Source organism: Magallana gigas, chromosome 3, assembly GCF_963853765.1.
Source record: "Magallana gigas chromosome 3, xbMagGiga1.1, whole genome shotgun sequence".
NCBI lineage: Eukaryota > Metazoa > Mollusca > Bivalvia > Ostreida > Ostreidae > Magallana > Magallana gigas.
Window position 1 is genome coordinate 29,439,021 of NC_088855.1, and position 136,663 is coordinate 29,575,683.

Genomic DNA, 136,663 nt, shown 5'->3' on the forward strand with positions numbered 1-136,663 from the left:
TTTCACTACACCACAAGAATTATTTGAAAGTTCAAAATAGATGCGTAAGAGCATGGGTATGCCGCATCAAAAACTTTTTTGCTGTTAAAAAAGGATTCATATAATCGCCATCCTTCCTCCATATTGACGTACGTACTAATATTTACGTCATGATATTAATCATTAATTTCGTGGGGAGCCAATATTGCGGCACAGGGGAGGTTTCTAGGCTCAAAAGGTAGATAATTATTCATCATATAATGGGAGGTTGTAATTAAAGTCAAGATCTAGTTTATAATTCCAGAGTGGCCTTTTGGTGCTAGAACCATTATGACGTCATAATTGATTTTTACGTAGAAAATTAAACAACTTCTCGTCATTCTATTTTAATCATGGGAAAAGTAATCCCGATACCTATATTTAATTTAAAATCATTTTAAAGAGGAGGCTAATGGCTTGTTTAATACAAAGCTATTGTTACGAAGCATCACTGAAAGGATCTATATCTTAAATTTTATGAACCTGTAGGCACCTTTCATTTACTAGATTTTGACCTTAAAACTATCTTAATTATGGAAAGCAGTATTATTGGTAAATGAAGGATAAATTTGTTATACATGTGTACGTGAAATCATACGTATATGAACAATGTAAGTAAGCTTAAAGAAATAAAAAAATAATATATTATGTAGATATTCTCTGGTGAACGTAACTTACGAAACCAACTGTTTCCTGTCTGTATTTTGAATACATTTATACAATGTCCCAGGTTTCAGTTTCTATCACTTTTGCCTATTATTTGGATATTATTTGAAAACTTTGTCCAATCAATTTTTTTGATGGCGTCTTGTCAATTTTATACAACAAAAAGTACCCGGATGATAATGTTAAAAATTCTGCTACCTGATTCAAAAACATTCATATTTATAGGAGATGTCAAGTTTGATTTTTGTTTTGTTTTTATACATTCTTATAAGAAATGCCGTTCAATTGCTGTAGATTTCTTTGAGGGTAAAGAATGTACTTTTTCAAGAGAAAATCAAGAGATATTCCAAAGAAACACGTCTGTTTAACGACATCGAATGTTGAAGTAAGAAGTTGGCCCGTGAAGGGATGTTCTCGACTGAAGTCATCAGGTTTTGGAAGTGGCTGACGCTATTCCCTTGTGATCTTTCACAGAACAATTTCTTAGGCATATCACCTGGCGCATTTCCCTTCATTTTTACACACACCGGAACGAGTTATACGCATGGTCTAAGTGGGCTCGGCACTTCTTTACTGTCATTTTCATCCCAAAAAACCGTAACAGGCACACTTGTAACTATTATTGTGTTCTCGGGGAATCCCTGGCACCCAAGGCTTTCAAGGCTTTTGAATTCTGCAAAAAAAAAAAAACTAAAAAAAACCCAAAACCAACAACATTGCTTGATTACATAAAAAATAATTTCTTATTTACAATTGCTATTTCTGTTTTGTTTCTCAATAAATATTTAGTAGAAGTAAAATGAGATATAAAATGTACTACAATTCGTAATAATAAAAATTTCAATAAGATAATTACCTGCTGACCATTCCTTCCACCATTTTATCTGGTTGGCCATTTATAGATCTATAAATTTTCTGGAAAACTTGGATGTGTGTTTTGGGTCTTTGCCTTGCTGAATTCTGTGGCCAACATCTCCAAATTTCGCCTGAAGAAAGGAATCAATGGTTTTTTGCAAAACGTTCTCAACGTAAAATGTTGAATCCATTATTCCCACAAAATGCTTAATTTTTTAATCTCCTTAAAAATTGTTTGCCTATAGCAGCTCAAACGAGAATTCGGAGAGTTTTGGGTTTGATGTAGGTTTAAAGTGTAGAAATTTATCAATTATACCGTATGTTGTAGATAAAAATATAATGTGTACACAATTAAGTTTATTCAGAGCACCAGTCTGATGAAAACAATCGGTCCCTTCCATTTCATCTGTGGGGAATATGTATTATTAGTAAAAAGAAATTATCATTCTTATAAAAACTAGGATGTTTTACGTAGTTTACCTATGGTTATCCATGTGCTTCGAATAAATAATATGGATATGCATGCATATAACATATTTTAAATGTATGTTTTTGTTGATATAATTTCCTTTCGCTAAGGAAATCACAGTACTTAACACCATGTGTATATGTTGTTTTCATGATAGATCTGGACAATCGGCAGCTGTTGATTGATTAATGGATTCAATAATTCGATTTGTCATCAGATATTGCTAATCGTGGTTTCCTGTTTACTTTTCTAATTAATGAATTAAATGTGTAAGTATTTTACAAACAAGTTGCGTTATCATCATATCCCCTTAATTTATAATTTACAAGAAAACTTCTTTCAATTAATCTAGTATACACAATCATTTGTTTAATATTTATAAAATTTATCTGGAATACACTACCAACAAATTACGTCCACACGAACCAGGAAAAATTTGGCTACCCACGAACATTAACCCCCACGAAAAAAATGATTCTTCGGTACTTGAGTATATTCACCACTCATAAAGCATATGTACAGCATTGCCTAAGAGGCCACGTTGCTTATTTGATCAACAATGGCCAACTGTGTTTATAGCTTCGACTCCAATTCATTGTAATTTAGCTAACAATGACACCCTCAATGTGACCCCTTTCTGAGCCCTGGGGGGTCTTACTATTAGTAGTTTAAACACACGTAAATGAACCGATTCAAAGACAGTCTTTAATAAGCTAAATTAGATATATTTTTTTGCAATTTCTCCCTAAAACAAATCATAACCATTTGGAAGAGGATATTATAACAAAAAGCTCTCTCTATCAGAATATGAAATATAATTGAAATATGTCATGTGCTTCAGAGAAACTGTCCACACGTGAAATACTTAACGATGGGCAAAAGGAAGTCGAACGAACGAACATTTATAGAGCCCAAGTGTGTTAAAACGGTATGAAATACATCTACTGTACAACTTTTTGTATTTTTATATTGCTCAACATTTCTTTAACATACTAAGCGTACAATATCAGCGGTACAATTATTATTTCATACAAGAGTACAAGAAAATATGTAAAATGTAATCTTAAAGCAAGGCGGGTGTTTCTAACACGGAAAGTATTTAAATGATGTGTTAACATAACACATAACACAATTTGAGAAAAATGTATAAAGTAGTATACATGTATATGTTTATAATTTGTTTAGAATTAAGAAAACTTGAAATGTCCTGTATATTCCTATAAGAAAGTGAAGTAAATCGAATTTGAGAGAGCCCTTGAAAACTCCAGACTTTGGTAAAGTAGGTTTGTTGTATTTTACACATGGTTAACACACGTTCTGTCCTGAGAAATAGGGTACTCTATAAATTGCCAAAAATAACTAATTTCAACAGCTGGTATACTTTTATTAAATTATCGAAAATCAAAACCCATGAGATATGCACATCTCTGATATATGTGCAATTGTTCTGGAAAACAACAACTTCCTCTCTTTAGAAGGGATTATCCAATAGAGGTATCCAATATGCAATATGATGAAAAAAAAACCAAAATCAATTGCTGGCATTTTTTTTTTATACATTATCAAAAAAGCATTATTCTAGTAAAATGCACATCTCTGATATACTTCAAGCGTAAGTGACACATGGCTGAAAGCACAAACGTTATCTTGAAGAACCAGACCCTGAAATCTAATGCTGACCTCTTTTCTGGAAAACAAATGTACACCAATATCCTACTTTATCAAAGATCGCGAATTAGTATGTTTTAGTCCCAGCTTCATTATAATGAGTATACACTGTCTAAACAAAATGGAACTACAATTGTAAAACGTTTAATTTGTATGGCTAGGAAGATTTTCGAAATGGACAGGATGCAGTTAAAGATGAAACCTTTGAAACTTTGATTATCATAAATTGCAACAACAAATTTTTAGAAATCAATAAATTTGAACCTGATAGTGAACATAAACCTGTAGAGATGGTAAAGTGTGTTTCACACCTTAAACATTTGCAAATTACAACTATTTATTTAGCTATATTTTTTGACTAAGTATTGATCTTTTCACAAATATTGACTATGATAAGATACTGTCTACATTATGGAACTCCAATTGTTTTAATGATCGAGATCATATTGATAATGTAGTGTATTTTCTTTTGTAATTTTAACCTTCCTTTTAAATAATTTTTATGTTCATTTCATTATCACCCTTAGTCAGTAAAAGTGTACATGAAAGAATATAAATTGTTAAGACATACTGATAGTCACGGAGTGAGAAATTATTGTAAAATATCTAAATATTAGGCTAATATTACTATTGCAGTTTCACTCTCTTCATTTTTTAAATTCAGAAACTTTTTAAAACGTTTTGTGTTTACGGTCAGCAAAGAAGTCTGAGTCTACCAAATGTTTGAAATTTATGGGAACAGGGTCAGGGATTCCCCTGTTATGGAGGGACACTATTACTCATACATGTAGTAAATTGAGTTTGCATGACTTCTCCAAAATCTTCTTAACTGGACATCCAGCTGCCCTTCCAGATGGGGATAAAACCAATCTTTTCACGTACTCTTTTAGTGTTGAAACCACTGGTCTACAATTATGAGGCGCCGTTTTAATATATATGTTGTATTTTCTGATATCGAAAACTTTGATACAATAACTTCATTTCTCGGTTAAAAATATCTGTTATTTTTCTGAAATCAAGAAATCGAAATTTTTATATGAAAATTGAGATTGATATTTTAATGTTAATACTTAGCACTGAAATTAACTTGCAGATGTGTTGGTCTTTCTGTCTTATCCATAAATAAGAGAAAAATATCTTTTGGGATTTTTCTCTTGCTGCTCCTTCATATTCCTACCACAGTTTGAGTTATGTGTGTGTATGGGGGGGGGGGCGTACTTTGAGCAAGTGCGAATAGTTTGTCCTAAACCGTATAAGACCAAACCACCTGCAATTATTCATCATCCAAATCGATAATCTTTAAGCCAATAGAAAAAAAAATCAAATAATTCATTTCACACCTTTCTCGTTGATCACAGGATGTACTGAGATGTTTTCTTCGCTTTGGGTGGCCATCTTCCCGTCAAGTTTTGCCAAACATCTTAAAATGAAATACCCCTATTATATCGTAGCGGATTTCTTTAATCTACTTTTGATTAAATATTAACATTGCTCATAACAAAGACGAGTTTTAATCTGTATCCTCGTTAGTCATCCGTGTAGGAAGTTAACTAAGTTAAAAGTTTTACAGCAGAACAAATCATCGTTCATTAACTTCATTTCATTGATAGTGTTGTTGACACTCGTCACTACGTCTTCATCAACATCTATCATGAACAGTAAAACAAATCTGGATAAATCTGTCTTATTAAGCTATATAAAACAAAACTGAGTTTGATATCTCCGTAAAGTCAAATAACCACATTATTCATGAAGCAAAGAAAGTCAAATTGTACCTCCGTGAAACTATGATTCAAGTATAATTTGGTTAGAATTTGTGAGCTTTTATTAAAAAACCTAAAAATATTAGAACATTATATTCATCTGAACGTAACCTTTGATGTGCGTGTAAAACATGACTTTTCTACACTAGACTAAAATTTGATCAGGAATTTCCAAAATGGAATGATTGGTCTGCGTATCTTGAGAAGTTTGCCTCATCTAGTGATGTCTTCTTGTATATCTCTCACTGCAATGGCCACTACGGCTTCAGTAGATAAATATTACAATGTTTTCCTTACCATATTTATCAGTACTGCAATGTTTTTCTCCCCGGATAAACTAACCTTCATAAGTTATATAACCATATTTATGGATACTGGAATGTTTTCCTCACTGGACAAACTCAATTTCATAATTTTAATACATCACATTTAATCAACTAATGATTCATGTTTGATAAACAATGGTTAATAAGAAATGATTTTGAATCATACATGCAGTACATGTTGAAATTAATATTCAAATATGTAATGTTAACCGTCTGTCTAATTGGACAATTTATTGTTCAGTGGAGGTAAATCAATGAACATTGCATTAACATTAAAAAATTGCAATAATGTTTAATATTTACAATACCGAGTATGATTCCCTCTATTTTTTTTACGAAAATGTGTAGTTACTTCATAGCTACATATGAACATCCAGACTTAAATCTACACGTTATTGATTAGTCGAAACCTACAGCGACCAAAACTGACAGGAAACTGACAGGACTAAAATCTAAAGCCCCGTTTCTCAATTGGTCAAAACCTATATTGACCTAAGAAAAATCGCGAACTGCACGAATTAATCTTGATGATGTCAAACTCAAATTCTCATAGGAGACGATTTGGCTGTTTTCTTTAGCTAAAGTACTGATGTACATTAACGGTAGTTTAGTGAATTTCATTTACCTTTTTAAAGAATTTATTAATTTGTTAAAAGAACGATGTACATATACATGATGAAATGCTTTCTTTCATAATTTAAGCGTGTTATGAAAGTAGCAATCTTACAGAAAATATTTGCATAACCTGCTAACGCAGGCTATATATTGTTACTGCAAATTCGCCACCTTTATACTCCGATTGAATCACTAAAGAAAGTATTTTATTGTTAAAATATCCGCCCGTCAACGTGTCATGTTTAAAACAATGAGTGTTTGAAAACAAATAATATTATTATTATGAGGTATTATAATATTAAAGCATAGTTTGACTATATTTCTACGTATCATTTGCGATTACACAATAGCCATCAAGATTGACTACTTCTATAATTTTATATCGATTTCAATGTATTTCAGATCTTTATGCACACGATTTCCCTAGATAAACACGTAACAATATCTTTTAGATTTTTTAGGTCAGGGAACTGGGGATGATCAAGTTCGACAACACGTATTTCATATTAAATTTTAACATTTAAAAGATCCTTATGTTACCCTTTTAAAAAATCTATTGGGTTACTGTTTGACGTCATGGTCCGATTGTCGACGTTAGAAAAAGATTACAATTTGAAAGTTATTCGCTGTAAACATCAAAGTTACGGATCATTACCGAAAATAGCATAATTATCACACTATAAATAGGTTTACATCATATCTGACCACCTATCATACTTTTGTGAAATTTTAAATATAAATTAAATCATTAATTTTTGTACACACTTGGTTACTCATTTGAACCATAAAAAAAATTACTTTTTAAAATTTTCATTAATGAATATAAAGCTTATCATTAAAAGATTCATACCAAAACAAAAGGGACACGTTCAGGAGCCACATTGATCACCTAAATAAATCAGATTGTAAATTAAGGAATATATTTGAAAATAAATTAATTTCAATTAAATAAATTAATTATTTTCTTACAAGAAACACATTTTGTTGATAAAACAGAGTATTTGTGATTTAAGATGGCATGGTTCTGCTTTTCATAATTTTTCTGAATCTTCACATAGTAAACACCAGGTAAATGAAATTGAATGTACGCTTATAAGACTTTGTAACAAGGGGGAAGTTTTTTCATAACGAGACTAAATTTCAAATGTACATGTTATATAATTCCCCTTCCACATTGCTTGACAATTCTAAACATTAACTAGACAACGTTGAGATGGTGTCCGTCTCAATGGGCCCGCTTGAATAATGGACAATAGGATAAAAAGAATTTCAGAGAATTTTGCTTCGACCTTGACCTGTAACTTAGAAATTCTCCAACTGGCATACAACTTCTAATTCAATATCATTTCTCCTTTCATACAGGCATTTTTGTTCGATATGTGTATAATTAAGCAAATGGGAAATAATCTACGGTCTAAAACTGTTTATGAAGAGATCCGCTTTGACCTTTATTTTAACATGCTTCAATGTCACACCATTAACCAAAAAGTTTTATTTTTTAAGTAAAGTGTTAGTCAAATAGGGCTAAGTAAAGAGTATAAACATGCTCTTAAAAACTTTTTTGTGTGATCCAGTATGACCTTGACAAACAAAAATCATTCAATGTCACCGTATATACTTTGATCAAAGACACCAAGAGGGTGGAGTATGCGACTGATTGGGCAAAGGGGAGATAGGAGATGCTCAGTACAAGCGATCTCGGACGAACAGAGAGACTGAAGAACGGACGGACAAACAGATGGACAGACTAATCACTATAAGGCACCTGCAAAGCGGGCCCTAATAATTGAAATGTATGTATTAAATATGACAAATATCTAAGTCAGAAGGCATTATTCCAAGAAAATTTATCGTATCCCCTAAATATACACATCTAAACAATAAACATGATGAAAAATTGCTTCTAACCATATGAAACGTTACATTAACACGAGTTAATTGAAACTGAATGTAGGCTAATAAGGCTTTGTATCAAAGGAGAGGCTTTATAAAGAGAAAGGATTTCAAATGTACATGTATATACACTCTATGTACTATATTCATTTATGTAACAATCAAACTATTCAAAATGTTTAGCAATTTGATTTTTTTTTCACATACGTGTGACTACAATCAACCCTTTAGATTTTACAAAAACTTAATAAATAAAGCTTCCATCGCCAATTGATTATATAAGTCACATATACACAAGCGATTGCATTGAGGCTTCACACCTTTATCAGTTAAGCTGGATCCTTCACCTGAACTTACAGTTGAAAGCCTTGGCCTCTAAGCTGACGCATATATGACAGGATGTATCATAAATTCAGTAATAATCAAACTTACATTGCTAAAAAACAAGCCTCTTCTTTCAAACTAGCATCCACAACATGAGAGTGACCAATCTGTCCAAATTGGGAGAAAATGACAAATACAGGTAGTCACAGATTACAAAGTTCACCGAGACGAGGCGTCGCCTTTATGAGTCCACCTTTATCATATTATATGAAAATCAAAGTTAATGATCTTGAATATTTATGGATACTGTAGTGTGGTTTGACACAATTTCGTATATCATGTGTTAAAAAATTGCTTGATAATCATACATAATTCTAAAATGTAATATTGTAACATAAAATATGATATTAAATTGTATCATGTAGTATGATATCATTTTATAAATGAAGATATTGTATCATATTATTTTGTATGGTATGATATTGAATCAAATATGATACATGATATGATATTGTGTCATATGATATACATAAAAAATTTAAGACAACATTGTATCATCTCATATGAAACAATATAATGTGATGAAATATCATAGGATACACTAATTTATTATAAATTGCAATGTCAAATTATACAAAATTGTATCAATTTATACAATATCATATATTACAATATCATGTGATACAATTATAAATTACACAAAACAATGTCATATCATTCACATTTGTATTATATGGTACAATGTTATACGATATCGTACCATATATTACAATATCATATGATACACTATAATTACAGGATACTATTCATACATGTAGTATAATGACATTGCATGACTTCTCTAAAATATTCTTCTCTTCTACTTGACATCCAGCAGACCCTCAAGATAAGGACACCTCAGTTCTATGATTAGGACGCGTCGTTTTAATAATTTGGACTTATTTTTAATATCGAAAAATAATTTTTAAAAAATCTGAAATTTGATTTCTTGATATAATAGGTTTAATAAATATGTTATATATATTTTCAAAAATAAAAATTTTTGTATAATAATTGAGATTAATATTTTAATGTTAATACTCAGCTCTGAAATTAACTTTGAGATCTTTTGGTATGTCTCTCTTATCCATAAATAAGAAAAATATATCTTTTGGGATTATTCACTTGCTGCTCACGCATACTCTTACCACAGTTTGAGTAATGTGAGTGGGGAGAAGGAACGTACTTTCAGCAGCTGCGAATACTTTGTCTTAAATCGTATAGGAGAGAACCACCTGCAACTGATTATCATCCAAAATGATTATATCAAAGCGAATAGAAACAAATTAAATAATTTTTTCACACCTTTCCTGTTGATCACAGGATGCACTGAGGCGTTCTCTTCGCTATGGGGGACCAACTTTCCGTCAAGTTTTGCTTAACACCATATTAAGTGAAATATCCCTGAGCGGATTTCTCTGATCTAGTTTTTATTAAAGATTATAACATTCCTTATAACAAAGACTGGTTTTAACCTGTATACTCCGTGAATGAAGTAATGGGGAATGTGCGGCTATCTTGTACATTTGAGGATAAGAATGTAAACATTTCTTGAACTGGCTTATTTCTGCCCGAAACTGACCAAAACTGTTCCCAAACGATATAAAAGCAATAAATATGAGATTCTACATGTTGTTTTGTATGCAAATTATGCATACAAGAACAGGACAATGCCTTTTAATTACTTAAGACAGCTGTTGAACTGCGCAGCTACAGACTTATTTTGAAGATTTTTAAAAATCCAAAAAATATGAAGGGGGTTCATTGGTGTCCACTTTACAACCAGTTAAAAGTTTTACAGAAGAACAAATCATCGTTCATCAACTTCTTTTCATTAATAGTGTTGTCGACACTCATCACTTCGTCTTCCTCAACATTTGTTGTTACAAACCATCAAACACATCTTGATACTAGTAAATATGTCTTATCAAGCTGTGTACAACAAATTTGTGTTTCATATATCCTTAAAGACGATATCCAGCAATATTTTTTGTAAGTCAAATTTGTTTCCGAATTTATAACATTTTGTAGCCGTACGTATAAGGGAAAAATACAAAAACAAACAAACAAGCCAATAAGAAAAAAAGCAAGGCCTATATTATGATTACTTTGTTAATGGAAAGGACAAGAGCGTACAAGGCCTAACAAATCCCCCGTATCCAGGATTTTGAAATGGCATATGAACACATAAAAAGTCTATATTTGAAACTGTGCATCAGTACATGTACATGTATAATATAGAACTGCATTCTCTTACAAATAAATAATATTCAATAATATATATATATATGCACTTGCATCTTATTTCCTTCTTTTATTTGATGCTTTCTAAGCATTACAGCATGATCTCATATGTGTACTACATGTAGCGCTATTTTTATCCGACATTGTGTGTACAGATCATGAACATTACACAATTGTTGTATATAAATGGTATTAGATATTTTTTCATAATAATCCAATAAAAAAGCAAAACATGTTTTACTTAAAAGCAAATGAATTAAAAATAAACGCCGTCCATACGATTCGAACACCCTCTCCATGGAGAAGGATGGACTACGAGCCTCCGCCTATCACAGTGAGCTATGCTCACACATTAGTGTACGTGTGAACAAATTTATCTCTTAAACAATTATTAATAAAGTAAAACGTTTTTGGTGAAAATCACAGATTTGTCCCATTATGGGTCTAGACTCCATTTTAATAAATCAATAATAAAAATCAATATAAACTTATTCTTTAATTAAAACTACTTTTAGGATGGAGTCAGGACCCATTCATACCTAATTTTGCAATTAAGAACAATGAATGGTCCAAGATTTAGGCAAAAAACGGTGTGCAGCTTAACTTGGAAACCTATGTACCTGTTGTGTTAATAGAATGGAATCCCAATATTGACTTCCATCGTGAAATTTATGATGAAAACAATGCATACAAGTCAAAAATTAATATTATTGAAATTCTTTCGTCTTCATTGCTCCGAGGGGGGGGGGGGGGGGTTAACAACGCCTATTACGCCCCTGTTCTTTAATTTGAACATTTTTCTCTGAGCCGCTTGTGTAAAAAAAAAACCCCAAACAATGTTGACATTGTCGGCTAGCTCTGTGGTTCACTGGGTTATAACCATATAATTCTTATAGCAAAGAAAGTCAAACTGTACTTCCATGAAAATATGATTTATAAATAAGTATAGTTTGATTGAATTATTTTTAACTCTTAGCTTATATTCAACAATCTAGAAATGTTAGAACATCATATTCATTTGAATTTAACCTTCGATGTGCGTGTAACATATAAAATTTCTACACTAGACTAAAATTTGATCAGGAATTTCCAAAATGGAAATATTGGTCTGCGTAACTTTTTTCTCTTTAAGTGAAATTTCCATGTGTCTATCACTGCATTGGCCAGTACGGCTTCAGTAGATACATTTACCTTACGTGACAAACCAATTTCGTAAGTTATATTTATTTACTATATATATTAACACTGCAATGTTTTCCTCACTGGACAACGACAGCGTGGAAAGGACAGATGAAAAAATAAATAAATCTTATTTGTTCAGACGAATTAGGATTTGTACGAATTAGGATTCGTTTGGGCGAATTAGGATTTGTTCGGACGACTGAGCTATTTGTTTGGACGAATTAGGATTTGTTCGGACGAATTAGCTATTTGATTTAGCAATTTGTTAAATTGTTAAATTAAGATAATTTTTATTATTTTTTTTTATCTGGCCCTTCCACGTCACCGTATTGGACAATTTAAACTACTATCATTAAGTGATTAAATGTGATAACATTTAATCACTAAATGATATATGTTTGATAAACAAAGGGTAATATGGAATGATTTTGAATCATGCATGCAGTACAATTGATTTGCAGCAACATAATATTCACCGTCTGGCTAATTGGTCAATTTAATGTTCAGTGGAGCTAAATTACTGAACAAACTGCAAATACTGTAAATTCCTAATTAAACGCGAGGAATTAATATCCGCGTAAAATCGCGAGAAGCATCCTTCGCGGATTTTAAAATCTCGCCATTATTTTCTGACAGTTGAAAACTACAAGAAATAAGGAGAAACGTTCAACGTTCGCGATTTTATATTCTCGCGATTTGATACAAACAAGCGAGATTGCGGAATTAAGTACTCGCGTAATATAAGGAATTTACAGTACTATATAATAGAGACAAACAGACTGAAATCTACATGTCCCGTTTATCGATTGGTCAAAACCTACAGCGACTGAAACTGACTGGACTGAAATCTACACGCCCCGTTCATTGATTGGTCAAAACCTTCATAGACCTAAGAAAAATCATAGTCTACACAAAATAATCATGATGATGTCAGACTCAGATTCCCATACGAGACAATTTGGCTGCTTGTTTTAGCTTTTTTATGTATAAAAAAATATAACATGACCCTCTAACGCGGTTATGTATTTTTTCTGCTTTATACCCCGCATGATTCGTCATAGAAAGCATTTTCTTGTTTAAATATGCTGCTGTCAACGTGTCATGTTTAAACCAGTAAGTGTATATCTATTACCGTATACAGGGTCATTTTCGTCTCGTGTAATTTTCGCCAGTTTACACTTGCAAAAAATTTCGCCACGTCTTGAATTCGTGCAGACACAGTTGTGTTTTAAGAGAGATAATTTGAGACATTGGAGTTCGCTCAGTTTTAATTTCGCCCGCTGCGACGAGGGCGAAAGGAGCGTAAATAAAACGAGGCGAATATTTCCCTAAATACAGCAAGCCTGGATAGAATGATCATAATGAGGTATTATAATGCATTATTTTATATGCAATATATATATAAATGTTGAGGATTACTTAAATAAAATGGACACATTACTCAAATAAAGAATTCTGGCAGTTGTTGATATAAAACTAACGCTTTGGTTTCATGAATTTCCGTGGCGTCAATCTTTGTGGATCGAGTGAAACATTGCTAATGATTCATGATCCATCAAACAATACATGTATATTAGAAACTGTATTTCTATAAACGCTTATTTTCAAGAATTTTTTCCAGTTTTAACTTAAATGTAAATATTTCTATTAATGACTTACAAATTACCATGACATCATTTTAAAGCTATGTCAAGATATAGATATAAGAGTTAAATGTAACTGTTTATCGTTTTAAACTTGAAGAGAGGCTGGAACAAAACTCGGTAACTTTGTATGATGTTATGCATATAATCAAAGTACTGAACTACTGACGGGAGTTGATTTTATCGATTATTATTCATTTTAAAATCAACGACATGTTACTTTGCTTGGCAACTAGTTTATAATCTGTCTTTGAATTATGCACATTTTGAGGAGTTGATTTTAATCAACTCTCCTATGCAGTTACTCAGGCAAACCGAAAGTGAAACCGCTGACAACATTTAGTTCTAATCAATAAATTCGATGTAATGAGTTCTTAAGCATTGTTTTTCAAGGAAACACATTTATAGATACCTTATAAATAGTCACATTATAAATGGTACGAACAATTTAGATATTTTTTGAAGTCGTACATTTTATGTATTCCTACGCCAGAGTTCAATATTGTCTCGTTCAACCAGACGCTCGGCTGTCTCCGTAAATCTCCGACAAGCATAGGGTCTCTCTTTCTTGTCGGAGATGAGAGTCTGGTTGAACGCCAGAGTAGAGTTCAATTTTGCTTGGATCCATACAATTTCTCATAACTATTTCATGTAGTTTGATGGAATAATTCTTTGAATATTACATGATTGATGGAATAAATATTTGAATATTACATGATTGATATTGGATTTTCACGAAATTCCTGTAGGATTCATATTATAAGAATGTGCGTAATTCAAATACTTATAGGAATTTACTTGCCATGCAAAATAACATATCGTTGATTTTAAAATAAATTACAATCGATAAAATCAACTCCCGTCAGTACTTCGATCAGTACTTTGATTACAATATGAATTCTCGGACTTTTCCGACAAGAATTGTGAGAAAAAACCCGTATGAATCGTGTTGTGTAATGATTAAAGATATATTCAAAAAATTGTATGGATGAAAGCAATAATGAACTGTAGTCTCGTTCAACCAGATGCTCGGCTGTCTCCGTTAATCTACAAGCAAGAGAATGTGTACACCAGGTCACGTGATAGCGTGATGACGCGACCTCTGAATATAGAATGACTCTCTGCTTGTCGGAGATTTACGGAGACAGCCGATGGTTGAACGAGACTTTATTGAACACTGGCGTATGAATACAAACGCCTGCAAAAAATATCTAAATTGTTCGTACTATTTAACATCTGACTATTTTCAAGGTATTCATATATAGGTTTCTTAAAAACCAATGCTTCAAGATACATTACATCGAATTTATCGATAATTTTCAAGAACTATATCTTGTCAGCGGTGATGATTTGTGCTTAGGTCCAAACACTGTTTCACTTTCGGTTTGCCAGAGTAACTGCATAGGAGATTTGATTAAAATCAACTCCCAAAAACATAAACAAAAAAAAATCTGTGAATCTGTATTTATGAAATCATTAATTTTACATATAATATATATCCCGTGAAATCGGCAAGCTGATAATAGAATTTATTTACTTAAAAACAAAAAGAGTTTGAATATTTGCACATATTCATTTTCTTATTTACAATAGCCATAAAGATTGGCTACAACACTGTTTTTATATCAGTTTCAATGTATTTTAGATCATTTCGCTTGATAAACACGTAACATGATCTTTTGGATTTTCTTGGCCAGGGAACGGGGCCTGACCATGTTAGACAACACGTACTTTCATGTTAATTTTTTAACATTCATATCAAAATGTTACCTTTTCAAAAACAACTGTTTGACGTCATGATCAGACTGCAAACGTCAGACAGAAATTACGATTTGAAAGTCATTCTCTGTAAACATCAAAGTTTAATACGGATTATTACCAGAGATAGCATATCACTCTTTAAATACGTTTAGATCTATATCATGTCTGACCAACTAATCATACTTTCGTGATATTTTAGAAATAAATCATTTCAGTTTGCCCACACTTAATTACTTATTTGAGCCATAAAACCCCCCATTAATTTTAGTTTTAGCTTGTCGTTTAAAGAGTGCATACCAAAAGAAGAGGCACAGGGGCCACATCGCTCACCCGAGCAGCAATAGCCAAAAGAAGCTTTAGAACTTTTAAGTATCAAACACAAAACATTTTGACAACTTATACTCTGTCCCAAGTTTCTGCCTCCATCACGTTTTTGCTAAATATCTCTATAATTATAAATATTTTTGTGCCCAAACTACGTTTATCAAATAGAACGGAAAAAGTCCAGATTTTCTCTCTTGAAAATTCTCCTCTACTTCTTAGGGTTTCAATACACAGCCTAAAATAGAAAGGTTACGTGGACTTTGCATTGCAAACAAATGAAAATGCCCGGATAATAACATTGAAAAATTGTGCGATGTGTTCCGAGTATTTTCGAAAGGATGAAAGATGTAAACATTTCCAATTATAAAATCTCCGTCAGAATTTCTTATCGTTCACGTTAATCTCTCCGGGTTAAAATACGAGTTCATGAAATGTCAATGAAGAAATCTTGGATTTTTTTCCTTACATCGATTTCAATTCTACGTCATTGACAGGTATGTGTATATTTTTTAAACTCGTCAAAAAGGGACGGAAATGTCAGGTTGTAAATTTTAAATTTACCGGGTGGCCGCTGCGCAGTAAATTAAAAATATACATGACAAAAACAGTACCCTGGGACAGACAAAAGCAGAGTATACTAGTATATCTTGACATTTAATGTGGTATGGGACACTTCCATGTTGTGACGTATTGTTTATCGAAATAAACAACAAAACCAAGTGTAATTATAGTGTATACGTATACGTAGTTTCTTTCCCGTAATTGTCACCTAGCGGCGTAGCACAGTGGATTAGAGGCTTTACTACGAATCTGTAAGTCATGAGTTCGAATCTCGCCGGGGGTTTTATAATTTTACAATTTTAAATCTCCAAATATTTTTAAAAGCTATGTTTGGATTAATATTGTACATGTATATTAAGTTTGAAAATTCTAAACCGATAAAAGTATATAATGATATTGTATTTTAATCTACATTAATATCGACATATGTCCCATTATGATACCACCTTAAACACTTTAGAATTTTTCTAAAGATAGGTTGTCTGATCCTCAGCCTCAAAGTGTCATTTTTTCATCCTAAAAGTGTTATTTATCCTTCAAACTTTATAAATGAAATAAAATGAAAAGAAATTTTTTGATGGTATCCATTCATTTTTGCGAAGTTTTTGAAAATTTGGCCACGATGAATATGATAGAATAACAGATAAAGTTGAGATCAAATTTGATTAAAAAAAAGGTTACCGGTAGAACGGTGACTCGAACACTTTAACCTCTAGGTACAGACCCAGAAAAGTTGCACGGTTCGCTTTGTGGACGGTACGGTTCGTTTTGTGAACGGTACGGTTCGTTTTGTGAACGGAACGGTTCGCTTCTTGCACGGTATGCTTTGTGAACGGTTCGCGCGCTTTTAATTACTAATGAGGTAGGCGTGGCCTGAACGCTTTGATTTTTCAGGATATAATTTTGTTTAGTTTTTGCCCGATCTACTTCAGCAAGGTAATATGATATATTACAAATGTATGTCAATCTAATTAAAATCGAAAATTCCATCCGTTCTCCCGTTTTTTGATACGTTGCGTGAAACATGTACTCATTGAAAACCGGGAAGCGGAAGGTAGTTTTAATTTTCAATTTGATTAGTCTGTAACAAAAAAATTAAAATATATTAAATAATGTAAAATTTTTACACCCTCCTCCTAATTGTGGCCCCACCCTACCCCTGGGAATGCTTCTACTAAAGTTACAGCTTTTCTACTCAAAGGGTTTTGAGAAGATTTTCTGTATAAATTCCTAATATGTAGCCCCCCACCCCCCAATTGTGACCAAACAACAGAGAAACAAATTATTCTGGAAATACGTTAATTCCGATGTTTTGTAGTCGCCTACTGTTTTGCGTACCATTTGGCACGTATACATTACTTTGCTATATGCTTTACTACACAAAGTGTAAAGAAGAATCATTGAGAGGAAGCTTGTGTAGCACGGCCTCAGTTGGTGAGAGAATGAGACATACACTGATGTCAGTTCAGATGAAAACTATTCTACATTTATCCCAAACAAGAAAACTTAAAATCAATGCTTGACAACTCAACTTGTTCGAAAACATTGTTTTAGTTAGCACACAACACGCTACATTACACGTCACGTGATAGAATTTTGTATTCACAGTCACCTGAAGTGAGAAATAAATCACGTTGTGAGCTATAATAATCAACATTTACCAACCCTTGTGATTTACAACAGAAAAAGCGAAATTAAGAAGAAGCAGTTTTTTCTCATTTAAACCATGAACGCATGTTTGTCTACCTCCCTTTGACTTAGATGATGCAAATAAACAACTATTGTTAAACGGAGAACAATAGACAAACATGCGCTGACTACGTATGAAGTCGGTAAAAAAAACTGGGCGTCCTCATTATCGTATGGAGATTCAAGAAATCTTGATGACCCACGCCTATGAAAAACAAATTCGTACTTGGTAACAACATACTTTTATGTGACACAATTACCTAAAGTCAGTTGCAGTTTAGATATTGGCCATTTCTGCAATTGAAAGAAAAATTCTTCTTTTAAAACTTTATTTTCTCGCAAATATCGAATGCCCGAAAGTGCAGTCATCCTTTCGCTTTTTTTTTTTCCTCTGTGGGACTTAAGTCAATTCACTATATCCGTAAATTCATTATAACCAATTTTGTTATGATGATCAAAGTTTGCAGGGATTTGATAACAATTTTGCCGTAGACTCAAGAAAACTTTGCTATATCCAAGTTCAAGATAAACAAGTTGTACTGTACGATTTATAACCATTTATTACAATTTCATTCAAACAATTCTCAGTTACTACAACCATTATATTAAGAGTCAAAATCTCACTTCTCTGGTTAATTTTTTTACTTTTCTCATTTGGACCCAAACTTGCATCATTTTCTTCATTTATGTCCATTCATGATATCTCTCCCACACATACGTGTTTTAGACTTGGTAATGAGGCATTCTTCTCAATGGTACCACTGGCAGCTCAATCAAGTTTCTAACACTTTTACAATTATTTCAAAAACCCGACAGGCTTTTTCTTTGATCCTTGGCGTTCTTCTTCTAATAGTGAGTCCATCAAACTTTTATTAAGAAGTTCGCCAACTCTTTTTCCAGTCTGAAAGTGAAAAGGAGAACTAAAATTAACAAAGTCAGACTCTTGGGTCTTATTTCCCTTTTATATATCTCTTTAAGGTGGCTCACAATGGTAAATTCCACAAATATTACTTGATCATGATAGCGAGCATGATGCATAAGAAGATTTGGATTAAAATTGTAATTTTCAAATATTTAATTCAGCAAATATGAACCAAACCCCCAGGTAGTTTCGAACTCGTGATCTGCGGTTTACGAGCCAGATACTTTGACCACTGCAGATGCATTAATATCCATTCTGCAGATGCAGTTTATCCATTCAATAAGAGGAACATTTTGGCAACTGTCCATCTGTTATTTTCATTATTTCAATCACTGGATTTTTCCTTTGGAAATCCTGATTAATAATATTACTACTTGGTTAAACTATTAAAGTATATACAAGATATTGACAATTGGAGTAATTTATTCATAACTTTAAGGAAGATAAAAACAATACTGCTCACTTGAAAACAAGCAAGCTATGTTATATGTATAATTTCATTGAAAATGAATGACATGTATTTCTTAATATCTTAAAATCTCAAACACCACGAGTCTGAATTTATTTCTTTTATTTAAAAACATGTAGCCTTTTTGATGTATGAGATAATTTCTAAACACCTTTCTTATTTATTTTTGTCTGAGTTGGATTTATTTCTTATTTTAAACTTGTAGCCATTCTGTTCTATGAGATAATTTCAAAGCATTTTTTCTTATTTATTCCAGTTTGAGCCTCCAGGACACATGATTTGGACATATAAAATGTATAAATTTTATGTTGATATTTTTATGAGCAAATAACAGGATGTTTACTAGTATCTGCAAGATTTCATTACTATAATATAATTATATACATGAAAAGTGCTGATATGAATTAAAAAATTAATTTGTTTGGTGTTACTTTCAGCCATCTTCCTCAGTTTCAGATCTGCTTCTCTCCTCAATATCCTTGACATATTTAGCTAAAAAAAAGTTAGGGCTGCATGATCTAACATCATCCACCTACTGATTTGTGCTGCTTGTAAAGCAATTTATCAGAAAATATAATATAAAATACCAGTATGTATAATATAAAACAATATAAAACAATAATGATATTAAGGCCTTCATCAAATAAAAATTGTTTATTTTCCAACTCAATTTCTTTTTAGTTAAATCTCTGTCATGGGTTTGTGAGGAGAGAAGGGAATCAGAAATCCTTGACTTGGGAAGATTGATGTTTTCAGATGACACGTTCAGACGTGTCATTGGCTACAAAATAACCTGCATCATGTCCTCCAGGCTAGCGGGGTCCAGGCTGCCACTCCCCTCCTTCCTCACTCCTGTCACCGTTCTCCTCTCAGTCACACCCATTGTCAGCCTGAGTATGAATCAAAGGCAAAATAAGAGCAAATTCACATAATTCACGCTCCCACAATGCTTGACTATGCTAAACATTAACAATGGAAATGTATGCATTAGGTATGACAAATGACTTAATAAGAGGGGCATTATTCCAAAAAAATTTATCGTATCCTGTAAATATACACATCTAAACAATAAACATGATGAAAACTTTGCTTCTTAGCATATGGAACGTTACATAAACAACATTTAAATGAAATTGAATGTAGGCTAACAAGGCTTTGTATCAAAGAAGAGGGTTTTTATAAAGCGACTGGATTTCAAATGTACATGTATATACACTGTATGTACAATATTGATTTATGTTACAATTAAACTATTCAAAATGTTCAGCAATTTGATTTTCCTACACATACATATGACTACATTCAACCTCTAGATATTCCAAACACTTAATAAATAAAGCTTTCATCACCAGTTGATAACATAATTATACACAAGAGAGTGCATTTCATTTGAGGCTTCACACCTTTATCAGTTAAGCTGGATCCTTCACCTGAACTTACAATTAAAACCTTGGCCTTTAAGCTCACTCATATGTGACAGGATGTATCAAAAATTGAGTATTAATCAAACATACCTTGCTAAACAACAAGCCTCTTCCTTCAAACTAGCATCCACAACATGAGAGTGACCAATCTGTCCAAATTGGGGGAAAATGACAAACGTAGGTTATCAAAAATTAAAAATTCACTGAGACAAGGCAGTACTGAATATAATGTAACATAACATATAACATCATATCAAGATATGATATTGCCTCATGTAATATGATACAATATTGTATCGTGTTATACATTATTCCATTTGCAAAGAAAAACAATTTCATAAAATATAATACAATATACAGTAAAACTCATTTAGAACGAACACGGATATAGCTAATTCTCGGATATAGCTAAGTCTTTTTGAGTCCCCGGTAAAATTCTTAACAAATCTTTGCAAATTTTTACGGTTATAACGAATTCGGATATAACAAATTTACGGATATAGGGAACTGATTTTGAGTCCCGTAGAGGTGAATTATAACAAAATTTAACACTTTTATAATGAATGTTTTTTCAGTTTAAAAAAGTTTGCACTACCCTTTAACATAATAGTTTGAATGAATTTATTTTCATATAATTTTTTCGACTTACAATCCAATTATTAACGGTATCAAAGTGATGTATTCTTATTCTAAGCCTCGATTATTGTCTGGTCTAAGAATACATGTATATAGTGAATTTGCTATAGTTAATATTACGAATTCCTTATACGGATATAACGAATTACGGATATAACGAAGTAAATCCATAGGTCCCTAGGACTTCGCTAAAACTGAGTTTTACTGTAGTATCATATAATACAATACCATATCACATAATACATTACAATACTGTAACGTATGATATAATATTGCATAATATAGTATGATAACGTTTTATAAATTATGATATTGTATCATATGATATTGTTCTGTATGATATTGTATCATATATGATACATAATATGATATTGTATCATATAATACAATATAATTCAATACAATGTATCATATCATATGATACAACATTCTGTTATACAATATCATGTGCTACAATAATATATTATATAATACAATATCATATCATAATATACAAAAAATGATATAGTATCATATTGTATCAAATAAATTTTTACAATATAATATATGACATAAAATTGTAACATACATGTATAATACAAATGTGTACCATTTCATACAATACTACATCATAAGAATCATGTAATATCTTGCAACAAACACATCTATCATGCAAGTTTGAATGAGGTAGGAGGTTTTTTTTTTAGCATCCTTGATAATGAAGATCAGGCTCTGTACCCGAAGCTACCTATGTGATTCTTTTTTATAATTAAACGAACCATGCAAGTTTGAAATACATGTAGTACTATCATCTATTAAACATGTGACCTGTTCCAAAAAACTTAACCTCCTCCAGCATCTAAAACCTATGTCTCTGATTCAGCATCTAAGCCTGCCTGGGGAGTGCATCACAATCCCAAGATGCATCATTTATTCAAATTTGATAAGATTGAACCAAAAATAACAAAGATTTTTCTATCAAAGAGCACCTAACTGCTCTAAAAACTTGAACCAGGTAAAAAACCTTAACCTCATCCAGCATCTGAAACCTTTGGCTCAGATTCAGCATTCAAAACTGTCAAGTGCACAAGTATCATAAGATGCACCATCCATGCAAGAATGGAGAAGTTAGGACCAGCAACAACTAAGATATCATCATCAGAGGGCACCTGCTCCAAAAACTTTAACCAGCTCTAAAAACCTTAACCTCCTTCAGCATCCAAAACTTATGGCTCTGATTCAGCATTCATGCCTGTCAGGTGCATCAGTATCATAAGATGCATCTTCCACGCAAGTTTGGTGAAGATAGGACTATCAATAACTTAGATAGAATAGACTTAGTAACTTTAACCAGGTCTAGACGCTGACGCCAACGCCAACGCCAGGGGTATAGCTTAAGCACATAACAGTGAGCAAAAAATCAAGTGTCATTCATGATTCCCAAATGTACAATTTCATTACAATATCATAGAATAAAGGCTTAGGCTATTTTTCATAAAAATAGTGAATGTTAGATGTATTTCAACTTTGGATATAATTTATACATTTCATCCTTCTCTATCCAATTTCAGCCTTTTTAAAAAATTGTTTTTTAGTTTTGAGTTCAAAAGTTAGGAGTAATGATTTTGTTCATGAATAGCAAACATTAAATATTAAAACATATACCCCAGATACATGTACATCTGTGTATTAGTCACTATTAAGCAATGAACTGCAGAAAAATACTACACCTCCCCCCCCCCCCCCCCCCCAAAAAAAAAAGAAAAAAAAAAGAAAAAGTAGTTAACGCTCCAACCAACTGCACTATGTTGTTTGGTAACAATTTGGGGGGGGGGGGGGGGGGGAAGAATTATAAAATAAAACTTGATTTTATTATTTATTTCGATCTGAAATATGTCACAACATGGATGTGTCCCATACCACCTTAATCATGCTGAAAATAACAAATGGCAATGAATGCATAAAATAAAAGGGACATAACTCCCAGAGAGAAAAAAAATGGAATGGGAATTTCCTGCAAATATGCACTTTACAGCAATTTCACAGGAGTCATATACTGATCAACAAACAATTTTAGTTCATGGACATGGGCATTATTAAATTGACTGATCAAAATCATTACCGGTATATCGGATGGACATACTCCATTGAAGTACTCAAAATTAGGGTTAGTCACATGTTTGTGGAATTACTAGCATGAGTCAAATTTATGAGTATTTCCACAATGATCAGAACAAGTTTCATAATACAAATCACCAAGTAAAATAGTTTTAAATACGAACGTGTAACTTTATGCAAAATTTACCCCCACATGCATGCTTAAGACACAAACATAAAATTCCCCCCAATAATTATTTTTATCAGTGCAATAATCAGAGATTATCAATACCTTGCACACTGTGACAATACAAGGTGCTGACTGGACCTCAACTCTCTGTACATCATAAGGATCGTCAGAAATCTCCAGTTCCACAAGACCCTCGTCCCTGCTGACAGTCACCTTTGGAATTCTTTAAAAAAAAAAAAAAAGCATTCAGATGTATAAAGCATTATTTCATGAACATCATGAATAATGCAAAGAGCAATAAGTCATGAATAATGCAAAGAGCAATAAGTCAAACTTCAATTCATACAATGAAAAATATATTAAATAAGTAAAAATACTTTGTGTTATAAAGTGCTGCCTTTACTGCTATAGAGGCCACATCAAACAAGTTTCCTCCACACTCTAGTAGCTGAAAAACAAGAACAGAATTTACTTTATGCTTAAAAGTCAACATAAAGATTAATGCACATTAATACATGACACGATTGACGGATAACATTAGAGATATATATGACTGTTTCTGATCAAACTTACAAGAACATCAACATAGAGGATCCAGCACTGTTCCTCAGGAATGATGCATAGGGCTTCCAAATCAAAGCAACTTGGACAGTCATATGTTCTGGTTAAAATGTTTCCTATCTCTGCTGCTAATTCTTCTCCCCCTCTCCCCTCAAACACAGGGGTGGCATTAGCTGAACTGAATAAAAACGAAAAATAAAGAAAAACTTTCATTCAAAAGTTTTTGTAGTTGTTGACTTTATATTAAAAATGAATCAAAAACTTTGTTGCATAGACAGTTCAACCAAGGTAGGGCTTTACTATATGCCTTTTCTAAACTTACCAATCAACAAAAAACTCTAGTCTGCCTTTGTTAGGCTTGTCTGGGGAAGGTGTTCCAAGTTCAGCTTTTACACCAGCAAGAATGTCTGTATTTGCCTTGAAATTATGTGAAATTACATATATATTTCATTACATTACAAAGTCAAATGTTGAGAACAATTCCAATGATAACATACCAAAATCTGAAAATTCTTTAATTGTTTACCAAATTATGAGATTGGTATGTACAGTAATAAGATCACATAATATAACACTAAAAATTTACATAACACCTCTTTCTGAAGACTTTGGTGATTAAGATTTAGAAAATTGGTACTCGTTTAATTCTGATCCAGAGTATGATGGCAAATGATTGTGTTGATGTCAACTTTGTATGCAAAGAGCTGGCATGAACTGACAGAAAAATTTACTGATCAGTTTGAAGAGAACAGTAATTGAATAATTCATCACACCAACATGCCTTGTCTTGTTTTATTTGATATTTTCTATAATTATGTATAATATGATATGAAAATCATGGCATTGCATTCTTTATATTGCATCCTATACTGGCCCTGTCGCTGTATATACTAGTAGTCCTCAAGCCGATCCTCAGGCTTACATACAGCGATCTTGGGCTAATGTAGTGCTGAAACGAATACCATAAATCAGTATTCGAATATTTGTGAGTGCTATTCGATTCGTATTCGAATATTCGTAGACGTCATAGACAATGTATTAAGCATATATGATAGTTAGTATTACTAAGTGGGTGTATGTGTAGACTGCTTAAACATGTCAGTTCGAAGTTGACACTTAATGCATGAGTATCCATTGAATTGGGTGCGCATTTAATTTTTAAGCAAATAATAATATACTGCTTTTTTAAAAATTTCCATCAACTACAATCAAAAGATTTATAACTTCTTTAATAATATACTGCAGTCCTGACTCCTGGATGAGACCAATACGTAACTTCGTAAGTCGGTCCAAATATTTCCGCCATGTTTGATATAGTATTAAACAGAAAACTGATAACGCTCATAACTCCGGAAATGTTCTGTTTATTTAAAAAAACAAAAAACAAATGATATCGAGGTATCTTTTTAAAAAAAACTCTCGATGTACCTTTCGATATTAACTCTCCGTAGCTCACACTCGTTCAAACAGTTAAGCAATTTTTTTCTTCAGCATCTGACATGAATTGAAATCGTTCGATGTAAACCCTGCTTTTACTTTCAAGACAAATACGCATGGCGGAAGAGTCTATTACTGGGTTAAGTAATAGACTCTACCAAGCATGGCAGTCATAGATGGCTTTATATTTACTTTCGTTCCGAGTAAAATGAAATAACAGGATGTTGCATAGTTTACAGTGCTTGATATGGGTGTTTAACATGTGATCGAATATTCGAATGCTAAATATACATTCGAATATTAGAAATTTACTATTCATTCGCGAATATTCGAACATTCGTTTCAGCACTAGGCTAATGTAAGGTGCATTATAATATACAGTTAGATAATCTAAACAACGTATCAAACTCCTTTATCCTTTGAATTTCCCTACCAGTCTCACACGTGCTGATCCTGTTGTGTTGGACAAAAGTCCAGTTTCAAGTTCTATATGTCTATAATCTTCACATCCCCTTCCATCTTCTCGACAGTTGTCCTAAAATGTATGTAAATGTTTGATATAACATTACTTCATTAATCTTTTTGACATAATTCACTAAATAACACATATGAAAATGTTTTCCATATGTATGTCTGTTACTTATTGACATACATGTATGTAACACACTAAAGTAGCCTCTGAATCTGATAGGGTTTGAACACAGGTTCAATTGACTTAAAAGATATTGGCGAAGTGTGGTTTTAAAAAAGTAAAATAAACATCACCTGTACACCGTGTTTTATAAAAATTTTCTCTGCATCGCTCAAATCAACTTCTGCCATGTCAACTGAAAAATAATATTTCAAAGACTCGTGGTTCCATTGCAATACACAAACCGGAAGTGTGTAAACGTCATTGTTTTTGTGTAAAAGCAATCGGTCTAAAATGACAAAAAATAATCCTTTCACATATTTCTTTTAATTGAAATATTCATAATTTTGATACTTTTTGTTTGAAATAGGATATTTTACTTACATTATATAAGATTTATCGATGAATTCAATAAAATTAAAAATATTAAGAGAAAATTATTCTGAATATATATATATCTTGTCCGTAATTATCCGAATGATACAGTTTAAAATTGTAATTGGAAATGGCGATGGTTGATGTTGGGTCTATCTGTTGCTAAACACATCTGAAGTCGCCGGTCTTGTCATATACAGTGTGATTATGGATGAAGAAGAGCACTTGAACAAGTAATTATCAGTTAAATGAGCATGATGTATTTCGTGCGGAAAGCAATAGCCGCAAAATCACATTTAAATGATTTTGACAATCACACTGAGATGAGACTTCCACTGTTCAAAAAACTTCAAGAAACTGGTGATATAACCTTTTAATTTGGTAAAGGGTATTTCTATCTTAAGCTGTCTCATCAAAGATAGCAGCCGTGGGTATTTGAATTCCTTATTATTTTCTTGGTTAAGTTAAACACTGTTAAATTTAAACGGAAGGTAAAGAACTGTCAGTGACAGGTGTGAACTTGAGCTGTTTATCTTGATAATGACTAAGATTTTTAGGCTGGCCATATGGTTTCGTAAATCCTAATCTGAAATAAAAAGTTGTATTAAAGCCGAACACGACACAAAAGTAGGCTTAATTAAGCCATAATTTATTATCTATCCTGGCATGCCGGTCCTACTAAACAGAGAACTCTAAAGAACTCTAGAGAACTCTGGGATTTTTTCATTTAAAAGGGCTAATAAATGCTTTATTATGCATGTATCTGTTCAGTAACGTACATGTTATACTACATACATAAACTCATTAAAGTTGATTTTAAACTAATTAAAGACAAATTCCCGAAGGAAATCTAGTCGGCGTGATCGTCAAACTCCGATCCCGATCTAATGTCATTTAGACATTGTTTCTATATACAGGTTACCTCAAGCCATTGGTATAATAATGCACGTAAAAACACAAAATAATATATATTAAGCTATCACATTTCAATGATCATATTCTGTTGTTATAAATAAAACAACTTACGTACGTTATTATCATTGTAAAGAAAAAATGTATCTTGCTTTTTACCGTTAACGAATGACTCTTAAATTTCATTTGACAATCACACTGAGATGAGACTTCCACTGTTCAAAAAACTTCAAGAAACTGGTGATATAACCTTTTAATTTGGTAAAGGGTATTTCTATCTTAAGCTGTCTCATCAAAGATAGCAACCGTGGGTATTTGAATTCTTTATTATTTTCTTGATTAAGTTTAACACTGTTAAATTTAAACGGAAGGTAAAGAACTGTCAGTGACAGGTGTGAACTTGAGCTGTTTATCTTGATAATGACTAAGATTTTTAGGCTGGCCATATGGTTTCGTAAATCCTAATCTGAAATAAAAAGTTGTATTAAAGCCGAACACGACACAAAAGTAGGCTTAATTAAGCCATAATTTATTATCTATCCTGGCATGCCGGTCCTACTAAACAGAGAACTCTAAAGAACTCTAGAGAACTCTGGGATTTTTTCATTTAAAAGGGCTAATAAATGCTTTATTATGCATGTATCTGTTCAGTAACGTACATGTTATACTACATACATAAACTCATTAAAGTTGATTTTAAACTAATTAAAGACAAATTCCCGAAGGAAATCTAGTCGGCGTGATCGTCAAACTCCGATCCCGATCTAATGTCATTTAGACATTGTTTCTATATACAGGTTACCTCAAGCCATTGGTATAATAATGCACGTAAAAACACAAAATAATATATATTAAGCTATCACATTTCAATGATCATATTCTGTTGTTATAAATAAAACAACTTACGTACGTTATTATCATTGTAAAGAAAAAATGTATCTTGCTTTTTACCGTTAACGAATGACTCTTAAATTTCATTTGATCATTAAAAATGTATTCCTAAAGCATATTGTAAATAATTAAAACAGAAATATAGAATTTGACCACAATCGTGAACATGCCCCTTTAATTTCTTCTGTAAGGAAAAGGCAATTTATGCACTATTTTTAAAGCCTTTATATCACTTAATTCATATTAATAATTTCTAGTGTCATAGTGGATCTCGGATATTCTTTCGATTGTTCATTTATAAATGCATATTCATGGAGAAGAGTTGTTTTATTACACTCAGTCGTAAAAGTATCAAGATTTGAAGTTGACGACAAGCAAAAAGTCAGTATCATAATTAAAATCAAATCACAAACGGAAAATAAAGACACTAACGCTACAAATTATAAAATATAATTAACCTTAAATAAAATTCATGTTAAGAATTGTATTAAATGTTGAAAGAATTTAAAAAAGAGTAATTTTAATGGACTTGTAAACTGCTCGGGATCGAGATCCTTTGAATAATTTAGTCTCCCCCAACTTGATGTTTTGTGTGAAATAATTAATATTTACTTAAATCCAAATATTTTAAATATATATTTCGACTAAAATACAACTTTTTTTATCATATAAAATGCAAAAATAGGTTCTTAATACTTTAAATATGAAAAAATCTCCAGAGTTCTCTAGAGTTCTCTAAAGTTCTCTAGAGTTCTCTGTTTAGTAGTACCCCTGGCATGCCAACAGATCTCACCTATATAGTACCATTTCTCGCCAGTGCATTGTTTAATAATAATATTTTTTGTGTTTAATTTTCTGTGTTGATAAATAACATAACAATGCATTGGCGAGAAATGGTACTCGGCGAGGGCTGGGTGCATGCTAGATAGAATGTTCTATCATTAAAATGACAGATGTCTTACGGACCCGGTTTAATGATAGATTTTCTGTGTGTTTGAAATGCAAAATTATTGCATCAGACTGATTGATCTAGAAAATTCATTGAAGTTAGAGGCTTATATAGTGGTTAAAGAAGAAGGATGAGGATCTTCTTCTTCCTCTATGCAGTTTACTCATTTTTGGAGTGTTTTAGTACTCTGCATGGTGAATGGGATATAAAAACACACAGAAACATAGAGAAACATTTCGAATGATGATCTAGCTATGATAGTTGTGTTCAGCTAAATGAATATCATATGATATGTCTCTCTATTTTTTCCTTCATTCAAAGTTTTGCATTTTGAAAATTTATCTGCATTTATAAAACTAATTACAGTGTTAATTTATTTTACTTGTTATAACAGACGCCATAGAAATGGAGGGGCTCAAAATAGTACAGCAGATAATCAAATGAAGGATTCCCATGACAGGCGAGTTTCTGATTTGATTTTTTGCTTGTGCTACATGTAGATCTCCAGTGTTTATATGTTGCTATAAAATCTTATTAAACATATTTTTTTTTTATCTTTAAGAACAACAAAGTAATTGAAATCTCTCATATGTGATTAAATATGGTCTAAATATAAAAAAGATATGTTGTAACTTTAAATCTAAATTGTTCTAGTTCATGAAATTTGATTTAAGCTTAATAAATTATAAGATTTTTCACTGCATAGCAGCATATCTGATTGTAGCCACAGGAATATTTCATTACTGGTATATAATTTGAATAAGTATACTATGTATAGTAACTTTTTATTGCTTAATGTAAACATTAACTGTTCATTGCAGGTTGCACTACAGTATTAAATTTTACTATATATTCTTACCAAAATTGCACAACTTTATATACAGGTTAAAAATTCAAAACGAACTTCTGGAAAAAATCCTCTTGACATCTTTCTAAACAACGCTTCATTTACAATTTTCTAGCAAAATACACAAGTGCATCCAGCAAGGCGTAAGACTTTGTTTACCTCGAAGTTACACGTGTGCTTGAAAATCAAGCCCGGGCCTTTTCACCCCCCCCCCCCCCCCCCCCCCCCCCCCCCGGAAACAACACGCAACGCATCAAACATTCAAATGACCTCGCATTATTGCAAAACTGGGATAGTTAGACCTCTTACACATTGTTTTTCATCTCATAAAAAAAATCAGCTCCTGTCTCGAGCGGAAACGCCCCAAATTCAAAGGAAAATTCGGGAATTATTTCGCCTCAGCCATGTTTTGACGTGAACCTTCAGTGAAATACTCTAGTGACACCTGCAATAAAACTCATTTTTTGTTATCACAAAATCAACATTAATAAATTGATTAATACTCATTGTGTTGTGTGACTTAAAAAAAGAAAATTATGAAGATATCTACTCATTTCAGAAAGTTATGAGCGATTTTTTAACACCAAGGTGTACACGGTGGCCACCGATTTATGAAAATATGATCAAAGTTATATTGTATGCATTTACACGGTGTTTTGATATTCAGTGATTTTTTAGTTTTAAATTGACAAGTGATGAATGAAAATGTATAAAATGACGCAAATTAATTAATATCATGTGGACCCCAGAAATTATGTCAGCAAAAAATTTGATGACCCTGCCTCTGGGGGGTGGGGTAGAGAAAACATCATTATTTCATACAATTTATGAAAATAGTAACGTAACAGGGTGTATATTATTACCGTTTCCTGTATTCTATTAATTTGGATGTCGTAATATGTGGAAATGTTCTATAACCAGAAAACAGCGATCATTTACTGTATCATTTTTTGACCCGATTTTTCCTGCAAATTTTGTAGATCATGTTTTTTTTTCTCCTTTGTCTAATATAGCATGGTCTGGTTCTAATCTAACTTACGTGAGTGATACATCTTGGCTGATTTCCGCTTTCGTATCAATATTTCTCAATTTTGGACATAAATTGTGCTTAATATTTTCTTACTGTAACACAAGGGCCTAAACAACCGATTTTATTTGAAATTCACACCCGTAGAAGATTTTGTTGTTTACGACGATGAATACTACATCGTATTTGATCTGCTGAAAATTTTCTGGACAGTTTAGACGGTCCAATCTATTATAAATGGGTCACTGTTTTGAGGCAGTAGAACATTTCAGAGGAAATCTGGGCTAATTTTGAAACAAAATAAGCGTGCTGCTGGCTACAAAACCCCATTGTTTGTCATTTTTCGTCTCAACACACTGATTTAACACCTAAAACACAGGTAAAACAATTTTTAACACAGCAAACCCGATTTCCTGCAGGTTGCACTACATTATTAAATTTTACTATATATTCTTACCAAAATTGCACAACTTTATATACAAGTTAAAAATTCAAAACGAACTTCTGGAAAAAATCCTCTTGACATCTTTCTAAACAACGCTTCATTTTTTTTATTTATTTATATTTTTCCCAAAAAATTTAAAACCTTTTATCTGATCAAATATTGTAAAATTTGAAAATTCTAAACTGGTCAAAATATTTTTATTATAATGTATTTTTATCCACATTAATATCAGCAGGTGTCCAAAACCACATTAATTTTTTTTTATGAGACATATACCCTGATTTTAGTAATTTACAGTATAACTGACAAGTGACAAACAGTAATTGGGGAACATTTTTCAGACATAAATTGTGAATCACTGTCCCCAGATATGATGAGGGGGTCAGTCCAAATATGCAAGCAAAACTAAATTGGCCGATAAACAATTCTCTGAAATGAATGTAACAGGCTGTTTCATGTTTCTCTGGGTGAAGCTATATTTGTGCAAAAGTGATTATTCATTCAAACACATTTATTCATGGTCTAATACAGTGATTATATATGTTTGTTTGTTTATAGTTTGCATGGGGTATGTAAATGTAATTGTGAAACAAATAGCAAATATGGTACTCCCAAAATAACTGAATAGATTGACCTTTAAAATGATCATAATATACATTGTTTGTTCTTTTCTTAGCAATAGGACAAGTCATGTTTCAAATCTGGTCGTTAATTTTGTTGTTGTAATTTACATAGTATATTGAAAAACAGAATGATGATACCTCATAGTCATCAATTAAGTTCTAGTTACGTCTCTGTAAGATATGATTCAATATTGATTCATATACATGAAGAATATTACCATTTCAACAACAAGTCTATTAAGGCAATTAACTTCTAACCATTAAAAATTCCGAATTGGGCGTGCATTCATGAGAGTACATGGTGTGTTAATTGTTGTATTGGATTTCTTTATTAATGAAATTTACAAGTCATTTGCAGGGAATATGATCAAATATTGTTTTTACTTTGAAATAAAATTCTGACTTTTCAGCAAAAAATATTTTGATTAATTTTTTTTTATGTTATCCATTTTAGACTTAATGAAAATGGGGAGCCCAAGGGACCTATTGTCAAGACACTGAAATCCCGACACAAGGGTCCAGTAGAGGATGGAGTGACAACCATTAACCTGGGACCTCTGTGTAGAAAGCTGGGCCTGGCCTGGTTGATGACCGACCCCAATTTGTGGTGTGTCAAGGACATTTGCGGATGGGTGTGTGCCATCTTCACTTGGCTGCTGGTCCTATACGCAGAATACGTCGTAAACTTTGTCATGCTTCTTCACAATCCTAATACAACATGGAGTATAGTAAACGGCCTCATATTCCAGTTCTTTGCTTTCATGGCAGTGGCGTCACACGTGCGGTGTATGCTGACTGACCCGGTAAGTACTAGCTTGATCCTCTAGGTCTGTCTCTGTCGCTGGGTCTTTCTCTGAATTGAAGACTGGTTAACCAATTAAACAAGTCTTAGAAGTATGTTCAATACAGTCAATGGTTAGAAATGTGTTTAAAGGTACCAAATATGTTGTGAAGTAAACTGCACAATTTTACATTGTATTTAAATGTATTAGAAAATTTTAAACCAAATACCTGTAAGCAATGTTTTATCAAATAATTCTATGACTTGGATCAACCCACGTGCAAAGTTGTACATACATGTAAATGAACCTCTGCTGTACCAAAACTAGTGTCTTAATTATATGTACTGTATCTCTCGAGAAATGAACAAACACTAAAATTGTTTTCTTTATTTAAAAGGGTGCTGTGCCAAAGGGAAATGCAACACAGGAAAATATCAAGCGGTTGAATTTAGCAGACGGACAGGTTGTATTCAAATGTCCTAAATGTGTCTCCATAAAACCGGACAGGGCTCATCACTGCAGGTAATGGTTACTGATTATGATATGTTGACTCGATCTCTAAAATTTACCAAACCCACCCTTTCTCCTCTAACACCAAATCTAATAGGAATTTAAACTTTTTTGGGACACTGCAGCTGGAGTTTATTGGAGAAAATTATTACTGTATACCAAACCGGCCCACATATCAAAGTTGATTCTAAAAAATTATTTACAAATAATGATCATATTTTAAAGTACTTTTATTTACTTAGAAGCATACTGATAAATGACAGAAATGATAAAAGCACATAATCTTATGCTTTTTAATGAAGACTGCAGAAATATCTAATATGATGAAAATTTGAAAAATGACATTATGATAATATTTCTCCTTTGCAATATTTTTTAAACTATAAATGTAATGGAAAATGTTGTTGATTTAACAGATTTTTTTTAAACATATATATATATATATATATATCTATTTAACATATCTATTTTATAGAGCATATCTCTTTTATTTAGCATATATGAAATTTTTTCAGCAAAAAGCTTTGTAAACAATTGTTTTATCTTTCTTACTTTTTAAAAACCACCAACAGTAAAAGTAAAAAATTTGCTTTTATGCAGGGCAGTAACTTAATATTTCAAGTAGATATAAATGCATAAAGACTAGTTTATATATTTTTGACATCTTGGTTATTCTTTTCAGTGTTTGTCAAAGATGCATTAAGAAAATGGACCACCACTGTCCTTGGGTTAATAACTGTGTAGGAGAAAGTAACCAAAAATTTTTTGTTTTATTTACGGTAAGTATTAAATTTGAGAAAATTGTTTTGCTGAGAACAATTTTTTGAATGCATATACAGGTACACTATTTCATTTTGTTCAAGGTGCAAGCTGAAAAATGTACACATTGATCTTATCATCCATGCATGCCAAGCAGATACATGTATTATAATTAATATGCATATTTGTGAAATGATAGTCCTCTTTTTATTTCCATCCTGATAGTAGACAATGTTGTATATTAAGTGTACCGAGCATTTAGCAGAAGTGTCTGTATTTTGAACATGTCATTAATATTTCATACTCCTAAGTTTTTTTCTGCTTTTGTTTTTCAGATGTATATATGTATTATATCATTCCATGCCCTGTACATGTCCATTCATCATTTTATAACCTGCGTGGGGAGAGAATGGAAAAGTAAGTGTACGTATAAAAGTTGAGGTTACCCCAATGTCTATTAATTACAAGTGTTTGATATTCATTTTCACACTCCAAATGGCAGTCTGTCTATTTTGACATAAAACAGTAAATTAACTCACTGTAAAGTAGAAATATAAATAAAGATATTTGCCATTAAGGATTGTTTTTAGTGATTTACAAATACATTTCTTCATACATTCTTCATGGAATTTTCTTTCAATAGTCTTTAAATCTTTACTTTGTTCTTATTACATGCTTATAATTACTGATTATTATTCCAGCATGCTCAGGGGTGTCTCCTCCAGCCACCACAGTTTTTCTCATATTTCTAATTTTTGAGGCTCTTCTTTTTGGGATTTTCACCGCCATTATGTGTGGCACTCAAGTGTCAGCAATTTGCTCAGATGAAACAGTAAGTTAGTTTCTGAATTGGCATGTTAGTCTACTTGTAGTTTCTGAATTGGCATGTTAGTCTACTTGTAATCGTTTATGAGGTGGCATGTTAGTTTTTAAAGATCATTTTAATATGATCAAACATTGTGTATTTCATTAAAGATTCATTTTGGAATAATACTTACTGTTTAAGTTGTTCACTGTTTGCAAAGATATAGATTGCTCAGATTCAAGATAAAGACTTCAAGGGGAAAAACATGCTTATATTCCATGACTCAAGTACATTGGTCAACTTATATACAATAATGTTCATCTTTCTACTCTTAGACTAGTTGGTAACTCTTTTGGGTATCATACCACAGGACTTAAATTAAATTTCTTTTAAATTAATAGCCATGTCTAATCACCAAGCAAACTTCTGAAGACTTTGTATTAAATGCACTTTTACACTGCTGTTTGTGGTGCATTAAACATCAATTTGTTGTTTTTTTTCTCTAGGGTATTGAGAGTCTCAAGAATGATGACTCTCACCAAAAGAAGGGCTACTGGCTGAGCCTGAAGGCCACCTTTGGCCACCCCTTCAGCTGGAAGTGGTTCTCACCATTCAGTACACCAAAGTTTGCATATTCCAAATCATATCTGCACTGTGTGTAACAACAGAAGACCTCCGGGAGTGGTTGATTGTGTTGACCAATACTTCATATTTTACACTAGATGATGTATTATTATTGTTTTATTTTTATATGATTTTAATACTTTGATATTGTTATAAATTATTTCTGTTGCCATAATTATTTATGCACATCTCCATAATATTTTATTAAAGTTCAGATGGATTTTCATTCAAGTATTTTAAGATCTGCTTGTATAAAGTCTTGCTTAATAATAAACTACTTTTGAAATGCACACAATACTGTGAAGGCAGAATCGGACAAAAGTGAAAACTTCCATATTTAGAATTAAAAGGACAATGTACTCATCTAATAAAATAGTATTGTTGATTTCTTATTGGACTCTCTGTGCACTCCACACTGAAAAGTTGGAAACTATGAAATATTCTACCCATTTTAATATAAGGCAAAGCTGTTTTGTTTTAAATATGCCCACCAAAATACATTTTTCCTTAGTGACAGGGGGTCCGTAGAAAAAAACAAATGTGTGTAAGCGTTACATGTGCAAAGGCAAGAATGTCAAAAACTTTTGTATTTTAACTTGATTTATTGTTTTCTATCAAGTCTGTCCTTTAATTAAAAGAAACACGATCATGTAATAGTATTGCACTAGTGTAACATTTTATGCAACATGAAAGTCATCATGATTTTTAACATGTCTTCTAAACCGAGAAGTTTCATAGATTGTGCATGTACAAGTTCTGTACATGTAAATCAAGTTTTTCAACACATCAAACTATCAGCCGACAATGCAAAATATATATGAACAACATATGACTTAACTGTGGCCATTGTACTTAAACTTGTATTTAAATTTTTTGGCACTTGTTGCACTTGGTAGTGGGGAACTTGTGCAAATGCACTCATGATTTACACTAATGGATATGTTGATTCTTAGAAGCTCATCAGATATTCTCTGACATTTTATAAATTCCAAATTGTCACATTAACATTAACGATGACAAAAAAAAGAAAAGAACTTGAGAGTAGCTATGACACACAGATAGACAGAGTCCTTCATATGGAGTGAAATATATATATATCTATGGTTTTTTGGGGGTTTTTTTTTCCTATTTAGACTGACTTGTTTTCAAACCGATTTATTGTTATCAATACTAGGATTTTAATTAACAAGATTGAGATTGATTTTAAGTTTCCTTCACTGTCTAAATCATACATTAAGTTTGTATTTTTTTTGTGAATGATTCCCGTTAACTTCAGTAATACAAAAACATTTTCTATTAAATTATATATCAGTTCGTTACTTACTGTATATTTTGATCAAAATTATTTTTATCACAAATTTTAGCATAATGAAATCAATTTATGCCCGTTGTTTAATATACCTGTCACTGTGTTTAGAGATATTTTTAAATTATTATGGCAATACAATGGAATTTTATTTTTTGTTTATTCCAAGGAAAGCGATAGACTTTTAACGTAAAGGATTTTAGGTACACGTACAAAACAGAGACATGGCCTCAATTTTTGCACGTGTTGGTATTACATCAGTTGTTGGTCAGAATCTTTGTGATAAATTAGCTCAACTTTACACACGTGTGGTGTGCCTTAGGTAATACTTTACATGGAATCCATAAATTAATTTTTATTTAAACAGAAAAAAGAAATGAAACAAAAAGAAATGGTGAAATGTTTTTTTTTTTTTTTCTTTTTAATAGAGTAACAAACCATGCTTGGGTATATAAAATGTATAGATTCAAAGATCAAAGAATTGAATCAGATTTCATTCATGTATTTACTTTGCAAAGTACTACGAAATGATGTTTGATTTTTTTTTTCTTCAAAATCTTCAAAAACACAAATTTAGGTGTTGTTTTTTTTTACATTCGGGTTTTGATGTGATTGAAAAACTAACATGTTCATGTATTAAACACTGTGAAATACAGCTGCATTGTTTTATCCTCATTCTTTACTTAATTGTGTATGTATTTTAATAATAATAATAATGTTTCAAAACAATATTGCCCACTGATCTACTAGTTTCAAGAAAATCATGCAGTTAGATACTCTCAATCATGCTTATAAAAAACGCAATTCTGGGGGAAAATGCAACTAAAGCGAAGTCCTTAAGAACCTTTACCGATAGTTTTGATTAAAGAGTGCATGTGTTAAATTAAATACAAGACTCTGAAGAATTGATGCAATTCATGTAACTTTATTACCATTTCCATTTTTTGATTTCTATACAACTCAATAATATTAATTACAAAAGCATGCATTGTTAATGGTTTTCACTTGTTCATGCTGTTGACTTCATTCAAAACAAAACACTACCACTCCATTCTTAAAATTGAAATCTACTAATTTACCCATTCATACACTTTCTTAGGAATACGAGGAAAGACCATGATATACAAAATCTCAAGGACACATTCATTCTTACCTGAATTTTTTGGTCATTATGGCAAGTCGATAACAATGTTTAATGGCAAGAAACAACATACAGCATAAAAAGTCAATTATATTGCACAACATATGTATATAAATTTAAATATTTAAAAAAAAAACTACCCCTGAACACCTGGCACCAATACTGACGTCATATAATTCTTGTTTATGGGGAGAAACTATCGAGTCAACAGTTTAAAAAGTTGAAAACATAAAAAAAGATCAATATGAACAAATACTGCAGAGTTGATGACGATTACAGCACTTAAAAGAAGTAATTAAAATAACAAATACCTCAACCGACTCGGAAGGTAAATCGCCATGTACATAAAACGATTTAATGAATTGGATATTTGGCTATATACATACATATGGAACAGCTTTGTCGTAAAGAAAAAAACGAAGTAGGAAAAAAATAAACACGTGAATAATGATTAATATGGTCATAATGGAGACGACTCTTTAAACAAGTCTAGATTAATAATGACTCTTTTGCCATTTAACAAAGGGGAGGAGGAAGGCGAATTCTTCGGAGACTCTTTCTGTGCAGCTTCTGTCATGGCCGACAACTTGTGCTGCAGATGGCGGTTTCCGATCTTCATGTTTCGCTGTTTGAGTGTTTCTAACTGGGTGTAAAGTCGTCGGAATTCCTCCTAAATAGAAACAGATCATGGATTGTGTTTTGAATAGTTGTCTAAAACAGAGGATGCATTTTTTGGGGTGAAAATTCACGAAATTTGAAGACGCACAACTCTCCTACATTAACTACAATTGTGACTGTAAAAGGCATGGTAAAGGTAGCAGAAAGTGCATTATTTGTACAAGATGCATCATCCATCAACTTTTGGTGTAAATTTGACCAGTAATTACTTAGATATGACTTTAACAGGACACCAGGTACTTTAACTTGCCTCAAAAGCTTTAAACCCTCTATCATCTATCCTTAGATGCAACATCCAAGCAATTTTAGTGAAATTATGACCAGTAATACCTGGATATGGGACCGGTGTTGTAAAACAATTTTTCTCCCATAGTAGCTGTCCTCCCGGTAAACCTGCTATATACATGTAGTACTTAGCCTTTCCCCAGGGGGGAAAACGACGATAAAGTCGTTTTTCTCCCATGCTAAGTAATAGGGTTTTTACCTCACGTTTTTTATTCAGATTTTATAAAAATATTAATCAAACCCAAAAAGGATTAAAAACAATGTTTAACACCCCCAGGTTGCATATAGCTGTATCCATCTATACAGGTTATTTTTCATTTTTCTGTTTTATTATTTTTTTTATATATACAATGGTGAAAATTGAAAATATGTATCATGAATTAAATACATAAAACTTAATTTAGGTAATCAGTTGATAAATTACTTGGTTTGACAAGGTATTCACCCATATGGATAACCATAAGTTCTGAATTTGTAAATGAAAAATATTTTGCGAGTTTTTGTAAAAATTTGCCATCCGTGTGTCCGTTTGTGCAATTTTGTCCAGGCTAAATATTTGTTTTAGAGAATCTTTGAAAAAACTGAAGGATCGCCCATGACGTAATAGTGTGTTAAAACCTTAATCAACTTTCATCGAGGCAAGACGATTGATATCATTTGAAAGTATATATCATCTCTAAGTAGATAACGACATTTATGAAATGGTTTAATTAGAGTGGATAACAAATATTTTTTGTTCATATCTTCGCCGTTAACATGACCGTAATGTAAAACAGGAGGAACATCTACTATTTGGTAGGTTTTCCGTGGGAACTACAATGTGATACATGTACAATGACCATACAAGTAGATATGATATAGATAGCTCACTGGAACTAAAAAAGTATACTAGGTTTAAGGCTTTATAGCAGTCCCCCCCCCCCCCCACTGAGAGCTGACTTAATAATGGGTTTTCCCTTTTTTTATATATATAAAAAAAGAAATATATAGCCAGATGACCCCTACGTATGGGCAGCGGAAAGGGCAAAAAATACAATTTTACAAAATCAACGATAAACTAAATTCAGCAATCTAAAATAATATTATCAATGACCATAAGTGCAAAACCAACAGTCTTCTTTGCAAAATAAATGTACATAAAATCAACCAAAGATATCTAAATACAAATCAAACACAAAAAGTAAAACCAACAGATAAAATGTAAAACGAACATACATCAACATGAAACAAGCGGACGCACAAATAAACGTGAGGTGGCGTTTTTTGGGAAGCAATATTTGCGTCATCGATTATTGGAATCTATTCTGTTTCGCCCTGAGATGTTTCGCACCTGAAGCGAAACATCTTACTGTATTAAGATACTTTTCTGGTATTATTATTCCTCTGAAATTAATTATTACCTATACAAGAATTGAAATATGGTGTGAATTGTGTTGTGATAACAATTATAGCCTGTCATTCACTTGAGAATTACCTGTATTTTATTATGAAAATTCGGGAATGTTAATGTAATTACAAACGTATAATATTATATAGTTAGCATAGCTCTATTTTGGGGATCATTATTTAATTACATAAACTATCTGCTTGAACTTTACATTCCTCCCCCTCCCCTGCATCCACTATTTAACTACGATTTTTACCAGTCTTATAAAATTAATATAAATTTGGCCTTGCATGCATAAAAGCAATCACTGTTTTAATTGGTTTTTTTTTGCTTGTCAATATTTTTTGGATGAGCCTGCCCCCCCCCCCCTCCCCCTTGTTTTTATCTTAATATGAATATTTCGAACAAATGTATAAACAGGTCATTAATATATTATTTATAATTTTTAATAAATCATAATAAATATATCAACATCTCAGGGCGAAACAGAATAGGCGCGAACCATCCCGGATTCCAATAATCGATGACGCAAATATTGCTTCCCAAAAAACGCCACCTGGCTTTTATTTGTGAGTCCGCTTGTTTCATGTTGATGTATGTTCGTTTTACATTTATGTCTTTTGGTTTTACTTTTTGTGTTTGATTTGTATTTAGATATCTTTGGTTGATTTTATGTACATTTATTTTGCAGAGAAGACTGTTGGTTTTGCACCTATGGCGATTGATAATATTATTTTAGATTGCTGAATTTAATAGTAGTTTATCGTTGATTTTGTAAAAATGTATTTTTTGCCCTTTCCGCTGCCCATACTTAGGGGTCATCTGGCTATATAATTCTTTTTTCATATATAAAAAAGAAGGGAAAACCCATTATTAAGTCAGCTTTCAGTGGGGGGGGGGGGGGGGGGGCTGCTATAATAAAGCCTTAAACCTAGTATACTTTTTTAGTTCCAGTGAGCTATCTATATCATATCTACTTGTATGGGCATTGTACACGTATCATATTGTAGTTCCGGTGAGTTACCTACCTGTATGTCTTTCTCCAGCAGACTCTCGCACTCTGTCTCGTCCTGCCGGTCCGTGTAGTTGTAGCAGTTGGCGTTGTTGGAAAAGGAGCTCCCCAGATTGACCGAGTGTTTGGCGTTAAAGGTCGGCTTGGAACCTTTGTTCAGCATCGTCGCATGATTGCCGTTACTTTCTCCCTTGCCTCGGTACTTATACACTAAATACATCTAAAATATATAACAGTGCATGATGAATTCAGTGAGCAATAATAAGCATTCAGCGTGGGTGTGTTAATTAATTTAATTGGCTTGTATGTGTATTTTATACAGTCGTGTATTCATGTATATTATATACATTTCTTAAATCTCCATTCAAATGATTTTGAACATATATATTAATATGTTTAACATTATAACATAAGGTCGTGAATTTGATTTGCTCAATTCACTTTTGCATTAATTTACTATCAAACTTCAATTGATCATACATTTAAAAAAAAAAAGAGACGTTTTAATTGCGTTCTTCTCCCCAATATAAAAGACTTGTTCTTTTTCCAGTGACAAAAGGATCAATACAGGACAATGTACATGGCTAGAAGAATATCATCGGCTATCTAAGCTCTAAAACGTAATGAACAACCTCCGGATTTTCACCTTGCTTCCGAACAAAAACGTGAGAGTAACGGTCGTGGTTAATTGTATGTGGATGAATATAACGAGATACATTAGGTCAGGATTGGCAGGAAAAGGGTCCTGAAGAAATATCCTGAAGCAAAGAAATGACACAATGCATTAAGAAAACATCAATTTGACATCCTTCGTTCTTTTTTTTTTTACTTTTTCTCTCTCTAATTCAAAATGCAACATCCTTTTGTGCACTCAGAAAACTGTTGTGAGGTTTTTTTTTGCGTTAATGATTTAGGGTGCTATTCAGTCAAATGAAATATATGAGTCACATTTACTGACAAGTCATTGAATGTTCAGTTAATCTATTCTATAATACCTCTCTATCTTCAGTATTGTAAATTATGATTAAAGTAGCGCAAAAATTGTAAGTAAATTCTCTTTATATATTGTTTTGTTCAAAGAAGAGAGATTGGTATTCTCCTCGGTGAGAGTAACCTCTCCTATGAAAGGAACCTTGTATCTTTAATGCAAAAGAGAGAGAGAGAGAGAGAGAGAGAGAGAGAGAGAGAGAGAGAGAGAGAGAGAGAGAAAACATTTAATGCATTTGTATTCGTCAAAACAGATTAAACACACAGAGATATTACGGACTCATTCACATATACAAGTTATCAATAATAAAGCCATTCAAAAGGAAAAAAAAAAGAAATTGAATATCAGAAGGATTAGTAAAATCATAATAAATGATGGATTGCCTCCTACATAGAACGTAACGTCATTATAAGATGAGAAAGATAATCTTACATTGAAACATTAAGAAATAACGAGAGGAGAGTCTCGTTGTAAATCGCCCAACTGATGAATCTGCTCTCGTTGAACTCGGATGGAGCTTTTCGCACCACAATGCACAATCGAACGCCCCATAAAAGAAAAAGTAACTCCGCTGCAAAAGATAAAAACGATAAATAAGTATTACAGTGTTCGGTATTTCATTACATAGTAGGGCTGGGACGATACTGTATTGAGCCGATTCGGTACATATCACGATACATGAGATGCGATACGATACATATCACGATACATTGCAATTAAATGAAAACATGAATAAAAGTTTAAAATTTATTCAATCTGCCGATGTATTACCGCATGTCGAAAGTAATTTTGTTATATTTATAATGAGCGTTGCACAATTTACAAATTACTTTAGTCTCGTATACACTAGTTTTTCATAAACAAGTAATCCAAAAGTTTTCCACACTCCATATTTAGCTTCCTAACAGTTTTGACAACTTTACGAGGTTTTCCGCCATCTTTGTACTTTCATATTAGGCGCGCGGACTAAAAATAGCCGATATATGAAGTTCGGATATTTTTGAAAAACAAAAAAAGTTCGGTAAGGTATCGTTGTATTAATGGTAAATGTATCGATCCAAATATCGTCAAAATAAATACCGCGATGCACCGGTGCATCGGTGGATCGTCCCATCCCTATTACATAGTAATACCAAATACATTTAAAAAGGGTATGGCAATGCCTTTAATTGATGTTCCAACACACTGGCTTAGGTTAAACTTCGGAACAGCTATTATCAAAAGGACGTTAGAGAAGATGTATGATGATTTACTTTCGAAGTGCTTCGGAGTTAAAACCAGAAAAGTAGTCCGTTTTGGCTATTGAGGTCGACATAATATGACCGTAATGTTGAGAGGAAATGCTTAAAGTAGTACCATCTTTGTGTAATGAATACATCAATGTGTTTTTAAGACTTAATGAAATCAGCCAAACAACGTTGCAGCGATCCATTCCGTCCTTATCTTTAAATGTTTGCTGTCGGCTATGACTTTGCGACAGATAGAGTTTTCTTGACACCATTAAAGACATGAGTCATTTGTGTGAAGGTTCTTGTCCTTCTGAAAAACTGTAAGTTATTGCAGAAAGCTTTAAGTGATTCCAAGTATCTGTTGTACATGTAGAGTGTTTTGAGAAATATATTTTCATTTTTGTGAACACGAACGCGATTTTATTCAGAAAATAGAAATGTATGGTCATAATTATATACATTTACATGTATATAATTTTACATACATACATTTATACATTTTCTTTCGCAAAAAGCTGCAATCTAGATATTTAGTCTCAAATAATGAATGATATAATAATCTAATAATACCGGTATAAACCTGAAAAGGTCAAGAAAACTGAAAAAATAATTTTTAAAAAAGAAAAAAACGTTATCTGTTGATATCTTGAAATTCATGGATGAAACATAATAAAATTAACATCAATCATACTGAATTGATTTATCTCTTTAAAAAACATAACAGAAACCGGAACAAGTATTGACCAATTGCTCTCCCTAAATATAAGTAAGGGCATATAAATAAAGGCAGAAAAAGAGTCATTGGGAAGAACTCGACAATTCTTAGAAAAGTTACTTTCATTTTATTTCCTAAATATATACTGGTATTTATGGCAATATTAAAAGGGAGTGTATTGCTGCTTACAACCCGAGGAAAAAAATAAAATAAAGATATCTTTTGTTGAAGGTTATGCAATTTGCTGAAGGACCAAACTCTTATAAACAGAAAGTTAAAATATGAAAAATAATGGTGGTTTATCCCCAAAAGGGAAAATGTAAAACAATAATGAATTATGAATTATGAATTGTTTATAAAAATAGAACGATTGCCGTCGGATCAGATGCGACCAGCCTTCAATATGCACTTTTTCCCTTGAAAATTAAAAAGTGTTGTTCGTGCTTCGCATGCTTTAAATTCATTCTTTGAGATAACATAGAATTGTTTTCTCTTAAAACGGTCACTTTGTTGAGTAACATTTAATGCCACTAGTGTCGATGCTTTAAAGACCATTCCTCCCGTTCTCATCTGAAATCTAAGATGATCGATCGATATTTGATGCACACTTATTTAATAATTAGAAATGTACTTGAAATTCTTCACTTTTAAAACATTATTATACGTAATGTGAATCTAATTTTAAATAAAATGAAAACCAATAGTTTTATTTAACTAAGCTTCAAGTAGCATATTTTCCAAACCAAGTATTCAAGAGAATGAAGATTGCATATCAGACATGTATTAGGGTGAGAACCTAGCTAGTAAGTCGCTAGAACTTGTATTCAAACTCACTGTATATTATTATACAATAAAATATGTTCAAACATGTATTGCATCACCATAAAGTATTTTTTGACCGAATTGAATATTTACATAAAATTTTTGTACTGTTAATGCAAATCAGATATCCGTCTTTTGTAAAATAAACCTGCCTTACTAAGTGCAGGTCATCTAGCAATGTCTGTGTGAAATTATCCCTGAACTGTTTGATTGTACAAAAACAGCACAGATTCTAGAATAGAAAATAGCAAAACTCATTGAATCTCCATTAAACTCTTTAACCGTCTCTTTGATATCCTTTGTACCTGGACCACAAGAATATTGATTCGAACAATCGACTAAACATGTTAAATCGGCGGCTTACCAATAGCTGCGGAGTGGTCCCACCAGTCTGACGAACACTGGTATGTTTTTAAGCCATTGACATGCTTTCCTGTGAAGATAACGAAACTGATTATTAATGTTTTACGATAAACAACCTTTAGAGGGATTGAGGAAGACCAAGTGTAAAATCGTATCCTATAAGGATTTAAGTTCATGTAGTCGACAATTTTTACCCCGTATTTTATTAAAAGCAAAGTTTCTGCAGTTTTTCTTTTTTTTTTCACAATGTATTCTCGATTTTCTACTTCATAGGAAGAAAGCGTAGCTTTTAATTTCAATATTTTAATGACCACTTTCCTATATGAACTAATTACATACCTTCTGTTACTCTTGGGGTTCCTGCAATTGTTCTGGCAGTCAGATAGGCAGCACAGACAAGAGTGATTAAAAGCAGTCTTTTGATCAGATCTCCGTCTGAAATTTTGACGCGTTGGGCTGATCGTACTCTGAAGACGACCGATATCCTACAACCAAGTATTTCTAATGTAGCTGATAATGATGGGGGGAAATTAATAATTCATAATAATTTATAATTCAACACGTGAGCTTATGCTGCAAATTTATATTGCTAAAAGTGAAATAAAGAAAAAGTAGTGTTTCTCCAAAGTTATGCAAGATTTTATGTTGTTGGCTCTAACGAAATGGCATACGATAATCATAAATAAATACAGGCTGGTTTTTTTGTCAAGGGCAAAGTCTAGAGCATGCAAATTATATTTTGCTTAGCTTGGTAAAGATTAAACATTTAACAAAATGAAACACCAGCACTTTTAAAAGTAAAGCACATTGTTTTCAAGATTGTTTTTGCTATCATCTTTAAAAATACGATTGTAATCGTAATACAATTCAAAGTCAATCCAAGGTGAGTTTGGAATGTGCAGCAAAAACAAAAACGAAATGTGAGTTATAGACCTACATCATCATTTCCTTAAATATATTACAAAATGGTTACTGGAAATATTGGTTTGCAGCATATACAGTGAATAGAATTACCTCCATGTCTTCAATAACAAAGCCCCATAGGAGATTGAGAATCCAATTTCTCGAAACCAGAATCTTAGGATGCATGTGACGACACTAGCCTCAAAGTACCCTACAATCAGCTGTAAAATAGTATAATTTAGAGAACGTGTCCAAAGAAATGGAAAAGAAATCAAGAAATAAGCCCTGGGCACCGTGGTGATTCAGTATTTAAGGAATTAATTGCATACATACCTCTGGAGAAGAAATATAATGATTCATATATAATGAAATATAGAATATAGATAGTAACTTTTCTTAATTACTGGTATTCGAGAATTGATATTTAGCAGATTTTTTGCAGCCTTAACGATATCAGTATTCCTATCAATATATATGTTACCAACTTTAAAAAAGAGAGTGTAAGAAACGAATGTCCGTATTGCATGGACATTTTAACTCTGTGCCTGATAATTATGCCAGTGCCAAGGTGGCATTTTTGCACCCGTCTAAGCTGCATATATCGAAAAATTCGTATATGCCACACGATAGATCAATGCTTAAAGAGTTTACAACCACCTTTGTTATCATCGTAACTCACCTATCAGGTGAGATATTTACCTTTCAAAAACAATTTCCTACAGAAAAATAATTTGTTTTCCATGGGAAAAAACAATATTCCCACAGGAAATTTGAAATTTCCTATCGGAATACAAGAACTTCCTACAGAAATTTCAATTCCGACAGAATTTGATAAAATCCGATAGGAGATATAAATTTCCTATAGGAAAACCGCCTGTCTGAATCAAATTCCCACAGGAGATACCATTCTCCTACAGGAAATATAATTCCTCTAGGATTTTTAGAAATTCCTATAGGATTGTCAATATTTCCTGTAGGAGAATAATTTCTCCTATGGGAATTATAATTTTCCTATGGGATATTAATTTTTAAAGGTAAACATCTCACCTGTCAGGTGAAACATACTAAAAATAAAAGTGGTTATATTCTTTCTAGACAATTGTCTATCATATTGTATGTATGAATTTTTCCGAAACTTCCTCTTAAGCGGGTGCAAAAATGCCACCTTGGCACTGGCATAATTATCCGTCACAGTGTTTTTTACTTTTTTAATTGGTGTCCTACATGTAATTTGTAGTGACCGATCAATACGCACCGGACAATATAGGAAGAAAGCACCAAGGAGAATAATACGCATCAACACAGGACTTGCAGCTTTTAAAACCTATAAAAGAACAAAATACCAGATATAGAATATACAAATACAACATATCATTTAGCAGTTGAGTGCTTTGCAGAGCTTTGTTTCGATCCTTGAAACAGGTTTTGTATATTTTAGAGGCGACTTTTGTGAAAATATACAAAAAATAATGCCAAATATCTTTAAATTAGTAGAACAGCTTGGAACAGTCTCACACCCAATTTATTTTTTTTCTTTCAATATTGCTTAATAAACATGAAATATCTCATATTCACCTTCACATCTCTGTATTGGAAAGTGAACCAAACAAGTAATGGAATGCCACATAGTATAAGAATTGAGACGGCCAGTAAAATACTTCGGAGGATCCAGTTTAAGGTCAGAACACATGGACTTGGGTCCTCACAGGTCACGCAGCCCGGTTCACACATAAAGCATTGGTAGGAGTAGGGATCATCGTATTTGTTCTCCACTCCCTTCAAAATTGTACATTCACTTTTAGTTTACTTTTACTTTAAATCAAAAATCGACATAAGCAAATTCTAATTACATATATTAAGTGTAATCCTGTTTTTACTGGTGTTTTATGAATAGTACTTTATTTTCATTCGTATAACCATCATTAACTTAATTAATTTACGCAATTCATATCACTTTTTAAGTCATAGTCAGTTCATTAATAAAAGTTTCTTTTCAAATCGTATCACATTTCATAAAATACCTTTGTTTTCTTTTCATATTCATTTTCAATTTCAGATCCGTTAAAGTATTTTTCTGGATGATCCAGATAAGGAAAATAAAATCCATCTTTGCAAACACACTTATACGATCCTCTTTTGAAACCAAGACCTCTTAGTGGTTCACACTGTTAAAAAAATGCAATACATCAACAGACGCTCGCACCAAAGTAATAATTTTTTGCCTTCCATCAAAAGAACAGGAGTTGCATAAATACTACACCAATGACATTCATAGCAAAGGAAATGCTTTTACAGCAACCTATTGGGAGTCTTATATTATGTCAATATTCGATTAGTGGATGGAAAATAAGTGTTGAAAGACGGACGTTGCTCACCAAGTTGTAACTGATTTAAAGATTCAAGATTTCCATGATATACCAGGACGAGCCAGACAATACCTTTTAGTTGTCAGTACAACTAATCGTCACTGATTGGAGTGGCAAAAATGTAACCTTTCCGGCATTGTTTGGGTATCTCATACTGTTACAATTTATCTGAATTTTATTATTTGTAAGGGAAATCCTAAATGATTTTGATGGGCAATATTTATGATACGTATGAATAGGGTTTAACCAATTTGAAGTGTATACTAAAAACCAACTGTTAAAGAAGCAATAACATACTGTAAAACTTCATCAGAAAGCGAAACTTCCCCTACCTTAGTTGTTTCAGGTTTACATCTAGCAGACCCAGCAAATACATTTGGCTCCTTTGCATCGTCTGGTTGAGGACATTGGTCAATATCAACTTTGTCCAAGTCAATGTCTATACCACTCGTTCCTCTGAAATAAATCGACAAAATTTTGAAATAACATTTCTTTAAAAGGATTTCTTTTTGCGGTAAATCTCGCTTTATATCAAGTTGGCATTTACGATGTAAATGTTAATACTCTCTATCAAATCACATTTCATTGAATTTTTAAAAATTCTACAGAGAAGGAAGAAGTTTTATTATTATAATGAAGTTGTCTAAATAAATTATGTATGTCATTTTGATCTGGTTTTAAACACAAGTTAATTAAGGAAACCAAGTAGTCAATATTTGGCCCGAAAATCATTAATCTGTCTAAAATTACATTTCAAGCGAAATATATGCACTTTAAAAACTGTTGATAATTGATAATTGAATTAAAAGTCAATTTTCTTCAAAACTACTCTTTGCTAGGAAGTACAAATTTTTACAAATTGGCACTATTGTTTAAGTTGTGTAGGAATTACATGAGTGGTTTGGACTTCAATGTTTGCCTTGAATGTGATAAAGATGACATGTAATGTGCAGTTAAGCAATTCCTGTAAACAAGAATAAAAACAGCTGTGTATCTGTTTTTTTATGTTGCACCCAGGTTTGATGAGTGAGGGTTTGACAGGTAAAATTATTTTGTAATCTTAGTTCAAAAGTTCATCCGACTTTTCTCTACTTAAAAGTTTATTAACGTCAAGTGATGCAGTCAAACAACAATTTCAGATAATTAAAGGGCCACTTTGACAAATCCACGCTCAATCAGAAAGGAAGACAATGTAAAAAAAGCCCCGACTCCTCTCCCTTATACAGCTCTATTATTTGTGACAATAATACTAAGATTGCGAGTGTATCGATTCGGGAATTTATGACAGAAAGTTTTTCTCATTTCCTTGACAGAAAGAAACGAAATCGTGTAAAATTCAAAGGAATGTGCGATTAGTACTTTTGCGATACTTTGTGCGCACGATAGATGTCATGGTGAAATTTAGAGACGTTAATAGTGAGACAAACATGTAGTCTATAGTAAAGTCGAAGGATCATGCAGTGCAATCTGTGATTGAACAATCATCAAAAGAAATTTTTTTTATTTTTTTTAAAATTATATCATTGTTTAACATTAAAACGAAATGGATGCAATTTTATCTTTGGGCAACAATGTCACTATTGATTGTTTGTTCGAATACCGTGTGCCTTACTTTTTTTTAATCAAAGGAAGCAGGTGCTCGCCAATATTAATACATGAATGTTAATAACAGACAAAGTAGTCGTCGTCTTAATTAAAATTTGAATTCGTTTGTTGTAAAAATATACCGGACAAAATTGATTAGAAGCTTTTCATAAGATCTTTTATGGAAATGGCTAAAATAAGATCTTATTTAGACGTTGACAACAATATCAGTTACACCTGGTTTGTTATATTTTCATGGATTTATTTGTTTCAATTGTTGCTTTGTTTTCAAAAGTACTTAACTTCTTACCATTTTCCCTGGGACATTTTAGAAAAAAATTCTAAGTATTTTTTTTTACATTAAAGTTTTTCATAAAAAAGAAAATAACTTTCATATATACAACTAATTTGTCAGGAAAGGCGGATTCCTATACATTTTAATGAATAGAAAAATTTCTATAAATAGGAAAAATTTATACCTTCATAAAACTTCATAAAAGTTTCTACATGAAGTTAAAAACGATTTTTTAAGCACAACAAAACTACAATTTTCGTGTAGCGTTTACGCTGTATGTTAAATTTAAAACCTCTGAATTTAAAAAAAAATACACTGAAGTTTGAAAGCGATTTTTCATGTATTTTGATTTTTAAAAGGTAAGTTTTCCCTGTTCATCGCCAAAAACCGTTATTGATAAACTATTTTCAGGCCATAAAAACTACCTATCAAAACGGGACTGTTCCGGGAAGTGAGTAGTGGTTATTGGAAACATATTGTTAACCATAAATACTTACGAGGGCGTATTTTTAAAAGTTAATTCCAGATTTATGTTTTAACGGTTTTTCACATTCTAGCGTTATGCCTAAATAACCAACCAAACGTTAGTATCATGTAATGTTCTCCTACACTAATGTTGTGTCTTAGTTGCACGTGATAAATAAAATCAAAATGGAAATAGTAATGGAAAATCCTACGAAGGTCGTCCTATAGCCGATGTCACGGAATAGGAACCTCAAAGACTAAATGTTTCCTCGATAGTTCAGTATCACTGCTTCTATGTCGTTTCATTTTTTTTCATTTCATTTGATCTTACTTTTTTGAACATCACATAACTGATGTCAGTTGACTGTTCAGCATTGTTAATCCTTGTCTATACCAATCAAAAACTGATTGTGGTAGACAAGGGATTAATACCCAGTTAAAAAAGGAAAATTTTCCATTCCTTACACTGTTCTAAACAAATGATTTTATCATGGAAAACTATCATTAAATCGTGTTTGGGGTATCAGCTTTTGTCAAGCCATTATATTCTTGTCAAATGTTAAAGCACTTTTCTGTTTCAGTAAAATAAACATGCTTGAGAAATAAAAATCCATCAAAACTTTTATACATTGGAAAGTGTTCAGTATTTAGTAAGTGTACTTACTTGAACTTAAAAGTTCCATTCTTGTATCCAAAGAAAGGAACTGTATACGTCATCATCCAAATATCCCCACCCCCACAATCAAAGTAAGGCTTGCTCCAGTGACCATCTTCATAGGTAACAGTAATGGAACTGTCAATCTGGGTCGCGTAATAGTCAGTCTTATTGTACCGTAATTGCGTGGTACCTTCAAAATAAAAGAAGGTTTAAAAGTTTTTGTTCATTATTTTGAGAGGGATAGAGGATCGCAGCTTTTTATGGGTGTTTTTTTCAATATCATATTTGTCTACTTATATTTAATTGAAAGGCTCGGTATAAAAATACAGTACAGTATTTAATATTTGAATCTTAAGTATTTTGTTTTTCCTTTACTTATCATAAGTTTATGGTAAGAAATAGTATGCATAAAATTTTGTGGCAAATCTAATGGTTACTTTGCTGACCACTCAGCAACTTTAAGATAAAGTTATTCGCTTCTGGTTTAGAGATTACATTACAGCTTGAACTGAATACGTTGACTTAAAACACAGCATCAAGTCAATAAAGTTTTTATTTTAGATCCTTTCCCAATGGTGCCTAATAAAATATAAAACTTCTCTAGAAACTGAAACTGCAAAGATTGGTCGCAATTCACCTCCTAAATGACATTTTATATACCGTATTCGTTCTTCTTTCGACCTTAACTCGAATTACAGCCCAATAAATCTCGAAGACATATCTATTTTTTATGCATGTAACAAATAGACGCAGCTAATAGCAGTATTTCTTGTTAACACTAGCTTTCTCTTGGTAAGAGTCTTGGCAAGAGACCAAATTGAACAGTAACTTTTCCCCCCAACCGCAGCCTCTGATTACGCGAAAAGATTTGACTGAAACTATTTACATTAGATAACTTTAAGCTGTTATTTTTCACTGTTATATAATGGACGATCTTGGCACACGCCTAGACTTTTTAACTATTGTTTTTTTAGAAACATTAACACAAAAGAAGGAAACGTCTTTTAAAGACCATATTCTAGACGAACCATTACACTATTATTATAATATGACCAAACACATAAAATTTACGTGTATTTAACAGACAACTTTAGTATCTCCCAGATTCATAAATTTAGTCAAAATAACAATAACCATGAAAATGCTTATTTATCAAAGCAATTGATATATTAAGTAACACTCCTTAACCTACATTCGTATTTTCGTGTTAGTTCTTTAACAATGCATGGAGGTGGTAATTATTATAGAAAAGTTATTATATTCAATAACATTTTAAAATTATATATATATAAAGAGAGAGAGAGAGAGAGAGAGAGAGAGAGAGAGAGAAAGAGAGAGAGAATGTTTACAAGCGAATTTACAGTGATTGTATGAAAATTGTAGGTAAAGTAAAATTTGTTAAATTTGAAAATTATTTGTAGACAAATCATTGAACCTCAATTCATCTTGAACTTTATTGCATTGGTCTAAAAGACACCTTGGAGTAATCTGATTATGTTCCCACTCAATATTGAATGAAGATGCTCAATATTCTTTCGGCAATTTTCTTTTTAACACATCTTCCTACATTTGCGCATGAAACTGGCCTAATAATGGATTTCCTTGAAAAAAAAACTTGTTTCATTTGAAATGGCATTATATATTTCTCTTGTAATTGGATATCAGTGTGTTGTTAATATTATCTATTATATTAAATAAATACACATCTACAACCAAAAACTAGAAAAATAGTGAATACGTTATCAAGACTTGCAATTAGACTACACTCATTTCATAGACCATGTTTTCAAAAATAAATCATACTGTTTTGGATATTTTACATCAAAGTTTTACAAGGTTTTCAAAGGTTATCTATCTTTTTAATTTTTTGGCACATGACATCACTGCAGTGCAATTTACATTTAAAGGTTTTTATTTTAGAAATGCAATTTACACAGATGTGTCTGTGAGCTTCAATGGTCAAAGTCCTAATATTTTGTTTTATATATATATATTAAGCTTATATCCCGTCATTATTCTATAAACGATGTCATAGATATCTTACAAAGATAAGGTCAACAGTCTAAATGAACATTTATCATAAACTTTGATTTTACCGAAATTTAAATAATAATAAAAACACTAAAAATCAAACTTAAAACAACATAACTTTCATTATATAAGTTTGAACCATTAATCACTATCGCCAGTTTGATTAGGATATCCCCCAAGAAGCTTATGATTTATTAGAAGACTTGTTGTACTTCATGGTTAATATAAAGCATTTATGGATTCATTATACAAGTTCTCTTTTACTTTTGTGAAGTCATCGATGTCTTTCATCAGGGTATTAAGTCCATATGTTATTTTTCAAGAAATACTACCTACATTTACTGGAGAACGAAAGGAAGTAGTTTACAATTAACTCTACCAAATTTTTTATCAAGATAGTAATGAGCATTTTCAATTTGTTAAAAAGTTGGGTTATCTAAAATTAGAATGACAATCTTCACACCATGATATCAAGTCACACTTCAAACAGAAAATCCTATTAGCGTTTCTTTTGTGTTTGATTGCAAGGATCACTTCTCTTCTTCTCTTTCTCCTAATCTTCTTTTGATGGTTAAGGCACGGGGTAGTGATCAATTGTGGGGGTCAGTGGAGACCACATATATCCCCGGAAGTCGTTGACATGCAATGATCTCAAGAAAGACGTCAATATTCCTATTTTATTGCAATCTTTTTTTTCATCGCCTTAATGCTTTTTAGCTGTCTTACTTCTAGCTCCCTCTATTCTGAGTCCTTATGTCTTGATAACTAGAGTGAATTATTGCCATCATTAGAATGGTAAGCAATGACTTCTTGGTTTCCTTTGACTTGGGGTTTGACATCCTCATCAAATGACGGTGCAATTTTCTACACACATACTTTGATTTTTCAAAAACAACTCTTCATGAAACTATTATTTTAAAGTAAATTACATAAAAACCCAAAACCTTAAGACGCAAATCTTTTGTCAGTTATAAAGTCTTCCGAAACTTCTAATTGATTCTTACTCTTTATTATCTGAAAAATTCCTTTCACTTTGATATCGGTTTAAAATTTCATAGTAAATAGACAATGTACTGTACTAGTATTTTGAAATACCATTCTTTCAAAATCGCAATTGATGTTTTGCAACTATTCAGATCTTTAGTTTCTGTTTTATATTTTCAGGTACACTGTTAAGTCTTAGAAATATATTATTTATTCATTTTGTTGCGACAAAGTGTCCCAAGAAAAAAAGAAAAAGAAAACCTGTTTAAAATCAATTATATCTTATTGATAAGCAACCTAGGAACGTTTAAGTTTGCTTTTTAAGTCCATAGATATACAAAAATAATACATTTTATCTTAAACCTTCCATTTAATTGAAGTGCAACTTCATTATATTACCCCACTCCTAACAGAAATCAAAGTACTGAGAGTACTGAAAGACGGGGTCTTGAAAGTTTGAATTTGTAATTGTGTTTGATTTCCTCGAATATGCTTCCAAAAATTATGAATTTGAATTAGTTACTTCAATGTATGTTAATTCGGCTTTTTTGTAATTGTCTGATACTTTGTACTTTGCCTAAATTTTACTCAATCCCGGCCTTCATAATTGTAGAAAATTGACACAACGGTATTTTATGTAAAATAAGACCCCTAGGAAAAAATTTAAAAATAACTACTAACCGGGAAAATCAAAACAACTATATCAAGGAAGATAATTTAAATCATTAGATTTATTCAATTTTGTGATCCAAGAGAATATCCACAAGTCGGACGGTATCCGTTATACAAGGTTTATGAAAACCTCGAAAACTCTCAAACTGCTGAATTAACAAACAAAGTTAATATTTGTATACCGATAACAAACACAGGCACCTGACGTTAGAAATATTACTTTTTACATTAAGATTTCAAGTACTCTAACAATAAAAAGGTTAGTCACGGTCGCCATTTTGATTTTTTAGACCGACTTATCTGACACGATTTTCTTGCAGCGATTCATGCAAAATTAATGGGTAAAAATAAATCCGTTCGCCACTTACTACTTTTTTGTTAAACTCGAACATCACCTACACGAATTACGATACAACCGCTCCGTTCATTAAAAATCATTCTCCGAAAATCAGAGACATAAATAACAGAGACTGGCAACTCCGCAATTAGCGTGTAAATGTTACGGGACCAACCTTACTTTGAGCACTACAAGTGCAACAGGAATCTTCTATTAGTCATTAAATTTGAACCTGATATTGAACATGAACATGTCAATATGTTTAAGCATGTTTTATTTATGAAACATCTACAACAACTCTTTATTTAACTTTTAAATTACTTTTTTAAAACTTATCGATTTTTCACAAAGTAATGGTAATGGTAATGCATTACTTTACTCATATAATGGTAATGTAATGCATTACTTCAAGAAAATGATGTAATGGTAATGGTAATTTAATGCCCTAATTCATGAAAAATGGTAATGTAACGCATTATTTTACAAATGTAATTCACCCCAAGCCTGATTCCAACTAAACCGGACAACATGAACATTAACATTTAACTTGGTTCTTCAATCGATAAGATTGTATATATTATTTGTATTATTTGATGTATTGGTCACCCAAAATGTATAATCTACATGTATATAGATTTTGCTTACAGTCCATTTTTCAAAATTTAAATCCAGTTTAATTAATTGAAGAGCCAACGAACGAGAAGGCAAATTCAGACTTGTTTTTATTTTCTGTGTTCAAAATTCCTTCAGAGACGAACAGCAGTCATACCGCAAGTAGACTGGAAGCCAATGAAACACCTATTTAATATCTAAGATATCTTTGTACATGTATAATCCGTCCTGATTTTAACTTTGGCTTGCGCATAAAGTTCGGTAGTATTCGGGTGAAAGATTTTCAAAGTAAAATTCACGACTTTTCAAAAATGGCACATTGCGTTTGGGAACTTTACTTTCGATTCAACCTTCAACCTCTTCTATTGATTATTGAGCTTGTACACCAACTGAATCGTCAACGGCGTTGTGCATTCAGTTACCTAACTCATTCCACATTTGAGCCCGAGCAAGAATATTTTGATCAATAACTATTTGTGTATTTTCTAACTAAAATTTGGTTTATACACAGAGGACTTAAAAATATTGAATGCATGTTTTTATAATATATATTTACTGAAATGCATGAAAACTTTTTGCACTATTTTCTTACGTGCAGACTCAATTCATGTGTTCTAAGCGTGCCTTCCGGTTTAAGACTTCGGCTGACAGTAAACTAATAGACGGGGTCACGTGACCCCGTCTAAAAAGAATCATTATTCAAAATAGTATGTTGTATTAACAAAACATCACGAAACATCACATACACATCCTTAAACCAAATACTATTGTAAAAATAAATTGATCACTATTGTAAAAAGAAATCAATCACATCTACAGATTTGACTTTGACTTTGAAATCATCTCAGAAGCAACACGAACAAAAAAATCTTAATTCATAAGTTTGTCTTTGCCATGTTGATCACGTCATCAAAAATTAACCTCCCAAATACATTACCGATATCGATCGAGATATTGAAAATATTAGGTCCATACTTTGGGATGTTTTAGTGGTATCCGCCTATGGTACTTAGCATCAAGACGTCCCTAACTAATAGACAATAAGTCCCTAAATGACGCCTGGATGTTGTGAATTTTTTCTCAAACATTATTGAAAAACCTGCTAACAGTTATTTTAAACATTAGGTGTTACGCAGTCATAATAATGAGCATAGAACATTTTTCGATAAACATACGGCAAAAATGACAAAACATTCCTAAAGGAAAAAACATGCATTCAAACATTTTTTTTTTCAGTGAAAAATTTTTTAGTTCCAAATTAATTCTGCGCTGAACTTTTTAATAAGAAATTAACGTTTTCGCTTATCGATTTCTGGATCTTGGTTCACTACATCATACCATCTTTCTAAAACCTTATATTAGAGCCTATAAATACATTTTATTTAAGACTACATTCTCTGGAGGAAACTTCCTCATTAGAAACAAGATGATTTCTATTGATCTTGAAAGAGAGCCGAAGATTTAAGAAATATCCTTAAAGTGGTCAAACAAATTGGCAAACGTTTGGAGTACTGTCAAAATATTTTGTGCTGTTCATAAACTGTGCATCAAATGAAGACGATTGGAATGATTTAATGAATAAATTGGTCGATCAAAGGTTATATAGGTATAATTAAATGTTTAACTTCTCATCGGACGAGCAATGTTTGCATAATCGATGAAACTCATGAACAGAATTAGAATATTAACTAGAAATATAACTAATGATTTATAGTTGCTTAAATTGAGATGTGTTGTATCAATGACCCCATCAGCAGGGTTTCTGATATTACTACGGATGATATTAGATGTGTATAGACAGCGAGGAAGTTCACTCTTGCTAGCTAGTTTGTTACAGTATGATTAATAGACCTTAAAGGTCTACATCGTTGTCACCTAATGGATTGCAAGCAAGCAGCTTAAATAAAGTCCCAGAGCTTATTGAAAAAAAATATTTTCATCACACATGCAAGACAAAATGGATGAGGAACCGAATGTGGTTCAGTAGTCTTCCATACACCTTGGGGTACCATTGTTGCAACCACTATTGAAATAAAACCACTATTGAAATAAATTATTTCAATAGTGGTTGGGAATGTATTTCATTAGAAAAATCACCTTGCAACCATTATTGAAATAAAACCACTATTGAAATGAATTATTTCAATAGTGGTTGGGGACGCATTTCATTAGAAGAATCACTTTGCAACCACTATTGAAATACAACTACTTTTGAAGTAATCATTTTAATAGAAGTTGGGAATGTATTTCATAATAAGAACTACTTTACAGACACCATTAAAGTTCAATTTCTATTAAATTCATATTTTCAATCATAGGTGGGAATGAATTACTTTATAAATATAACTATGTAATCACTATTGTAACACATTTGGAAAGAAAGAAGTTGTATATTATATTTGCAAACTATTTTGAAATGCAAGAAATCTAACGAATAATTTCAAATACACAATTATGTTACAATTTTCACTGCTGAGTAGAAATAAATAACCAATTCTCGCAAATAAACATACATATACATTCGTTTTTATCTAACAAACAATTTCAAATACACAATTAAGGTACTAAAGACTTGCATATTTTTGCGGTAATAATAATCAAGACTATGAAATAAATCTACTTATTTTAGGATTTTCACTCTTGTGCAGAAATAACCAATCCTCGCAGATTAACATAAGGAATTGTTTTCATATTTTTTCTCTACCTTTCTCTTTTTATAGATATATCATGCTTTATAAAAATTGTAAATTATTTGTACTAGAAGACAACGTTGTAAATTGCCAGAACTTCTATTCAAAACCCCTGCATATTAAAAGATAATTTATAGCTTACATTGTATATATCATTATAGATATATGTTATAATGAATATCACTATTGAGATAAATAATTTCAATAGTGGTTGGGGATGTACTTCATTATGACCAATATTGAATGAAATAAATTATTTCAATAGTGGTTGGGTATGCGTTTCATTATAACCACTATTGAAATAAATTATTTCAATAGTGGTTAGGTATGCATTTCGTTACAACCACTATTGAAATAATTTATTTCAATTATGGTTAAGGATGCAGTTCACTACAACCATTATTGAAATAAAATATTTCAACAGTGGTAGGGATGCATGTCATTTTAATGCCTATTATTCCGACTGTGCATAACACTTTCGGTTCCAGATGACAGGTGGTATGGGAAACATGACCATATAGAGGTAAATCAAAGAACATCATAATCAAAAAGGAATTCATTATCTCATAAGACATACTTCTTATCTTAAGAAACTTCCCTAGCAGAAAGGAAAGTGTTACAAACAGACATAATAATAGACATAAAACTGAAATGCATGATCAATCACTATTGGAATACTTTATTTCAACAGTGGTTGAAATGAAAGGTATCCCTAACCACTATTGAAATAATTCATTTCAATAGCGGTTGAAATAAAACGCAACCTTAACCACTATTGAAATAATATATTTCATTAGTGATATTTATAATAATATTTTTCAATAAATAATTATTCAATATTCAGGGGGTTTGAATAGAAGTTCTGGCAATTTACAAGATGTTCACTATTGTGCAAATGATATACACTATTCATAGGACATGATGTCTGTAGAAAGAGAAATGTACAGAAGAAAATATAAAATTTCAAAGTAATATTTATAAAGAATTTCGTTCTAAGGTACGATTGAAAAAATAATTTTAATAGTAGTTGTACTTCAGCAGTGTCTGTAAATTGATTTCAAAATGGAATACATCCCAGAACACTATTTAAATAATTTATTTCAATAGTGGTTGTATTTCAATAGTAATTGCAAAGTGATTCTTCAAATGAAATACATTCCCAATCACTATTGAAATAATTTATTTCAATAGTGGTTGTATTTCAATAGTGGTTGCAAAGTGATTTTTCTAATGAAATGCATTCTCAACCACTATTGAAATAATTTATTTCAATTGTGGTTTTATTTCAATAGTGGTTGCAACATACCATCGTTTTAACACTACAAATTGATAGGTTTAAAGGAAAAAAAATACATCAAATATAGCAACCATTTTATGTTAATATTTTCGTTGCAGTTATAAAATCTGATGAAAGGCTCCATCATAATAACATTTGGTGAAAATGGACGAATGATTAACTGGTTGCCTTAAATAGTTTAAAACAAACTTTGAACATTTCAAGCTTTTTTTTTCGCTAAATCATTGTCAAAAAATACATCTTAACAAACAGCCCTGTAATAATCAATATTGAACAAGCAAATCTTGACAGAGGAAAAAACGAAATTAGACTTCTTTATTATTGTTGGCTAAAACTTTCAAGTAAAACGCAAGCTAAAAAGCTAAAACCTTGACTATTCAAGGAGAAATTTGTCACGGATTATCTTTGCACTCTCCTTATCTAGGTATTGATAAACTAAATATTAATGAAGTGTCTATTTAAACATTTTAACCTATTTTTGTTTATGAAACCGTGACTAATATATGCTTAAAATATTTATAGGTAAAGTATTTAATTAGATTTTATTACAACACTTCCATTAAAACTATCAGAACTTTTAAAACAAGAGATGTTTGTGAAACACTTATGCCCCCCCCCCCCCCCCCCCCCCCCGCTTCCCTTGGAAACATCCACAAAGAAAATGAACGTAAACTACAAATAACTCGAATTTTTCTAAGTCCAAGGGCCATAACTCTGTCGAAAATTGCTTGATCGAACCCAATATCGAACTTGACCTAGATATTATCAAGATAAACCTGTATACCAAATTTCATTTCAATATGTTTATCCTATATGAAGAAAATGAGCGGAAACTGCAAATAACTCGAATTTTTCTAAGTCCAAGGGCCATAACTCTGTCGAAAGTTGCTCGATCGTACCCAATATCGAACTTGCCTAGATATTATCATGATAAACCTGTATACCATTTCAATATGTTTATCCTTTGCAAAGAAAATGAACGGAAACTGTTGGTGGACCGACCGACCGACAGACAGCAGCAAAGCAATATGCCCTCCCTTCTTCGAAGGGGGGGGGGGGTGGCATAAAAATATTTTTTATACTGCGGAAAGTTAAAGTCGAGTTGAAATTCTATAATGAAGAGCTTGACAAATTCTAAGCCTTTATTTCACTATATTTCACTTAAACGGGCATGGTCACGATTTTGGTCAAAATTCTTTTATTTTTTTTATTTTTAATGTTTACAATGCTTCAGTAAGGCATTTTCTAATAGTCAACCTGAATTTGAATGTCTGTCGCAGCATTGTAAGCGAGATACAGAGCTCACAGTTCTTTGTTATGTAAACAAAGCTAAGGTCATGTTTATACATTTTGAAAATTGATAGAACAATTAAACTTTTACACCTAAAATGAATGTGGTAAACGCCGAGAACTGTTTATGCATGTTAAAACTAATTAGCAGATAGAAATATCAGCTTGAAAAAAAGCGTTATCGATATATTGAACCAAATGAATGTAAACAAAAATAGGGTACGAGCCTTGTTTACATTACAAAGCATTGTGATCGCTGTATCTTGCTTATAACTCTACGACTGCCACTCAAAATTTGGTTGATTAGTAGAAATGCAGTATTAAAGTATTGTTAACAGTACAAATAGAAAACTAATTGTTGACAAAAATTGTGATCATGCCCCTTTAAGTAACAGCTAGATATATTTTATTGAAAAAAGAATTTACTAAAAAATTACGCATAAATGTTTCAGAATTCAATTTTCAAATGAAAATTTGAAACTCTCCGAGTGCTTTTTAAAAAATATTTTGTACATAAGAATAGAATACTAGTACTTTGCTAACCCATATTTATAAAATATGAAGCGCAAAATTAGTAAAACAGGGAAGTTTTTCAGGAAGAGTTATGCTCATGTATAAACCTGTTTTGGAAGTATATTGAAATCATTCATAGCTAAGAGTAATCCTGTTTTCTTTAACGGAAAACCCGAACTTGTACAGTCATGGTTTGTTTATTTATTTATATTTCATTTGCAATTATTATTATAGCAAATGATGGCATGTAATTAGATGTCTTTTTCCTTACCAAAGATGTTTGCGCATGTAGTCAAGAACATAAACCTTTAAAATTCTTTAAAACCATGACACTCAGTTTTGTACATTCCAATGGATTTTTTCACAGATCAGTGAAGAACCAGCCGCCTTGACTAGATCAAACTCAATTTGTCTCCAGAGCGTCCGCAAGCAAAATGTGTAATTAGAACAAAAACTAGATTGTCTTTGAGAGTTGTCATTTGCAGCTTTATTTCTGATGTGAATATCCTCTGACTGATTAACTTATGTTAATTCTAATAGTTTATAAGTACTTTGAGATTAATATATGACTATATTAAAAAAAACGAATACGCTTATCGTTCACTAAAGGTACAACTGAAGGTTAAAGAAGCTAAATGGTTAAGTATTTAACCATCAGATCTTCTTCTGATATTTAGAAGTGATTTGTTTAGCTTTAAGCTACCGTTTAGTATACAAAAATTCCAAATAATTTAGCTTTAAAATTTGATCATTTACCTATATCTGTATACAGAACTTTTCTTTCTAAGGAAACTAAAATAATATAAAAATATCCACGACCATTCAGCTCCCTTAACCTGATTTGATTCGGTCTTGCAACTGCATACGTCATCCATGCCATTGCTTTACACCATTTGTTCTTTCAAGGACTTTTTCCTTTGAAAAGCAGTGTCCACGCCTAATATGATCACCTTTTACAAGGACCACCAACCGTTCCGTGTGAGTTAGATCAAATGTATACTCGTCATCCACAAACCAATATGCCCCCATTAAACAAATTAAAAGCTTTGCTTCGTGAGCGCTCAGCACCACTTCTTGTTTGTCCTTCGAATGCAGAAATCTTACTGTGGTTCCAAATAAAGTAAAGTCATATCAACATTTTCTACCTTGAGCTTAGTTAATACTTCTTTGTCTGCAATCATTTGTTGCATGGTAGACTTGCAACTTCACTCAGTTATATGTATGCTGCACATTGCGTTTATAATAGTTTAACAGTTCATAATCTCATTAGTAAATACAAGTAAATGTAAGATAAAGAACATGTGGAAATGTAATACAAGATAAATATGTTTCTTTTTCTTAACTGTGCACCCTGACTATACATTAAGCTTATAAATAAATGTGATTTACCACAGCCATAGATTTTTTTAAAGTTTAACCAATTCGGAGTGAAAAAGACAAATGCTGAGCTTGGGAAAATATCAAAATATCTTAAAATAGAAATACCATTGACGGTTTTGTTGTGACTCAATTATCAATAAAAACGATACTTTACAATAAACGAACTCAATAAAAAATAATAAGAGTTTTAGATAAATCACAACATCCACCACAGCATAAATTGATTTAAACAGTCACAAATAAAAGTATAACTTTTGATTTCAGATATTGTTCGGAGAATAGACAACTCTAAATAAACCAATTTCAACGAAAGCATTTCTGAATCTTCTACAAATTCTTCACGTTTACAATTTCATGTTCATTAATTAAAACACTAACAATCGTTGTGAGTGTTTAATTAAGAACAAAACTCATCGACACATGATTATTCAAGTGCAAAAAATTCAAAACTAGCAATGCTATGTACAACAGAGGCCAAAACAAATTGACCTAGTGCCTCCTATATTTTTTCTACTAAATAAAATAGGGTCGTGGAGTATGCAAACATTTTTAAAAATATTTTGTTGTTTTATTAAACCCAAAACCATTTTATTTGGAGATAATATCGAAAAAAATAGTAAAGGATCTACTTGACGTAAATTTATGGTTCGATAGCGAAACAAAACACATAACTATGTATTTATTTATCTTGGACTTATTTCAAAAATATGTTAAAAATCAGTACTTTCAGGATAAAAAGGCCTGTATTTTAATCCACTATCATCCCAAACACCTTTAGAATTTTCCTTTTAATTTCCGGTTATGCGTTTAAATGGTTAAAAAAAACTAACAAATCATGCATGTAGCTGTCAAAACAACGCATATATATCATTTATTTGGAAACCCATGTTCAAATTTTAAAAAAAAATTGCTCCGGGTCACATGCGGGAAAGGTCAATTAGCTTCCATTGCGCCGCACTGAATCGAAGAGTGCAGAAATAATGTTGCATAAACCAGCTTATGCATAATAAATGGAAAAAAAATCAGCTAAACATGGAAGCAAGTATAGCTGTACTTAGATAGATAAATACCAATGAAGGGCATTTCAATTATAGACCGCAGCTAATTTAGATGTCACACTATATGTAACCGACTATTTACATATGTAAATCGTTTAGAACATTCAGTTCTATAATTCTGCTTGAAATTCTGTCTGTAACAACCTCTCAAAGTAATCTAGAAATGAGAGACAAATCAAAGTTGTCTTCAATTCAAGGTTTAACTACAGGGGATGGATTAGTTAATTACCGTTGTTCAGTCATCGATTCAGATTTTTTCGGCTTCAGGTGCAATGTTTAATAGAACTTCTGTTTATAAACTAACAAAGTGTTTGAAAATATTGGCATCTACATAACCTGCAAGGTCTGTGAACCAAGCATTGCTTTCGGACAAAAAGCTGATATGAAGCGTAACACACTGTTACATTAATTTTTTATTACATGTTGTATAGTTCTGTCGACAAGGACGGTGCCTGCCTTTGACAATTTCCATAACCGGTGCTGTTCATCCAGAGATTATGCTTACAATTTAATGTGTCTTATGAAAGAGTCTAGCTGTCTATATTTCATCGGCATCGCCTTTTATGAGAACTTCAAAGACATCGGATTTAAAAGTTTTCCGACATTAAGGACAAATTGTTGTAGTTAGAAATTAATTTGTGTTGCAATGAGGATTGGTAATTTCCATGAAACACAGTTCTGACGATAAAATTAGATGATGTTAATCCATGATTGAACTATACAGAAACAGAAAAGTGCAATTGGGTTTATGACTTTATATGATATCCAATTCTCTAGTCTTCTGAAAGTTGGTCAGTAAATATGTTCAACGAGCGGTTGGTGAGGGTTTTACAGGTACATGTGTTACATTAAAAGTTTAAAATTTATCAATTTAAACTTAACTATAACAGTTTAAAACTTTTAATGTAACACATGTAAAACTCACTGATGAAGCATATGTTGCTTCTCGGTCGATGAACCTCACTTCGAGTTTGTTAATTCGTTTAAGACTAGGTCTGGGCACATGCATTTAGACTTTGAATTGAAAGTTTTTCACGGACTTTTTTTTTTTTATACAAACGCAAAAATGAATGCATTTAACTATCAAAATGATATCAAAAACAGTGTTTTCTTTGATTAGAGAATGTTGCATTGCAATATTATATGATACAATTCATGGTATGTTTAAATTACATGTATTTTTTGAATACATATATCAAAACGATGGGCACCAGTTACTATAATTTAATTACTATAACTATAAGAATGTCCTCTCCTTAATATAAACATAATATATTTCACTCTTTGCCATACAAATAAACATGGAATATTTACCAACTTCCGGGCCGTAAAACACATAACGCCCCCAAAGATAGTATGTTAAGACGTCTTTAACTGTATCACTAAGCTCAGCCTAATAATTCCTTATAAAAATTGACTTGGAGAAATTCGCAGTCAACAAAACTGTCGTGAGTAACACATAACGCCAATCAAGCAACCAGATCCCGAAAGTATATGAACAAAGTAAATCAGTTAAGTTTAAGCTGATGGATGACCTTGACAAATACTGCAGACATATGTGTCTATTAATTATGTCTCGTCACGCAAATAAACCGGATTGATTTTGGCAATTGATTCGCATTAATATCGTAGAAGAGAATATTTCTGGATGGGTTTTGAAAAAAAACCCATTGAAATGAACGTTATTTCCATACAGTACCGATCAGACCCAACCTAACAGAAAGTAAACCCCAACTAAACCTTGGGTTAACTTTCTGGGTTTACTCTGGGTCTACTAGAGTGGACCCAGAGTAAACCCAAAGTAAACCCAGAGTGGACACGAAGAGTAAACCCCGATCAGAAGTATACCCTGAAAGCAGATGCTACATGTGTTTTCGGAATATACAAGGGGCAGGCAGGCAGGCAGGCAGTAGGTTGGTATGATAAAAGACGGGTCTGCTTCACACTTCAGTGCGTATAGTTAACTCCAAAAGCAATTCTCGAGTAAACCCAAAGTAAACCCCGATTAAACCCAGAGTAAACCCCGAGTGGACCCAAATTTTCAAAAAGTAAACCCAAAGTAAACCCAGAAAGTAAACCCGGGGTTTATTTGGGGTTGACTCTGGTGTTAGATTGGGTCTGATCGGTACTGTATATTATAGCCAAAAGTCAAACAAACATAAATGCTTAATTACATGTTCGCCTCTAAAAAAATTCTGTTTCTGAAAGTTTGAAGATGAGACAATTAAAAATGGAATATATGTATGAATCGAAGTGTGATTTGTACGCAAGCTTGATACTTACAAATTTCTTGCTCATAAATTATCAGGTAATGAACAATTTGTTTGGCATTTGATATCGAAAAAATCCTGTAAGATTAAGAGTTAATACATACTCTTTACACCAGTTTAGACCAAAGGAAAAAAAATTTGAATTATGAACGCAAAATTGTTCTGAACACATATTTCAACCTTTTCAGCGTTTTATACAAATTTCGCGTGGAATGAATATTCTGATGTTAGATGTTAATTTCATTTTCTGTTAAATAAATTATAATAATTGGTTTCAGAGATAGAAAAAACTATCTTTTCATTCTACAATAAAGTGATTTGTTGAAAAAGGTTTTCAAATGGGCCATTGTATGTATTGATAAAAGATTATATTAAGGAATTACTAAAATACCATTGCAAAATGACGTATTTTATACTAAGTCTTACGCGTTAAGCGTTTAATCTTATTGTACAACAAATTGTGATAATCTGGACTGCGTTCAAGATCGTAGCAGCTAGCCTAGCCGCTAGTTCGTTGATATCTAGGTCTATTGAACAGACAGCTAGGTTAGCCTCCAGGTCTTTGATTTGAAATTGGAAATATACAACTGAAGACTTATTACATCGACATAAATTGTTAATTCCATGCGGAATGTTAATACTCACAATAACGTATAGGATGAACAAAGTATCACAATATAAATTTCAGCTTTGTTACTAAGTGGTTACCAAGGCAGCAATCTTGCATTTGATGCATTTCATTAACAGTTTAGGCTACGAATATCTACGTAGTGGCTAGGTAAGCTTAACGTACCGTTCAACGGCCTACATTTAGCTGCAGCATTATCCTACGCAGCAGCTACGATTTTGAACGCAGTCCTTATTTCTTAGTTTCTTTGCATTTCAAAGATAATATCAAATAGCTACAAACAACATTATTATTATAAATGGTCGACCATTCTGTTGAAATAGCATTTCAAACAGGTTTGCAATAGGAGTGTTTATCAAAATGGAGAAATGTATTTACCAAGCAATGTATATATTAAATAAACGATTTAAAGAGTTGCTAAATCTAAAACTTGTTTTTCAAATTGAATAATAAAGATTCTAAAACTGCAAGTTCTAAACCTGTGTACCTTTTAAATTCCGACGTAGAACCATGTTTTTAATTCTTTTCATACACGTGGTGCGAGGTATTTAAACACATTTTGAAACTTTATATTTATTTATATATTTATATTTTTACTTTGACTAACTGTGACTTACCGTTTGTAAAATTAAAATTCTGCAGTTTCCCTGCATTCACTCTTGCTGAATAGAAGAATTCTGATGTATTTCCTAAGTAGTCATATTCCACGGAAAGATCCTTAACATTTATCCTTCCATCTTCCATTCGATAAGCATATGGGCAAAACAAATAGTAGTCTTTGAACTCCATGTAATCATAACAATTTCCAGCTGCAAAAATCTCATCATCTCCTTCTACAAAATTTCGAACTTGTGTATAAAAAAGATATTCTGAATTCAGAACTTCCGGTTCCGCCTCCTTCCAGATCCGGGTAAGAAAGTTGGCCCTGTTCACTGCAACAAGTGCTTGTTGTTTGAAACGATTTTTTCCATATTGTTTAATCACACCTTCGCCGAGATTGAACTCTGTTCCCGCTTTGCAGGTTTCTTTGTTCTGTTCATACTGTGCAACGATTTTCAAAAATTCTGCCACAACGTCAATGTTTGAGGATATTGAGGTTATGGGCGTTTGGGGGACATTGTAGGATATGTTTGAAAATGTACTGAATGGGGGCGAGACTGCACTGTAGTTGAAAAACGTTAAGACGTTATCAACGAAAAACGTCAACAATAACAGTCCATAGTTCACACTCCTCGCTTCAAAGTCTAAAAAAGTCTTCATCTCCAACAAATCCTTAACAATCTTATTTACCCGTTGCAAGTAGAAATCTGGTTTTCTGGAGAAGAAAAGAAAAAAAACACTCAACATTTTAGGTACATGCCATAATATTTTCCAAATGATGTGTGTCGGCAAATTCGGTCTAAGATATGAAACAAGACACTGTCAACATATACATGTATAAAGATTATCCGTGATTATCTTAATGCATGTTGCTTAAAAAAATTGTCGTAATGAATACAATTCCTCACTTTATATGAATAATAAGGAAACACTTATACAATAAGTCAATAAGACGATGTTTTTGTTAGTTCAAAGAGGATTTACCGATAGCAATCATCACTGAAGAAAATATGACACTCACTGACTCTAGTGTTTGTCTTATTGTTTCTTTTACGGACACAGTCGTGTTTCTTTCTTTTTGTTTTTTTTGCTTGGTTTAATTGTTTAATGCACACCTCTCTATGAATCTTTCTCAAACTATTTGAATGAATTATGTGGAAGTGTAACAGACATAAGAATACCATAATATAATGTATTAATGTATAATGTATAATGTATTAACGATCAAAAAGTTCGACAAATAAAACAGCTGTTTTTAATCTTTTATTCGTAACATCTTTCTATAAAAAGTTGATATTAAATGTGATCTCGTCATAATAAACTTTAAGGTAGAAGAAAAGAAATGGCTTGTCGTTAAATGTACCAATGACCATCACAAAGTTAGAAGAAAGGAATTTAAAGGGGCATGGTCACGATTTTGGCCAAATTCTATCTTTCTGTTTTCATTACTTACAATGCTTCAGGAAAGCATTTTTAATGATCAAATGAAAATTTAAGAGTCAGGCGTAGAGTTATAAGCAAGATAGAGAGCTCACAATTCTTTGTCATGTAAACAAGGCCCGTGTTTTTGTTTACATAGGTTCAATTTACCAGTAAAAAATCCTTTTTAAGCTGACTTTTCCATCTTCTTATTCATTTTAAGCACAAATAAACAGTTCCTAAGGTTTAGGTCTAAAATTAGAATTATCACTTCAATATTCAAATTGTAAACAAAAGCTCTGCTTACATTGCAAAGAATTGCAAGCTCTGTAACTCGCTTTTAACTCAACGAATATCACTCAAATTTTGGTTGGCTATGAAAAAACCTTACCAATGCATTGTGAACATTTAAATCAGAAAAATAATTTTTGACCAAAATCGTGACCACCCCCCTTTAATGTACTTAAGGAATGGTTATACATAAGTTTAATAAATAAACTACATGTAAATTTCATCTAAGGGCCAGCCATTAGGATAATAGAGAAAAGGACTAAATGTTATTTATGTAGACCAGCCAAGATAAAGCTAAACCAAATAACTTTATATGAAATATGAAGACTATGCATAATACAGATTCGGAAAAAAACTTTTTTTTTTAAATTAAGCATAACATATTTGACATGTTGAGTAAAGAATAGTTGGTTTATGATGACGAATTTAACTAAAAGTAATGAAAAAAAAACTTTTAGAGAAATGGTTATCATAGATTTGAATGAAAGAACAAACTTATTGATATTGAAAAGCTTTCATATTAGGATTTGAGAGAGAACTTAATGCACTTTTAATAAAGATCACGAGAGTATACATGAATATTGATGTTAGAGGCCAAGTCCTAACCAAGTTGTAGGAAAGGAGTTATTGATGTTTGCATATAGTGTAGGATGATAACTATAGATACGATGCATAATACATGTATATAACCTTGATTTTCGGTTTATCAAGCAATTACATTGGGACCACATATACGGATGGACTTTGGTATATGTTAATTATATATATTTTTTCAATTCTTTATGCATATTGTAAAGTTCATTGTCCTTTTGTTTGTCAGTAATAAGAATATTTACCACAATACTGAGAAGTCTGGCACCGACAGGAGAGATCTATAAACCAATTACGTAATAAATTTTCAATTTTTTTCAATTTGAATCATTAGTTATTATAGAATTTTATTTTGCCATCATTCATTTTTAAACCTTTTTTTACCTACTTGATCAAATTAGCAATTTATGCTGACAGACCTACATGTAAGACCTTGTTTGAGTTCAAACAAAAGACGCTGTCAAAGAAATTATGAATTGTCGAATATGTAAATTGGCGGGTCACGTACGATATTTTCATCAATAGAGGCTTATAGAAGCACATACTGAAAAAACGCAAACTATCCTCATACCAACGAAAGACCAAATGGATAAAAATCCAAAACATCAAAGTTACATCTTTATTTTACAGACAAATCTTGATGAAATGAACAATGCATTTAAGTAATTGAATAATACAGTACTAATCAAATGTAATTGTTAAGAATTGAAATGCCTCATATTAGGCTACTTAAAATCATGTAAAAAAAAAATAATTTGTTATTTCTGATCTCAAACAGATTGATGTTGTTTTGATATAATTGCAAATGGGAAAGAAAAATACCGCCACAAAAAGGGCGTAATTCAAACGTTTCCGTTCAGTTTTATTAAATATTATGCAAGCTAAATTGTTTTCTGGACATCGCTAGTTTAAACTTATGATGATTGTTCAGTCAAGCAGGGTTCCAAATGATTGCTTTTTTGCACATTTCTGACAAACGAAGCTATCAATTGTCAATACATCGAGCTCCAATACGGTGGGCCACACCAAATACCGATAAATCATCCGCTTCGTTACATGGACGTCAATTAGGATATCAAAATGATCCGGAAAATCTCTGACAGCATATAAATTTTTTTCGTTGGAGGTTAAATAAAAGTCTCTCAAAATGATGAATCTCTCTCTTTTCTATTTAATTTCTTCGTGCAATGAGTTTGCAATTCAATATACGGTGTTTCTTTTTTTTTAAAGATGTGCTTAAACATGAAAACAAATATTTGAATCGCGTTTTTAAATAAAAATTATTTGTCTTTATAATCATCCAGAAAATGTTTCTTTTAAACATTTTTGTGTGCTACTATTGAACAAAAATGAAAAAAAGTGCTGCAAATACGCAGAGCTTGTTTGACGTTGTTAGATTGCTGAGCGTTTTGATCAGCAAACATCACAAATCTTCGAACTTATTCTACAGGAACTAGGAGTATTATCTCGAACGTCTTCATTACCCAAATCAAAGTTCAGTATTGTTTACGCTATGTTTTGCATACACGAAAGCATGTGTTTTGCTCTTTCTTGCAAACCGAGGTGATTATTTAAACATCAAACTATTCGACAGATAGGAATATGTTACTCGTTGTCAATTTCTTAACGATTTCTGAAAGCTTATACCGGTATTTTTATTGGAAACTCAAACACTGAACACACGTCGTCGAATCTCTCACCGACAAGGTTCAAAGGGATGTCATGAAAGAAGAAATAGAGAAGTCGTGAATTATTGAAGACGGTAGATTTACACCTAAAACAAAGATTTCATCACGAGAACTTTTTGTACTCTTACCAACTCTTCATAGAACACATTTTCCTACCAGTGTCATTGAAGATATGTCAAGTGCAAATAATATTATTCGTATCAATGGCATAGACTGTGAAAAAAAACATACCTTTATCGATTAATCGCATTGTCCAAACGTCAAAGTTAAGGTGTCCAGTTTCCCTGGAAAGAAATTCAATTCGTACTTATTATCCAAAAAATCACATGAAATATAATCGGCGACAATAATAAAAAAGAATGACGATCTAGATGTTCTTTTTCCAGCAATGTTTGATTAACAATTCATAAGTAAAAGTGTTGATTGAGAGACTCGCTCTTTCTAGTAACGGTGCATACAACAAACTGAGTAGCAGCGATTTGATGGAGAGAGTTTAAGTGAGTCGTGTTAATCGATATACCTCTTCACTTGTCCCGAGCAGAAATATTTCGACGTGTAAACATCCCAACATTACAAACAATTAAGTCCAGTCTTGATAAAGTAAACCTCTGCACATACATACCAGAAAGGCCCTACCAAATATTATAACCAGCACCTCTTCAAACTTACTGTTATAAGCCTGTCGGATGTCGATGACAATAGTGGCATTTCAGAATTTCCCAACTATCTTAAACATTCTCCAAACTTGCACAACATCTAAATCAACCTTTCTTTAAAGAAACGTTTGTAGATACTTTGGATTTCTTACGATTTTAAAGAAAATGTCGATTATATCAATGACATATAGTTCTATTACCTGCCAATGGTAATAAAACCTTTAAAACATTGCCTAAAACATCGGTAAAATGGGCAAAAATATTGATTTTTAAACCCATATCTGATTTTTAAAATCATTTTTTCCTAATTAAAGCTATGATAGATGTTTGAATTTTTAATAGTTTCATTTTAATAAATGATGATTTTAATGATTTCCAATTAGCATCATTACGTCAAACAGTAAAACAAAGATTTTTGAATAAAAAAAAACTTTTACTTTTTAATTAATAATGTTGGTTACGTCTAAGAAGATATTATGACGAAAGATTTTAATCATTCCGAAAAAAGGAAAATTAAATGCTTTTATTATAAATTAATTCTCAATTAATTAGAAATGGAAATATTAAAAACATAAGAGATATGTAAAAAATCATATAAATCAATTCAAAGAACAAAAAATAGAGGAAAATTCCTAACTGTTATAATCTATAAAACGAATTTTTAGTTGTTAATTTTATTTACAGTGCACATGTTTACAAAAGGCATTGCATGTATAAATCAAAGTACTGAAAGTACTAACAGTAGTTTATTTTGTTCAGAAATGAAGAATAATAAAAATAATAAAAATAATAATAATAATAATAATAATAATAATAATAAACAAGACCTGACATAATGAGGAATCTTTTTTGGATGTATTTACCATTTGTCACAACATAAACAAAGCAATGAAGGTAATATATGTTTTTAAAGCAATCAAATTTTTGGTTCAAGAAATGGATATTTACTTACTCTAGAGATAATGTGACTTGTGACTAAGGATTGGATGCCTTTAAAGTAATATAGAACAACCTCTAATAAAGAAATCTTAATACCCTACAAACTAGAATTTTGTGATATTGTATAGAGTTGTACATGTATGTACAGGTAAAATCCTTAGATTTGCTGAATTAAATTTCAAACAAGCATCTTTTCCTCCATATGATTTTTTCATGTGTATTACAAAATTGTTTCAAGAGATTGTTCTAACACTATCCGATAGCCACAAATGATGAAAAAGTGATTTAGGAAAACTTTCAATTACCGTACAGTTACAACAAACAGTAAGTCAAGATTGCATACAAGGTAAGATGTATAAATATATTTCATCAGTTTTAAAACGGAAAAAATCTGAAGGAAAAAATTAAAATTTATTTATTCAGTTAGAATAATAACGGTGTATTTTGAAATATCAAAGTTTTGAATCCAGATGATACACATCATATTTCATGCAAAACATCATAGAAATAATGTCTTTACTTAACACATGTGTAATTGTATGTGTAATAACCTTCCTACACTTTTATTAAATGCGTTTGCGCTATCAAATAGAGGTAAGCATAAAAGATGTATATTTTTTACTCTCGGATTCTTTTGTTTCGCAAAATGGTTATTAGCAGGATAATTGGAACCCTCTACCTTTCATGTAAAACCGATTGGAAACATGATTTGTTTGATTTAAAATGCAGTCTTATATTTAGTACTATGTTTTTTCAACTTTGAAACACTGTTTTATTTTATTGAAAACCGCGAAGAAGTGTGATAATGGGAGGAATTGATCGCCCTATCTTTCATTATATCCGACATAAAAGATGATAATTTAAAAATTTTATCAACAAGCTTGCTTATCGCTTTCCAGTACTTGCAGTACTTGCAGTTCTTTGGTATTGTTTAAGCGGGGAAACTGCTTATTGAACGCTGGCGTAGGAATATATACGACAACAAAATCTTTCTTTATTGTTTGTACCATTTCAAATCTGAATATTATAAAGGAATCTCTGAATAATTCTCCTTGGCAAACAATACTTCCGAATGCATTGCATCAAATCTATCAATTATTTTCTGGTACTATGTCTTGTCGGTGGTGATAATTTTTCATTCATGATTTGTGCTTAGGTCCAAACGCTATTTTACCTCTGTTTCGCCAAAGTAACTGCATAGGAGAGTCAATAAAAATTAACTCCCAAAAAGGCAATGTATATTTCCCTCCATCGAAGCTTGATTTAATATTATGCCAGATATCGATTGAAAAGACAATTGAATTGAACAACTCTTAAATCGTCTCATAGTGATTAAGTCGGAAAAGGTGGTCCTACATTTCTCACAGCAATTATACCGTTATATCTCTAGAGAAAATAATTATACCTCTTTAATACTTTGAGACTAAAATACACATTGCATTTTAAAACCTATTGATAAAATCATTACTTATCGAATCGGTAAAAAGAGTTAATGACAAATAAAGTACATGTTTCACTCTACCATTATACACTTTGTGTATTTCTTTTCATCTACAGTTCATTTGGGTAACTTGTCATTCAATCAAGATTATGTTATTGAAATCCATGGAAGGTAATTTTCTCCATAGCTTAATTCTGGTAATGGTAATTGTTGAATTATCTCCTCTGGCAAATTTACCTGTGTTCCAAATAATTGACTGAGTGATTCCAGTGAAGTAATCAAAACCATATAGAATAATAATTTATCGTAATGGTCATTTTCAAGTCGACCTATCTTCTGAGTTAGCTGGTAACAAAATACAACAAATATAATGATTCAAAGAAAGAAGTTGTGAATAAAGTAGAACATACTTTTGCATATCATAATTTTTAGTAATTCAGAGACTTTAAGATTTGTCTACCTTACTGTACATTTAGATTTTTTTTATGAAGCTTCAAAGGTCGGGATTATTGTGTCTGTTACTGTTGCGAACATTTATTGATGGAATGGGGACTCCGTACAACAGAACCAATTTTTCATTCATATAGACAAAGCACATTAGGCGGTTTTACAAGAATTATCTTTTTTACATTTGGACGAACGGCAGGCTGCTTTTGTCTGTCTCATTGTGTTAATTTTTGTGAGCCTTTTTTTTTTTTTTTTTTTTTTTTTTTTTACAAAACCACAGATCGAAGATAAGGGAAAGATCCTGACTATTTGGAAGCCTTAAATGTCATTTCGTTGGGTTATTCAATGTCAAAAAAAAAATAATAAAAGAAGTATCATGACTTTTCGATACCAACTTAAAATACATTGGATGCAAATTTAACCTGCATGGTGATTCTGATCTGTTTAATGTTAAGAAAGTATCAGTTCCAATATTAGGCTCAGACAAATCTAAGCTGGTGGAGTGGCTTATTCGGGATATTTTCAGAGAGAGAGAGATAGAGAAATAGAGAGAAAGAAAGGTAGAGAGAGGGAGAGAGAAAGGTGTTATTGTTGATGATAAATTCTTCTAAATAGTTGCTACCTTTAATCAGGGTTCCTCTTCTAAAACCACAACTACCTGTGAATTGTTTTGCTTTGTTTAAAAATCACCTTATTTGTAAGTGCGAGCCATCTTGTTTCGTTATAAAAAAAAAACGCCCTTATTATATTTTGTAAACATTTATGCATAGTGCTTAATTAACAGTAAACAGTTGGAAAATATAATATTAGGTCAAGTGTTAAATGTTATGTTAAACTTAACCCTTTCATATTGTACAAAGTACACCAATAGGATACTCTCATGTACTATTTGTTTTGTTAAAGTGTAAGAAATTGAAGAAACCTTCAAGTAATCATGTTATATATGTTGAGCAATCATGTAGTATTACATACTTTAAAAATATCTAAATTAAGACGACGTCAATCCTATATTTGGATATCACAACACCGTCATTCAATCCACAAGGGCTTTTTTTTTTCGAAACCTTGGTTCGGGCTTTTAGCGATCTAGCATATGCTACTACAGATCTCGGATGTAGCTCTCCGGGCGCACAGCATCGATTTGTATCAGTTTTGTCTCCAATAAGGTCTTTAAGAAAATTGAAACCGGCACATGGAATCTAATTTTCAGGTCGACTGCGTCCAATTTTCAAACCTAGAGCAGACACAAATGTGAAGCTGTGCTCCTGGTTTGTCATATGTAGGAGGACAAAACAATATAACGTAATTACATTTGTATAATAGATTCATTATCTAACCGTCACATGGAAAACACATGAGCTGGAATCTTGTCATCACCGCGTAGGAAATCAAGTGGTCAAGCATAAAATACTAAAGCGCTTAATTCGGTCCCCTGCGTTAGATCCCAAAACAAGAGCAAAGGAATGTGCCAGAGAGACTTCCGTTAAGAATTATTTCTGAAACACTTTATCTTTCATTAATTCTTAGTGTCTTGCCATATAAATAAAACAGTTTTGTTAGATAAACTTTTACTTTTAAGTAAAATTCTTGTAAATGATTTTAACCCTGTTTTGGGGGGTACTAGATTTATTCTGTTTATCAATAATTTAAATAATTTTTCCTATTACTTCATAGGTTTAATTAAACGGTGTAGAAAATGAACCAATTTCTTGAAATTTCTTAATTTTCATACACATTTCATTGAAATTACCCACTTAATACACACTTCAAACATTAATCTCCGATATGTCTTTTTTTCAGCAAGCCATTGTTATCAAACAGCATTACGAGAATTTACATAATCTAACTTGTAGGCTCCTTCCATTTTTTAGACCTCGACCTTTATGTATACAGCAGTGTCCTTTTATCTGACCATCTTCGTCTCTAGCAAAAAAGGACAGTAGAACTCGAGTCGCCTTGCGCATTTGATTTTTATACTTATAAGGAGTACTTTTTTACTTTTAATTTTGAAATGGTGCTGAACAAACTACCTCCCTTATCTTAGGGTTTTTACATGGTATATTACTGCCTAAATTAAAATAAAGTTGACCACGTTAGCAGTAGGTTTTCATTATAAAGAATAAACAGCATACTGACCACTGTCAAAAATGATGCATTAAAATGATCAACTTTATGGGCAATTTGCAAGATCAAACAATCATTTATTGGACAGTAACGGATATACTGTACTGAAAACAAGATATATCAGACATAAACTATTTTATGCAAAAAAAAAAATAGTACAGCAAATACTAGTTGCACGTAGTACAACAAGAACTATACTTTTAAAACCCCATGAACCAAACAGTTCTGCGCATGCCAGGTTAAATTGTTGTTGCTTATGGAAGAATTGACGAATGGAACTGTAGCTTCCAGGTTGTCAACCCGAATATCTCAGACCGGAGGCTACAGACCAGCAGCTAAATTCTGGTTTGTAGTTATAATAGTAAGGGAATTATTTGTGATTTGTGACTCTAAAAGATGAAGTAGAGAAATATACATAATGGATATTGATATTGGCATTTCCATGTTTCTAAACTGCACTGATCATATCCGTGTATTTAAGGTGGTTGCCGTTAGAATTTGTTTCTTTTAAAGCAAAGTATCTTCTTTCTCTTGTTTCCAGCTTACATGTGCCTCTTCTTATAGTATAGCACGTTACTGTCACTCAGTGGTCCCTTTTACTAAAAATTTTACGACTTAAGACATTATTTTCCTTTTCTTCAAAAAGTATCAACGCTGTAAAATATCATAAAAACTCTTTTTTTACTTCTACTTATGACAATATTGTAAATAATACTTAAGAAAAAAATATGAATATCTTTTTTTGAACGAAAACTTAAATGGTTGTGAAATTTTTATCTGAGTCGTAAGATTTTTGGTGAAAAGGGCAATAGGTTAACAAGTACTATGCGTAGTGTTTATAATGAACAGCTTTTCAGTTCATTCTTGTAAAGAATGATCATGTAACTCATTGGATTGTTTTAAATTTTACAAGAAACACTGTCTTACAACTTGGCTAGCGTCTTTTATTTAATTAGTTGTTAGCGTAATAATTGGACGACGTTTTCAATTTATAAATGATTATTATGCATTTAATGTTTGACAATTATGCAAACAAATAAAAAAATCTTCTAAATCATGTTAATACCAAGAAAGTTCATTGACTTAGAATGACAAACGCATTTGTCCTCCTGTGTCGCTCTGTAATTTTTTGCCCTAGGTACTCTTTATAGAGTTGTGGATTAATTTTATTGTCTCAACATTCATGTTCTAAATATCCAAAGCGGGAGTGCTGACAGACAGTTGCTGAGGCTGCAGTTTTACAAATAAAATGTTATTTTTTAATCATCAAATTATGATGTTAAACAACAAGATGTACTTAATAAAATACAGATTTAGATTATATAAATATACACTTTTTTTAATTAAAAGTTTATTATTTTAGGCCCTCTCACAATTGGTGCTAAAACAGAAACGATCAAATATTCGTGCGACCGAAAAAATTAAGATTTGAATCTAAAACTGTTGCCAAAATACTCGCATATGAAGAAGAAAAATTACGAAATTTGCACGATCTAAAGCGACCATTGTGCGATGCAAACGTATTTGCGATATATACACACATGTACATGGGTATATATAAACTCAGCAGACGACAAGGAGGTATTTGTGCAGCAGCATCCATGGTCAAAATTGGTTTGAAACAAAGACTATCTATGCTTAATATACAGGGTATATAAACTAGAGGCGAAGCAATGATAGTACACTGTTGGAAGATTACACGAGACATGTTGAGCAAAACACACGCAAAGACAGCTGTGATTACGACCTTCAAAAACCAAGCTTTACTCTTGTAAGTACACACAACGTTGTAAGACTTTCGTACTAATGAGTTGCATTGCGATCATTTGGATCGCAATCTGTCGTGTCGGAATATTGTGCAAGCCACAGTGACTATTTTGAGGAATCTAAAACGCATGCAACGAATGCGAGACTTTGTGCAATGTATGCGAGAGCTCGTGCGAAGCTAAAATGTTCCGATCGCAAAGCGTTGTAAAGTGCTCGTACGCCAATTGTGAAAGAGGCTTAAGTCAGATCATTTTCATTGTTTGAAATCAGTCACGAAGTTATACTAAATCGATCTTTCTTGATTTGAGTAACTTGATGCTCTGTTATGCCGTTACTGTGACTGGCATATTTTCTTGATTTCATTTTTCTATATGAAACAATACCAATGCCAACCTTTGATGTCAATTAAATAATTCCATTTTCACAAGTGACATTTTTGCACTCGTATCGTGTAGATCTTGAACATTATGTATTTGGTGCCAACGAATATTATCGGTACCGTTTAATCGTAGCATTGTAAGTTTTGAGAATTGATTCAAAGAGTTGCCAATTTTTTTTACTATAGATATAGAACTTTGCACTCTACTTGTTGTCGTGTTAGTGGCCAGGGAACGAAATTATCACATTATGAAGAAAAGGAATTTTTATTATTCAATATATAAAGAAATTCTGTCGAAAATATTTGAAGTTCTTGTACAAGGATTTTGTTTACTTCAAAGGCATCCATCCATCCAATTTTGGCTAAAGATTCTACAGAAACAGATGGACAGTGAATAAAGTATGATCTGAAAACCTTACTTAAGCCTACAAATTGGTGAGCTTAAAATAGAAAAAGGATGTATTCTTCGAGAAATGGCTACATTACAAAAACATATGCATGAATGCTTTAAATGATGGATGGACAAACGCAAATACATATCCAAAGCGTTCAAAATGACTTTTTTATACCTCATTTCTATTACACTGACAGATGCAATAAAATCAATCATTTACATTTACGAACCCAGATGCACTGTGTCTTTCGTTAGAAAAGGTTATATACATCTTCTTATTTCGGATGTTAAAATCACCAACAGCAAGATCAATTCTAACTATCTATATTTGTCCTCAACGCGTTTTATATTATCCTGTAAACATTATATAACATGTATTGGATATATGTTTTCGTGGAGAAAAATGCACTTAGTCTAACATCGTATTCTTGGGTATTTTGAAGTGAAAATAAAAATCTTTGAAAAATTCATCATGTCTGAAAGAAACCATTAAAGCTCAAAAAAGCATTAAATACTTTGAAATATCATTCAGCATAATTGTTTTTTAAATGGGTTTTTCAGTCACCCTGTTATTTATATTATGAAAAATATCGATTAATTTTACGTGAAAAATAATTGAGACTTGTGAAAAATTGATATAAAACCGGAACGTGGGAGAAGTACCAATCCCATAGTATTTCATTTGTTACCAAAGTGTTGTTCCATTTAAAACAACTATGATAGTGTTATAAATGCCTTTATGCTTTAAGGAACTGTTTTATCTTTTTCCTCAGAGAGAGAGAGAGAGAGAGAGAGAGAGAGAGAGAGAGAGAGAGTTAAGTGAGGGTGTATGGGTGGGTGTATTAGGAATAGATAATTTCTGCAATGATATTAATCATTAGATAAAAATAAGAAATGTTTTTAAAGAAAAAATAATGGCTTGGGGTATAGGATACAGGAATGATAATATAATCGAAATGTTACAGGTGCAAAAACAAGGGAATGGTTAATGAACTCCAAAGTCGGGTAGAACAATTAGACAACCTTGAAACTTCGCGGCAATCTAGCTGTATTCCTAAATCAAATCCAATCAAAAACAGCGAAGCATATTTCCTGATATCAAAGGGAATACATAAAGTTATTTTGCCATATTCTAGCTTGGCCATTATCAGGCAGATAATGCACATACCAAAAAAAAAATAAAGTTAGTAATCATTATTTCCTGTCGGGAGATAACGACAATTAGTAAAGTAATTATGACTCATGATAACTCTGTTATAATTGCGAGCGAAACAATAATGGTAAGGAAGCTCACCTAGAATATTTTTGCTTGCTGTCGTTAAATGTATCCATAAAATTAATTTAGCCTTGAATATTACATTGAAGTGTGTGGAATGACTTTTGATTGCATTCCCAACACATCCATGGTGTTTTTGAAGGATCTATACACTGACCCTCCACTGTTAACAAATCTGAAGTAATCGGTTTAAGCAGAAGAGAGGAAGCCATTTGATGTACTATTCATTTATGTCGATTCCTTATTTTGCTAGACAAAACGTTCTTTTACTGTGGTCAATCATTAAAATCATGACATCTGCTCCTAAATACGTTAGCATTGAGGAAACCAATGCAGAACGCAACTGCCATGCAAATTAGGGAACTGGCTTCAAGGTGACACGCGATAGGAGATAGCAACTTCATTAGAACGTTAGTGCGATGTGATTTTGTGGGGGAAAAAATGCTTATCTTTATTCAATTTGTGGGATTTCAGATATGTATATCTTACTAATGCCCGATTTTTGGAATTTAAAAAAAATCACAATGCAATATTTAAATCGTTCTATAGTATTAACATGGCGCCAGATTTCAAAATCTACTTATTGACTTTAGAAATTGCACACGCGAAACGATGCATTATGTTTATCCAAAATCATACATAGTTTCCAGGATATTCGTCATTCCTTTAATTCAAAACGCTAAGTACTGAAGAGATTATGACTACTTATCAACAAAAAAGCATCATTTTGTAAAATTATTTTCCTGTAGCAATTAAACCTGAATCGAAACAGTATGACGCTTTCATAACTATATCTTAGACTCGATTTTTTTAAAAATCATATGATAATTTTCTTTTTCATATCCAAAGAAAAAAATCACTTCCCCCATACTCTTCTGATATTGTTTTAATAACTTTACAACATGTTTTAAAGCATAATCCCGGCCAGATACAATTGCCAAAAAAAATAAATAAAAATAAAAACATATAAAAATTAAACACTAAAATTAAGTCCTGAAAATCAAATCCTTGCGATAAGATCATCTGAAAACAATCGAAAAACAAGTACAGATTGAACAAAACACATTGCAATGAATAGCACCATTCTGCATGATACTGATCTGTAAAGATATTTGTGTATGATAGAAGGTGTGTGGATCGTTCAATAATTAATTCCAACCCCATCTAACTATTATGGATGCGTACACAAATCAGATAAATATAATTTTAAAAAAAACGGCGAAAAAAACCCCAGAAACATGTAAATAATACAAATATTTTTAACTTTTATTGTTGGATTCGGAGTGGCAAATATGAAGGAAAGCTGATACTGTATTATTTCTATACTTATTAAAAAAGGAAAAATTAATAACTTTTACTTGCCCAACATTGACAAGAGCGTCAAGTCATAAATATTTTAAAACCTCAAGATCACTAATGCATACATTTCTCTGATACTTTATCTCCCTTCCTCTCAGTTCAGAATTTTTTTTATCTAATTCAGACATAATTGCCAGTAAAAAAATAGATGCTAGCTCAAAAAAAAAATCTCCCAAAATGCCCAGATCTATAAAATAAAATGTTACTGTACCATTAAGACTTGTGAATGGTAAAGGAACAAGTTCCAATTGTAAAAATGTGGTCGTTTAAATTAGTGATGAAATGATGTGAAATGATGTGAACCCCCAGCGATTTCCTTTAAGATTGTCATAATAAAACATTAAATGATAAACTTTTTTGTCAGTGTTTAACCGAAATGTTCACGCAAGAAGTGCAGTTTCGGTCTGGAAAATAAGAACTACATTAATCTAATCTAATTGTGTCTTTGACTGTGGGTTTAAAAATCTATAAACTTGCTTTGGATGTTATTAGGTCAGTTAAAAATCTATAAAAACGTTTTGAATGTTAAAAAGGTCAATTGCATTGTGTTAGATGCTATGCCTTTGGGATAAGATTCATGGGGCATGTTTTTGTCTGATATATTCAGATGTCATATTTTATGTCTGTATTTGGGGAAAAATCATCATTTTAGTGACTATGTAAACAAGTGAAAAATGGTGTCTCTTTTCATAGTTTTGATGAGCACATGGTAGCGCAAGCATCATACTCACTATATTTGTTTATATACTATAATTTATACACATCGCAGTCAAGATTGTACTTAAGCAAGAACGCGTTTAATGTTACATAGTCAAAACAATTTTAAAAATTGGCAAATAACCTACTTACCTAGTTGCCAATGAATATTTTGTATCTAGTTTTAAAAAACATTCCTTACATTTTTACATTATGATTGAGATTTTCTTAATTGTGAAAATATTTCAAATTGAGACCCATTATGAACAATGATAATAAAGTAGTCAAACAGCTATAATGTTTTATATTTACATTTACATGGATTGTTTCTTGAATAAAAGGAGCAAAGAGGTTAATATCTGATAATTATGTTTCCTTCAGGTCAATATCTAGTAAATGAAAGGTGTCTACAGCTTAATGAAATATAAGTTATACTTTATTTGTTCAATGGTTGTTCATAATATTTGCTTTTTTGACAGGGTGTACCGCGGCTTAAATAAATTTTTGGTAAATACAATGAAAAATCAAGTTTTAAACTGTCAATTTCAATAAAATATGAAGGAAATAGGTAACAATTTGTCCATTTTTGACTAATGAAATATATCTAGAATCCCTTCAGTTTCTCAACCCCCCCCCCCCCAGAATTAAACAAGGGCCCACGAGAAACATCGCTCACCCGAGTAACATCGGCTCCAACTCTAATCAAAGTAGCTAACTCTTTACAAAGCAGCTTTATAAGTTAAATACAAATATCCAAGACAGTATTGTTTCAGTGGTGGTTGTTACAACAATTAATAATTGGGATCATTTAATAGATAATAATTTTGCATTGCAGATCTAAATAAGAATATTTTTTAAAAGTATTTTACCCATATGTATCTACACTGGTTTTTTAAACTATCCTGATACCCATAAAAAGTTTTATGGGGCTGTGAGTCATGGTTTAAACCAAATTCCAAACTATACTGCTAACTCATACTTTGAATATCCTCTTGAGGTCGAGTCCGAAAGTCACAATTAGAATTTTCACTATATTAGCTAGAATGCTTGCATAGTTAATTATTAATTAAATCAATAAAAAAATATTATAATTCTAACATAAAACTTTTAAACTTGTTTCGGGCCGCACCATTGTTCAGGGATACAGTGTGAAAACTATGGATCAATACTGCAGCAGACGGTTATTTTAATCAAATGTTATTTTGCCCATCTCATTTGTAACGATTACCCCGCAATTTCAAATTGTCTTAATGCATAAAGACTGTGTATTTAAAACAAAACCAACTTGCTTAAATTTATCGTCTTATTCTAATATTGCCAACCACGAATGAGGGCAAACGAATTGAAACTAAAACATAATGTAAATTTTCATGCAAACAACTTTCTGCAAACAGTTAGGCATTGATAACCCGGATGTAGATAATTCACCAAAAGAAACTGTATAACCTCTTCTTGTTAAGTGTTGACAGAATAAAAAGCTCATCAGGATTTTCTATTTGGGAAATTCTAAAATAAAGCTACTTTAATAGTCCAATGTCAACACATGTAACCGGTTAAATAATTAAAGTATATATATATATATATATATATATATATATATATATATATATATATATATATATATATATATATATATATATATATATAACAAGACGGTCTCGTGTTCTAGAGGAAATAATCATTTTTAGCAGAAAATAAAACAAAATCTACGTCTCTTACTTTCTCTAGAAAACTTATTAAAATAATATTTACAAATTATATTCATCTATTTACAAATTGAACTAATCTCAAGATGGGTAAACAACGAAAGAGAAGTTTGATGAAATTTGCAGGTAGTAACTGTATGAAATGAGAAATATCTATCAACGGCATGTATATCTCTCTACGCACGGCAAAAAACTTTTAACGAGTTAAACAGGATGACTTCCCACGTTAAAGCTGTCATCGCACTGACTAACATTGCTTCCAGATGATAAGAACCTCCAAACATGCATTACATTATCTTGGTTCTCATAGGAAAAAATGAGGTTGCTAGTAGTATTACCTCATACCTCGAAATTCAACAACCGTCATAGTTATAATGATATTTAACATCATAACCCCTCCCCCGAAAATGATAAATAACGTGTATAGTTTGAGTTAAAATTGACAGAAATCATTTCAGGTCAGACGCGACCTATCTTCCATTTTTTTTATATATATTTTTTCCTATCTCCACAATGTGAAGATTTCCACTAAATAATTCGATATTTATATTTCATGTTATATGATACTTTTTTTCATTTAGATATAAAGTGTTCAATTAAAAATACATACTATGATTTTATTTATAAACATTCAAATGCATTTTGCATGGTATTTTAAGGAATATTCCAAATATTCTAGCTCCGAAAATAGCATGGTTATGCACCCTGAATTTTTGGGAAATAACAGGTTTAAATGTTAATTAATAAGGAATAATATATCAAGGAAACCTATATAAAACTGAGGAACGCCTCGTGTGTCCTTAAGGGACAACTGTTAATTATCTTACATAAGGGCAATTACTGATGTTCTGATTACATGTATCATAGACTCATTACAAGTATTTCGTCGACAAATCATTGCTATTAGTTATTAGAAGCTGCAATGTAACGATATAACAGGATGAGGTGTGATTTGATTTTGTTGATTTCGATAAATAAACACGTTAAGGAAAAAAATAAGGCGTCAGGAAAAAGAACATTTATCTCGACTGAAGATGAACAAATGCTGATTTTGCATCATATTTTGATTTAAATAACTATTTTTGAGAATGATACACATTTACATGTAATGTTTCAGCAATTTAAATCCGACTGACTTTGTTGAATTTCATGCATTACTGTACTTTTTAGCAATAATGGGTAACGAATTGAGATAAATGGATTATTGTCCCAGATTTCATGCTAAATTGCCAGAGGTAATATTTCATTTGGTGCAAATATACCCAATATACTTTATCTATTCTCATCTACTTTCATTTGCATATATTTTACTCCCACAGAAGCCTATACTTTATTGCGAAAGTATGCAAGTCGGTGTGTGAGTATTTTTTTTTAAATTTGATTTCTTGCGTAAAGATTTGCAAAGCATGTCAACCTCACTATTCATCTTGTTTGGTGGAGATTCCTTTTCCGCCATTTTAACAAAATGTGCCCTCAATGATTACAACGACTATTTAATGAATGTCATTTGCTCGTCTTTAAGAATATCACCGTATAATTAATGGATCTTCACAGACATGTTAGTTTTAAAAGACCTGGTGTTTGTCAAGACATCTAGTTTTTCAGGAACACGAAGAACTGGGTGAGAGCATGACACTCTAACACATCTTGATAGTAATGCAATAATAATATCCACTACAAACGCAGTGTTTATCTGGACAGCCATTAGATTATCTATTTTACTATACTAATAAGCTAGATTTTGTCTCAATTCAATTAAACATACTTAGTACTTTTGTTCCATTTTTTTTTTTTTTTTACAAATGTTTTAAGATTGTTCATTAACCAACCACTCTCTTTGATCACAGTCTAAATCGTCTGTTTAATGTGTCGACTAGAACAAATTTGTTAATCAATACCAATGTATGATTGTCATTACATATCATCATCGTTCTCCTCAAGAATAACAATCTGTGACACGTTAGTGAATCAAGAGTACAAAGATATTTCGTGGTCCATTTCCATGCAAAAAGCGGGCAAAGGTTTAAATGCAGTCTTCCTCACGTGTGCGACAAACCAAAGTCGTTATTACCACTTTACGATACACAAATGTTGCATTATCGTGGCCAAAATCAGCATTATTTGCAATCATCCATTCGTTTATGGTCATGGATTAACAATAAGCAATGAAGTCAAACTCCGAAGTATGTTTTACAGCAAAGAATGGATACCTTGCAGTAATTAGCAAAGTACACGAGAAGGGGAGTGTAGAAGATAACGATAAATGGATAAATAGGATGATAAAACCAATTACTTGGTATTAAAGATATCCTTAAACCATGGCTATTTCAAGTGAATTAAGCTTTCATTAAAGATTTACTGCTAATTATACTGTTACACAACACAAACAGGAAGACACAGAATTTAGGGCACCTCTTAAATAATCAAAGTACATGGGCTAGACGTCATCTTTAATATCATTTCTTTAATCCCGTAATTGTTGTCATTTGTATTGTGGTTTTGTAACCAAATATAGTTTTTAAATTTGATCGATCAATACATGTATATAATTATGTGTATAAACATTCATTGGGGATTTCAAAGGTTTATAAATATTTATTAATTAGAGATTTATGCATCTCAATATCTCTTTGAAGCTTTGTAAGCGGTCGTCCATAAGATAGTATTAATTATCGCATTATATTTTTTTTTATATAAGTTAAAGTGTTGTTTATAAATGGAATTATTTAACAATTACTTATCGTCACCATGCTTCCAATGCATTCAAACTTTAATATCAAATCCTTTTGATTTGATATTTTTTCAAAATTTCTTTTACACAGATTTTTTTTTAAGTCAAACATGGTACCCATTCACTGGGCCAGTTCTTTAACACTATATACATGTATTGGGTTCTGTCTCAGCAGAAATAAATCAAAGCTGAAACTCCGTTAAAATACACCATGTTCATGAAAACCTTTTAACGTTTAGAAGAAAGAAATTATGCATGTGACTTGAAACTGAAAAACAAATGCATTCAAATACATTCAAATTGGTTCTTTTAGACAAATATGACCTTTTCACATATATCTACATATCGAAATGTAAGTTTCTACGACACTTCTTTCATCATCTGATGATCAGATGAAAATTAGTCGTACTTTCTTTTTTCCTTTTGATAAATAACTAAACTTGAGTAATGAATATCAGTTCTTTGTCGCATCTTTGACGTGACCAAAATATCGGTAATTTAGATGCAGTAACAATTTGTTAAGTATTTTAAAAAAAACTTACCTCCGGTTGTGCGCACGAACGTTTGACTTAATTTTCGAAATGAACCTCTCTTAAAGCAGAGTTCATACAGAGATTAGAGCTCTTATTCATGTTAATGTGTATCTAGCAGCAGTTCAATCATTATTCAGTCATTAAGATCTACAAAATATACAAGCAAAAATCAAAAGCTATAAAATTTAAGGCAAAATTAAGTTAACGAAGTAATTATAGGTGATGTTTAAAAAAAAAAGTTGTGCGCTAAAGTATGCACTTTATGATAAAAACAAAACTCGTGGGAACTGGCGATTAAAACAATCGATAAAGTGAATCCATGTTGTTTTAAGTTTGCATCCTTCGTGTATAATAATGTATAACATCTCATTTCCTTTAGGAATAGGAAAAATTCTAATCATGCAAGCTGGTATTTTTAATAACTGAATGAATTATTACTTGAACCAAAATGAGCGATATATATGTTGATCAATAAAACACACGTTATACATACATTTCTAGGGCATCGTTTCGATTATATTGTGCAAATTGTAAATGTTTTCATCACAATTAAACGATTATCACATATAAATGTTTTTAATACTTCGATATGCAAAAATGCAGGTTAAAAATGAAATAATCGTAATTGCTTACATAACATAAACAAACTGGTTTGCATTTTCATTAATTTTCAAGTGATTTTCAGTTCCATGAAGAAATACATAAATATTTATTAGGTAATCCACTTTTTTTCCCACATTTTAGTGTTTTTTTAATAATAAAATGGACTATCGATCACAACTCTAAAAATATAAGTTAATTGAATGTTTCAGCAAATACTTATTTTATGTATGATCCAATTTTTGGATATCATATTTCACTGCTTCTATACTTTTTGATTACTAGTAATAACGAAAAACAAAATACAAAGGACAATATACTGGCACAACGAGCGTCAATATTGGCTCCATTAAACAACACTGAAAATTGTTATGAGTTAGTCGTTCTTTATTTTAAATCTTTTTTGACAATTGACAATGTAGGACGCCAGAAAAGGGATAATTTTGCAATCTGCTTCTGAATTACTGTAGAATCATATTTATTCACGGGGGTCAATGTTCGTTAATAGCCCAAATTTTTCTGGTTCGTGGAGACGTAATTTCGTTGGTAGTGTAATCGGGATAATTTTAATAAATATTAAACAAAGTATTGCGTATAGGTTCGTAGGGATGTGAATTCCCCCTCCCCCAAATTCTTGTTCAATATTTTAAAAATAGAATATTTTTCAGGAAAAATGCAGTTAAATGAATACTTTTATTTCTGCAAAACGTAAATAAATATGAATGTCATAAATAATACACTTCACTTGTGTATCTGTGCAAAATAAATACTATATAACGTTAAATCTATGAAGCAATTCCAGACACTTATCAAATATAATCAAATATAATACTTCGCACATGCTTTGGTGAATGATTACTCAGTGTTTGTGTTAATATCACCATTATTATTCACAATTTGATTGGTAATGATATTGTCGCTTTGACTTTCGTTATTTTCTTCTACTGCGGAATCCGCTGGTTTTTTAGAGTCTGTGATAATCGTCGGAGATTTGGACGATACATGCTCGTCTTGAAGTTCACTATCCTGATTCTTGGTATCTTTTTCAATACTTTCTGTTTTTTCAAAAACATCATCCTCAGCATCAGAATTCTCGGCAAAAGCTTGAGCGCGTGTGGTTTCTGAATCATCGGAAGCCATATTCATAGCTAATCTATAAATATACAAGGGTTCACTTTTGTCCAATAACTCAACATGTCGAAGTCCGCTTAAATCGAAATTTTGAATGGACAAGGAATGTCGGATTGAGCGGAGATCCGGGTTACTTCTGTCATTGACTTCCGGTGTTTTCTTTAAACTCTCCCTTCGGTCAACACATTTGATTGACGAGGTCAGAGTCAGTAAATTCTCCCGACTTCTCCCCTCGAAAGAAGCAAATATGTTTCGAATACTATCAGGAGTAGTTGGGGAAGCTGTAAAATTAAACATAAGCATTGTGGTATTTCGTTTCAGAGGCTGGCATATATTCTTTCTTAAACATCTCAGATGTAATTCTGTATGTAAATCACCAACCTTTTATCTCCTTATCTGCTACAATGTTAGGTGAGGTTGCTGAAAGTTCCTTCTTTGTAATATGAGTGTTGAGTAAATCTCGTATTCGAGGGACCTAAATAGTTATGGGAAAAACAATAATTAAAAGAGAAGATGTCTCCATGTCTGATGAATGAGTGCTGATAAGTAAATAGAAAGAACATCCTAGACTAAAAAAAATACTGGTAGGTAAAAATAGATTTTATGCAAATTTTGAGTCTTGTTCTTCAGGGCATATAAAAGAGAAATGTGTCATAAAAACAGAAAAAAGTGATTATATAGTCATCTGCAGATCTGGAGGAGGTTTTCTGTCTAACTGTGTTTTTTCTCCGGATTTTATAAGACTTTCTTTTACCCATTTTTGACTTACAAATGATTTAGGAAACAGAATATTTATATTATGTCCATCAATAATAAGCTTCTCAATTTATTCTCATATTCAAAGACTTAACAAATAACATTATATTAAATTCAGTAAAGGAGATTGAATTAAGATTTGACTTGTTTAGCTTAATGTCTAGAATTTGTTCAATAACACACGTGCATCTGTACAATATCAAAGAAAAGATTGGTAATATTTTTTAACTAATGAGCATTTGATCCAATTTTTTTATCGGCTGTCACAGACGAAAACAGACCACAGAGCTCTTGTGATTCTGCTTAATTGTGACAAATGCAACGCAAGATTTCCAGCTAGAGTATTACCACAATGTAAGAGAGATATAAAAATTCCAGTTATCTAGAAGATTCACCCCCCTAAAAACATCGATTGCTTAAAATTAATTTACAGCGTAGAAAGCTGTTTGACGTAGAATATGAAAAGGAAATGACTACTTTCCCCGTGTCAGAGAAACAAATTGCCAGAACACTGGTTTAAGATGAAATTTCCTACAACATTATTAGATCAATTTTCAAAATGATTCTCTAACACCTCTGACATGAGTAATCAAGCGGATGTTGAGGCCCTGTTATTTTATACTCGTTAATGTAAATATCTTTCCAAGTTACGAAAGAGATTCTTTTTTGTTCATGCATTAACCTTTTTTCCATTTGCACTGAAACAAAGAAAGTCTAAAGCATATTAACGTATTGTCGACTGTCTATCAACCGTATTTCCGACAGGGGATATAGCCGTTAGCGGGAGATATTCTAATTAGCTGGCGTCAATTAAACTTCAAAATTTGTCCATTATGAAAGTTCCATAGGAAGTCTTTTTCCATTGTTGTCGTCCGATACGGGTTGAAAATAAATGTGTTTCGAAACGGAACATTTTCATATTGAAAAGAGCAGATTACGAAAGGTTCATTAATCATTAATTCGATCATAATTTTGATTTCTATACACCATCGAGAGATACAAGGGTTAATTAAGTAGTATAATGCCAACTTTTATATAACGATAATATATTTCTTTAAAACTTCAAAGTGGAGATCTTTTTTAATGTTTTACAAAGGTACTTATGTCAAAGTAGTTACCATTTTTAAAACCTGATTATAGAATACTCTTTGATGAAAAAAACATTTATATAGAACTTGGTTTTTATAACTTTATTTTACATGCCATCGAATTGAAATAGGACTTGTTTGTGATTTATAAGCTTTCATTAATTAATTTGGTCGTAAGTCAAAAGCACAGTCACTGCTGCTTTTTCGTCATTAATGGTAATTAAAAAAAAAACCGGAATAAAATCAAGGTATATACCACTAACCCACAAGTTAATACTACAAAAGCAAACATCTAAGTTACATGCAGTAACATTTATCGTTTATATTCACCAATTAACTCAAAATATTCAAAGATCATTGTAGATCATTCCACAATTTAAATACCTTTATGACATAAATTATGTAATATAATACAGCTCGCCCAACAATATACGTATCAGCTTTCCAAGCGGATAAGAATCCATAGAGCTGATAGATTCTGTATCAAACCTTGCAGGACCCCTCTGACTTTTTCCGATTGAATATTTAGCAAACGTTTAAGTTTTTTATTCAATCTTACCATATTCGTTTTACATGATGTTTGATTTTTAACGGTGATAAAACTAGCTATGAGAAATCGATATGAAACTAATTTAATTTTAACCGCTCCTAATACTAGTTAAAGAAGATGTGCTTGGCATGTTATTCTTACTAAGCATATGATAAATAAATTAATACATTCCTTTTCCATATCAGCCCGAGACACCAGTATCATCCAGAAGGCTGGGGGTCCGAGAGATCATACTTGTCGATGGCTTTCTTTGAAGTATATTTCTTAATAGTCGTCTTACCTTTGTATAATCAAAAGGAGTATGGCCTTCTTTATTTTTGGCTAATGGATAGGCTCCCTCTGCCAAAAGCTTTACTATTACTGGTTCGGAGCTCGTTTTCACAGCTATATGTAGAGGAGTGTTGCCAATTGAGTTTGATATGTTTACTTTTGCCTGGTACTGAAAATACAAATAAATACAAATTAACTTTTTTTTCCTTTCTCTCTCCTTTCTCTCTCTCATTGATCATCTCTCTCTCTCATTGATCATATCTCTCTCTCTCTCTCTCTCTCTCTCTCTCTCTCTCTCTCTCTCTCTCTCTCTCTCTCTCATCTATTCCCCATCAATTTCTCAGCGAAAATTTCTAGGTTATGTTTCATGTTTCCCTGATTGAGCTAGTTAAAAATCGGGTGACCGAAATCTCTTTCCCTCGTTATTACTAATTAGCGAAAACCATAGTTAACTTCTTAATTCCTTGTTTTGTTCAAGAATTCCTAAACAAAAGGATCCGAATCCTAACGATTTACAAGGCACTGAAGCTACGCTGATGAAGTCTACAAAAGGCTGAGACCGCCAGCTGACACTGTTAAACTTCCCAGCGACTTAATAAGCGTCTTCTTTAATTCCAAATGGCACGGACATCAAAGATACTTAGGCTGGTTGATATTAAATCATTTAGTGATCAAGCGATGGTCAGTTCTGCATAGTCTATTGATATCAGAGGATCTATCGACTTCAAGTTCGGCTCAATATAAAACAAAATGGTGTTCATTGATTCGTAGTGGTGACATCTATTTACAAATGACTTCAATAAAAATCTGAAAATAAATATCAATAATTGGCTAACATTCGTAATTTGCTAACTTGACGTTGCTGTACCAAAGAATATTATTTTACAATGCTTTTTAGCTCACCTGAGCTGAAAGCTCAAGTAAGCTATTCTGATCACATTTTGTCCGTTGTCCGTCTGTCCGTCTTTAAACTTTTTAAATTTTGAACTTCTTCTCTAAAACTGCTTGGCCAATTTCAACCAACTTTGGCACAGTGCAAGGCAAATATAAATTGCAGAAATGAAAGAACGATCTTTATTCAAAGCGGAGAAAACCTCAAAACTGTAGAAAAAGGGGTGGGGTGCATTTTTAAAAATCTTCTTCTCAAAAACTACTTAGTCAAATTCAACGTAATTTAGCATAAATAATCCTTATGGAAAGGAAAATATAAATTGCAAAAATTATGGGCTAATTCTGTTTCAAATCTGAGTTATTACGAAAATAATTATAAAGGAAAGGCGTGTTTCAATCACTTTGTAGCATCGGGTTCGATATTCCAAAGGAGTCTTTGTAAAACGGGAAGGCAAACCCAGGCCGGGACAGATCGACATTTTTCATTTTACATGGATAATAATTTACCAATGTCATTGAAATTTTCAGGATATGTTACAGAACGGTATATCTGTATTCGCTGTAAATAATGATAGACAATAATGCGTATTTTGAAATTCATTGACGATTGTTGATTTCCAAGTTGGTAAAATGGGTAGGCAAACCCGGGTGGGCATTTTTCGGGTTTTTGGACTTATTTAAGAAGAAACTTAATAATTCATGCTTAGTTTTATACTTCTAAAACGAGGTTCTTTGTTTAAAGCAGCCATGACGTATGATAAACGGGTCAATCTGACAAAGATGAATTTGTTGTTGTGCAACAGAATGGAAGGGAATCTTTGAAACATGCAAAATCTTAAGCTCAATGTAATAAACTCATGTGAAAAAAAATATTTCTAACCTAGCATAATTGTGAGCTCTGTATCTTACTTATAGTTCTACGATTGACGCTGAAATTTTGGTTGATCATTAGAAATGTCTCGCTAAACGTTAAATACTAGTACAAAAAATTAAAGAATGATATGCTGTAACTACTCTCTGGGCCCCTCTTTATATAATGAATATTATGAAATGTACATCAATTTTGATAGCTTTTCAGACCCGAGTAAATAAAAACGACACCATCAAAACAGTTTCCACAGTTCTGATACATTTCTGTTACGGGTATACAGGCATTATTCTTAAGAAAATATTACAGCGGAAAATAATCCTGGTTTGTAGCCATTTGCTATTTTTGAATAAAGATGAAAATAATGGGTGGTTCTTAGTAAAATAGAGTGATGTGCCTGTCAAAACATTGATTTTTATAGCTCTTTAACATGTCACGTGACAGCATTTTTCATACCAGTGCATTCACCCATCAAGTGTGAGTAAGGTTATAAAAGTCACACGAGTTTACGCCAGGTAAACAACGGTCGTTTAATTATAATGGGGAAGACAAATTGAATTGTTGAATGTTTTTATTTGAGGAATTGGGCGCATTGAGGTTCAATTTTCTTCTTCATATCTATAGGAATTTTTATAATAAAATACAATAACTATCATAATATATTTTTAAAAAAAATACATTAACTAGTAAGTAGTTGAGGAAGAAAATGTACCTATATGCTCTCATATATTTCGATCGCTTTATAAAGTGGGGGAGGGGGAAATGAAAATATAGGGAATTGAAAGTTAGTGTACTCCTGCCAAATGTAAAGTTTTATATCTTGAGTAGGATTTTCTTATTCTCGGTAAAAATAGTATTCCATAAAGGTTCAATGTCAAAGATTACGTCTATGCAAAAAAGTGTAAAATTCGAATACTTTACAATTCTTAGTTTTTTGTTTTTCTACCGAGGGGCCATATGGCACAATATCTTTTGAACGCCCATTTTAAGTCATTGTTGCTCAGGTGAGCGGTGTGGCCCCATGGGCCTCTTGATTAAACTAAATTAGATGCAAAAAGGGAAAAGATAACAGTCAGGTCGCACTGTAAATTGTTTTATGAATGTTCTTTCCAGGGTATCAATAATGCTCTAGTTTGAGTATGATAAAAAGGTATAATAACTGAAATCATTCACAATGTAACAATTACTTAATTATCTGCTAGATATTTCTTAAATCGAGAAGCTATAGACAAAAAAATAAGACAACTAAATTATAAGAAAGTAAAAAAACACTTTTTTATATAGAGAAAAGAGAAATTTGAAATTCATATTTAGACCCTCTAGGAAAAGAATGATTATCATTCTGAGTAGGCAAAAAAAAAGTAATAAAAAAATGAAATAAATACGGTTCCTTATGTTTCATACATTAACCTAAAATCTCTGTACGTAGATAAAATTAAACTATCTTTCTTAAACGAATGTCCATACGTAAGTAGCCACATAATTTTCCAGACGGCCATCATATCTGTCACCAAACAAAGAAGATGTTTTAAAATTAACTGTAATACTGCTTCTTTTTTATATGCTATATTAGATTTATAAAATTACTCAGTACAATCCTTTTCGCCGGAACTCGGGACTGAAGCTGCGTATTCGAACAATGTAAATGTATCTTTTTAAAACTTTGTTACAGGGGCTATACTTGATTTTTTTTTTGTATGAATGAATCTGACTCAGACATTTCTTGGTATTTAAACATATTTAAGCACGACTTTCACAGCATGCTGTGAACAGTAATTCTTAAAGGCTTTCTTCAATGAAAAAATTAAGTCCTCATTATTAGTTTTGGAGGGATGTTAACGGAAAGAAAAACAAAATTTTCTTTAAACAATGTTTCATTAATTAAAATACCAGCAAAAACAGTTCAAATTTTGATATGATTGGTAATGATAAAAAATTGAACGATTTCAACAACAAATCGCGTTTTTTACGATGTTCTAACTACGTGCTCGTCCAGCCTTTTTAAAACTTTTTAAACCTAAGAAAAGTTCTGCATACAAGATAAATCCTCTAAATTACCTAAAGATATGGACTTTTAGCATGTGTCCGACTTAAAAATGACAATTTTTTTTTCAATTTCGAGGGAAAAATCATCTTTTCAGATTTAATCGCTTTTCATGAAAATAAATGTCCTTGCAATTCGGGACCTGCGGGTTGGTAGACCGAAGCTACCCCCGTTGTGCCACAGAGTTAGACACCGAAGCTTGGAGATATAAACTATTTTACAATGCGTTATAATCGCCAAGTTGTGACGTACTGTAACAAAACGTAAAGGTCACGGGGTGTCAAAGATCCTTAACTGTAACATTTATCTGTGTACAGACAGAATTCATAAAGCCAAGACTCTTAACTTGCTTTAAATGCGTTTTAGCGGGCTAATATGTATTTTTTTGTACAAGTTAGCTACTAACAAAGAAAAAAAAATCATTGTTTAATTAAGTAAAGTTCCAACACTCTCTCTCTCTCTCTCTCTCTCTCTCGTGAATATTCTAGGTTACAGTTCATATCATTTTGTAATGATTAGATTATGTAAAAATAAAATGGTGACCGAAATCTTTTTTTATTTATCCTTATCACTCATTACCGAATGCTATAGTTAACTTAATTCTTTGTTCGTTTTGAGAATTCAAATCAAAAGCAGGGATATACAAGAGAAACGGCAATTAATTAAGTTTCCTTGTCTAGAACTATTACTGATCATTGATCCTTAGCATCTGATATCTAAACTGCGTAGTACTGGTAAGTATAAATAACCTTTATAATCATATGACAGGAAAGAACTTTTCAAAGTTAAGGTTTTGTAATCCAGGTCACGTGATTTCAGAACTTAAATTCAACTTTGATCTTGACATTGTAAGTGTTTTTGTTTGTATAGTTATGAAACAAATGAAAAAGGTGAGAATTTTAGACAGAAATGTACTGTAATTTCCAATGTAAACACTCTTTGATACCTATTCATATTTTTCAGACATGCTGAAATGATATACATGTTACATATACTATAATATGATCACAATGTAGTATGTAGCTTTCAGACTGAAGCGCAGGAAATAAGATAAGCTCAACAACTGATGTTTAAAATGCCAAGTATTATCTGACTGATGTTCTACCATATTTTTGTTTATTTGAAGTCGTAAAGGCTTAAATGTACATTTGCTTGAATTTACTTTGCTATTGACATCTGCTAACCTTTATCTACTTTTTGAGAATTCATTATTTAAAAACGGCGTATTTGTAATTTTAGTTTTTCTTCCTATGTCTAGCGTGTATGCGTACAGAAATACTAATTTTACTGAACTGAAAAAAATTAGCCATGTTAAGAATTTTGCCCCTTTAAAACTTGAATTGGGCATTAAAATGATATTGTCTGCGAGTACTTGTCCAAAATGTTTGCTTATGCCTGAAGAAAAATTCAAACTAATAAAATAAAAAAAAACTGAAATCAATTAACGTCTAGAAATGTCGTTGTCGTTCAAATAACCCTCAAAGCAAGAGATGAGTTTATTTGTGACTATGCCCTTTAGATTAAAGCTTCTAGCTTGGATTTCCAAAGAAAATTTTTTATTTTCATTAAAAATAAAGTTCCATTAAAGGTGGAAAAAGAAACCTTTTGTGTAGGAGGTGGCAGGTATCAATCGCAAAAATCTGAATGGATCAAATGTGCATGAACTTTGTCAATTAACAGAGCCTACAGTCAAATTTGATTTGTCAAAGATGTCCAATTCATTTTTAGGACTAAAATGTATCAGATAATTTGAAGGCTTTGTAGAGTGTAATTCATACCCCTATTCAGTTGCAACTGTTGATCTTTAGCAAATTGCAATTGATTAACCACGCTTTTTTCGCGCATTTTTCCAAGGCCTAACAATGCACTTCACACAACTGTTTCATTGTAACATGCACTTTTAAACACAGTGAAAAAAAAGAAGAAAAAACAACAGCAAAATATAAATAAAAATGGCTCAAAGGTATAACAAATAATTGTGGGTGACAGCTTTGGACAAAAAGAAATGTGTATGTATGTTTTGAGACAGAAAAGTACTAATAGGTTACCATTAGTAGACAGTCTACAGAGTCCTTGCATCCTTTGTAACAACTCAGATGAAGCGGTGTATCACCGTAACTGTCCCTGACATTAACCTTGGCACCGTGTTTTAAGAGATGGAGAACAATCTACAAATTGTAAGATACAAAATCTAGTAATTTGTATACAAGCTTATATCAATATTTTTACTGATCGCACTCATTGAAAATTTACCACATCTACCTTAAATATCAGACAGAAAGTGCCTGAAAGCATGAAAATTTCATAAAGTACTGTAGGTAAATTAAATAATTTTGCATTGACTTCGCCATTTCATATTCTCACAATTCGTTGCAAACGTTAAAGGGACTTGGACACCATTTGAGATAAAACAAAATTATTCTTATTTTTTTATGTATAATATGGTTTACTGGTGCATTTTAAATGATTGACCATAATATTGAATGTTAAAGTCAAGTTACAAGCGAGATACAGAGGTAAAAATTGATTGTAATGTCAACAAAGCTTGAGTCTTATAGTTGTTTACAAAATATGTAATGTAGAGAATTACCATTTCTTAGACAAAATGACATGTAAAAAATAATTTAAACTAATTCAATATCTTCCTAAATACTATTATCAACAAAAGAAAGATACATTTGATTGAAATTAACACCAATACTATACATATGTAAAAAATGACAATATTCGAGATTTGTTTACAAAACAAAGAATTATATACTCTGTATCTTGTTTATATTGATATTTGAGTTTCAAATTTTTACATAGCATTAAACTTCTATCTTTATCATTTTAAACAATGAAAATGGAAAAATAAAATTTGAAAATTTTAAGTGAAATTGTGTCTAAGTACCTTTTTAACTTAAGTAATATACAGTAAATAATAATTATTTACCTTGTTAAGTTATCTTTCTTTTCAGATGGTCATTTTACCTTAAATTGACATTCTGTTAGTAATTAATACCCTTAACAGCTTCCTTACCATAGTATTCTGATTGATAGCAGCAAGATGAAGTGGAGTTATGCCTTTCTTTGTATGAACATTAACTTCAGCACCTTTGTTGATAAACAATTTGACTAGATCCAGATTCTGTGCCTGGCAAGCCTTATGGAGTGGCCGGAATAGTTTATCATCAGCAACATTTACATTTAGAGAATTTTCAGAAGAAACTGAACCCTAAAATGAAAAGGTTAATTCACACTACACAACTGACTTGAGATGGATTGTTTTGTAGTATAAGAGGACACTGTGTTTATTCATTTTATCAAAATTATTTCAAAACACTGTGTTTCAATTAAAATCCTTTGACAAAATTCATAAAAGTAATTCAGAAAGAAATGAAAACACCCCTCCTCTATTCAATAATTAGAATTTTCTGATATATCTATAATCAAATTTGAAACAGTACAGTCATGTAGCAAAGAAATAATTTGACAAATTATTAAATATGCTGTATAATCAAACTCATATAACAGAAGATGAATAATTTGATGAAAAATACTGACATTTGCAAGTATAAAATTATATAACAGAGTATTATTTGAATTTGGAATTATTTTGATTCTTAAAATTTAGGGCTTTTAAGAAAATTGCCCTTTGTTAGACTAACTTAGACAAGTAACATGAATTTTATTGTTTGATGAGTTAGTTTTAACTAACTTAGAAAGCCCCAAATTCCAAGAATCAAAACAATTCCAAATTCAAATAATACTCTGATATATACTGCATTAATAATTAATCTTCCTTTATTTTTGAAATTCATGTAATAACTTTTTTTTTCATTTTTCACTATAATTTTGAATTTCTTAACTCCATCTGCATGCATGAGCAATCTACAATTGTATTAAGTTTAAAATATATTTGCAATAAATTTAGTAATTTTTCTCTATAATTTTAAATTTTTTATCTCCTTAGAAAATACATTTTCTAAGGGTACTGTCGATCTTTCAAACTACATATTATGCAATATGAAGATGGCTGTTGTGAAAAATATGGTTTTTTTTTAATCTGACCTGCTGTAGGGATGAACACTTCGGGCACTGACACAAGGGGTGACACAGCTCCTGGTCACCCACAGCCTCTGGGGAGGAAGGACCACTCTCTGGGCCAGTGTTGTTCCATTTCATGTGAAACATCACCTAGTAAAATAAAATGGTCCATGAAAAGCAAAATGATATTAAAATGACATGTTTCATAGAAAATTCCACACGTATCTCTGGTAGATAAATAAATAAATGTTAAATACCAGTGGAATGTCTCCCTGCTCGATGGCTTTGAAGAGTAGGGTGATTTTGTGGTTTCTGACCTGGTCCAAGGAGGCCACCACAGGGGTGAAGAGTTTGGAGGGTGAGGATGGAGAGGCAGTGACAGGTTCCACCGAGTCTTTGCGAGGCTTTGGTATACTCACAACCTCATAGTCTTTTAGAGACTATCAAGTGAAGCAAACATACATACAGGTACATGTATGTTGTGCACAGAACATGACTGTGTAAACTAGACTAATATTAATATCATTTTCACTCAATTTTTACTTAATTACTTCTGCTTTTATATGAGCATGCACTTTTGATTGTACTTAAGGTATAAAAATGCTGTAATTATATATTATTATTTTTATATGACTATATTGAAAAATTGTTTAAACATACATGTAAGATTATAATTTTTTTCTTCATATAAGGAGGTTTCTTCAGTTTTTTATTGATTTCTTTGTTTAACAGATCCACATCAACTAATGTTAAACATAGTATAATCCATAAAAACAATAAGTGACTGTCCATGAATTGACATATCTCAGAACTAAGCATATGGCGGTCGCCCGCTTGGACACGTGGGTTCTCTCCGGGTACTCCGGCTTCTTCCCACACCAATGACCCCCTCGCGCTAACATCCGTGCCAACGAGAGATATTAATATAAGTTGTAGAACTTGTTTATCAATCGTTGTAAAATAAATAAAGTTCAGTTCAGTTCAGTTCAGTTCAGTTCAACTAAGCATTTCATAATATCCATGAAAACGGATGCCCATTAAAAATGAATTAAACTTCAGTATACATTTGTGGAATATGAAATTAATGATGTAACTCATATAAAACAGACCTCAGACTTTTGTCTCCCTGTCATGACTAATGGCATGGAATCATACTGCTTGAACATCTTCTGTATGTGGGCATTCTGGGCCACATTGCAAGGGGTCTGTTTCTTGCGGTTCTTGATGTCAATTCGTGCATTGTTATCCAGCAGCGTTTGAATGATGGATTCTTAAAAAAAAAAAAAATCAAAATACATTGCTATTGAAATTCAATACATGATATTTCATCCAATATTTCAGTTACCAATGACAAAGTGCTTGGTTCATGTAAAGGATTTAGATGGAATCTCTTCTCACCGTATCCCCATTTGGAGGCTAGGTGGAGAGGCGTATCCCCTCTGTTATTCTGGGCATTCATATCAATACATGTCCTCACTTTATCGGCAAATAGTAAAGCCTTCACACACTGTCAAAATACAAGTAAATGTATGTGTCATTGAGTAACAAAATTATCAACATGTCATTTTGTTCTTCAATTCCCCAGTTTTCACATGTCAAAATCTGCTTTGCAAGTTAACATAGTTATAATTAAATAGTATGTTCATAAACTAATAAAAATTACAGTCTCGATACTATTATTCAAAAATTATATTGACAAAAGATGTACATGTGTACATACACCGAGGCTAGTTGCATGTAAATGGATAGATACATGTGCAAATTGTTCTATGATCTTGCTGCAAAGTATACAGTCAGTCTATTGTTCTGAGCCCATATAATTCAACTATGCTGAAGGAAATAGAATACTGTACACCAACTTTTATTTGCGTGCATAAAATATTTGCAAGATTTGCGAGAGCCTCTTTGTCACGAATATTTCTCGCCGCGAATTAGGTTTTGCTGTATGAGTGCTATATCAAAACGAGTGTGGTTAATGTGTGGACACGAAAAATAATCGTCGCAAACCAGTTTTTCATCTGTAGATCGCGAATAAAGTCGTTGTGAATGAAAGTTGGTTTACAGTAACTCACATCTTCATGGCCACTGTCCACACACATATGTAGAGGTGTATTTCCAACACTATCAGGTTGAGTACAGTCTGCATCAAAGTGGATTAACAACAGCTGAAAAAGACATTTTTATTTTCTCTTGTAAACTGGTTTAGAAAAAGTGCTTGCAAATTCAATTTGATAAGTATGGTTCAGATTTGCATCAAATCCAATACATGTATCAGCATTTTGATAAATACTAATTGTTGGGTAATTCCATAGATTTTCTGAATTTAAACTAATTTAAAGATTTTAAAAAAAAATTTATAGAATTTTTCAGAACTTCTCTAAAATAGTTTATTAGAAATCAACTCTACTGATACCATTTTTGAACATTAATTTTTAATGGTGCATATTTCTGCTCTTTCAATACAGGATATCTATTAAAAGAAAAAACAACATTTTGGTAACTATCAACTCAGTTTTTTTTCAGAACAATATTTTCCATAATTCACTTACAACAATATTTTGGTAGCCTTTTTGACATGCCAGATGAAGTGGTGTGTATCCAAGATAATCACTAGCATTCACAACTGCACCATGTTGAATCAAAAGGTCCACAAGATGGGCCTGGCCATGCAATGCAGCAATGTGAAGAGCTGAAAATAATTTCATAATTAAAATAGTTTCACCTTATGTTTTAATCTTTTTTTAAAAATATGTACTGCAACAGTAATGAAATTCAATTTCTATTGATGTATATACATGTATATTATCATTATTTATTAATAATTAATATCATTACTATAATAATTATTATTCATAAAAATTTCAGTTAAAGTTAATAAATTAAGGTCCTTAATTTCTTATGTGATTGAAGTTTACCAGTGTAGCCATGTTCATCTCTGGTGTATGCTGTCACTAGCGTTTTCTCTGTTGGATTTTGGCGTAATAGTGCACGGCATTTGCTACAGGAGCACAGGGGGTGACACATCTGTAGAATGATGCTCTCCTCTGGAGTGTTCGGTTTCCCCAGCATCAGTCTCACGGCAGCCTCATCCCCACCTTCAACATACTGGGGTAAAGGACCCAGATTAAGATTCGTGCTCAATGATTTTATAAGTCACTTTATACATATCACAAATAAATTGTCACAATTTAATGAACAACTGACAAAAATGTCTGAAAATATGGCCTAATGACAAACCATAGGACTACTGGGGGTGAAGGATTAAGACTTTCCTTTCTTGGATGCAAGCATGACTGTAGAGGTAGTGTAGGATAATTAACCCCCCCCCCCCCCCCCCAACATAAGCCTAAAAGGTTTACCCAAATTTTCTTTTAGATTTACATGTAAATATCTCATTAAGTTTAAGAATTGTGTATTAATTTTGTTTAAACAATGAAAAGGGTTACTCTTTAGAAGATGAATACCAGTATTACTTTGACCAATAATATCAAGGCATCCAATCCAATGTGATCAAAACATAATAATTAATATACAAGAAATCATTAAGAAGAGGAAAATCTTTAATTTCAATAATAAAATACAGACTTCACCTGAAGAACAAAGGATGATGAGAATAGAATAGGGTTGAATACCTGATGACTCAGGTGGCCTCAAAATGATTACAAAATGATAATTATACGACTTACACTGAAGAATCTGTCTACACTTTTAGTTGCGCCTGAAGACTGATGACTCGCCTGCTTGTTCTACAAAACCACAAACCCCACTTCGCCATTCATCATAATTCTGTTCTATATGTCATCATTCAATGTAAATCCAAGTCTCACAAAAAAAAAATACCCCAAGATTCAGTAATTTATTTCCATTGATAATTACCAATAAACTCTAGGCAGTGGCATTTTATTACAAATGGAAAGGTCACGATGCCAATTTTATTGATATTATACCAATTCTGCTTCAAGATTATTGCTCAAGAGTCTTTATAAATCTTGATAATTTGAGGTGCAATTTTCCCTTTGGGTACATTAGATATATATTATATTATATACTGGCAAATGAAATTAATTACAAAATGAGTCAGCTTGTTTTTTGGCTATAGTGTGCAGTAAATACAATGTACCTTGAGAGAATATGATTTAATGGCTTCTTTCTGCAAGGATCCACTTCTAATATGCTCAATTGCTGCCTCGACAGTTGTCAAATAAAACCTATGACAAATTGATCAATCAATGAAAATTACATTGTACCAATTTGAAAGTAGATATTTCTGTTTACATATTACATTTGACCCAGCTGATTCCCAAATTGATGCATCAACAACACAACAACACAAGTTTATTAAAGATCAAAATTTTCTGTTGATTATTTGTAATCAATACTGTATACAGGGTTATTTTCGCGCCGTGTAATTTTTGCCCTTCTTCACTTGCAAAAAGGTTTGCCCCGTCTTAAATTTGCCCAGACAAGTTATGTTTAAAGAGAGATAATTTGAGACATTGAAATTTACCCAGTCTTAAATTCGCCTGCTGGCAATGAGGGCGAAAGGGGCAAAAACTGTGCTGAATATTTTCCTGTATACAGTACTTTCTATCTATGTAGAAATAATGTCACAGTGTATCTATTAAAGAAAAATCATAATAATACGTGCATCTCCTAAAAAAAATCTAATACAGATGTTTAGCGTAGCACTTTCAATTTTGTGTACTTACATGAATTCATCAAAATTGTATGCTTTAGAGAAGTGAAATTCCTTCATATATCGTAGATTTGCCATCCTGCAGATAAAGTCATTAACAAATTAAATTATTTAAATGAAATCATACAATCATACAAGTTTGCCATTCAAACTAGCAGTGTTCAAAAATGACTAACACTTTCTAATCCTTTAAAGTGCCCTTTGCGTTAAGGTCATCCATGTATCCATGAAGATTTTAAAACTTAAAAGCACAGGTATGAAAATCACATCTGCATGAACAGGGTACATGTAATAGAATATGTACCTCCTAACAACTAAGAACTTTTTGAAATGAGCCACCCATGTTTTCCATGAATGTCCTATTGGACTAAGTTTTTGCATACACTGTACATGTACTAATTAACAAACAAGACTCTCATATTTTCTCTTATCCTAAAACTTTTTTTTATTTTAGGGGAATAAAAATACATCTACCCGTACATGTACATGACTTTCGCATTCATGAAATTGTCTCCCTTTATGTATCCTTCACTACATGTATATACCAATGGGAACTTTCCTGTAATGGCCTGGTACATGTAAATTTTTCACACTTTGAATAGTTCTGTAGATATATGTTGCCGTGATACGTGTAGTAAAGGGCAGCATAGGAATCATGATGAACATACATAAATAAATAAATGTATACTAAGTTTTCTTTTATCAGACAGTACCTTGGAAAGTTGAGACTGTTTTAGAGACAACATACTGATATTTACTGTTTACTGGCTGACCCCTGGCTGAAGCTTGCAGAAGGAAAATAACCTTTGATACTGTGAAATACAGAAGATAATTAAGTTAATAAACTTACCAGTTTGGGATTTCTGATTTGATTATAAGGTATATCATAATAGGAAGGAATTCATCGGTCGTCAACATCAATGATTGATCTGAAATGGATATCAAAATGATTGATAGACAAATACATTCATGTACAATATATAAATAGTGCCTGTTTGGGAGGGTAACAGTTGAAATTGACACCCCGAGAAAGCCATTGTCAACCGACGCGAAGCGGAGGTTGACAATGGTTTTAGAGGGGTGTCAATTTCAGCTCTTACCCTCCCAAACATGCACTATTTGTTTTATTATACTGAATGTCTTAATTCTGAAGAAAACTTTACGGAATAACTTGAATTCTATGCATGTAACAATTCGTTGTGTTACCCGTTGCCAAGTGTGTTGCTAACGCTGAGGGTAATAGAACGGATTATCAACTGCGTCTTATCCAATCAGATTTCAGTATTTAACATGAAAGTATAATAAAACAAAATGTGTATATTTACAGTAAAATTACGCTTTGAAAAGCAACTAGATATTAAGCAAAACATTCTTCCTGGCATCAGTACATACATGTATCTAAACATAAGACAGCTGATACTGAATAATCAATGAACACATCAACCAATATTCAATCATTAAAAAACTTGCTCAAACTTGCTTGCTATTGGAAAAAATAATAATTAAAAAAACCCACAGTCACCTTTTTTGTTTGTATTTTTGATTGGGGTACTGAGGTGAGACACAACTCTCTTGAGACACAGAAGCCGGCCCAGTGGTGACCCATACTTGTTGAGAGTTTGTAACTCCTTTTTGGCCTGTTTGATATTGTACATGAATTCCTGTCGGATTCCCAGCTCGTCCAGTTTGATGTCAGACAGAGTCCGCATAGACTTATTCACCTCAGCATCCTCCGCTGCTAGATTTGTTTGAACGGCTTGAAAGAGTCCACGGTGAATGGAAACCATCATGTACATCTATAAATACAATAAAACAATGAAAGTCTTCGATCAGTAATAAAATGCAGTTATACATGTAGCAGCTTTAAGCCTCAAGAATGAGTGAATTTGATTCATTTTAAATTTAATTTTAAAATTACTTTACAATTAAGGGAATGCAACCAACCTTGCTGTAAAATGAATTTCTTTCAACTGTGTTTAACATAACTGCATTTGTATTGCATCATTTGCATGTAGAAATAATGATAAAAATAGGAATTATAAGTTATAACTTTGACTTCTGTTTACTTGAATTTTAAAACGACATTGGATTTAGCTTACCTCTACCGCTGATTTCAAGATGTCCATCTCCTTTCTGCTCTCGTGCACTCGTCTTCTCTAAAAACAAAAGGAAATACAAAATCTTTTGAATACATGTTAAACAAATAATACACCGGACAGCTCAGAGTTAAATAAAGAATTAAAAACGAATGTGGGAATTTAATATTTTTATCAATTGGCTAACAATAGAATTAAGTTTTTTGAATGATATGTGAGATCAATTTATTTGCATTCAACTGATCCAATAAAAAATAATTTAAGTTTTCTTACAACTGAGGAATCCTTCAAAACTGTCTGCATTGCTTTAGTGAACTGTGTACTTGCTACTTCCTTAAGCCAACAAGAAAAGGTGACATATGACACACACAATTTATAAATAATTCACAACTACTTCAAAATACATGTTATTTCTTACCCATCACATATTTTATCATTTAAGGAACATGCAAATTGTCTGAGAAGTGAACAAATATAAATGTATGCCATGTAATCAGTATTATATACTTTTATATATATATATTAACATTAATTTTCACCAAAATTACATCAAATTCTAAAAAATTATGTAAATCATTTACCACAATCACGATGAATTTTTCGGTGGCCAGATTTTTGTATTGCTTGGAAAATGGTTCCAGCTGTTTGTCAAGTGTCTCTTGAAGTCTTTTCCCACCTGTAAAAATCAAAAGGACAGTTTGTTGTGGAATTTCATTACCCACTAAACCCCCCCCCCCCCTGGCCCCCCCCCCCAAAAAAAAAACACATTAAAAACATTTAAAGAACATGTAATCCATGTTTTTTAACATAGCATACTATTGGTTTTGTGTTGCAAAACTTTGTGCTTTTTTATTCCAAATTTGGTGCATTTTCTTTTATTACATGGTACATGTACATACTGCACAAATTGGCAAAAAAAAAAACACCCACAGAAAAAACCTGTTATACATTCAGTGATTGATCTATCCTTTGTAATTTTCTTACCATGGTGATTGAAAAGGAGAGCTTTCCATTCTTCAAAAGATCTAGGAATTGTCTCCTGTGTCACTTCTTCTTTTTTGTGACTTTCTGCTCATCCAAAAAAAAAAAAATAACAGTATTTTGAGGTCTATTTCAAAGGCAGGATGTGAATAGCTCAACTATACAGAAATGGTTTGTTTTATATAAACAATAAATCAACTGTTTCTGTTGAAAATTCGAAGAAAAATAAAACCCCATCTTTGGGGTTTGTATACATCATTCTGTTCTTTGAAGATCTTTTTATCAAAATCTTATGAAGATCATTACACATCGTAACATACTAAATGACATCCTTTTACAAACAAACAAGAGACTATCTTGTTGTTTACTCACCAGGTGCTGGCTTGTTTAAAAAGTACTCTATGCAGAAAACTTGATAGCTTTCATCATTGTTGTTGTAGAACGCCTCTTCAAATAATATTCTGACCTTTTAGAAGGAAAAATAAAAAAAATACCGTATACATAAATGCTCTAGATTCTTATAAATTCAAAGTGAGTGAACCCCACTATCCCAAGGAACAATTTAAAAGAAGACTACTGTACTAAAAATTTTCTATTAACGCTGAACCTTTCAATGTGAGAAAAAAATATCTAATTTATCATTAGAGGAAAATATGTACATGATATATGTACTTTAAATGTACTATTTTACACCTGGTACTGCTGAGTGTGCATTAATTAATACATGTATATACTATTCACAAAATTTTCTACCAAAGAATTAAAACTTCATTTCTACAATAGTCAATTTATTACTACATGTACTAGTACTTCAAATGAAGATTAAGTAAGTGACAATCTAATATGCATGTATAAAAAGTTATTCATGAGTAAATTGATTCTTTTCTTTTTTTCTTATTCTTGAGAGTAATACAACATAGAAATAATTATCTACAGGTACTTCAAATAATACCTTTTAAAAATGCATTTAAAAAAAACCCAAGATTTGAAAAATATAGACTATATAGACTATAAAAATATAGACTATAAATTGATATATCATAGTATGCACCTAAATATACATGTGTCTCCCAATCACTATCTGATATAAATTGTGAACAATATTCCCCTAGTTGTCTTTGCAAAAATTGAAATAGGTTCCTTTTGTCCAAAAATTTTAATTGTAAATAAATAAAACTTGATCCATCTACAGTACTTGTATTCATTCACCTTTGTTTCTTTTTTATCCAATACCACCACTACACAGTTGTCTTCAATTTTCACAGCCTATAAACCAAGATTTCGAACTGTTAGAAAAGGTTTAAAACAAGTTTAAAATATGGCAAAATAATTTACAACTTTACACATAAGAAATTTATACATGTTAAAAAAAAAAAACAAGTATCAGCAAGCTTGCGCTAGAATACTGGTAAAATGTACTTCGCATTTTGATTTATTTATATTTTTCTGCATTAGAGTAAAGCCTATTGATACCACAAATGATGAGAGAGAGAGAGAGAGAGAAAGATAGAGAACAGAGAGACAGAGAGAGAGACAGAGAGGGAGAGATTCAAATTCATATTTTTATCAAATGCATACCTTGCCAGACCATGTTTTTAACCTACTTCCATCTCCTTCACAGGTCAAAATATGATCTTTTAGATCATCTTCAGTTATTCTATTTTTTTCTGCCACAGAATACTGCGGAATACACAGCTGTTAAATATTGAAAGATAATATTGTGAGATTTCAATTCTATACACATACATGTACATGTAAATTGATACCATGTCATATACATGTATGTGATGTAAGTTTTATGACATACAAAAAACAAAAATATATATGGATTCAGGGCATGAGAGAATGTATTATTACTTATTAGGTTAGTTACTGACTCACTACGGAAATATATTGGGTTGATCAATCTCATAGATGGCGAGGCGAAGCCGAGCCTTCTATGAGATTGATCAACCCAATATATTTCCGTAGTGAGTCAGTAACTAACCTAATAAGTGTTTTGTTTTTCCTGAGGACTATCAAGCGACATATTTATTCACAAATAGCGATGATCTACGCAAAGCCATACATGTAACCATTTCAAGAAATTGATTTAAATTTAAATCTATTCATTAGATTGAATACAAATAACTGATAAAAATATTATTTTGTATTTCTAAAAAAAAAATTATTGTCAATTATACGTTAGTACATGTAAATGTATTAAATTTGAATATGAATACCCAGACATAAATTTTCAGGAAACTTAGCATGCAGTTCTCTACAGTCAGCATTTATTAATTAAAATATGGTTTTAAAAACACTATTTTCATACATTGACAAAAAAAACCCTAAAATTAGTATCTTCAAGTATAAGTCATTCACTCATTGAATATTTACGGTAGCGATCAGACCCAACCTAACAGAAAGTAAACCCCAACTAAACCCTGGGTTTACTTTCGGGGTTTACTCTGGATTTACTCCAAGCTTACTTGAGTAGTCCCAGAGTAAACTCAGAGTTGACACAGAGAGTAGACACTACATGTGTATTTGGAAAATACAGCAATTTCAGGCAGTAAGACAGTAAAATAAAACACATGTCTGATTAACACTTCAGAGCGTATAGTGGACCCCCAAAGCAAACCCCGAGTAAACCCCCAAAAAAACCCAAATGTACCCAAAGTAAACCCTGAAAGTAAAACAGGAGTTTGATTGGGGTCTACTCTGCATGGTGTTAGGTTGGGTCTGATCGGTACTGTATGTCATAGCTAGTGTATAAATAGCAACAACATATGGAAAACCAATCATTAATAAATTGTATTTTCAATTTTGTATCACTGTATCTGTAATAATAAAACTTTGTGTGCAAATTCTGATTTGACAGCCTTATGATTCTTGGGCCTTATTGACTCTTTCATTGTTGTTAGATAAATCTAACTTTCATTCTTTTTATAAATAACAATAACCTATTCATTAATTAATCATTAAAAAGAATTTCAAGGAATCGGTATCACTTATTCTACAGGCATATGCCACTAAAGAACTAAAGAAAAAATGAGTGCATTAATTACCTTGTAAAACAGACACAAGATTCTAAAAATAGCAAAGACAAAGAATTATGACGTACTGTGCATCTTAATGATGTTGCTTCATCATATAGTTGGCTGTAGTCATTTTGTAGAGCTGTAAAAAAGGGATTTTCGTAGACATCTTCATCATATTTTTCCATTATACTGAGTCCATTGTGTGGGATTCATCAACTCATATTCCTGGAAAATACAAGTAAAGTGCACCCCTTGCCTATGCATTCATGTACATCTATTTTTAATGCATGCATAAAAAAAACCCCACAATCTTACCAAGACTGAAGTGTTATAAAATTAAGGAAAATTAGTTCAAGAAGGATACAATGTGTTGTCTGCTCATTCAATAAATGTAATTCTACAGTCATTCACTTAAGTAGGTTGTTCAAATTTAAGTTAGTCAGTTAATTTAAAACTTTTTCAACATGTTTAAGGCTTCTCTTCTGCAAAATACATTTTTGAGATAATTTAATCAAGACTCAATTTCAAAGATCGTTACTTTATGAAAATTTAAAAAAAATACAGTTCTGCATTGCACATGTATTGTCAATACTCATATCAAATTAAGGAATTTTCATAATTCATTGTGTTCATCACTTCTGCAAAATACATTTTTGAGATAATTCAAGACTTGATTTCAAAGTTTGTTACTTTATTTAGATATTAAAAAAATACAGTTCTTCATTGTGCGTGCATTGTCAATACTCATAACAAATTTAGGAATTTTCATAATCCATTGTGTTCATCACCTGTTCATGTTAATTTCTACATTGCAAATAAAGATAATCACCATGATGATCATAAGACAGGATGTAGACTTATGCATATTTATATTGCAAGGTCAAATTTTGCCATGGAGTTCTTCTTGCTTTCATTACCTTGTATAAAACTGTCTATGATTTTCATAAGCTCTGTCTGATTCACATTGATAAAACGTGTATACATGTATGTCTGACAGAAAAATCATCGACATGCACAAAATTAACGTTGATTTTTACTTACCGACACTTACTTAATATATTTATCTCTAACAAATTCACATCCCTTATAAGAAAACTACCTTTCAAACAACAGTATGGTTGGCAACTCTCTCGTGAATCTATTATTTTAATTTAAGAACATTGAGAATATACCCGATTTTAACCTTTCCTACCCATTCCCTCCTGTGTTTGTTTTCCTTCTTACACTGTTTATACCTTCGATAAGCTGAAGAGCTGAAGTAAACAAGAGTTACCTCGCGTTTCATGTCAATCCATGCAGGAATATATTCTCGATTAAAAATAAATTTAGTGCATAAATTTATTATTCGTTGTTTTTATCTTTATTCTTGTACTCGATTTTACTTTTTCACAATTTTATTAAAAATTTATAGATTTCCGGTACAGCATAACCAAGGAAGTCGACGTTGCCATGGGTATTTCACACGAGTTAATGGCCGCGAAAGCTTCAGATGCTGAGTGTCTTGAAAGAATGAATGCCAATAGAATTTCTTCTTAATGGTATGTTAGCATAACACGATAAACGATTAACTATTATATTTCTGATATTTTTTAGTCTTAAATCAGAGCGTTGCGCTAATTCTTTGTAAATAAACTGGTTACATGTTAGCATTTCTGCCCCAACATGCAAGGCGAAAATTTTTTTTTTAATTGGATTACGGATTTTTTATTAAAAAAATTGGGTCGGTAGGTCGAAAAAAAAAAAGAAAAAAAAACTGGCAAACATGATACGTGGGTTCTTTCACTTTCAATAACTTCTGACACCACTTTACAGGCCTCTCACACCCGTTTTTTGGTACTGGGGCTGGGGCCAGTGGATTGGGAAAAATGTGACGTTTTGATAGAAATTGGGAATGTTTTTCCTTGCTTTATGTACAGTCTCCTGAACAAAAAACTAATTAATTGGATTTTTATAAAAATTAATATTTTTTTTTTAAATTATTTTTAAAACTGGGAACATGTGTGTATGATAATGAGAAGAAAAAAAAGTTTATTCACAGTGTGTATTACAAATTTGTTAATGAAGATTTAAAATTTCCAAAAAGGTTTTTGTGTAATTACTATATGTCAAATGCAAAGAAAAAATGATTTTTTTTTTAATTTAAAAAATAATTATCTTATTGTTTTAATGTAAAATTTTATCTATTTTTTATACCTTTTACAGATAAATGTTTTTTGATTGTGTAAGCTTAATGATAATATTTATAAAATCAGTCTCTGTACTTCTGTGTATTTGGGGTATTAGTCCAACCCTCTGACCCACTTACTACCGTTTTGTAGAGGATCTGTCGTGACAAACCTTTTTATAATAATTTTAGCATTTATTGCAGAATTATAAATTATTAACAGCTTATCAACTAACTGTAATATCATGATTTAAAGTAATAAACATCGTTTTTATTAAAATTACACTGTCTCTATCTGAGGAAATTCTGGCTAAGTTACCGATCACAAGAAACAGTTTACAACGCGGTAGTGTTGCACATCTTCACAGTGTTTTTATGACTGCTGAATATACATGATAAATATTAAGAATAAGTATGGTTTTCTTTTAAGGTACATTATTTATTTTAGGCAATCTCAAATTGAGAAAACACACTCAATTTTGGGAAAAAAGATGCCTTTTTCACGTTGGGAATGGGGCCGAATATCGGCCCCAATTAAAAAAAATCGAGAGGCCTGACTTGCCCCACAGTATGTGTGGGACAACACTGTTTCAAGGTCTTAAACGACAGTTTAATGTAATTTTTGCAAATGACAGATATGTGAAAGTATGCCATTTAAATGATAAAACACAAACCACCATTAGACAACATGGCACGTGTGTGATATAGAAGTAACTGAAAGTGTAAAAGTTAAGGTATTTTTTTCGTGAATGAAACCAATTTATGTGGTTTTTATTGATATTTTTCACCAGTCATTTTATTTTATTTTTTGTATTTCTTTTAATTTATGTCGGTCAGTAAAAAAAAATTTGGAAAAGTGCATTTTATTTTTTTTCTAAAAGTCAAAAAAATTCGGTCGGCGGATCCGTAATCCAACGAATAAAAAAACGTTCGCCCAAGATAAATTATGTTAATATTTAAGGAAATTTTTTCAACCTAAACATGCATGTATGAAATTTTTAGAATTCTTTAGTGTCATTTCCCTTCACATCATTATATTTTAATAATAAAATGCAATATTTATCAGCGAGTCTCCTATAAAAAGCAAACCCAGCTGTACCATCATGATGACAAACTAAATCAAGACAGTCTGACAAAGCTAAAATGCACGTACATTTACTACGTATCTTTAAATAATTATAAACAAAACTAGCAGTTGTGATGTTGTTAAATATTTGCTTTGTGACCCTTTGTTCAATTTATTTCAGATTTAATTTAGCAGTCTGTGTCATGGTGTTCAACAAGAAAAATGTATTTTCCTGCATGAACAAGACTCTCATTCTGAAACCTTATTGAATTGTGGTACCAGTTGTTAACATCCCTGGTTTTGCCCAAATTCTGGGCCAACCCAACGGATTAAAAAAACTGATTTGAGCCACATGTTAGGAAAGAATTCCAGAATGAGACTTGTTCATCAGGAGAGTCAGGATGAGGCAGGGAGTTGACATACCACCATGACAACACAATGGATAAAGTAATCTGACAAAATTAAAATCTGTTTACATTTACTTAGCTCTTTTAGATATAATTGATAGACGACAAAGTTAGTAGCTGTGACTTTGTTAAAGATTTGTTTTACCGTTTGTTCAGTTGATTGCAGATTAAAGTTAGCAGTCAGTGTGGTGGTGTTCAAATGGAAAGTGTACTTTGCTGCATGAACAAGACTCTCATTCTGGAACAATTTTGAATTGTGGTACCAGTTGCTAACATCCCTGGTTTTGCCCAAACTCTGGGCCAACCCAACGGATTAAAAAACTGAATAGAGCCACAGGTAGAAAAGAATTTCAGAATGAGACATGTTCATCAGCAGAGTCTGGATGATGCAGGGAGCTGATATAACATCATGATATCAAAATGGATCAAGAAAATCGGACAAATTTGAAATGTGAGTACATTTACCAAGTACTTTGGAATAATTATGAACAAGACTATCAATTGTGATATTGTTAAAGATTGGCTCTGTGGCCCTTTGTTCAATTTATTTCAGATTTAATTTAGTAGTCAGTGTCGTGGTGTTCAACAAGAAAAATGTATTTTCCTACATGAACAAGAGTCTCATTCTGAAACCTTATTGAATTGTGGTACCAGTTGTTAACATCCTTGGTTTTGCCTAAAGTTTGGGCCAACCCAACGGATTAAATAACTGATTTGAGCCACATGTTAGGAAAGAATTCCAGAATGAGACTTGTTCATCAGGAGAGTCTAGTTGAGGCACGGAGTTGATAAACATGTACCACCAAGACAACAAAATGGGTCAACACAATCTGACAAAGTTGAAATGTGAGTACCTTTACTAAGTTTTTTTTTAGATATAATTAATTGTCAACATAGGTTGTTACTGTGACATTGTTAAAGATTTGTTTTTCTGTTTGTTCAGTTGATTGCAGATTAAAGTTAGCAGTCAGTGTGGTGGTGTTCAAATGGAAAGTGTACTTTGCTGCATGAACAAGACTCTCATTCTGGAACAATTTTGAATTGTGGTACCAGTTGCTAACATCCCTGGTTTTGCCCAAACTCTGGGCCAACCCAACGGATTAAAAAACTGAATAGAGCCACAGGTAGAAAAGAATTTCAGAATGAGACATGTTCATCAGCAGAGTCTGGATGATGCAGGGAGCTGATATAACATCATGATATCAAAATGGATCAAGAAAATCGGACAAATTTGAAATGTGAGTACATTTACCAAGTACTTTGGAATAATTATGAACAAGACTATCAATTGTGATATTGTTAAAGATTGGCTCTGTGGCCCTTTGTTCAATTTATTTCAGATTTAATTTAGTAGTCAGTGTCGTGGTGTTCAACAAGAAAAATGTATTTTCCTACATGAACAAGAGTCTCATTCTGAAACCTTATTGAATTGTGGTACCAGTTGTTAACATCCATGGTTTTGCCTAAAGTTTGGGCCAACCCAACGGATTAAAAAACTGATTTGAGCCACATGTTAGGAAAGAATTCCAGAATGAGACTTGTTCATCAGGAGAGTCTAGTTGAGGCACGGAGTTGATAAACATGTACCACCAAGACAACAAAATGGGTCAACACAATCTGACAAAGTTGAAATGTGAGTACCTTTACTAAGTTTTTTTTTAGATATAATTAATTGTCAACATAGGTTGTTACTGTGACATTGTTAAAGATTTGTTTTTCTGTTTGTTCAGTTGATTGCAGATTAAAGTTAGCAGTCAGTGTGGTGGTGTTCAAATGGAAAGTGTACTTTGCTGCATGAACAAGACTCTCATTCTGGAACAATTTTGAATTGTGGTACCAGTTGCTAACATCCCTGGTTTTGCCCAAACTCTGGGCCAACCCAACGGATTAAAAAACTGAATAGAGCCACAGGTAGAAAAGAATTTCAGAATGAGACATGTTCATCAGCAGAGTCTGGATGATGCAGGGAGCTGATATAACATCATGATATCAAAATGGATCAAGAAAATCGGACAAATTTGAAATGTGAGTACATGTACCAAGTACTTTGGAATAATTATGAACAAGACTATCAATTGTGATATTGTTAAAGATTGGCTCTGTGGCCCTTTGTTCAATTTATTTCAGATTTAATTTAGTAGTCAGTGTCGTGGTGTTCAACAAGAAAAATGTATTTTCCTTCATAAACAAGAGTCTCATTCTGAAACCTTATTGAATTGTGGTACCAGTTGTTAACATCCTTGGTTTTGCCTAAAGTTTGGGCCAACCCAACGGATTAAATAACTGATTTGAGCCACATGTTAGGAAAGAATTCCAGAATGAGACTTGTTCATCAGGAGAGTCTAGTTGAGGCACGGAGTTGATATACATGTACCACCAAGACAACAAAATGGGTCAACACAATCTGACAAAGTTGAAATGTGAGTACCTTTACTAAGTTTTTTTTTAGATATAATTAATTGTCAACATAGGTTGTTACTGTGACATTGTTAAAGATTTGTTTTTCTGTTTGTTCAGTTGATTGCAGATTAAAGTTAGCAGTCAGTGTGGTGGTGTTCAAATGGAAAGTGTACTTTGCTGCATGAACAAGACTCTCATTCTGGAACAATTTTGAATTGTGGTACCAGTTGCTAACATCCCTGGTTTTGCCCAAACTCTGGGCCAACCCAACGGATTAAAAAACTGAATAGAGCCACAGGTAGAAAAGAATTTCAGAATGAGACATGTTCATCAGCAGAGTCTGGATGATGCAGGGAGCTAATATAACATCATGATATCAAAATGGATCAAGAAAATCGGACAAATTTGAAATGTGAGTACATTTACCAAGTACTTTGGAATAATTATGAACAAGACTATCAATTGTGATATTGTTAAAGATTGGCTCTGTGGCCCTTTGTTCAATTTATTTCAGATTTAATTTAGTAGTCAGTGTCGTGGTGTTCAACAAGAAAAATGTATTTTCCTGCATGAACAAGAGGCTCATTCTGAAACCTTATTGAATTGTGGTACCAGTTGTTAACATCCTTGGTTTTGCCTAAAGTTTGGGCCAACCCAACGGATTAAAAAACTGATTTGAGCCACATGTTAGGAAAGAATTCCTGAATGAGACTTGTTCATTAGGAGAGTCTGGTTCAGGCAAGGGAGTTGATATTCCACCAAGACAACAAAATGGGTCAACACAATCTGACAAAGTTAAAATGTGAGTACCTTTACTAAGTTTTTTTTTAGATATAATTGATAGTCAACAAAGGTTGTTACTGTGACATTGTTAAAGATTTGTTTTTCTGTTTGTTCAGTTGATTGCAGATTAAAGTTAGCATTCAGTGTGGTGGTGTTCAAATGGAAAAGTGTACTTTGCTGCATGAACAAGACTCTCATTCTGGAACAATTTTGAATTGTGGTACCAGTTGCTAACATCCCTGGTTTTGCCCAAACTCTGGGCCAACCCAACGGATTAAAAAACTGAATAGAGCCACAGGTAGAAAAGAATTTCAGAATGAGACATGTTCATCAGCAGAGTCTGGATGATGCTGGGAGCTGATATAACATCATGATATCAAAATGGATCAAGAAAATCGGACAAATTTGAAATGTGAGTACATTTACCAAGTACTTTGGAATAATTATGAACAAGACTATCAATTGTGATATTGTTAAAGATTGGCTCTGTGGCCCTTTGTTCAATTTATTTCAGATTTAATTTAGTAGTCAGTGTCGTGGTGTTCAACAAGAAAAATGTATTTTCCTGCATGAACAAGACTCTCATTCTGAAACCTTATTGAATTGTGGTACCAGTTGTTAACATCCTTGGTTTTGCCTAAAGTTTGGGCCAACCCAACGGATTAAAAAACTGATTTGAGCCACATGTTAGGAAAGAATTCCAGAATGAGACTTGTTCATCAGGAGAGTCAGGATGAGGCAGGGAGTGATATAACACCATGACATGGATAAAGTAATCTGACAAAATTAAAATGTGTGTACATTAACTTTGTTCTTTTAGATATAATTGATATACGACAAAGTTAGTAACTGTGACTTTGTTAAAGATTTGTTTTTCTGTTTGTTCAGTTGATTGCAAATTAAAGTTAACAGTCAGTGTGGTGGTGTTCAAATGGAAAGGTGTCGTTTGCTGCATGAACAAGACTCTCATTCTGGAACAATTTTGAATTGTGGTACCAGTTGCTAACATCCCTGGTTTTGCCCAAACTCTGGGCCAACCCAACGGATTAAAAAACTGAATAGAGCCACAGGTAGAAAAGAATTTCAGAATGAGACATGTTCATCAGCAGAGTCTGGATGATGCAGGAAGTTGATATAACATCATGATATCAAAATGGATCAAGAAAATCGGACAAATTTGAAATGTGAGTACATTTACCAAGTACTTTGGAATAATTATGAACAAGACTATCAATTGTGATATTGTTAAAGATTTGCTCTTTGGCCCTTTTTTCAATATATTCCAGATTTTATTTAGCAGTCTGTGCCGTGGTGTTCAACAAGAAAAATGTATATTCCTGCATGAACAAGACTCTCATTCTGAAACCTTATTGAATTGTGGTACCAGTTGTTAACATCCCTGGTTTTGCCCAAAGTCTGGGCCAACCCAACGGATTAAAAAACTGATTTGAGCCACATGTTAGGAAAGAATTCCAGAATGAGACTTGTTCATCAGGAGAGTCTAGTTCAGGCATGGGAGCTGATATACCACCAAGACAACAAAATGGGTCAACACAATCTGACAAAGTTAAAATGTGAGTACCTTTACTAAGTTTTTTTTTAGATATAATTAATTGTCAACATAGGTTGTTACTGTGACATCGTTAAAGATTTGTTTTTCTGTTTGTTCAGTTGATTGCAGATTAAAGTTAGCAGTCAGTGTGGTGGTGTTCAAATGGAAAAGTGTACTTTGCTGCATGAACAAGACTCTCATTCTGGAACAATTTTGAATTGTGGTACCAGTTGCTAACATCCCTGGTTTTGCCCAAACTCTGGGCCAACCCAGCGGATTAAAAAACTGAATAGAGCCACAGGTAGAAAAGAATTTCAGAATGAGACATGTTCATCAGCAGAGTCTGGATGATGCAGGAAGTTGATATAACATCATGATATCAAAATGGATCAAGAAAATCGGACAAATTTGAAATGTGAGTACATTTACCAAGTACTTTGGAATAATTATGAATAAGACTATCAATTGTGATATTGTTAAAGATTGGCTCTGTGGCCCTTTGTTCAATATATTTCAGATTTAATTTAGCAGTCTGTGTCGTGGTGTTCAACAAGAAAAATGTATATTCCTGCATGAACAAGACTCTCATTCTGAAACCTGATTGAATTGTGGTACCAGTTGTTAACATCCCTGGTTTTGCCCAAAGTCTGGGTCAACCCAACGAATTAAAAAATTGATTTGAGCCACATGTTAGGAAAGAATTCCAGAATGAGACTTGTTCATCAGGGGAGTCTAGTTCAGGCATGGGAGCTGATATACCACCAAGACAACAAAATGGGTCAACACAATCTGACAAAGTTAAAATGTGAGTACCTTTACTAAGTTTTTTTTTAGATATAATTAATTGTCAACATAGGTTGTTACTGTGACATCGTTAAAGATTTGTTTTTCTGTTTGTTCAGTTGATTGCAGATTAAAGTTAGCAGTCAGTGTGGTGGTGTTCAAATGGAAAAGTGTACTTTGCTGCATGAACAAGACTCTCATTCTGGAACAATTTTGAATTGTGGTACCAGTTGCTAACATCCCTGGTTTTGCCCAAACTCTGGGCCAACCCAGCGGATTAAAAAACTGAATAGAGCCACAGGTAGAAAAGAATTTCAGAATGAGACATCTTCATCAGCAGAGTCTGGATGATGCAGGAAGTTGATATAACATCATGATATCAAAATGGATCAAGAAAATCGGACAAATTTGAAATGTGAGTACATTTACCAAGTACTTTGGAATAATTATGAACAAGACTATCAATTGTGATATTGTTAAAGATTTGCTCTTTGGCCCTTTTTTCAATATATTCCAGATTTTATTTAGCAGTCTGTGCCGTGGTGTTCAACAAGAAAAATGTATATTCCTGCATGAACAAGACTCTCATTCTGAAACCTTATTGAATTGTGGTACCAGTTGTTAACATCCCTGGTTTTGCCCAAAGTCTGGGCCAACCCAACGGATTAAAAAACTGATTTGAGCCACATGTTAGGAAAGAATTCCAGAATGAGACTTGTTCATCAGGAGAGTCTAGTTCAGGCATGGGAGCTGATATACCACCAAGACAACAAAATGGGTCAACACAATCTGACAAAGTTAAAATGTGAGTACCTTTACTAAGTTTTTTTTTAGATATAATTAATTGTCAACATAGGTTGTTACTGTGACATCGTTAAAGATTTGTTTTTCTGTTTGTTCAGTTGATTGCAGATTAAAGTTAGCAGTCAGTGTGGTGGTGTTCAAATGGAAAAGTGTACTTTGCTGCATGAACAAGACTCTCATTCTGGAACAATTTTGAATTGTGGTACCAGTTGCTAACATCCCTGGTTTTGCCCAAACTCTGGGCCAACCCAGCGGATTAAAAAACTGAATAGAGCCACAGGTAGAAAAGAATTTCAGAATGAGACATGTTCATCAGCAGAGTCTGGATGATGCAGGAAGTTGATATAACATCATGATATCAAAATGGATCAAGAAAATCGGACAAATTTGAAATGTGAGTACATTTACCAAGTACTTTGGAATAATTATGAATAAGACTATCAATTGTGATATTGTTAAAGATTGGCTCTGTGGCCCTTTGTTCAATATATTTCAGATTTAATTTAGCAGTCTGTGTCGTGGTGTTCAACAAGAAAAATGTATATTCCTGCATGAACAAGACTCTCATTCTGAAACCTGATTGAATTGTGGTACCAGTTGTTAACATCCCTGGTTTTGCCCAAAGTCTGGGTCAACCCAACGAATTAAAAAATTGATTTGAGCCACATGTTAGGAAAGAATTCCAGAATGAGACTTGTTCATCAGGGGAGTCTAGTTCAGGCATGGGAGCTGATATACCACCAAGACAACAAAATGGGTCAACACAATCTGACAAAGTTAAAATGTGAGTACCTTTACTAAGTTTTTTTTTAGATATAATTAATTGTCAACATAGGTTGTTACTGTGACATCGTTAAAGATTTGTTTTTCTGTTTGTTCAGTTGATTGCAGATTAAAGTTAGCAGTCAGTGTGGTGGTGTTCAAATGGAAAAGTGTACTTTGCTGCATGAACAAGACTCTCATTCTGGAACAATTTTGAATTGTGGTACCAGTTGCTAACATCCCTGGTTTTGCCCAAACTCTGGGCCAACCCAGCGGATTAAAAAACTGAATAGAGCCACAGGTAGAAAAGAATTTCAGAATGAGACATCTTCATCAGCAGAGTCTGGATGATGCAGGGAGATGATATAACATCATGATATCAAAATGGATCAAGAAAATCGGACAAATTTGAAATGTGAGTACATTCACCAAGTACTTTGGAATAATTATGAACAAGACAATCAATTGTGATATTGTTAAAGATTTGCTCTTTGGCCCTTTGTTCAATTTATTTCAGTTTTAATTTAGTAGTCAGTGTCGTGGTGTTCAACAAGAAAAATGTATTTTCCTGCATGAACAAGACTCTCATTCTAAAACCTTATTGAATTGTAGTACCAGTTGTTAACATCCTTGGTTTTGCTTAAAGTTTGGGCCAACCCAACGGATTAAAAAACTGATTTGAGCCACATGTTAGGAAAGAATTCCAGAATGAGACTTGTTCATCAGGAGAGTCTAGTTGAAGCATGGAGTTGATATACATGTACCACCAGGACAACAAAATGGGTCAACACAATCTGACAAAGTTAAAATGTGAGTACCTTTACTAAGTTTTTTTTTAGATATAATTAATTGTCAACATATATTGTTACTGTGACATTGTTGAAGATTTGTTTTTCTGTTTGTTCAGTTGATTGCAGATTAAAGTTAGCAGTCAGTGTGGTGGTGTTCAAATGGAAAAGTGTACTTTGCTGCATGAACAAGACTCTCATTCTGGAACAATTTTGAATTGTGGTACCAGTTGCTAACATCCCTGGTTTTGCCCAAACTCTGGGCCAACCCAACGGATTAAAAAACTGAATAGAGCCACAGGTAGAAAAGAATTTCAGAATGAGACATGTTCATCAGCAGAGTCTGGATGATGCAGGGAGCTGATATAACATTATGATATCAATATGGATCAAGAAAATCGGACAAATTTGAAATGTGAGTACATTTACCAAGTACTTTGGAATAATTATGAACAAGACTATCAATTGTGATATTGTTAAAGATTTGCTCTTTGGCCCTTTGTTCAATTTATTTCAGATTTAATTTAGTAGTCAGTGTCGTGGTGTTCAACAAGAAAAATGTATTTCCTGCATGAACAAGACTCTCAGTCTGAAACCTTATTGAATTGTGGTACCAGTTGTTAACATCCTTGGTTTTGCCTAAAGTTTGGGCCAACCCAACGGATTAAAAAACTGATTTGAGCCACATGTTAGGAAAGAATTCCAGAATGAGACTTATTCATCAGGAGAGTCAGGATGAGGCAGGGAGTGATATAACACCATGACAACACAATGGATAAAGTAATCTGACAAAATTAAAATGTGTGTACATTAACTTTGTTCTTTTAGATATAATTGATATACGACAAAGTTAGTAACTGTGACTTTTTTAAAGATTTGTTTTTCTGTTTGTTCAGTTGATTGCAAATTAAAGTGAACAGTCAGTGTGGTGGTGTTCAAATGGAAAGGTGTCCTTTGCTGCATGAACAAGACTCTCATTCTGGAACAATTTTGAATTGTGGTACCAGTTGCTAACATCCCTGGTTTTGCCCAAACTCTGGGCCAACCCAACGGATTAAAAAACTGAATAGAGCCACAGGTAGAAAAGAATTTCAGAATGAGACATGTTCATCAGCAGAGTCTGGATGATGCAGGAAGTTGATATAACATCATGATATCAAAATGGATCAAGAAAATCGGACAAATTTGAAATGTGAGTACATTTACAAAGTACTTTGGATTAATTATGAACAAGACTATCAATTGTGATATTGTTAAAGATTTGCTCTTTGGCCCTTTTTTCAATATATTCCAGATTTTATTTAGCAGTCTGTGCCGTGGTGTTCAACAAGAAAAATGTATATTCCTGCATGAACAAGACTCTCATTCTGAAACCTTATTGAATTGTGGTACCAGTTGTTAACATCCCTGGTTTTGCCCAAAGTCTGGGCCAACCCAACGGATTAAAAAACTGATTTGAGCCACATGTTAGGAAAGAATTCCAGAATGAGACTTATTCATCAGGAGAGTCAGGATGAGGCAGGGAGTGATATAACACCATGACAACACAATGGATAAAGTAATCTGACAAAATTAAAATGTGTGTACATTAACTTTGTTCTTTTAGATATAATTGATATACGACAAAGTTAGTAACTGTGACTTTTTTAAAGATTTGTTTTTCTGTTTGTTCAGTTGATTGCAAATTAAAGTGAACAGTCAGTGTGGTGGTGTTCAAATGGAAAGGTGTCCTTTGCTGCATGAACAAGACTCTCATTCTGGAACAATTTTGAATTGTGGTACCAGTTGCTAACATCCCTGGTTTTGCCCAAACTCTGGGCCAACCCAACGGATTAAAAAACTGAATAGAGCCACAGGTAGAAAAGAATTTCAGAATGAGACATGTTCATCAGCAGAGTCTGGATGATGCAGGAAGTTGATATAACATCATGATATCAAAATGGATCAAGAAAATCGGACAAATTTGAAATGTGAGTACATTTACAAAGTACTTTGGATTAATTATGAACAAGACTATCAATTGTGATATTGTTAAAGATTTGCTCTTTGGCCCTTTTTTCAATATATTCCAGATTTTATTTAGCAGTCAGTGTCGTGGTGTTCAACAAGAAAAATGTATTTTCCTGCATGAACAAGAGTCTCATTCTGAAACCTTATTGAATTGTGGTACCAGTTGTTAACATCCTTGGTTTTGCCTAAAGTTTGGGCCAACCCAACGGATTAAAAAACTGATTTGAGCCACATGTTAGGAAAGAATTCCAGAATAAGACTTGTTCATCAGGAGAGTCTAGTTGAGGCACGGAGTTGATATACCACCAAGACAACAAAATGGGTCAACACAATCTGACAAAGTTGAAATGTGAGTATCTTTACTAAGTTTATTTTAAGATATAATTGATACAATAAAGCTAGTTACTGTGACATTGTTGAAGATTTGTTTTTCTGTTTGTTCAGTTGATTGCAGATTAAAGTTAGCAGTCAGTGTGGTGGTGTTCAAATGGAAATGTGTACTTTGCTGCATGAACAAGACTCTCATTCTGGAACAATTTTGAATTGTGGTACCAGTTGCTAACATCCCTGGTTTTGCCCAAACTCTGGGCCAACCCAACGGATTAAAAAACTGAATAGAGCCACAGGTAGAAAAGAATTTCAGAATGAGACATGTTCACCAGCAGAGTCTGGATGATGCAGGGAGCTGATATAACATCATGATATCAAAATGGATCAAGAAAATCGGACAAATTTGAAATGTGAGTACATTTACCAAGTACTTTGGAATAATTATGAACAAGACTATCAATTGTGGTATTGTTAAAGATTTGCTCTTTGGCCCTTTGTTCAATTTATTTCAGATTTAATTTAGTAGTCAGTGTCGTGGTGTTCAACAAGAAAAATGTATTTCCTGCATGAACAAGACTCTCAGTCTGAAACCTTATTGAATTGTGGTACCAGTTGTTAACATCCTTGGTTTTGCCTAAAGTTTGGGCCAACCCAACGGATTAAAAAACTGATTTGAGCCACATGTTAGGAAAGAATTCCAGAATGAGACTTGTTCATCAGGAGAGTCTAGTTGAGGCATGGAGTTGATATACATGTACCACCAAGACAACAAAATGGGTCAACACAATCTGACAAAGTTAAAATGTGAGTACCTTTACTAAGTTTTTTTTTAGATATAATTAATTGTCAACATAGGTTGTTACTGTGACATTGTTAAAGATTTGTTTTTCTGTTTGTTCAGTTGATTGCAGATTAAAGTTAGCAGTCAGTGTGGTGGTGTTCAAATGGAAAAGTGTACTTTGCTGCATGAACAAGACTCTCATTCTGGAACAATTTTGAATTGTGGTACCAGTTGCTAACATCCCTGGTTTTGCCCAAACTCTGGGCCAACCCAACGGATTAAAAAACTGAATAGAGCCACAGGTAGAAAAGAATTTCAGAATGAGACATGTTCATCAGCAGAGTCTGAATGATGCAGGAGCTGATATAACATTATGATATCAAAATGGATCAAGAAAATCGGACAAATTTGAAATGTGAGTACATTTACGAATTATTTTGAATAATTATGAACAAGACTATCAATTGTGATATTGTTAAAGATTTGCTCTTTGGCCCTTTGTTCAATTTATTTCAGATTTAATTTAGCAGTCAGTGTCGTGGTGTTCAACAAGAAAATTGTGTATTCCTTCATGAACAAGACTCTCATTTTGAAACCATATTGAATTGTGGTACCAGTTGTTAACATCCCTGGTTTTGCCCAAACTATGGGCCAACCATCCGGATTAAAACACTGATTTGAGCCACATGTTAGGAAAGAATTCCAGAATGAGACTTGTTCATGAGGAGAGTCTATTTGAGGCAGGGAGTTGATATACTACCAAGACAACAACATGGGTCAACACAATCTGACAAAGTTAAAATGTGAGTACCTTTATTAATTTTTTTTTTGATATAATTGAAAGTCAACAAAGTTATTAACTGTGACTTTGTTAAAGATTTGTTTTAAGATATGTTTTAACGTTTGTTCAGTTGATTGTAGATTAACGAACGTTAGCAGTCAGTGCCGTGATGTTCAAATGGAAAAGTGTACTTTGCTGCATGAACAAGACTCTCATTCTGAAACCTTATTGAATTGTGGTACCAGTTGTTAACATCCCTGGTTTTGCCCAAACTATGGGCCAACCATCCGGATTAAAAAAACTGATTTGAGCCACATGTTAGGAAAGAATTCCAGAATGAGACTTGTTCATGAGGAGAGTCTATTTGAGGCACGGAGTTGATATACCACCAAGACAATAAGATGGGTCAACACAATCTGACAAATTTAAAATTTGAGTACATTAATTAAGTTCTTTTAGATATAATTGATAGACGACAAAGTTATTAACTGTGACTTTGTTAAAGATTTGTTTTAAGATATGTTTTAACGTTTGTTCAGTTGATTGTAGATTAACGTTAGCAGTCAGTGCCGTGATGTTCAAATGGAAAAGTGTACTTTGCTGCATGAACAAGACTCTCATTCTGGAACAATTTTGAATTGTGGTACCAGTTGCTAACATCCCTGGTTTTGCCCAAACTTTGGGCCAACCCAACGGATTAAAAACTGAATAGAGCCACAGGTAGAAAAGAATTTCAGAATGAGACATGTTCATCAGCAGTCTGGATGATGCAGGGAGCTGATATAGCATCATGATATCAAAATGGATCAAGAAAATCGGACAAATTTGAAATGTGAGTACATTTACGAATTATTTTGAATAATTATGAACAAGACTATCAATTGTGATATTGTTGAAGTTTTGCTCTGTGGCCCTTTGTTCAATTTATTTCAGATTTAATTTAGCAGTCAGTGTTGTGGTGTTCAATAAGAAAAATATATTTTCCTGCATGAACAAGACTTTCATTCTGAAACCTTATTGAATTGTGGTACCAGTTGTTAACATCCTTGGGTTTGCCCAAACTCTGGGCCAACCCAACGGATTAAAAACTGATTTGAGCCACATGTTAGGAAAGAATTCCAGAATGAGACTTGTTCATTTAACAATCAGTGATGTAGTGAACTGACAGAAAAGTATGAACAAGACTTTCAATCTGAGACATCGTTAAATGAACTGTCAAGAAGTCTTCCGTGAACCATTTGCTGTAATAAAATTTCCCATGGACATTTGTTTTGTAGTTCTTAGATATTGATGATGCCTTTTGTTATTTGTCAAATAAAACTAGAATCAAGACAATGTGACAATGATGAAAGGTTAAACTTTTATGTAAAATTATCAATTGATACTGTGTATCTATTCAAGCAATAAGATTGTGTTTAAAATTTTATTTTTTTTCCAGATTGGGTGAAATGGTCAATCCCATTATAATAAGGGAAAAAAACTGCTGATATTTGTGTTTTCATCAACAAGACTCTTATTCTGAAACATTGTTTAATTATGATACCATTTGCTTACATCTTGTCTGCTTCCCAAATGTTTTGCCATTCCAAATCAAAATTGTTTAAATTTTTTTAGTTGGAATAATTATTTTTCTGAAAAATATGTACAATTAAGTTTTTTTTCTTAGTACAGTTTTCTTATTAATAGAAGTGTTTTGCTTTATAGTATTTGTGATTTAATTTTTAGACAAATCATAGGTACATCAACTAGCAATAACATTGGGGTTTTTTAATTGTATTCTCCTGCTTGGAATATTTGAATAATTTGACGTTTTGGGGGGAGGGTGTTGTTTTTTTGTTTTATTTTTTGTTTTGTTTTTTGTAATTTTGGTAAAGAGTTATTGTTGAATCAAAACAGGGATGTTAAAATTGCGATATTATGATTTTGATTCCAAATTAATTGTTGACATATTTAGTTCATCAGAAAAGACTTTGTTAAGATATAAATTAATATTTATTGGAGTATTAAATGTGCTATATCTGTTTTAAATATAGAATAGATGTACTGTAACATTCTTTTTTTAAATAGAAATATATCTAAGGTGAAATTATGAGCAAACGTATACTTGTATCTATTATATGAAATAAACAAAATGATAAACAAATAAATTGTTGTAATGTACCACATTATTAATTTATGAAAAATTTCTTATTTTCTTATTTGTTTGCGTCGTTCAAAATCGAAATACCCAGACGTCACTTTACCTACAAATAAAATGATGTCTCTAATGAAAAGGTTTAAAGTTTTATTTTATCTCATATACACAGGTAGAAGGGCATTAAAATCTACATGTTATTCTTGTCTCATAGATCCAATGGCGCCTTACAATTTTGTGAAATCCTCATATTATTACCCAAGTAACATTTATCTTAAGAGACAGAACACGTTGTAAAGCATAATCCCTGTTTACAAACTGTGTATTATGCATTGAGCCTGCTCATCAACAAGCTTTCTGTGATGCACGATTTCCCATACATTTTATGGGTATAAACTTCAAACCGCAAGTCGTAAACTGTAAAATAAAGATGATAAACGTGAAGTGTCCATACATCTCGCGACCAGAAACCACCATCGACGGGTCCTCCTAATCCGTTTTTCTCGCATTCGGCATTATTAAGACTAAATCCACCGGTTACCATTCATCAAATGAGGATGTGAAAATGAGTCTGTTGCTTTCTTGTCTAATTGACCATGCAAATGATAAGAAGCGGTTCCATTTAGAAATCTTAAACGGGATCCCACATTATATTGACCTTTGACATTTGTGTTCACTTCCTTCTGTCCATTGATGAAAACTAGCGGTAGTTATCTTTAGTTAGTAATCCTGGTTTTTCATGAATAATCAAAAATCCCGTTATTTCTCTTGTGGTATTATAAACCTCTTGTCATGGAGTGACTTAGAACTTCAGATTTCAAACCATCATGATCACCATTACTTTTATTTTACTTGATAAAGTGAAGTGTAGGTTGATTTTATTTCAACTTGATGTAAAATGTACGAGTTGATATATCAATTTTGTTAATTTTAGATTTCTGATAAACCAAAAGCATGCACTTTTGTTCAAAGGGCCATATGATGTCGTTTCTTTTTCCCAATCAGATTACAACAAATTGGTTAATATCCAAACTTTTTACATGACTGCCTCTTATGAATTATGAATTGCTTTTAATCACGGACGTCACTGTATTCTTATTATTTTGCCTAACGTCTGCTTGCAACAGGTTGTCCAATAATTACACAACCTGCGCTCTTCCAAAGTCTTAATTCTTACCGACAACAATGATTTTCTGTCACTTGAACCCGTTTCTTGATCAACAAGTTGTGAATCAATATCGATTTCATGTCCTCAGGTTTACAAAATAACGAGATTTTTTTTTTAAACTTATGAAATAATTGGCTTTTTTATGAAATGAACCACTCTGTTTAACATCTTTTGACGTAATTTACCCCAAGTTTTAGTTTACAATTATTTTCACGTGAAAAATTATTATTGACATCGAAGCTATTCCTATTACATATTTGTTGTTGAAAACAATACCGGTATATTCAAAACAAAATGAAATATTTGATTTTCTTATCCCTTAAAGAAAGGGGACACTTACCCGAGTCATCTTGTGACGTATTCGTTTTGACTAGAGTTGTATACTAATCAGATATTTGAGAATAACTTTAGCAATATATCAATAATCATCGTTGTCCCTCTTTCTTATATTTCATCATTTGAAACTGATATTTTTTGAAAAAATTACTTTTGTTTGATACGAAACGGATACGAACTATATCATAATAGATATTAGATATGGTAGGAAGTAAATTATGTTGACTGAACAAAAATGTTGTCATAAAAGATGTTCATGTTTAAGAGAGTGTGTTGCATCATAATCTAGCTATGAACCGAAAAGATAAAATTTTGAGATGCTGCCCGGGCCAAAGTTATTTTACCCCCCCCCCTTCCCTACTCCAACTCTTTTTTCACAGCGGATATTTTTGTATAATTTTATCTGAAAAAAAAATCAATTTTTCAACCAATAGCCTTACGCTTTTTTGTGACTTTCCTGATCAGATTCGTATGAAAAAGTGACGTCAACGTGAATACATGCATTAAAAAGAAAATAACCCAACACCCTATCAGAAACTGGGATTTACTTGTATGTTTGTTTACTTTTTAATTTGTATTGTGTGCTTGTCAAATGATTTTCGATAGGTCTGATATCCCTCCCCTTTTTGAAAAATGATAATGAGAGTTTAGTTCTTTTCTTTAGATTTAAAAGTTTAAGGCAAAAATTATCAGTTTTGTATTTTGATATTCTAGTAAATGAGTGCAATGTAGCAAATATTTTTAAGAAAATAAGGTTTTTTTTTGTTTCTTTGCTTTTGTTTTATGTGGAATTTTTCATCACTTTACTTATATTAATAATAATTACATATTTAAAAACACATGAATATTATATTCATTTTTCTATTTTCACATAAAAATGATATTGTTAGTGTATTAATCTTCATCAATTTGTTTTTCACATGATTCCATTCATAAGTTACACACTTATATTTTTTACTTTATCAAGGGTAAAACCATGTTTAGAAAAGTAAAGTTTTAATTGTGCTTTTTGTGTTAAAAGAAAGTTTGATTTATTTAATGGGTGAAGCATGGTGCAGGTTGCGTGATCACATATGGATATATTTCAGTTATAGAACTTTCTTCAGTAGAATCTAATGCGTATTCTTAATTAAAATATGTTTTTGGGTGTGATTTTCTGCGGTAAAATCTTCTGTCACAGGTGTGAACTTTAACGTTGATGAAGCATTTTATCTTTTGAAATCGAACACATCTTTCACCACCGCTTATAAAAGGAGTATCTTAAAAATACTAAAGTTTCTATTCAGGCTATTAAACAAATCTTCGGTCTGCATTTCAATTTAGAAGAAAAGGACTATTGAAAATCTATTCCAATCTGTGTTGTGTGTTTGTTAAGACAACCTGTTGCCAGGCCTTTCCAATACAAGTGTCGTAACGTAATATTAATGCTGAGCCCGGATCTACGTCTTTCTTCAATGTTAATGGGAGATTGAACAATATGAGCTATCTATTCATTTCATTTGTAAAGTCAAATCATAACGCTGCTTGCGCTTTAATTCATACAAATATTATAAAATCAATTTTCATCTGCTGGTTGGGCTGTTGCGTTTGGAGGAAGCACGTGCATCGAACTTGTTGCGCGCGTGCATAACAGACTCTGTGTCTTGAGTGGTAGCAATCCGTGAAAACTCAACAGAGCTTCAAAAGGAAAGCAAATTGTTCTGAACTATCATTTTTTCAATAATTGAATCTAAAATATCGTCAACATCATCCTTATTCAGAGAGAGAGAGTTCGAGAGAGTTCTTTTCTTACACACTAATATGTTCCGTGTTTCCTTCGAAAGGTCGGATGCTGGAGCAAATATCTACATGTATCTTTAAGAACTCTCCTGTGTAAATTGATAAAATCTATTTTATCAAATATAATATACAACGTGACTATTTTAAAATAGTCACGTTGTATACTAGTAGTTTATTTGTTAAAATAAATTATATCAGAAAGGACACTACATTTCACTATTATTGGGCATATGATTAAAGGGGCATGTTCACAAATGGTCAAATTTCATTTTTCTATTTTTAGCATTCATTATGCTTCAGTTAGGCGATTCTTATAGTCAGCCAAAATTTGAGTGTCAGTAGTAGACTTATAAGCAAGATACAGGGCTAACAATTTTTTATCATGTAATCAAGGCTCGAGCCCTGTGTTTGTTTACATTGGTTCAATATACATGTACTAGTAAAAGTTCTTTCTCAAGCTGATTTCTCTATGTTTTAATTCTTTTTAAGCATAAATAAATAGTTCCCAGTGCTTATCAGGTCTAAAACTGGAATTTTGACTTCAACATTCTAAACGTAAACAATGAATTGTTTACATGACAAAGAATTGTGATCTCTGTTTATTATAACACGAAGACAGACACTCAAATTTTAGTTGACAACTCGAAATGCCTTACTGAAGCATTGTAAACATTAAAAACAGAAATATAATTTTTGACCAAAATCGTAACCATGCCTCTTTAACGGAAAGTACGTTTTGAGCTGTCATTAATTTTGTTATTTGTATTCTCGCCAATATCATTTTAAAAGTACATTTAACTGTTGACTATCCCGGTCTTTACCCGAGAAACATGCTAGTTCACAGTTTTGAACATTCATTTTAAACTTGAACATTTATATTCATTCAAATGAACTTTAAAAACAAAACCCGCACATATTCTTGGCCATCCATCACTATAAACAGCCATTTTGCATTTCAAATTTTAGCGTTCAATCTGATTAAGAAAAGAACTGGTTACCGAGGGGTTTTTTTATCATCCAACGGAAAACGTGTGCAGTTTCATTGTTTTCAAACTCATAAAATCCCGCCGACTTGTTACTCTACCTGAGCAAGTGCAAACAGTTGCACTAATTAAAGAAACCAGTGCATTACAATGGATGGCGCGTGTTTAGGGGGCGGCGATCGCATGTGAAATGAAATGCACACCCTTCGACAATTTCGCTGCGGCTTTTTTTAAGAGGGGCTTTTGTTAACACTGATTTTCCAGAGACCAAAATGTTATAAAAACCCACACTATGACACTAAAAAGCCTTGTATAATTGCAGAAGATTTTTTATGGATCTCTACGTTTTTATTTTCAGTTGGAAGAACCTGCAGTAATATGCCTTTAAGGGAATGAATCGTCCGTTTACACATCTTGTTCTTGAAATTATTTCATCACGGCTTTCTTTTCTTAAATTTTTTTTTCTTATCACTGTATCAAACTAAGTGAAAGCAATCACCAAAAAGCAATGAAACAGTCCTTAAACTTTAAAAACTGCTTTGAAGTTATGACTTTCAGAATTGACAATTGTCATGTGAGAAGGTTTATTTTATTCGTTATACACATCATTATGGCCGCTAAGGCAGCAATATTTTAAGAGAATTCATCCAAATTTGCTTGAGAAAAAAAAATCTCGGTATGAATTGATGAACTCATTTCCAAAGTAGATTACTTTTTTTTTTTGTCTTTTTAATGTTATTATGTATTTTTCCTTAGCTATTTTTGAAAGGGGTGTGTTGTGTTTTTATTAAGCACCGTACAAAGTACATACCGTTTTCCGTTTGACATAAAATATAACACCGGAAACTCTAACAAACAAATGCATAAAAATTTACCCAAGTTCATAACCTAACTTTAGAAAATAAAAATAAAGAAATTGACGCGCGGGAAATATTAAAGGATTATACAGTGAAGGAAAGAAAACAAACAGGTGAATCTTCCCTCTCAAATAAAGGAATTGGTAAAACAGGTGAAAACAGAGTAGTCCGTCCGTTGTGTGTGTGTAGTCAGGTAACGGCAGGTGCTCCTGGTGGAAAGGGATCTGTCGTGTGCCCAAAATGTTTTGTCTTCAGTTCATTATCTTAGCGAGAAATCTTTATTGCTAATACCTGTGGTTTGTCAGATAAAAATTTCAGTCGGCAATAAAAATCAAAGCGACATGATAAAGTTTCATTTTGCAATCGACAAAGTATTACATGGAAAAATTGCTTTAAATCAGCTAATTATATGATATGTGTTTGCAGATTTTTGTTAAGCATTTACATGTATGTCAAATATTTTTGTAAATTATCTAATACTGTTTTTCAAATGTTTATCTTTTTTGAATATATCATTCAAATTAGAATATACATCTTTGTTATACATGTACAATAAATATCGATATGTTATTTCTTACAAAAAAAATTACAACTTGAGGATATGATTAATCTTCATAATTAATTATTTTTAACACCTCATGCACCACTGGCCGATATTTATATTGCTATGACATGGTATAAATATTTTCGTAGACATTTCTCTCTGTTTATAGATTACACCTTTCGTTAGTATGTCCCGTTGACAAGCTTTGTAACTGCGTGTGCTCTCTCAGCATGCGGGGGTGATTTCAGACACACAGTTGCCGGAAACTTCCGTTAACTAGAGCAAGATTTTCACACAGGTCTACGAGTTAATCTACTCGGCAATTTGTAATGACAGTGTCAAAAATACAGATCAGCAGGCACTTTTCTTATCATGTTGTGATAAACGACTATTGAATTTTCTCTGTTTCATTTGTTCAGTTGAAGAACAACTAATTGTTTTAAAGTCGAGAAAATTAAAGTTTCAGCCCAAATTGCAATAGACACATCTCATACAAAGCAAATTTCATAATTGTGATGTTAAAAAATAAATTGTGGTTTTATTCTTTCATATTTGGTTAAAATATATGTTTCATTATTTTCTGCTTTTTATCTGCTTCTTCCGTTTATCCCACTGTTTAGGAAAAACACAGAGAACAAAACTAATGAATTTTTCATACTCTTCCTTCAAAATATGATTTCAAATTTTCGAAGGGAAATACTGTGTAGCAAAGAATACTTGTAAATTTAATACTAGTAATATTTCGTTCATATTCCAAAGATAAATTTATTCAAAATTTGTTTAATAATTTCAAAGCTTGAATTGAACTGAATGTGAAAAAGTAATGGCTACCTAAGAAAGGCACTTTAAGTCTATTCATCGAAGTTTTTTTTTCTCCCTATTGCCGAGGAGTTAATCTGGCAATATGAATATATTTGCTCAGAAAATAGACTTAAAATCGCTCTAACTGGTGCAGTATATGTAACAGGTATTTGTTAGGGCTTACATGAATCCGACTATATCAATAAAAACGATTCAAGATGGTATCTAATTGGCAATATTGGCAGGATTTAATTTCCAATGTAAGATTGAAATTTAAAATTCTTTTTAAAAAGCAAACATGGCCTCGAGACGTTTACAGTGACTTTAAACTTTATAACGAATAATATATCACTCGAAAAGTGGGAATTTATTCTTTCAAAGATTTCCGTCGACAATGGCGGATTAAAGCTATCTGAATGTGAAGAGGTTGTTCTTCGTATTTAGAGGACCAATTAATTTGAATGAAAAAGATGGACTGGCAGGTCTTTTAAATGCAGAGGGGGTGGACAAAATACGCAGGGCAAACACGGGTGTCAATGGAACACTTGTTATATCAACACAACAGTCACTTGGACATTTACTTTCAATCAGACTTGGCATGAATTGTAACACCTTGTCGTCTGTATTCCCCGGAAGTTGTTAATTTCTAACACGTGGGACCTTGGTGGAAATAGGAAAAGAAAACAGTTGGAATCT

The 136,663-nt window shown here is 32.2% G+C and overlaps 4 protein-coding genes and 1 long non-coding RNA gene across 13 annotated transcripts; 2 read left to right on the forward strand and 3 right to left on the reverse strand.

Moving 5' to 3' along the window:
• Positions 1-18,582: 18,582 nt before the first annotated feature.
• On the reverse strand, positions 18,583-26,680 carry LOC105329651 (exosome complex component RRP42). The gene is made up of 9 exons (XM_011430977.4): positions 26,521-26,680; positions 26,189-26,290; positions 24,641-24,735; positions 24,331-24,496; positions 24,135-24,205; positions 23,860-23,980; positions 20,946-21,004; positions 20,225-20,321; positions 18,583-18,941 (listed from the first exon to the last, which is right to left on the reverse strand). Exons 1-9 carry the CDS (start codon positions 26,575-26,577, stop codon positions 18,837-18,839), a joined length of 873 nt encoding a protein of 290 aa, XP_011429279.1. The 5' UTR covers positions 26,578-26,680; the 3' UTR covers positions 18,583-18,836.
• Positions 26,681-26,839: 159 nt separating this feature from the next.
• LOC105329652 (palmitoyltransferase ZDHHC3) lies at positions 26,840-37,782 on the forward strand. Of its 3 annotated transcripts, none has more exons than XM_011430978.4 (8): positions 26,840-26,994; positions 29,908-29,973; positions 32,910-33,258; positions 33,635-33,759; positions 34,430-34,526; positions 34,842-34,929; positions 35,208-35,338; positions 35,818-37,782. In XM_011430978.4, the coding sequence occupies exons 1-8, from the start codon at positions 26,969-26,971 to the stop codon at positions 35,971-35,973; spliced, it is 1,038 nt and encodes a 345-aa protein (XP_011429280.3). In that variant the 5' UTR covers positions 26,840-26,968; the 3' UTR covers positions 35,974-37,782. The 3 variants fall into 3 exon arrangements, with proteins under 3 accessions (XP_011429280.3, XP_011429281.3, XP_011429282.3); XM_011430979.4 differs by having other exon boundaries at positions 34,842-34,923; XM_011430980.4 differs by lacking the exon at positions 29,908-29,973 and having other exon boundaries at positions 26,856-26,994.
• A 15-nt stretch (positions 37,783-37,797) lies between these two features.
• Positions 37,798-89,061, reverse strand: LOC105329680 (probable G-protein coupled receptor CG31760). 2 transcript variants are annotated; one of them, XM_066079175.1, is made up of 15 exons: positions 88,941-89,061; positions 72,715-72,767; positions 68,512-69,209; positions 52,139-52,322; positions 49,463-49,586; positions 48,786-48,929; positions 48,340-48,540; positions 48,020-48,088; positions 46,876-46,985; positions 46,201-46,346; positions 45,863-45,931; positions 43,165-43,303; positions 42,391-42,502; positions 41,761-41,964; positions 37,798-39,052 (listed from the first exon to the last, which is right to left on the reverse strand). In XM_066079175.1, the coding sequence occupies exons 3-15, from the start codon at positions 69,152-69,154 to the stop codon at positions 38,843-38,845; spliced, it is 2,355 nt and encodes a 784-aa protein (XP_065935247.1). In that variant the 5' UTR covers positions 69,155-69,209; positions 72,715-72,767; positions 88,941-89,061; the 3' UTR covers positions 37,798-38,842. The 2 variants fall into 2 exon arrangements, with proteins under 2 accessions (XP_065935247.1, XP_011429323.3); XM_011431021.4 differs by lacking the exon at positions 88,941-89,061 and having other exon boundaries at positions 72,715-72,943.
• On the forward strand, positions 41,815-42,548 carry LOC136273779 (uncharacterized). The gene is made up of 2 exons (XR_010712011.1): positions 41,815-41,943; positions 42,295-42,548. It is a non-coding gene; the product is annotated as an uncharacterized lncRNA (long non-coding RNA).
• A 1,149-nt stretch (positions 89,062-90,210) lies between the features above and the next one.
• LOC105329654 (ankyrin repeat domain-containing protein 27) lies at positions 90,211-113,213 on the reverse strand. 6 transcript variants are annotated; one of them, XM_011430983.4, is made up of 26 exons: positions 113,147-113,213; positions 112,038-112,179; positions 110,510-110,626; positions 110,141-110,197; positions 109,304-109,397; positions 108,935-109,018; positions 108,532-108,626; positions 108,224-108,283; positions 107,954-108,010; positions 107,377-107,650; positions 106,705-106,783; positions 105,868-105,933; positions 105,279-105,366; positions 104,845-104,904; positions 104,074-104,263; positions 103,708-103,847; positions 103,231-103,323; positions 102,557-102,665; positions 102,268-102,428; positions 101,416-101,598; positions 101,183-101,308; positions 100,152-100,346; positions 99,178-99,297; positions 93,337-93,495; positions 91,044-91,137; positions 90,211-90,943 (listed from the first exon to the last, which is right to left on the reverse strand). In XM_011430983.4, exons 2-26 carry the CDS (start codon positions 112,137-112,139, stop codon positions 90,387-90,389), a joined length of 3,360 nt encoding a protein of 1,119 aa, XP_011429285.3. In that variant the 5' UTR covers positions 112,140-112,179; positions 113,147-113,213; the 3' UTR covers positions 90,211-90,386. The 6 variants fall into 6 exon arrangements, with proteins under 6 accessions (XP_011429285.3, XP_011429284.3, XP_011429283.3 ...); XM_011430982.4 differs by having other exon boundaries at positions 113,127-113,200; XM_011430981.4 differs by having other exon boundaries at positions 113,054-113,200.
• Between the last annotated feature and the right edge of the window lie 23,450 nt (positions 113,214-136,663).

Bases quoted from the DNA above. Each gene is read 5' to 3' on its own strand.
- LOC105329651 (XM_011430977.4), bottom strand. From the start codon at position 26,577: ATGGCAGAAGTTGATTTGAGCGATGCAGAGAAAATTTTTATAAAACAC. The intron at 24,736-26,188 runs GTAGGGAAATTC...CATAATTTCAAG, and splicing joins GATCAGCACGTGTGAGACTG to GCAAATACAGACATTCTTGC. The intron at 18,942-20,224 runs GTTATTTTGTAG...TTTCACTTTCAG, and splicing joins GCCTGGAGGACATGATGCAG to ACTGGAAAAAGAGTTGGCGA.
- LOC105329652 (XM_011430978.4), top strand. From the start codon at position 26,969: ATGGATGAAGAAGAGCACTTGAACAA. The intron at 33,760-34,429 runs GTAATGGTTACT...TATTCTTTTCAG, and splicing joins GACAGGGCTCATCACTGCAG to TGTTTGTCAAAGATGCATTA. The intron at 35,339-35,817 runs GTAAGTTAGTTT...TTTTTTCTCTAG, and splicing joins CAATTTGCTCAGATGAAACA to GGTATTGAGAGTCTCAAGAA.
- LOC105329680 (XM_066079175.1), bottom strand. From the start codon at position 69,154: ATGAAGACTTTTTTAGACTTTGAAGCGAGGAGTGTGAACTATGGACTG. The intron at 45,932-46,200 runs GTATGTAATTAG...TTATCTTCACAG, and splicing joins AACCCCAAGAGTAACAGAAG to GAAAGCATGTCAATGGCTTA. The intron at 43,304-45,862 runs GTAAGCCGCCGA...TATCTTTTGCAG, and splicing joins GGACCACTCCGCAGCTATTG to CGGAGTTACTTTTTCTTTTA.
- LOC105329654 (XM_011430983.4), bottom strand. From the start codon at position 112,139: ATGGAAAAATATGATGAAGATGTCTACGAAAATCCCTTTTTTACAGCT. The intron at 105,934-106,704 runs GTAAGTTTATTA...CTTTATCTGCAG, and splicing joins AAATCAGAAATCCCAAACTG to GATGGCAAATCTACGATATA. The intron at 105,367-105,867 runs GTAAGTACACAA...AATTTGTCATAG, and splicing joins TACAATTTTGATGAATTCAT to GTTTTATTTGACAACTGTCG.